Below are 121,896 nucleotides of genomic sequence, written 5' to 3' on the forward strand. Positions count from 1 at the left end.
GATCCACCTCTACGCAGACGACACTATTCTGTATACTTCTGGCCCTTCTTTTGACACTGTGTTAACAACCCTCCAGGCGAGCTTCAATGCCATACAACTCTCCTTCCGTGGCCTCCAACTGCTCTTAAATACAAGTAAAACCAAATGCATGCTCTTCAACCGATCGCTGCCTGCTCCTGCCCGCCTGTCCAACATCACTACTTTGGACGGCTCTGACTTAGAATATGTGGACAACTACAAATACCTAGGTGTCTGGTTAGACTGTAAACTCTCATTCCAGACCCACATCAAACATCTCCAATCCAAAGTCAAATCTAGAATTGGCTTCCTATTCCGCAACAAAGCATCCTTTACTCATGCTGCCAAACATACCCTTGTAAAACTGACCATCCTACCAATCCTCGACTTCGGTGATGTCATTTACAAAATAGCCTCTAAAACCGTGCTCAATAAATTGGATGCAGTCTATCACAGTGCCATCCGTTTTGTCACCAAAGCCCCATATACTACCCACCACTGCGACCTGTACACTCTCGTTGGCTGGCCCTCGCTTCATACTCGTCGCCAAACCCACTGGTTCCAGGTCATCTACAAGACCCTGCTAGGTAAAGTCCCCCCTTATCTCAGCTCGCTGGTCACCATAGCAGCACCTACCTGTAGCACGCGCTCCAGCAGGTATATCTCTCTAGTCACCCCCAAAACCAATTCTTCCTTTGGACGCCTCTCCTTCCAGTTCTCTGCTGCCAATGACTGGAACGAACTACAAAAATCTCTGAAACTAGAAACACCTATCTCCCTCACTAGCTTTAAGCACCAGCTGTCAGAGCAGCTCATAGATTACTGCACCTGTACATAACCCATCTACAATTTAGCCCAAACAACTACCTCTTTACCTACTGTATTTATTTATTAATTTATTTTGCTCCTTTGCACCCCATTATCTCTGTCTCTACTTTGCACTTTCTTCCACTGCAAACCAACCATTCCAGTGTTTTTTAGTTTTTATTTTACTTGCTGTGTTGTACTCACTTCGCCTCCATGGCCTTTTTATATTTTTATTTATTTATACATATATCTGTCTGCCTCCACCTCCCTTATCTCACCTCACTTGCTCACATTGTATATAGACTTATTTTATTTTTTTCACTGTATTATTGACTGTATGTTTGTTTTACTCCATGTGTAACTATGTGTTGTTGTATGTGTCAAACTGCTTTGCTTTATCTTGGCCAGGTCGCAATTGTAAATGAGAACGTGTTCTCAATTTGCCTACCTGGTTAAATAAAGGTTAAATAAAAAAAATAAAAAAAAGCCATGTATGTCAGGGCACGTTCTAATAGCCTCAGCCAACGGTTTGATGGCGAGGGCAAAGAGGTGAGGGCTAATTTGGCAACCTTGTCTGTTCCCACTATAGAGAGAGAAAGGAAGTAATCCCATTGGTAGCAATCCTAGCTTTAGGAGATTTGTAGAGTGATTTTATCAAATTTACAAACACGGTACCTAAACCAAACTTTTCCAAGACGCGAAGGAGGTATGGCCATTCAACCCTATCAAAGGCCTTTTCAGCATCGAGGGAGACTGCGACACTAGGTATTTTGTTTTCGTTAGCAAGGTGAATTATATCAAAGAACCTTCTGCAATTATTGGAGGACAATCTATTAATTATGAAGCCAGTCTGATCTGGGTTGACCAGACTCCAGTCTCTTAGATAGCATCTTGGTAACCAGTTTACAATCCGTGTTAAGGAGAGAGATTGGTCTATAGGAGGCGCACTTTGGCGGGTTTTACCCTTTCTTGTGGATTACAGTAATCACTGCTTGAGAGAAACACTCTGGAAAGCAGTTGTCTTTCCCGGCTTTTTTAAGTACCTCCATAAGGTAGGGGACCAACAGCTCCCTAAATTCTTTATAAAACTCTGGAGGGAAGCCATCCTCCCCAGGAGATTTATTAGAAGGTAAGGATTTAATGGCCTCCAACAATTCAGTTACTGAGAACTGTTCACTCAGGCGCTCTCTGTCTTCCACTGACAGGCATGGGAGGTTGAGAGTGGAGAGGATCTCTGATAGATCATCGCTTGATTGGGAAGTGTAGAGGTCTTCGTAGTATTTCTTAAAAGTATATTCATTTCAGTAGGGTCGAAAGATATCTCATTAGTAATAGTTTCTATACCATTAATTGTCTTCTTACTTCCCTCTGCTTTCAGTTGCCATGACAATACTTTGTGTGCTTTCTCTCCAAGCTCGTAATAACGTTGTTTTGATTTAGTGATGGCCCTCTCAGCTTGATATGTGTTCAGAATATTATATTTCAGTTTTTTTTTTTACCAAAAGCGTGTATAGATCTTTAGTCGGGCCTCTTTGGTAGGTTTTCTCTAGCTCGGAGATTTCAGATTCAAGGACACTCAGTTCCGCACCGTGTTTTCTCTTCAGCCCTTTAGTATAGGAAATGTTCTGTCCCCTCACATAGGCCTTCAATGTGTCCCAAAGAATGAAACTGTCAGGAGCGGGTGGTTTGTTTGTCAAAGTAAAAGTATGGATCTGCTCTTTAATGAATGCACAGAATTCAGGTTGCTTTAGGAGTGTAGAATTTAGTCTCCATCTATATGCTCCATATTACCTTGGTAGGAATGGAGATTGATAATACCAGAGGAGAATGGTCACTAAGCAATCTGGGGAGATACTCGATATCTAACACTCTATGAAACAGTTGTGTCGATAGTAAAAAGTGATCTATGTATGTATGTGTCTTGTGTGGGTGTGAATAAAAAGAGTAGTCCCTATCCTGTGGGTGCAACTGTCTCCAGATATCTAGCAAATTAAGATCTTTCATGAATGACATGGTGAGCTTGCCGGCTTTGGTAAGAAGTGAGGGTTTATCAGAGGACCTATCAATAACTGTATCTAAACAAAAATTAAAATCTCCTCCAACCAGTAACCATCCTGGTGGTGCTTGAGCAACCTGAAGGAAGACATTCTGAATAAACATATGGTCATCGAAGTTAGGAGCATGAATATTCAATAGGGTCCAAGACTCTGAAAACATATGCCCCTGCACCAAAACAAACCTGCCAGAGGGATCAGAGATGGTGTTGTTGACGCAGAAGGGGATGTGTTTAATAATCAAAATTGCAGTTCCTTTTGCTTTGAAGTTAAAAGAGGACGCAAAAACTTGTCCTACCCATTCCCTCTTCAATTTCTTGTGTTCACTGGCTGTAAGATGTGTTTCTTGTAAAAACACAATGTCAGCCTTTAATTTCTTAAGGTATGTATAGACTCTTTTCCTCTTAATCGGGCTGTTAAGACCTTTTTCGTTGAATGTGACATATTTTAGTGGATTAAGCATAGGTTGGGTTTCAAATATGTAACCGAATGCAAATCTCTCATATGTAAATAGTCAGGAAATGTTTCAACTTTAGTTTGAACACTGAAGTGACCTATGTGTCTCTTTAGGAAGGAAACAACAATAAACATAGAAAAAGAAAAAAAACACCCACCCCGATTGTCAGACTAAAACAACAATCCCAACAATCAAACATGAATACACTTGTAGAGATACGTTGTTGCTTGCTTTCCATCTTGCTCTTACTAGCTAAACCTTGGCGTAAACTAAAACCTGCGAGCTCTCTAAGTTGAAAACAAACGTTGTGAATAGACATTAATGGCTGAATATTTACTGCCCACAGTAAGGGCTGCTTGAATCTCTTTTCAGGAGAGGAGAAACATAAATGGGGGGGAAAGCAGTGGGCCTAAGCCCACTAATTTGCTTCGCCCAGTGGATATTGACTATACCAAAATATACTTTCCTGTAAATGTAATAGAACTCACCCAGGGGAAAAAATGGTTAGTTGAAAATGTACAAATCAATTATAGCGACCGGATAGCGGGGTAAATGGATCCAAATTCCAAGAAGATATCAGCAGTTCAGTTCCAGGACAGCACGGATAAGAAAAAACAAAAAACTGCATCTTATCCCCCAGAGAGACCATCCTGGTTCAGACGCAGTTCAGTTCTTTGAGAAAAGTGAACACTTTTCCCGGTGTGTTGAAGAGATGGCTTCGGCCTGTGTATAGAACTTTCACCCGCGCAGGGTGGATGAGGTAGCCGGTGATGTTCTTCTCCTTCAGTGCTTTGGTGGCAGGTCTGAACTGTTTGCGATGTCTGGCGAGATCCGCGCTCATATCCGGGAAAAGGCTGACCCTCTTGCCATCGATGGTGATGTCCCCTTTGGCTCTTGCGAGTTGCAGTATCTTCTCTCTGTCCTGGAAACGGAGGAACCTGATCAGGACGGCCCGTGGGGGCTCATCTGGCCAGGGTTTTGGCGCTGATGTTCTGTGGGCGCGTTCGATTTCCAACAGCTTGGTGAAGTTGATTATGCCTAGGACATCAGGGATCCATTGAGTGAAGAAACTGACCGGGTCACGGCCCTCGCTGTCCTCTTTCAATCCCACCACACGGATATTGCTACGTCTGTTCTGGTTCTCCATCTGGTCTACCTTGTTTTTGAGGTAGGCATTGTCCTTCTGCAGTTGTATCAGAACCTGGTCATGTTGAGTGATGGTATCTTCAACTGTGCTAATGCGCAACTCAGCTTCAGTCGTTCTCAAAAGGAGATCAATCATGGAGGATTTCAGGTCGTCAATGGACAATGGACAATGGAGTTCAGCCGATTTCTTGTCAATTTTCAGAGAAAGACCTTTGTTACCATCCTGAATTTCCAGGAGGAGAGTAGCCAGCATGTCGGCAGGCTCGCAAGTGGCTCGTCGTACTTCTTTCCTCTTGGTCGGAGGTTGGAGGTCCATGGATCTTTGGGAAGGTAAGTACTTGATTTATCAGCCGATGTTAGAATATTGTTTCAACGTTGGTAATAATGGAATAACTTTGAAGAGCTCGGTTTGTCAACGTCTGCTCAGCTCCCAAATCACGTGCTCCCAAAAAGGGGGCAGTTCTCCCCTGGTGCAGAGTCAAACAGCCTGCACGCAGATTCTGAGGTGTCCGCATGGTCCTTAAGCACACCGGTGAGCGTTTTTTTCTTTACAGCCTACAATTTCACAACTCTTCAACCATCAAAAGGTTTCGGGCTGGACCAAAAACATTTGGAGCTGAATCCCTGGAAGCCCACCCGTAACGACGCCAATGGTCAGCTGCTTGGCACAGGACTATAACCTGACTACACATCCACATCGCTTTGGCCAAACATCATGCCCACTAGCATTTCTTCTGGAGAGATCGATAAGGTAGCGGAAATTGAGTCATCAAGCAAACACTTGCCTGCTCGCCCAGCATCACTACTCTGGACGGTTCTGACTTAGAATATGTGTACAACTAAACATACCTAGGTATCTGGTTAGACTGTAAACTCTCCTTCCAGACTCACATTAAGCATCTCCAATCCAAAATAAAATCTAGAATCAGCTTCCTATTTCGCAACAAAGCATCCTTCACTCATGCTGCCAAACATACATTCGTAAAACTGACTATCCTACCGATCCTTGACTTCGGCGATGTCATTTACAAAATAGCCTCCAACACTCTACTCAGCAAATTGGATGCAGTCTATCACAGTGCCATCCGTTTTGTCACCAAAGCCCCATATAATACCCACCATTGCGACCTGTATGCTCTCGTTGGCTGGCCCTCGCTTCATATTCGTCGCAAAACCCACTGGCTCCAGGTCATCTATAAGTCTTTGCTAGGTAAGGCCCCGCCTTATCTCAGCTTACTGTTCACCATAGCAGCACCCACCCGTAGCACGTGCTCTAGCAGGTATATTTCACTGACCCCCTCCAAAGCCAATTCCTCCTTCGGCCGCCTTTCCTTCCGGTTCTCTGCTGCCAATGACTGGAACGAACTGCAAAAATCACTGAAGCTGGAGACTCATATCTCCCTCACTAGCTTTAAGCACCAGCTCTCAGAGAAGCTCATAGATCACTGCACCTGTACATAGTCCATCTGTAATTAGCCTCTCCAACTACCTCATCCCCATACTGTTATCTATTTTATTTATTTTGCTCCTTTGCACCCCAGTATCTCTACTTGTACACTCATCTTCTGCACATCTATCACTCCAGTGTGTAATTGCTATATTGTAACTATTTCACCACTATGGCCTATTTATTACCTTACCTCCGTTATCCTCCCTCATTTGCAAACACTGTATATAGACTTTTTCTATTGTACTATTGACTGTATGTTTGTTCATTTCATGTGTAACTCTGTGTTGTTGTTTGTGTTGCACTGCTTTGCTTTATCTTGGCCAGGTCGCAGTTGTAAATGAGAACTTGTTCTCAACTAGCTTACTTGGTTAAATAAAGGTGAAATGAATAAAAAAGTTAATCTAAAAAATAAAAAAAGACCTATACCCTGAGAATGACAAACACACTGTGATACCACTTTCCAACACACGAAGGCAGTGTTTTCATAAGAATGTACTTTTCCCATAATTTTCCAAAATTCTCTGTTTATGCCTACAGAACAATTTCATCCGGAGTAAGTATTCCACATACAGTACACCATGTAAGACTATGGAGTTGATTTACAATTTGATCACTGGTTTACTAATGCTGCTTTTAAATGTTGTCAGAGACAACTGTGTGTGTGTGTGTGTGTGTGTGTGTGTGTGTGTGTGTGTGTGTGTGTGTGTGTGTGTGTGTGTGTGTGTGTGTGTGTGTGTGTGTGTGTGTGTGTGTGTGTGTGTGTGTGTGTGTGTGTGTGTGTGTGTGTGTGTGTGTGTGTGTGTGTGTGTACAGGACAGGGATGTGATGTAACAAACATATGCCTTCTCAAAGAATCAGACACATCTTGTCAGTTCTCAGTTGAAAACATAAAGAATCATACTGTGACCAATGCAACAAAATACATGAAATGTCATTTATACGCAACTTTTGTAGTATAATAAATGTAGTCTATAGCAGCCAGAAGCATCCCTGCTGCTCTGTTATTACATAGCTCAACAGAATAGAACAGTAAATATGTTGCAATTTATTGTTTTAGATTTCATTAAATGAGGAAAGACTATGTCAAAGTGTGTACACATTTGTGCCTAATACAATAAATAGTTAGTTCACGGTCCAAAACGTACATGACCACAAACACTTTTGATTGATTATGTTCTGGTTAGATCTGCACCTTGATATAAGGGTTGTGTAATGCTGAAAGAATGCATGAGATCGTGTGAATACATCATCAGCAACAAGAGATTTCATTCACTATCAAAACTGCTGTTAGTTTGCCGATGCCACTCATTTGCATCTGTAGTGCTTATAAATACTTTATGAATGGTCTATGAAGCTCTATAAAGCCTTTCTTCCTTGCCTCTCTGCTGTTTAGTTCCTGAGATCAGAAATCCAACATACTCATTAAAATTCCGGGCTGTAGGACCCGCTGGCACAGGAGAAAGGCAAACTGCTTAACGCTGGTGTTCACCCTGTTTTATACAAACAAGCGGGGGCACAGAGTGGGCTCATGTGCAAAGATTGGTTTTGAGAGGTGGCATCCAGGCATGCTGTGCCTGAAGACAGAGAGTAACAATAGGTGGACACACCATAGGGCCCTAACCAGCCAGGCCTGACACTCACGAAGCGCTATTACTCTCTCTCCCTCGTTTTCTCTTCTCTCTTTCTTTATCTCTCTCTCTCTCACACACGCACACATAGCCTACACACATAAGCCCTGAATATACCTCTATTGAATCCAACTTTTGTATTCTAGTTGTCCACAAGAAGGCGCTGTTTACTTTTGCTCAATATCTGCTAAATTGCTGAGCTGGGATCAAATCCAGACTCCAAGACGTGCCAAGCTTTATAGTAGTTGTCTGATAATAGGGAAAGGCTAACATGACCATTCTATGTTATTTTTATGAGAATTATGAGACTTAATCTGACAAATAGTCCAGAAAAATAAAAACATCTTTGACGCTTCTATGTTTTCTCAATGACATTCAAATCAGCATTATAAAAAGGTGCAAGATTAAGTTTGTTCCACCTGAGCGAGTGATGACACCAAATGTGTTTGATCGATCGAGGGAAAAGCGCAGGAATAGGCTTTTGTAGGCTGCAGTCCAAGGTATGTTGCCATCCAAAGATGATCTAACTTGAATAAACGCTTGGCGGCAGTGGTGTAAAGAACTTAAGTAAAAATACTTTTAAGTACTACTTAAGTAGTTTTTTGGGATATGTATCTGTACTTTACTTTACTAATTATATTTTGGACAACTTTTACTTTTACTCCAATACATTCCTAAAGAAAAAAAGTTACTTTTTACTCCTTACATTTTCCCTGACACCCAAAAGTACTCATTACATTTTGAATGCTTAGCAGGACAGGAAAATTGTCTAATTCACAAGCTTATCAAGAGAACATCCCTGGTCATCCCGACTACCTCTGATCTGGCAGACTCACTAAACACAAATGCTTCGTTTGTAAATTATGTCTGAGTGTTGACCCTGGCTATCCGTAAATTTACAAAACAAGAAAATCGTGTCCTCTGGTTTGCTTAATATTTTACTTTTGATACTAAAGTGCATTTAAATCAAATACTTTTAGACTTTTACTCAAGTAGTATTTTACTGGGTGACTTTTACTTATACTTGAGTCATTTTCTTTTGAAGTGTCTTTACTTACTCAAGTATGAAAATTGGGTACTTTTTCCACCACTGTGGAGGTAAGGATGACAGCAGTGGTGTGGTCTTCGGCAATACGGATATCCCTTATTAAAGATATCTACATAGAGCATTAACGTGAATCACACTGCTGCTCTCTCATTTAGCTAATTGCACCTTACAGATTGTGGTTGTTGTGGATGGCTGTTTACAAATATAAATGTGTATTTGAACCCAATAATGGCTGAATTCAAGAAGTTTAAACTGACTATCAGTCATTGTTTTTGAACCCAGTGGACAGCCAGTGAAAAATGCATTTTTGCAAAAGCTGCATAGCATGGATCCCAGCCTATGGAATAAAAGTTGGCTTTTATTGCTCAATCTAATTCATGCTGATAAAAAAAAATCTAAATGCCTAATGGACACATGCTCAAACTCGCACACTTTTGATAGACTTAAAGTGGCAATCTGTAGTTGTTACATCCCAAAAAATGTTGACTAATAAATTATATATCCATTGATTCTTGAAGAATATAACTTATAAATGCCTCATGAGCTTAGTTCAACTGTCACACTACATGAGAACCCAAAATATACACTTGTTTTTCTCCAATGTTTGTAAACACTGTAAATGTAAACACTGTATAGACTCATAACATGGTTTAAACAATCATTTTGATATCATGGATGGTCAGTCCTTGAATCCATAGCTCTGTCTATTCATCTGAGAGTGATTACATTTATCCAGGCCCATCCCTCAACTTTTTTACCAAAACAGAGGCGGGCCAACGATTTTGTTAATGTTTCATCTGTGGATTTGCACTTTAAACAGCTGCATATTATCAAGATATCAAAGTGTCACCAACAAAATGGTAAACAATAGGCCTATAGCAAATGCAGCATATGGCATTCATTTTTCACATGTAAATAGCACTTTTCAGGTGCGCTCAAAGCATGCCATTCCATAAGGGCAGCATTTATTTTTCAACTCGTATCAATGAGCCTAATCAGTCCTCCATGACAACAAAATCATAAACAACAGAGTAGGGCTGGCTAATAAGTCCTTAGTTTTGGGATTATACTCAGGTAAATCAATTTGGTTAATCTATACTTCCATATTTCCATATCCTATTCTTGAAGATCAAGGGGTATAACATTTATTGGAATGACTGGAATTCTGATAGATTTTGGTTTTTAATGTAAAGATATAATTTAATTGTATTATTATATGTAGTAGAAAGTGATGGGTTAGAATAAGCCTACATAACCAGCCCATAAAGTAAAATTTAACATCTATATATGGCCTGCTATGTAAACTTTAACATTGATTTATCCTGCAATAGATGTCGTTCAATTGGTAACATACATTTTTGTTTTCTTCTAATGCCTCTTGAGGAAGGAAGTAATCTAAAAGTAACTGAATGTAATCTGATTACATTACTGAGTTTGGGTAATCCAAAAATGATGTTACTGATTACAATTTTGGACAAGTAACTAGTAACAGATTACATTTAGAAAGTAACCTACCCAACCCCGCCTATTGTCCATACAACATCATGTTGCTCAGACACATTTATCAGAAAGGCCTGCTATATATATGAAAAAAGTGTCAAGCCCATTAATAATTGTGGAAAGTGCCTAATGTGTAGGGTATATGGAAGGCTTGTTTCCAAATAGATTTTTTTATCAGTGTTGCTGCTGCTATAATGCCAGGCCAAGACAACTAGAGATGGGGAAATAAATATCAATTACCAGAAATATGTGAAGGCCAAATAATTATTCATTGGGTGGGGTTCGGTGGGTGATATACTAATAAATTGAAATGATATCGTATTCTCAAATGAATAACCCAAGTGTCTCTGACAAAAACTGTCCTCCCACAAAACGTTCTGTCCGTGAAATCGAACAATAATTAAACTTTATCTAACTTTTCCCGAAACCCAACTGTTGGATTGAGTTAGCCCGGCCCATCTGGAGCAGCAAATGGCCCAACTCAACAGGGAGCAGGGAGGAGGTGGGGGGGTGAGAGTAGAGGGAGAGAAAGAGGGGATCGGATTGAAAACAGATCAGCCTGAAGATCTCACCACCGCATGTCTAGAACAACTGTCGATTAAAATCGAGTCTTTCAGCGAAAACACGCAATGCGCTTTCATATGAAAAAGCGCAAAAGGGAGTGAGAACTTTACTGCTTGAAGATGATGGATTGTAAAAGTTAGATGCGAGTATAAATGCGCCCCTCCGAATTAAATTTGTTATCCGAGGGATGCAGTGCCCGTAATTTCGAGTAGAATTTCAAACTTTTCTTGAAGTGCACCTCAATGGATTTTTTTCAAAGGGACATATCCTGTCCAAGCGGTTTTGATTGAAAAAGTAGAGTTTCAGTACTATAGTTCCCGGATTCTTTGCGGAGAATCATCGGACAAAGTGAACAAGAGAACAGGGTCTAAATAAATCATTCAAGGTAAGAAAAGTTTTTATTGTGGTGTAGCCTAGATGACAGCTTACACCACCGCACATTGATTTGGATACATTTTACAATTCCAATTGTTCTTATTTTCTTATTTGACAACTCTTGATGTTGAATGTAATATGTGTTTAAACTTAAACCACTATCCTGCAGTCACAGTTTAATATTGCGTGTCAAGGACTGAAGGGGTTTGGGGTAACTCCACATCTCATTTGCACTTTGAAATTATTTTACATAGGACTCTAAACAATTCTGTCCTGCAACTTGATCCAAAGTTGAAGAGATGTGATCAGAAAGCTGCAGCGCCATTCCTACAGTCCTACAAAATGCCTCAGAGCAGTAGAGCTATTGTGATCACTCACCATCTTTAACTATGATCCCAAAAGTTTGTTCAAAGTTCAGTGTAAACAATAACTTTTATTTTGCAATACATTTTGTGCATATTTTTTTATGGTTGAGATTGAAGGACTCATTGTGAGAGCCTATAACCTTTAGAAGGTTTGTGTTTTCAAATATTGTTCTATTGTCGATCATCATTTTTTGTGCATTCTGATAGACAAATATTGCACAGGCTACATTCCAACTTAAGGTAGTGGCTACAAGTTGATAGTGTCGAAGAAAGTGATAGGTAGGTGCTCAGGAGGCTCTCACTTCACTATGTGTACAGACTATTTCAAGATCCCTCTCATTTAAACACTTGCAAATAAAGATTTAAAAAATAAATGCTTCAAGTGCTTGGCATGCTGTAGAATTAAGGCCACCTTCTTGGATCTCCCTGGTCAGTAGGAGTTGTGTAGCCTACTTATTGTTGAAAGATTCTCAGTTAGCTTGTTTGCACTGTAGCCTGAGTAATCAACAAACACTTGATGCTTTTGTGCTGGGTAAAAACACCTATATTTGCGCTTGGCTTTTACTCATCTAGAGTGTGTGCTAATAATCCCTAGGCTCACGCCTGAACTAATAATATGAGCACCATTTTCTTCCTTGCTTTGGTCTCAGATCAGTTACAGAACAACTGGTTTTAGGGTTGTGTGTCATTTCATAGGATAGAGCTTAAAGGTAGAATAAATTCCTTAATCAGTGACTTTCATCAACTCAATGTTAAATCTGATGAAAGTCATGTTAAAGTTATTTTATGTTGAAACTGCAGGGTTTTACAAAGGAACAATATGAGTTTTTCTAGAGAATGAAGTGAAAAGAAAACAGTGAAATTACAGAAATTATTAAGAGTAAGAAAAAAGTAAGAGAGAACCAATGTTTCAGGAAAAATCTGACTTTTTCCAAAAGCATTTTTGGTGGTGTGCATTTCTGCGTTGCGCATGGTGTGTATCTCTGTGCATGCACCATGAGTGTGTTTTTAATTTAATATGATGATGCCCATGCAGTTGGAGGGATCATTAGCATAAGAAAAAAGGTTTAGTGCATTTACCATTGTGCTGAATGAAGAGTTCTAGCAGTCAGACCCAGGGAGAGTGAAAGGATGTAAAGAAATGATGGGGCTATTCAGCTTATTCAGACCCTGCCTGGGGCTCCCTTCTCTGGGCTCTGAAACCCATGGTGGCGATGTCACTTTCATCTCCTGAGCCAGATCCAGCCTCCCTCTTTTCTGTTTCCCCGTTCCCCGTTTCCCCCCGTTTCTCTCTTTCACACGTCTCTCCACAGCTAGACCCACTTTATTGATCTTCTCCTTTTCTTCTCTGGAAGTCTGTGGAAAATGTAATGAACCGAATACTGGAAAGGGAAAGGATGGGAGGGGAGGCTTTTTTAAAGACAAATACCGATGAAGTCTAGCGTGCAGAAGGGAGAAGAGGAAAATAACACCCCCCCTATGGAGAGATCTCAAAAGTTTAGAAAATAACAGGGTCTTCTTCTTTCTCTCTCACTCTCTCACCTCATCTCTCACCTCAGTGAGCTAAGACACTGTACTGTACTAATAAAGCCATTTCATTTACCACTGCATGGTATTCCTAGATTGCAGTCCCCTTTAAACTTAAAGGGATTCTCTGGTACTTTTGTATACTTTTTAGCCAGTTTCTGAAAGTAGCACTCACAAGCCAAAAGTGGTCCCTGAAAATTGCGTACTACGTCACACACTGTATGTGCAGATGTGCGACACCACGTAATTTCTCTCTGTCTGTATGTTGTTACAAATATATTTTTCCAAGCATTGGATTTTATATACACATTTGCATTGATTACATTCTTTTTTTATTTATTTTTTTACATTTTTACATGTCCGGGACAGATGATATATATTATTTTCAGTCACAACTATTACAGATTAATAACTAATACAGATTAAATCACCTTGTTAATGTCCAAAAGCAGAAGGCTCTCTTTCTATTTCCCCTGAAAACCGCAACATCCAGTTTTTGGGTACCCAGCAGATGCTAGCTGTCACTCATATAGCAAGGGGCTGAAGCTCATTGGTTGAACTCGAATTGCTAGGGGGCTGACCCACGTGGGGGAAAATGTAGGGAAAATGGCACAGCATAGGTTTCAGAAAAACAATTGCTTTCAAACTAGGGATTTTGTGCTAATTGAGGTAAATCTGCTCCTAGATTATGCATGTATGAACTACACATTGACACATCCAGCCCAAAGCGGGAGGTAAAAAATTTACTTAGTAGTCGCCAACGTACCGGAGCATTTCTTTAACTGCTCTGTAATCTAGAGAAAGGTCAGTATTTCAGTTATTAAGTTTAGAAAATTGTTGTGCTTAGGAAATAATTGTTGTTGTGCTTGTAAGAGAACCTTAGCTGGTTCATCTCTCCATAGATGACATGTTTTCCAGAAGGCTGCTTTCCCACAATTATGTGCTTGTTTTGATTGCCAAAATACATGGTTATATTAGGCCATTATGATTTTAAACCACACAGTTTAGATACAGGGAAAATATGGATGGTTGAATTGTATCCAAAGTGCCCTACAGTGCATTTAAAATGTATTTTCATCTTTCCATTATTGTTAAGGAAAATTAACATGCCAACTTCCCAACTTGTTAGGCCTGCTGTATGTTTTGGAACACGTTATTGAGGTCAACACTATTTCCCTTTTATCTACATGAAGTATATCCCTGACATTTTGTACAACGAGTGGTTGCTATGGAGTGAAAAGAGCTTTATCATTCTAGACTTATCAGAGACACCACTTTGAGCCTGTGGGACAATACTGGGTGTCTAGCAGGACCTTGCAGCCTTCCTTCAACCCAGCCCGGGGGGAGCTGTGGAGGGTGGCTGAAGTACACTCATGTCTGGAGCTCAATTGGTGGGAATTTAATGGCCATTTAGGGAGCTGTAAAAAGACAGCTATGTGATGAGTTAGTCTAGTCGGCCGCGCCTTGCTCTTCTTACAACGAGCCTGTACTTGAGATGGGGGTGCAAAGTGGGAAGTGGGGAGAAACACAGAGACGACTAAAGTGCCAGCAGCCGGCAGAGTAGCTACATTCATTTATTTTCAGGGTCCCTGTTTGAGTTCCTCTCTGCGTTGGCTTGGATGGCAAGAGGACACAATCAAGGCTTTTTAGTGGCTGTTGTCCCACACCCTCGAGGCATCCGGCTCATTCTCTCTCAAGTGTCTGGGGTTAAATAGGATCACATGATATCCGGTCTGGGAGAGAGAGTGCAGTTCAGCCTGCTCTGCCTGGCCTTGTCCCCTCATCCCCCTCTACATCTCCTACAGGGTTGGCTAGGAGTGAGCACTAGATCCGACCTCGTCCCCTTCTCCATCTCATAGTGCCAGCCATGAATGAGACACACAGTCACATATAAAGTGAGGTCTCATTGGGTTGAGAGAATTGACTTCTGTTATCAAAAGAAAATGGGAAACCGGTATGGCCTAGTTCTTTGTAAAAGCCATATGTCATTGTAGAAGTAAAGGAGCGAGCCCGATGTGGTTTTAACTAGCCATTTAAGTACTGTAAGGTAAAATCACTGACAACCTCCTTCCATCGCGATTGATGTCATCAATCATGCGAGGCGGCAGGCACAGTGAGTCCCCCTCATCAAAAGGCAAGAAGCTAGGCTACAATTATGAATGAGCTGGTTTCTCTCGAGGAAACACTATTTCCAGGTTTCTGTTAGTCACGCAACAAGGCCTAATGATCTATTTCCTCTAGGCCTACCCATTTATTTCACCAAATTGTCCCAGTCAATCACCATGACAGGCACTAAAGTGGGGATATTTTGGGGGCTTTTGGACTTCAAGGGAGTGTCCAGAATGGCCCCTATTCTCTTTTATAGTGCATTAGTTGTGACCAGAGTCCTGGTCAAAAGAAGTGCACTACGTAGGGAATAGTGTGCCACTTTGGGGCCTCTGGACTCCATGACTCTGTAGTCTCAGCCTACCTTTACATGTCCAAGCTGTTCTCTGAGGGAGGACGGAATGAAACTTCAACAGATTAAATAACGTATACTATTTACACGTTGTTATATGTGTCAACACCAGAACATCTTGACATGGTACCCAGCCCCCTGCCAGAGTTCTCCAAAGGAAGTTGTCCAGCTTGTGGAGGGGATGACACAACATTTATTTAATTACTTCACCCTAAAATAAACCATTGGGTTTAAGCTGCAGAGCTATGCACTAGCACAGCAAAAACCACAACTGGACAGGCCAACTTTGCTCAACCCGCTGCATGGCTTAAAAAATGACTGGTTGCATTGGTATTACATCCCATGTTACCAATACACTACTAGTCAAGATTTTCTGGTGCACTGGCACCAAAATGTAGCTGAACCATGTGCCTGTGCCTGGATCTTCTTAGTTCTTGGAGAGACCTGAGCTCATCGTGGCTCATCTGAGGGGGTTGCCTTGATCCTGCTGCTAATTACCTCCTATAGCGGGTTAGCTAGAGTAAAACTTGATCTTCTGTTACATCAGGGAAACCTTCTTCCACTGTAGCTGGCAGCAGCCCAGGCAGAGTAGCATTATTAACACCACTGTGTCTTCTCCTATCTTCCTCTCCATTGCCAATGAATGAACAGATTCATTGTGTTGGTTGTTCTTAAGACTGACATGGACTCCCAGACAATGCAGCATTGTCTTGAATGTTTGCCGTCGGCTTTAATCTGATGCAGCAAGAGGCACTGGCAGCACACGCAGCACATTCAACAGTGTGTGTGTGTGCTGTGCATGCATGCTCTGTTTGTGCTTCCAACATTGGGGTTTTGAGAAAGGCGAGAAGAGTCAGTTGTAAGTTGTGATTTATCCGAAGGCCTCCCATAGCTACAAAGCAAAGTTGACTTGCCCATAGGGGCTGAGGGGCTGAGCGGTTGGCTGGCTAGGCTCTTCTTATTACGTTTCATATAATGAGAAATATTAACTCCTTGACTCTCAGCCAGGCCACAGACTCCTCTGTAATAGACTGGGAGACGAGCTGAAAGCATTGAAAGCATTGAGCTGCTTGCTAAGAAACCATGTGGCAGTCTTTAGCAATCTCTCCCCTTCTTCTACCCCTCCTCCCTCCCAAACACATGACCACTTGCTGTCTGCCTGCCGCCATTGCATCGGCCTCTCTCTGACTCAGAACAAGACTGGTTCTGGGTTCAGTCCAGGTTGAGGTTACTCTTGTCTTGGAATCCTCTCATTACAGAGAGAGAGAACAGGACGGGATGATATGATGATTGTATGTGTACATGCTGCCTTTGTCTTCGTTTTCTCTTTGAATGTAACTGGAAACATATAAGACTGTCAAATACAATGCCGTTGCACGATGTGTGCTGGTCAGGGTTGCATCAGCAGGCAGTTATGGCATAAAAGTCTTGAGGTTCTCCTCGGCTGAGTTAAAATACCTCTTGATAAGCTGTAGACCGCACTCATAGGGCTGTATAGGGCATAAGCAAACAAGAAAATGCTCACCCAGAGGCAGTGCTCCTAGTGGCTGGTGATTTTAATGCAGGAAAACAGAAATCCGTTTTACCTAATTTCTACCAGCATGTCCCCTGTGCAACTAGAGGGATAAAAACTCTAGATTACCTTTACTCCACACACAGAGATAAATACGAAGCTCTTCTCTGTACTCCATTTCTAAATTGGAACATAACTCTATCCTCTTGATTCCTGCTTACAAGCAAAAACTCAAACAGGAAGTACCAGTGACACGCTCAATACGAAAGTGCTCCGATGAAGCGGACGCTAAGCTACAGGACTGTTTCTCTGGCACAGACTGGAATAGGTTCTGAGATTCATCCGATAGCATTGAAGAGTTTACCACATCGGTCACCGGCTTCCTTAATAAGTGCACCAACGACGTCATCCTACAGTAACCGTACGTACATATCCCAACCAGAATTACAGGCAACATCCGCACTGAGCTAAAGGCTAAAACTGCCACTTTCAATGAACGAGACACTAACACGGACGCTTAGAAGAAATCCCGACAAACCATCAAATAAGCAATGCATCAATACAGGACTAAGAGCGAATCGTACTACACCGGTTCTGATGCTCGTTGGATGTGTCAGGGCTTGAAAACTATCACATATTACAAAGGGAAACCCAGCCACGAGCTCCCCAGTGCCATGAGCCTACCAGATGAGCTAAATGCCTTCTATGCTTGCTTCGAGGCAAGAAACACTGAACCATGCGTGAGAGCATCAGCTGTTCCGGACAACTGTGTGATCACACTCTCTGTACCCTATGTGAATAGGACCTTAAAACAAATTCACATTAACAAGGCCACAGGGCCAGATGGATTACCAGGACGCATGCACTGACCAGTTGGCAAGTGTCTTCACAACATACCTACATGTTTTAAACAGACCACCATAGTCCCTGTGCCCAAGAATGCCAAGGTAACTTGTCTAAATGACTATGACTCTTAGCACTCGCATCATGAAATGCTTTGTAAGGCTGTTCATGGCTCACATCAACACCATCATCCCAGACGCCCTGGACCCTCTCCAATGCCACAGATGACGCAATCTCTATTGCAAACCACACTGCCTTTTCCCACTTGGACAAAAGGAACAAATACCTGAGAAAGCTATTAATTGACTACAGCTCAGTGTTCAACACCATATTGCCCTTGAAGCTCCCTGGGACTGAACACCTCCCTCTGCAACTGTATCCTGGATTCCTGACGGGCTGCCCCTAGGTGGTGAGGGTAGGCAACAACACAGCTGCCGCACTGACCCTGAAAACATGGGCCCCTCAGGGGTGCATGTTTAGTTCCCTCCTGTACAACAGCGTGGCCGCGCACGACTCCAACACCATCATTAAGTTTGCCGACAACACGACGGTGGTAGGCCTGATCACCGACGATGATGAGACAGCCTAAAGGGATGAGGTCAGAGACCTGGCAGTGTGGTGCCAGGACAACAACCTGTCCTTCAACGTCAGTAATACAAAGGAGCTGATCGTGGATTACAGGAAATGGAGGGCTGAGCACACCCCCATTCACATCGATGGGGCTGTAGTTGGAGCAGGTCGAGAGTTTCAAGTTCCTCGTGTCAACATCACTAAGGACCTATATTGGTCCAAACACACCAACACAGTTGTGAAGAGGGCATGACAGCGCCTCTTCCTCCTCAGGAGACTGAAAAGATTTGGCATGGGCCCTCAAATCCTCAAAGTTCTACAGCTGTACCATTGAGAGCATCTTGACTGGCTGCATCAGTGCTTGGTATGGCAACCGCTTGGCATCCGACCGCAAGGCGCTACAAAGGGTAGTGGGTATGGCCCAGTACTTCACTGGGGCCGAGCTCCCTGCCATCCAGGAACTCTATACCAGGCGGTGTCAGAGGAAGACCCCAAAAATTGTCAAAGTTTACAGCCATCCAAGCCACAAACTGATCTCTCTGCTACCGCACAGTAAGTGGTACCAATGTACCAAGTCTGGAACCAACAGGCCATAAGAATTCCCCAAGCCATAAGACTTCTAAACAAGACTGCTAAATAGCAAATCAAATGGCTACCCGGACTACTGCATTGACCCATTTTTTCACTAACTCACTAACTTTTTTGCACATATGCTTCTGGTACTGTCTATTATCTATCCTGTTGCTTAGTCACTTTACCCCTACCTATATGTACAGTACACAGCTACCTCAATTACCTCGTACCCCTGCACATCGACTCGGTACTGGTACTCCCTGTATATAACCATGTTATTATTAACTTGTTATTTCTATTCGTTATTCACTGTTTCACTATTAAAACAATAAATGAAATAAACATGTCATTCTTAACTCTGAATAACTGGAAAAGGACCAGTAAGTAATCCTTTCACTGTGTCTACACCTGTTGCCTTCGAAGCATGTGACAAAAAGAGGTGATTGGTCTGTCCTCTTCTACACATAGCTCCCCTTTGTCAGTATGGAGAAGTGTGGAAGTTCCTTAAATTGCAGAGATTGTAAAATGTAATAAAGTCACTTGCGGTGTTAAACTGCCTACTACTGCCTGCTCGTGTGGGTGGCTGATCTTTATACCTCAAAGTTGTGAGGTCTCAATGCTTTTGAATCATCGCTTGTAAAAGATGGACACATTCTGACAACTGATAAAGTAAAGTAATCTCTTCTCACTTCTTAGTGTGCTTGGGCAGCTGGTGGTACAGAGCTCTGACCCCCCACACACACAGACAACAGCCAGGGCTGTCCCATTCTTGTCACCAAGGCATCCGATCTGAGAAACAGCTGATACACTGACGACTCACACCACACACACAAACACGCACTCACTACAGAGATACAGTCTAGTTTCAAAAGCACTTATACTGGAATGATAATCTCTTGTAATAACAATGTGGATGTCACCATTAGATAGACAAACTTAGAACGACAAATGGCAACTTTAGATTTTTGCTAACTTTGATTGAAAGGGATGCACACATACGCTACACACCATACCGCCCACACCACCCACCATGGACTAAGGGGCCTAGTGAGGGTATTGACAGCTGTAACTGTTGAGAGTGAGTGCTAACAACACATTTAGGATAAATTACCAGGCCCCAAATGCTACTGGGAGAAAGAAGACAACTCTGCAATGTGGCACAAACGACAGCTGATCTGAGCTGGGGGTTTCGCCCATAGAATTATATGAGCATCTTTGGTTTGTCCTCTGGAAGGGAAGACAAGGGGATCACCTGTCTTGAGCAGATGACCACTTCATTGACCATACATGACACAACTTGATAAAGTGCCCAAATGTGCTTGTTACTGCATGGCCAGAGCATTACATAACAAAAACCTCCCCAACACACAAACCCCTATGTAATTACATAGAGATAAATTGAAATGATCACTGTTAGCGAACATGAAGCAGAAGTTAAATAACCAACAGTTAGGAAATTCCTTGGGTGATTGTGTGTAGGCTGTGTGTGAGTCTCCACATCTGTTTTCTATTGGTCAGGAGACAAAGAGATTAACCACAGGATATTAAATTTACTAGCAGGGAGTGGTGGTGAGGAGGGTGGGTAACAGGGAACAGCTCATCCACATGGCTTTTCTTTCTGTGTAGATCTTTTCATTATGGGGCTCACTGGAGAAACATGGTCTCTGCGGGACTGACTGATTGCTTCCCAGTTACTAAGAACAGGACACAGGATCTAGTGGACCCCAGTCATTGACTGTATGTGTGTACAAAATTAGTTTTCTCATAGACAAAATCCAAAATAGCATCCTATTTCTTATGTAGTACACTACATTTGACTTAGCTCTGGATAAAAGGAGTGCACTTATCGTGAATAGGGTATATAGTCAACTGCCGGTTCTTTCAGGCTTCCTATGTGAACATGTTACAGCAGTAATAGTAGTATTTTCCTAGCCTGGGAATCCACACTACCTTTCACTGTTTCTCTTCAACTGTTAGTCTGGCCTTCCTCTAGCGTTTGTGCTCAAATTTCTCAATCTACTGTTGGTTCACTCAATCTTCCTTTGTGAACATGTTAAGGTAATAGTTTCCTTTCCCGGTTCATTGACCAGGAGGATGCCTATCTATATGACATATCACACAACAGATATTCCTTCCTGGATCTGAGTCAGGCACATGACTAATGAAGGCTCCCAGGTCTTTTTTCGCCATATTTAAACATGTGCCCTTTTTAAACCAGGGCTTCAAAGGTTTGCAGGAGTGTATGTTTTTCTGAAGACAGTGATTCACCCATCTAGAATGTGCCTTTGTCTTAACCCCAGCTTGTCTTGTTTAACAGAGACATCTCCGTGTGCCATCAACCTAATAGGACTAATGTGAAACATGGCCCCTGGAAAGGCTTGGAAAATAGACTAAATCAACTCAGATTTTGAAACTAAACAGAATGGTTGGAGATGTTGCTTTTGTTTGAATTAAAATAAATCAAATCACATGTTATAGTAAGACAACACACTTATTTTTGTACAATATATGAGAGAGCGAGAGGGAGAGAAAATGTGCATTACACATGCTATCTTGAGTGTAGAATGAGATGAAAACCTGTAACGATCGTCCCTTAAGAAGGTGACCAAAACGCAGCGGGGTAAGTGTTCATTATAATTTAATAAACAACCTGAACACTGAAACAACCAAAAACAACAAAGTCTGGGTCTGGGTGGGCATCTATCCGCGGTGGCGGCTCTGGCGCGGAACGGGGACCCCGCTCCACCTTAGTCATGGCCCACTTAGGTGGCGCCTTTGGAGCGGGGACCCTTGCCGCCGACCCCGGACTGGGGACCCTTGCAGTGGGCCCCGGACAGCAGGGTGACTCTGGCGGCTCCGGACAGGAGGGCGACCCTGGCGGCTCCGATCTGGGGATTGTTGCTGGCGGCTCCGGACTGGGGATCGTTGCTGGCGGCTCCGGACTGGGGATCGTTGCTGGCGGCTCCGGACTGGGGATCGTTGCTGGCGGCTCCGGACTGGGGATCGTTGCTGGCGGCTCCGGACTGGGGATTGTCGCTGGAGGCTCCGGACTGGGGATTGTCGCTGGCGGCTCCGGACTGGGGATTGTCGCTGGCGGCTCCGGACTGGGGATTGTCGCTGGCGGCTCCGGACTGGGGATCGTTGCTAGAGGCTCCGGACTGGGGATCGTCGCTAGAGGCTCCGGACTGGGGATCGTCGCTGGAGGCTCCGGACTGAAGGGCGTCACTGGAGTGGAGAGACACACAGGAGGCTTCGTGCCATGGCTCATCACTGGAGGCTTCTTGCCATGGATCATCACTGGAGGCTTCGTGCCACGGATCATCACTGGAGGCTTCGTGCCACGGATCATCACTGGAGGCTTCGTGCCACGGATCATCACTGGAGGCTTCGTGCCACGGATCATCACTGGAGGCTTCGTGCCACGGATCATCACTGGAGGCTTCGTGCCACGGATCATCACTGGAGGCTTCGTGCCACGGATCATCACTGGAGGCTTCGTGCCACGGATCATCACTGGAGGCTTCGTGCCACGGACCATCACTGGAGGCTTCGTGCCACGGACCATCACTGGAGGCTTCGTGCCACGGACCATCACTGGAGGCTTCGTGCCACGGATCATCACTGGAGGCTTCGTGCCACGGATCATCACTGGAGGCTTCGTGCCACGGATCATCACTGGAGGCTTCGTGCCACGGATCATCACTGGAGGCTTTGCTTTGGGAGAAGGCACAGGACTCACCAGGCTGAGGAGACATGCAGGAGGGTTAGGGCTTAGCATAGACACAGGACTCACCAGGCTGGGGAGACATGCAGGAGGCCTCTTCCTTGGCCGAGGCACCGGATACACTGGACCGTGGAGGCGCACTGGCGGTCTCGAGCGCAGAGCTAGCACAACTCGTCCTGGCTGGATCCCCCCTGTAGCTCCACCACATAACACGGTGCCTGACCAGTACGACGCTCGCCACGGTAAGCACGGGGAGTTGGCTCAGCTCTCCTACCTGACTCCGTAGGCTCTCCTACCTGACTCTCGTGTGCCCCCCCAAAGAAATGTATGTGGCTGCCTCTCGTGCACGTTTCCTCGAGCCAACTCCTCGTATCGTCGCCGCTCCGCTTTAGCTGCCTCCAGCTCCTCTTTAGGATGGCGATACTCTCCCGGCTGTGCCCAGGGTCCCTTGCCGTCCAAGATTTCCTCCCATGTCCAGGAGTCCATTCCACCACGCTGCTTGGTCCTTTGGTGGTGGGTAGTTCTGTAATGATCGTCCTGGAAAGAAGGTGACCAAAACGCAGCGTGGTAAGTGTTCATTATAATTTAATAAATAACCTGAACACTGAAACAACAAAAACAACAAAGAGAGTGAACGAAACAAAACAGTTCTATCTGGTGCAACAACACAAAACAGAAAACAACTACCCACAACAAACAGGTGGAAAAAGGCTACCTAAGTATGGTTCTCAATCAGAGACAACGATAGACAGCTGCCTCTGATTGAGAACCACACCCGGCCAAACACACAGAAAAACAAAACATAGAACACCAGACATAGAATGCCCACCCCAACTCACGCCCTGGCCAAACCAAAATAGACACATAAAAAGGATCTCTAAGGTCAGGGCGTGACAAAACCACATAAATGATACAGGGGCTCATCACTAGCCAAACCACTGTAGCAGTGTGATTGAATTATTACGAATAAAGAGGTAGATTATACTGAGAATAACTCACTGTGTGAGACCTCCAGATGACCAAACCACCACATGCAGTGGGATTGAGTTATTACGATTGAAGAGGTTAGTACTGAGAATAACACACTGTGTGAGTGCCTTGACCCCAGATGTTACCCCTGAGAGAGAGAGAACAATCTGAGCTGTTTGTCCTGCTGATAGATAAGTACTGTAAGTACTCTGTGGGTTTTAGTGAGTAATGTCCTGTAACGCCACATGTCCTCTGGGTCCAGAGGGCATGCAGAATACACTGGGCACAAGTGCAACGTCTAGTTAGAACAATAGTAAATAGGATAGACCAATTTCATGTTCAACAGTGTGTGGGTCTAAAGGGAGGAGATACCTAGGCCTAAACCATTATGTTGTTGTGGTAAAATCATTGCTAAGGTTAGCCAGAGTAAATGCACAGTTGCGAACTTGGAGGGGAAACTGTTGGTAAGTGAAAAGAGGATTCAATTATAGGTGTTTTGATGGTGCTGTATGTCACAAAGTCAGAAGGAAGCATCGGTCTGGCCAAGGCAGTTAGGTTAGGTCTGGCCATGCAATGGAAAATAAAACAGCTGTATTTTGTCTGAATTAGCCGGTGGAGGAGGAAATGGGTTGGATTTTGGTTTAGCTGAATGACTATGTTCATTCACTGTACTCTGTTAAGGCCAGGACAGGGGAGAGTTTTTGTAATGGCAGGTTGCAGAGAGAGAGAGAGAGAGAGAGAGAGGGCGAGAGGGCGAGAGAGAGAGAGAGTATCATACCAGCATCATCATCATGAGATAGGAAAAGGAGTGCAGAGAGGAGTCTGAGAATCTTCAAATAAGAGAGCTGTCTTTGATGTCTGTTTGCATTCCTTTCAGTGTTGGTGAAAGAAGAGATGTTAAACGGAAATGGAAGAGAGGGAGACACTTGAAATTGAATGAGGCGCTAAGAAAAACACACACCAGGTCTCCAAACAAAAGCAATGGGGAGAGAGAGAGAAAGAAAGGGAGAATAATTGAGATTAAGAGTGTAGAGATCAAGGGATCGAGAGACTTAAGGAAGGGAGAGAGAGCGAGCGTGTGTGTGTGAGAGAGCAGAGAGAGGGTAGTTGTCCGCTACATCTCTGTGCTGTTTTAAGGCTTTGTTGTGGTTAAGTGGCACGTCCTGGTGATCCATCTAGCTAAGTAAAGGCTGGCAGTATCAGGTTTTGTCCTAAATTACATCCTATTCCCTAAGTAGTGCACTACATAGAGAATAGGGTGCCATTTGGGACATAGTGTCACATAACCATTGTTCAGGACAAGGAAGGGTTCATAATGGAGCAGAAGTACAATATCTGGGTCTCCTCTCACTTGTTTGCGGTGGTTGCTCCCGTCCTCATGCTTTTCCCTCTAATGGGCTGTTACACACGCCTTTGTTTCCTGTTGATTGTCTCACTCAGAAACGCTATAATGACAATGTGCATGAAGTAACATGTATACAACTTGTTTATGGCTTTTGAAAAATAAACTTGTGTAATGCAGTATGATAAAAACAGGACTAGAGGACCTTGAGCAGAGGCAGGGAATGACAACACGAAAAGCCTTCTCTCATTGTAGTTAGTGCACAGTAGAGTATGGATGGAAGAAGCTGCTTTTTACTATCCCAGGACCCAGCCTTGGCCAGGCTCAGACTCGCTCACTGAGAGGTGTGGTATTGGGAATGGGGCAGCAGAGGGACAAATTCAAGAAGGGGGGCTGGGGGTCTGGTAAAGGGGATTATCCACACCACCCAGCACCGTAGAGTCTTCTGCCTCTAGTACTGTGGGGTGGAGGGGGCCGGGGTGCCGTGATTCTGTTGGCACGCTGCACTAGGCTGACCAGCCAACCAGAAGAAGGGGAAAAGAAGAAGAAGAAACGGCCTCTTGTTGTTTGTTCTCCTCGTCCTCCATCTGTCTGTTCAGTTCCTGACACCTGTACTGTCCTGTCAGAGCCTGACACCCTGACAGGGGCAGATAGGCCCAGTCTTCAGGGACTGATGGAGGGGAGGGAAGGATAGGGCAGCTAGCGAGACCTGCATGGTGGAGCTGTGGGGGGGTGGGATGGGGGTGAAGTTGGGGCCACTTCGCTTCTATCCCAGCAACACACTTTCTAGCTCTATAACCCAAGCTTACAGTACACTAAGATCCAAGCCTTACATTTTTTATAATGGACTTAACAGAACAAGCTTTTGTCTGTTAAATTCACAACTTGGAGCTTAATTTGTATTTGTGATAGGGAAGGGTAATTGATAAACCAATACTCGACTTGATTTAAAAGCAGAAAACAACTGTGATTAATGGGTTGTCAGCCAGATGTTCCTATAAAATATTAATCAAATAAAATGTTATTGGCCGCGTACACATATTTTGCAGATGTTATCGCAGGTGCAGCGAAATGTTTCTAACTCCAGCAGGGCAGTAATACCAAACATAACACACAAATCTCAAGACTAAAAATGTATTAATTAAGAAATATCAGAACTACCAATGTAGCAGTCACTAAGGTGCAGGGTAAAGTTGCAGGGTCTCCGCCTTCTAGATGGTAGCGGGGTAAGCTCGTTGATGATTTTTTGGCCTTCCTGTGATGCTATCAAGAAGAAACTCTCCTCTTTAGGGGTCATTCCACGGAACACAGTTAGACACTGACGTTGAGGGTTTAGTATGTGCTCTGGGGCTCATCCAAGAGCCTTTCATTGTCTTTGATTGTTAAACAAACATCTTTGTTCCAAATTCCTAAATATAACACTTCTTACTACTTTGGTTTGTGATCGGAAAAGGAAATGTCTTATGGTTGAGTTGTCAGCCTTAGTGACAAAATGGCTGGAAGGAAGACAACTTTTATTTGCTTTTGGCATGACAATAAATAAACAGATGCTTTCTAAACCTGTTAGCTGCCCACTTCTTAATCGGCTTACCTTGGCACAGGGACGTGCAGCGGGATGGGCGACTGGCACCTTTGAAGGGTCATACCAATAGCCAGTGGTCCACCCTTCCTCCAATAGAACATAACATGTTGGAGGACTACATGATACCAAAAAGAATACTTCATACATGAGCACACATTCAATTACTTGATAGAGTTCTGTAAGTACTGCTCACAGGGACTTGTGTATAACGGTAGAGGAACAGAAAATACACATTTAATCAATATATTACCAAAGCGTTATAGAATAATTCTTCGAAAGACATCATCAGTTGAGAAGTTCCTATTTGGTCTCTAAAATATCAAAATACTGCAAATACTGTGTATGCCATAACTCAAGTGCTGTTGGTTTTCTTAAGCTCTGAACCTATCAAGTCATTTAAAAATTTTTAGTATATGACAGTGTAAAATAAACAGTGTAAAACATAGTTTATGTTGCATTCATTTAAAGTTCTGACTGCCAAGTGCCCACGTCTGTTAACAAGTGTGTGGAAACTGTGTCACTTCACTTTGACACCACAGCAGAGCTGTTTTAAGTGTGTTTTACTACATTGAAGAGTAGTCCTAAAGAACTACAGAATTGTCAATATCCCACCCATGAATTAGGTAGCACAAGTTATCTGTTGTTGGGAAATCATGATTAATAAGATCATAAATTAAATCAATTAGGTTTGTTTAGACACTGTCAATAAGGAAACCCTCATGTTCTCTCACTGAAGAGTAAAACCAGTGTGGATAACCATGACCACAAGCTAGTGCCTAGTGAGGGTGTGGAATGACCTCCCCTCTTAGCTTTAGACCGCTACTTGTTTGCACTTACCCGAGGATAATCGTGTAGGTTCCACAAACTCAAACAAATGGCTTGCTGCCAAGTCTTCTGCCGTTCAAACAAACATGTAAATGTGTTGACATAGTGGTGTCATAGTGGCTCAGGACAGACTGCTGAGCGTCTGTTCATGTCACATTTTTACTATGGAGGACATTAGGCACATATTACACTGAAAAACTGAAAAACCTGTATCTACAGTGCTTTCAGAAAGTACTGTACTCACACCTCTTGACTTATTCCACATTTTGTTGTGTTACAGTCTGAATTTAAAATAGATTAAATATATATCACTGCCCTACACATAATACCCCAGCCATCACTAACACAGAGAGGTTGTTGCCTACATACAGACTTAAAATCATTGGCCACTTTAATAATGTTTGCATATCTTGCATTACTCATCTCATATGTACAGTTGAAGTCTGAAGTTTACATACACTTAGGTTGGAGTCATTTAAACATGTTTTTCAACCACTCCACAAATGTCTTGTTAACAAACTATAGTTTTGGCAAGTCGGTTAGGACATCTACTTTGTGCATGACAAAAGTAATTGTTCCAACAATTGTTTACAGACAGATTATTTCACTTATAATTCACTGTATCACAATTCCAGTGGGTCAGAAGTTCGCATACACTAAGTTGACTGTGCCTTTAAACAGCTTGGAAAATTCCAGAAAATTGTGTCATGGCTTTAGAAGCTTCTGATAGGCTAACTGACATAATTTGAGTCAATTGGGGGTGTACCTGTGGATGTATTTCAAGGCCTACCTTCAATCTCAGTGCCTCTTTGCTTGACATAATGGGAAAATCAATAGAAATCAGCCAAGACCTCAGAAAAAAATGGTATACCTCCACAAGTCTGGTTCATCCTTGGGAGCAATTTCCAAACGCCTGAAGGTACCACGTTCATCTGTACAAACTATAGTACGCAAGGAAAAACACCATGGGACCACGCAGCCGTCATACCGCTCAGGAAGGAGACGCGTTCTGTCTTCTAGAGATGAACGTACTTTGCTGCGAAAAGTGCAAATCAATCCCAGAACAACAGCAAAGGACCTTGTGAAGATGCTGGAGGAAACAGGTACAAATGTATCTATATCCACAGTAAAACGAGTCCTATATCAACATAACCTGAAAGGCCGCTCAGCAAGGAAGAAGCCACTGCTCCAAAACCGCCATAAAAAAGCCAGACTACGGTTTGCAACTGCACATGGGGACAAAGATCATACTTTTTGGAGAAATGTCCTCTGATCTGATGAAACAAAAATAGAACTGTTTGGCCATAATGATCATCGTTATGTTTGGAGGAAAAAGGGGGAGGCTTGCAAGCCGAAGAACACCATCCCAACCGTGAAGCATCATGTTGTGGAGGTGCTTTGCTGCAGGAGGGACTGTTGCACTTCACAAACTAGATGGCATCATGAGGAAGGGAAATTATGTGGATATATTGAAGCAACATCTCAAGACATCAGTCAGAAAGTTAAAGGTTGGTTGCAAATGGGTCTTCCAAATGGACAATGACCCCAAGCATACTTCCAAAGTTGTGGCAAAATGGCTTAAGGACAACAAAGTCAAGGTATTGGAGTGGCCATCACAAAGCCCTGACCTCAGTCCCATAGAACATTTGTAGGCAGAACTGAAAAAACTTGTGCGAGCAAGGAGGCCTACAAACCTGACTCAGTTACACCAGCTCTGTCAGGAGGAATGGGCCAAAATTCACCCAACGTATTGTCAGAAGCTTGTGGAAGGCTACCTGAAGCGTTTGACCCAAGTTAAACAATTTAAAGGCAATGCTACCAAATACTAATTGAGTGTATGTAAACTTCTGACCCACTGGGAATGTGATGAAAGAAATAAAAGCTGAAATAAATCATTCTCTCTACTATTATTCTGACATTTCACATTCTTAAAATAAAGTGGTGATCCTAACTGACCTAAGACAGGGAATTTTTACGAGGATTAAATGTCAGGCATTGTGAAAAACTGAGTTTAAATGTATTTGGCTAAGGTGTATGTAAACTTCCAACTTCAACTGTATATACTGTATTCTATATTATCTATTGCATCTTAGCCTATACCACTCTGACATTGCTCATGCATATATTTATATATTCTTATTCCATTCCTTTACCTAGATTTGTGTGTATTGGGTATTTGTTGTGGAATTGTTAATGTTGCTGCACTGTCAGATCTAGAAGCACAAGCATTTTTGCTACACTCGCAATAACATATACTAACCATTTGTATGTGACCAATAAAATTTTATTTAATTTTTTCGTTTATTTCACCTTTATTTAACCAGATAGGCCAGTTGAGAACAAGTTCTAATTTACAACTGCGACCTAGCCAAGATAAAGCAAAGCAGTGCGACAAAAACTACAACACAGAGTTAAACATGGGATAAACAAACGTACAGTCAGTAACACAATAGAAAAATCTGTATTCAGTGTGTGCAAGGAGGTTAGGCAATAAATAGGCCATAGTGGCAAAGTAATTACAATTTAGCAATTAACACAGGAGTGATAGATGTGCAGATGAGGATGTGCAAGTACAAATACTGGTGTGCAAAAGAGCAGAAAAACAAAAACAAATATGGGATGAGGTAGGTAGTTGGTTGGATGGGCTATTTACAGATGGGCTGTGTACAGCTGCTGTGATTGGTAAGCTGCTCTGACAGCTGATGCTTAAAGTTAGTGAGGGAGATATAAGTCTTCAACTTCAGTGATTTTTGCAATTCGTTCCAGTCATTGGCAGCAGAGAACTGGAAGGAAAGGTGGCCAAAGGAAGTGTTGGCTTTGGAGATGACCAGTGAAATAAACCTGCTGGAGCGCGTGCTACGAGTGGGTGTTGCTATTGTGACCAGTGAGCTGAGATAAGGCGGAGCTTTACCTAGCAAAGACTTATAGATGACCTGGAGCCAGTGGGTTTGGCGACTAATATGTAGCGAGGACCAGCCAACAAGAGCATACAGGTCGCAGTGGTGGGTAGTATATGGGGCTTTGGTGACAAAACGGATGGCACTGTGATAGACTACATCCAATTTGCTGAGTAGAGTTTTGGAGGCTATTTTATAAATGACATCGCCGAAGTCAAGGATCGGTAGGAGAGTCAGTTTTACGAGGGTATGTTTGGCAGCATGAGTGAAGGATGCTTTGTTGCGAAATAGGAAGCCGATTCTAGATTTAATTTTGGATTGGAAATGCTTAGTTAATGTCAAAGTGGAATTATGTTTTTTTCGACTTGAGTCAATAAGTATTCAACCCTTTTGTTATGGCAGGAGTAAAGATTTACTTAACAAGTTACATAATGGGGCCTCCCAAGTGGTGCACTGGTCTAAGGCACTGCATCGCCGTGCTAGAGGCATCATTACAGATCCGGGAGACCCATGAGGTGGCGCACAATTAGCCCAGTGTCGTCCGGGCTAGTGGTAGGGTTTAGCCGGCTGGGATGTCCTTGTCCCATCGCGCTCTAGCGACTCCTTGTCGCTACCGGGTGCATGAACGCTGACTTCGGTTGCCAGCTGTACAGTGTTTCCTCCGACACATTGGTGCGGCTGGCTTCCGGGTTAAGCGAAAAGTGTGTCAAGAAGCAGTGCGGCTTGGCAGGGTCGTGTTTCGGAGGACGCGTGGCTCTCGACCTTCCCCTCTCCTGAGTCCATACGGGAGTTGCAGCGAGGAGACAAGACTGTAGCTACCGATTGGGGAGAAAAAGGGGTAAAAAGATTATTATTATTTTTTTTTATATATAAATAAATAAATAAATACAAGACAAATAGTAAGTTGCATTGACTCACTCTGTGTGCCATAATAGTGTTTAACATGATTTTTGAAGGACTACCTCATCTCTCTACCCCACACATAAAATTATCTGTAAGGTCCCTCAATCGAGCAGTGAATTTCAAACATAGATTCAACCACAAAGGAAGATTTTCCAATGCGTTGTAAAGAAGGGCATCTATTGGGTAGATGGGTAAAAAGAATCTGACACTGAATATCCCTTTGACAATGGTGAAGTTATTAATTACACTTTGGGGGGTGTATCAATATATACACCCCCCAAAGTGACTGATACACCCAGTCACTAGAAAGATACAGGAGTCCTTCCTAATTCAGTTGCCGGAGAGGAAGGGAACCGCTCAAGGACTTCACCACGAGGCCAATGGTGATGTTTAATGTCTGTGATAGGAGAGAACTCAGGATGCATCAACAACATTGTAGTTACTCAACAATACTAACCTAATTGATAGACTGAAAAGAAGGCAGCCTGTACAGAAGAAAAAATATTCCAAAACATGCATCCTGTTTGCAACAAGGCACTAAAGTAGTACTGCAAAACACTTTTTGTCCTTAATACAAAGTGTTATGTTTGAGGCAAATCCAATAAACTTTTTGTCTTGAATACAAAGTGTTATGTTGGAGGCAAATCCAATACAACACATTACTGAGTACCACTCTCCATATTTTCAAGCATAGTGGTGGCTGCATCATGTTATGGGTATACTTGTAATTGATAAGGATTGAGGAGTTTTTCAGGATCAAAAAGAAACAGCATGGCACTAATCACAGGCAAAATCCTAGAGGAAAACCTGTTTCAGTCTGCGTTCCTCCAGACACTGGGACAAGAATTCACCTTTCAGCAGGACAATAACCTGAAACAGGCCAAGTCTACACTGGAGTTGCTTACCAAGTGAGACAGTGAATGTTCATGAGTGGCCAAGTTACAGTTTTGACATAAATCGGCTTTAAAATCTATGGCAAGACCTGAAAATTGTTATCTAGCAATGATCAACAACCAATTTGACAGAGCTTTAAGAATTTTGAAAAGAATAATGGGCAAATGTTGCATAATCCAGGTGTGCAAAGCTCTTAGAGACTTACCCAGAAAGACGATTCTAACATGTATTGACTCTGGGGGTTAAATACTTATCTAAGTTATATTAGTGTTTAATTTTTCATGATTTTTTTTCCACTTTGACATTTTACAGAGTATTTTGTGCAAATTGCTAAAAAAAAATTAAATTAAATTTATTTGAATCCCACTTTGTAACACAAGGAAATTTGGAAAAAGTAAAGGGGTGTGAATACTTTCTGAAGGCGCTGTATTTAAGTGTACGTTTTCATATTGAGTGACCTCTTAAAACTATGTACAAACATGGTAGTTACTAGTTACAGTATGTTAATGTATTATTTGACAACTATATCCTGAGCGATACTTCTTATGACATACAGTCAAAACGTTTTGTTTTTATTCTCTGCCGAAAAGTTAAATAACTACATTTAGTTTAACTGTGCAAGAGAGAAGACTAGGACCAGACACGCTAGGTGATGTAAAATGGTAGCTAGACTAATTTCTCCTTTTGTGTCGTTGTTCCCAGACAGTGCCCGGTAACCAGCAACGCTATGCTTTACCTCCGAGAAGTCTGCTTCATGTCATAGAACTAAATAGTTATTATATACAGTATAATTATTTTTTTAAACGCAAGCACATTCTTTCTTATTCATTTCATATTTTATACACATTGTTGGACTGTAATACAGAGTGTAAAATCTGTAGAGCTCCCTCTGTTGGCAACTCGGGCACAGCTGGGGGAACTCTTACATAGGATAATACAAGCAGTGAATGTGTTTTTTTCTGCGTGTGTGTATGTGTGTGTCCATGTGTTGTGACCAAAATAACCTCCTCATTCCAAAATATCCTAATTAAAAAAGCAATTGTGTCAACAACCTTTTTTTCGCTTTCCACATGTTTTGCTTTAATCTCTCCTTCTCCCTCTCTGTTTCTCTAGGTTGACTCTGACTCCCTGCTGTCCACCATGGAGACCTCTGCTCCGACAGCCACTGAGAAAAAGGAGCATAAGGGATCAGGTCTGGATGGAAGCAGTTTCTCAGACCTGCCAAAGAAACCATCTCCCACTACTGTGACCAGAGGTATGAATGACTAAGCAGTGGTGGAAAAAGTACTCAATTGTCATACTTGAGTAAAAGTAGATGCCTTAAAAGAAAATTAATCAAGTTCACGCAGTAAAATACTACCTGAGTAAAAGTCTAAATGTATCTGGTTTACAGTGGTGGATACAGTGGTGGACAATACAGTGGTGGAGAAAGTACTACATTTTCATACTTGAGTTATATTTGGGGAAAAACAGACAGGGGAACACTCAAACATCATTTACAGACGTATTATTTGTTTTTAGTGATTCTGCCAGATCAGATGCAGTAGGGATGACAACGCGTTATATTGATAGATGCGTGAATTGGACCATATTGCTGTCCTGCCTGAGCATTTGAAAACGAGTACTTTTGGGTGTCAGGGAAAATGTATGGTATCATAAATATAACATATTTTCTTTAGGAATGTAGTGGACTAAAAGTAAACTTGTCAATGATATATATTAAAGTATAGATACCCCCCAAAACAACTTAAGTAGTACTTCAAAGTATTTTTACTTACTTTACAGCACTGGGACTAAAAGCTAACACCTTCAACTATACCTCTAGTCTCTGTCTGTACGCTATAGCAGTGCTCCCAGTCAGAAGTTGGCATCTTTGATACCCAAATCAAATACATTATAGGTGTCCCCCTGTCATATGGGATCTCCACAAGTTTTCTTCCAATATTTTCATTCTGAAAATATTTTCAATATAAAATACTTATTGACTGAAATTGATTGTGCAGAAGGTAAAATCTTGCCTTTAGGTATTGTTTTTCTTTCGGTGGTCCATGTTGGTGTATGCTTTACATAGTGTCTTATTGACCCACTCAGTGGCACGTAAAAAAAAAGAGATATGGAGAGGGACTGCATGTTTCAAGGATGTCAGAAACTGGGTGATGGGGGGAAAAAACACTATAATGAGGGCGAAAGACCTTGTTCTTACCTCGTGAGTATAAACGTTATAAATTACTAAAGCAGTCTGTGGTAACAGTGGACGGCACAGTGCATCAGAGTCCTCTGACACCGGCGAGGACCGGGAAGTACCTTTTGATATGCTAATGAGCTGTATCTGATATTGTGGCATTGGTAAGTTATATTTAATGATAAGCTTGGTGACCTGCCATAAGCAAAGCCATATGAGCATTAATTGTTTAGAGAAATAGATTTAAGAAAAATAGGACGCTTCTCTCTGCCCTCAATGGCACCTCTTCAAAGAAATCCTACAAGATTGTTTCCAAACCTATTAATTATATTTATTGTACTGTATCCTATACAGGGTACCCTATTGCAATTATTCAAATCTACATAGACCAAATAATTGTGATAGTTGCAAATTATATTGTAAGTAATATAAAGCTGGTATAGTTTATTTTTATGGAAAGTAGCTGGCAGGCAACTTTTATGTGATGATAACTGTAGTGAGTTTCCATCCGGTCTGAGGAGAAAAAAGAGAGAGTGTGCGAGAAAGTGAGAGAAACAGAAAGTGTTAGAGAGGGAGGGAGGAAGAGGAAGATACAGATTAAGGGAGAGAGAGACAGGGAGAGAGACCTCTCATGTATTAAATATGAGACCTCGTGTTTTCATCAGTGAGTATATGTGATGAAATCTCCCCATAACGAAGACTGAGGAGCTTGTTCTCGCCTCCAGAGGTTTAACATTATGAATTATAAACGACTGCATGGCGGAGCGGTTCAACTGGACTCTGAAGTCCTTCCTTCTGAGATGGACAAAGACATCTAGCGAGGGCCCACCACTGAAATGTTAATAGAACTTATCAGTCGTACATTTTTACTGTTTAATGAATGGCTTGGTGGCCTGCCATCGCCAAACTATAATCATCATGCATTCTTTATTCACGCATTGGCAACAGCGAAAGTAGAACATTTACACCCATACTGACTTTGTTACATAGTTATACTCCTATGTTTCTCATTTGTTTTTGTCCTTTTGATCAGTCTTTTCACTGGTCCTGCAATTAGTATGAATATAAATATAGTGCCAAATCTGTTCCTGGAGAGCTACCCTCCTGTATGTTTTCACTCTAACCCCAGTTGTAACTAACCTGATTCAGTTTATCAACTAGCTAAATATTAGAATCAGGTGTGCTATATTAGGGTTGGAGTGAACTTACTCACCAGGAACAGGGTTGAAGAGCCCTGATATAGGGCATAATGTGAATAAATCAATATGATAGTGTATTATTCTTAGTACATTTCTCAAAGTAGCCAATATCAATGGCCTCATTCACTCAACTCTATTGAAACTACTGTTAAGTCAAAGGGTAACTAACTGAAGGATCATCAGACCACTCGTTGAAAGGTCTAAGAAAAGCGCTCTAATGTCTGCATTAGCGTCAATGGTAAGTCATTACAAATGAACAGAGTTCCAACTACGGTACATCGTTTCCCTTCGCTGGCCTGCCCTGGACACGTTGGCAGGTTGAACATCAGTGTCTTACAAAGAAGACTCCGTTTCAGTTTCATGGAGACATGCCCTGCCTAGTTCAAGGGAAACTTCACCGCTGAACATTATTTGGGGTGTTTTTCCAGTTTCCTACATAATTATGAGTGATGAGGTGTTTCAGACATAATTATGCACCATAGCGGTATTTTTGCATTTCTCAACCAATGATGTCATTGGTTGATTGAGCCTGCTATCTGAACAAAAAATGTTTTGTAGCAATTATTGTGGCCTTTGTGTTTTGCCGATTGCATGACGATCACGCTAGCAGCGAGTAGATATGATTGTCCTTGTTCAATAGATAGGAACGATGTTCCTAGCTGCCACATCATTGCAGGATATCTAGGTTGACTCATTTTCCCGAGCTTTGTAAAGACTACAGCCTGACGGGAGCCCCATTTCCTTGTCCAATTGTGTTCCCACCCTCGAAGGCAGGTTTTTAAAAATGGGTTTGGTACTAGTTTCTACAAGGTTCATGGGAGCTATGTTACCATGCACTGTCTAGCCAAGATGGCTAAATAATTACAATGGCTGCTTCTGATGATTCCTCTTTCCAAGAAAAGCTGGACGATGAAACAGTTTTCGATGTTCTTTTACATACTAACATGGGGACATACTGCCCTATTCATTTGAGCCGGGAATACACTGAAGAGGAGTTGAGACGCGTACATGAATTGCGAAACCAGCAAGCAGCGATGGGGAACCACGGTCAGACTCCGATGGATCGTGTGTATGTGACAGACCATATAGGTTTTGTTGCACACATGGATGTGTGCTGTAGACATGGATGTGTGCTGTGTGCTGTAGACCTCTAAGATCAACTGGCGGTGGCAGCCTAAACCAGTTAGACCAGGAAGGCAAATGACAAACGAGTAAGTTGTTTTGCTGTTGGTACCTAGCTAGCAATATAAGCTATCTTTTCACACGAGGCAGTGCTGTTCAGTAAAGTATGATTTTGTGATCGATTCAACCATAACAGGGCTTACTAGTAACACTACAAGCCAAGCTAGCCATGTTGAGGTAGCTTTGTTTGCTTTACCCAAAAATGTACTGTAGCCTAATGTTATAGGTAGTTAGCTAACGTTAGCTAGCTAGCCTCAATGTATCTTATTAGGATTGATGATGATAATGAAGAGTAATGAGTAATGAAATTACTTTGGCTTTATGACTCGTATTAGTCTTTGAATAACTATACCTGTGTGTTGTAGCTAGCTAGGTAATGTGTGTCTGTGATATGTGTAATATTCTTTATTGTGCTGCAATACTAATACAGACAGTACACAACAATTGCCCATAATAGCGTTTTTGTAATTATTTTACAGACAATACCGCTTAGTGGCCTAGGGATTATATGTGTAGTTTGTTCTATGTGGGGAGAAGCTAGGCACAGGACACCGAATCCCCTTGCCTGCGTGGGTTGTTTGGGCCATTCAATTTATTCTTCACACGATGGACAGTATGTCGGATACAAATAAGTGGATGACTCGAGGAGATATGAAATTTCCATAACAACAATCTCCCATTGTATCAAAGTGACTCCGAACATCTCACTGCACCCACCAAACACACCATATACAAATATTCCCTTTGTAGACCTGTAGTATTTGTTATAGGCGTTAGTTGTATATTTGTCTTTACTATATACAGTATATGTCATACATTGCCATAATGTTTCTGTGTACTGCTGTGTAAACTCACCTCGCTCTCCAGAGCAAATTACATTTGTCTTGAATACAATCCATGTCTATTTATTTGCTACATTAACAGACTAATCTACTGATTTATTCAAACATGTTTACTTGCCAACAAATTAAAGTTGAAATGATACACCAACTCCCTCCATCATTTGTTTTAGCAGTAAGATTGTAGCTAGTTCCTTCCCCCCAAAAGTATGAATATCACAAAGAATAGATCCAGAAGTAGAACTCGGCACTTTATTGGTTTCTGATGCAGCTTTAATCACTTTGTCACTTGTCAGTACACAAAAATATATACAAAAATATTATATAAACATTTTATCAAACTCCATTATATACATATGTAAAAGAGCTAGCAATATCTATACCACAGTGCAATTGTGAGCATACTAGGCATTCTATATTATATGACAACATCAGTCTAACATGGATGTTGTGTTGGCTGAAATTATTCATCCAATGGGCTATAGGATCTCTACTACTAAAGCTGGTGTCACGGTCAGCAGCAGCAGGATTAGTTAGTGATTAACCAACATTTTTTTGTTGTAAAATGGTAGCCTAGTGGTTAGAGCGTTGGGCCAGTAACCGAAAGGTTGCTGGATCGAATCCCCAAGCTGACAAGGTAAAAATCTGCCATTCTGCCACTGAGCAAGGCAGTTAACCCACTGTTGCTGAAGATTTGGATGTCGATTGAGGCAGCCCCCCACACCTCTTGGATTCAGAGGGGTTGAGGTTGAATGCGCAAGACACATTTCAGTTGAAGGCATTCAGTTGTACAACTGACTAGGTATTCCCCTTTCCCCAGTACACACTCAAACAAGGTACTATATCCACCACTATATCCACCCATCACCCTCGTGTCAATACATCATGCTGACTAACCTTCACACACAATACCCACCGCCAGCAGACACCAATCATTCATCCACACCATCCCATTCTTACTAATAACTCTGCTTTACTCCAATTTAGACTTCAAGTTTTGCATAAACAATCAACTAAGCCTCCATAATACAGAGAAAACTATGTTGTAGCCTACCAACTATGTTGTAGCCTACTTATAAACACGCCAACTAGGACAAGACACAGGCCATGTTTATGCCTAGCTCCAGCATATTTATTTGCACACCGTGGAGTCATGGAAAGATTTACAGTAGCAAAGGTGACTTACAGTGCATTTGGAAAGTAATCAGACCCCTTGACTTATTTATTTTTTTAAACGCGTTACACCCTTATTCAAAAATGCATTAAATCGTTTTTTTCTCTCATCAATCTACACAATACCACATAATGACAAAGCAAAAACAGTTTTTTTGAAATCTTTGCAAATTAGTAAAAAAAGAAAAACTGAAATATAACATTTACATAAGTATTCAGACCCTTTACTCAGTACTTTGTTGATACACCTTTGACAGCGATTACAGCCTCATTTCTTCTTGGATATGTCACTACAAGCTTGGCATACCTGTATTTGGGGAGTTTCTCCCATTCTTCTCTGCATGTTCTCTCAAGCTCTGTGAGGTTGGATGGAGAGTGACGCTGCATCTCTATTTTCAGGTCTCTCCAGAGATGTTTGATCGGGTTCAAGTCCGGGCATTGACTGGGCCACTCAAGGAGATTCAGAGACTTGTAGCTAACATTAGCTAACGTTCACTTGCAAAGTTACAAATCACATTGCCAGATAGCAACTGGAAAATTACATTGATTTGCTTTGGAATGTCTAGCCAGCATACTAAGAAAACTAACTAGCTTGGTTTAGATAAACAAATGTAGTTCGCTAGCTACGTTACCTCTGCTCGACTTCTTAGCAAGGTAACCAATGAAATGTTACCCCAGCAGCCTGTGCTTGTAGTTTGCACATCCATGTAATGAGCACCACACCATGACTAAACTTTACAGTTGTTGTCGACACAAAAATATAAATAAATAGTTGTTCGCAAACTGATGTTCTATGAACGAGTGGCTGGTCCAGTGAGTAATTTTAGCAACCTGTTGACACCCATTCTCAGCTGGATCCACCTCGACAAGGGCGGTACTACGTCCTGAAATCGCTATGAATGATGGATATTGTGGTTTGCTTTTAACCAGGAAATTCACATGGCCTGTTTTATACCGATGAGATGCAGAAATGCTTGTATTTGGATGTAGTGAGGAAATTCTAGATTTTTCTGACACACATATATGTTAGTAACATATGAATGGACATATACATTGAAAGACCAGCAGTGAAATGTCCCTTTTAAATTGGAGTCCATGACTCTTAAACCAAATGGAAGTATGCGTAGCCCCTATAGCTCTTAGTGCAAGGGGCCCTGACTAGAAGGGAAGGGGATGATGTTGGCTTGGCATGAATTCGCCTGTTCCTTGATATGCATCAGGCTGTTTCTTTAGCCGGGCCTTGTTAATGATTTTAAATGGGCACCCACGTTCTCTGTGACAGCCCGCATCTGTCTGGCAGGGCAGGCTCTTACTGTGTGTGTGTGTGTGTGTGCGAGCGAGCGATCGAGCGAGCTGTAAGGCTGCAACAGGACCCCTAGTCTGTAGGAGTTATTGGTCTGTCTCTCAGGTTGTGGTTCGCCAGTTGTAGGAACATGTGCACAGATCAGGTACTTCATACCGGGACAGATAAACATTCAAAGCTAAACCTGGCCTGGCTTTAGCAGATTCTCTTTCACACCAGCAAGGGAAGAGTGATGTGTAGGCATAGATAGACACAAGCTGTGTTTGAATACCCATACTATCATACTGTATACTACATATTTAAGGAGTGTATATACTATTAGTTCATTTTAGTATACTGTAAATTAACGGTATCCCTTCAGTTGAGTGTACTAGCGCTTTGCCTGTCTACCGGAAGTTGATGCTGTTGCTATGCAACTTCTTGCTAGCTTGTTAGCATAGCTAACAAATTACCAGCTTGTCAGAGTCGTGTATATAGGTGGCAGGGAAGTCAGGCACAGGAGAGTCAAACGGAGTGTAAATGGAGTCTTTTAATATATGTCCACTTAACATGCTCCAAACACTAATATGTACATACATAAAATAAACATGGGTACGAGGACCCGTCGCGCACCTATACAACCAGAAACAACACTGACATAAAACAATCTCTGACAAAGACATGAGGAAAAACAGAGGGTTAAATACACAACAGGTAATGCATGGGATTGAAACCAGGTGTGTGGGAAGACAAGACAATACCAATGGAAAATGAAAAATGTATCAATGATGGCTAGAAGACCGGTGACGTCGACCGCCGAGCACCGCCCGAACAAGGAGAGGCAACGACTTCGGCAGAAGTCGTGACACAGCTAGACATTTTACTTCTTCATTAGCAATGTCCATTAAGAACGCACAACGACTATACCTTTTAGCTAAGCTAAGAATGCTGTGAATAATTCAATAAACGTTGGGTAGTTAGTTAGATACCATTTAGTTAATTTACTGGCAAGCAGGGACGGCACTAGAGATTCATGGATAGGGGGGCTAAGCTTCTTTTAGGGGGGTCTGGGCATACTCCCCCCTATAATAGGCCTAGCGAGGTCACTGCTGGCAAGTTTTATGTATTATTAGCCAACTAACGTTAGGTAGCTAGCTAACATACCAGTGCATACAAGCAACTGCTGTAATGATATGCAATGAGGTTGGTTAGGCTAGTGTAGCTAATAAAATGTCACCGAACTGAACGTGTAACATAAGTTATTTGAAAAGGCATAATTTTTTTACATTGCTCAGTATTTTCTTAACATTTGCCATAATTAGTATTTTACATTCTTCAAATCTGAAAATCTTGTGAAACCACGCCCATTTTTGGAAGAAATGCATTAAGGGCCCCAAAAGCACAGAAATAATGTTCACTGCTTGTATACTTCGTATTTTGTAAAATGTAGTACGACATCCGGGAACCTTTTGGCATACTTTGACCAATAAGCATACTACATACTCAATTTACATCACAAACAGTATGGTTAGTGCGGTTAGTAGGAGTATTTGAACTAGAGGTCGACCGATTTATGATTTTTCAACGCCGGTACCGATTATTGGAGGGCCAAAAAAAAAGCCGATACCGATTAATCGGCCAATTTTATTTTTAAACTTTTTTTATTGATTTGTAATAATGACAATTACAACACTACTGAATAAACACTTATTTTAACTTAATATAATACATCAATAAAATCAATTTAGCCTCAAATAAATAATGAAACATGTTCAATTTGGTTTAAATAATGCAAAAACAAAGTGTTGGAGAAGAAAGTAAAAGTGCAATATGTGCCATGTAAGAAAGCTAACGTTTAAGTTCCTTGCTCAGAACATGAGAACATATGAAAGCTGGTGGTTCCTTTTAACATGAGTCTTCAATATTCCCAGGTAAGAAGTTTTAGGTTATTAGTTAGTTAGTTATTACAGGAATTATAGGACTATTTCTCTCTATACCATTTGTATTTCATATACCTTTGACTATTGGATGTTCTTATAGGCACTTTAGTATTGCCGGTGTAACAGTATAGCTTCCGTCCCTCTCCTCGCTCCTACCTGGGCTCGAACCAGGAACACATCGACAACAGCCACCCTCGAAGCAGCGTTTTCCATGCAGAGCAAGGGGAACAACCACTCCAAGTCTCAGAGCGAGTGATGTTTGAAACGCTATTAGCGCGCACCCCGCTAACTAGCTAGCCATTTCACATCGGTTACACCAGCCTAATCTCGGGAGTTGATAGGCTTGAAGTCATAAACAGCTGTCACAGCCGTCGAATGAAGAGGACCAAGGTGCAGCGTGGTGAGCGTACATATTCCTTTATTTATATCACGCCGACAAAAACAATAAACAATCCAAAACAACCGTGAAGCTAAAGGGCTATGTGCCACAAACAAAGTTAACCTCCCACAAAGACAGGTGGGAAAAAGGGCTGCCTAAGTATGGTTCTCAGAGACAACAATAGACAGCTGTCCCTGATTGAGAACCCTACCCGGCCAAAACATAGAAATACAAATAATAGAACTAAAGAACATAGAATACCCACCCCAAATCACACCCTGACCAAACCAAATAGAGACATAAAAAGGCTCTCTAAGGTCAGGGCGTGACAACAGCGCAATGCTTGAAGCACAACGAAGAGCTGCTGTCAAAACGCACGAAAGTTCTGTTTGAATGAATGCTTACGAGCCTGCTGCTGCCTACCACCGCTCAGTCAGACTGCTCTATCAAATCATAGACTTAGTTATAACATAATAACACAGAGAAATACGAGCCTTAGGTCATTCATATGGTCGAATCCGGAAACTATCATCTCGAAAACAAGATGTTTATTCTTTCAGTGAAATACGGAACCGTTCCGTATTTTATATAACGGGTGGTCTAAATATCTAAATATTCCTGTTACATTGCACAACCTTCAATGTTACGTCATAATTATGTACAATTCTGGCAAATTAGGCAGCCCAAACTGTTGCATATACACTGACTCTGCGTGCAATGAACGCAAGAGAAATTACACAATTTCACCTGGTTAATATTGCCTGCTAAGCTGGATTTCTTTTAGCTAAATATGCAGGTTTAAAAATATATACTTCTGTGTATTGATTTTAAGAAAGGCATTGATGTTTATGGTTAGGTACACATTGGAGCAACGATACGCACCGCATCGATTATATGCAACACAGGTCACGCTAGATAAACTAGTAATATCATCAACCATGTGTAGTGATTATGATTGATTGTTTTTTATAAGATAAGTTTAATGCTAGCTAGCAACTTACCTTGGCTTACTGTATTCGCGTAACAGGCAGGCTCCTCGTGGAGTGCAATGTAATCAGGTGGTTAGAGCGTTGGACTAGTTAACTGTAAGGTTGCAAGATTGAATCGCCCGAGCTGACAAGGTAAAAATCTGTCGTTCTGCCCCTGAACAAGGCAGTTAACCCACCGTTCCTAGGTCGTCATTGAAAATAAGAATGTGTTCTTAACTGACTTGCCTAGTTAAAGAAAGATTAAATAAAGGTGTAAAAAAAAAAAAGATTGTTATGAAAACTTGAAATCGGCCCTAATTCATCGGCCATTCCGATTAATCGGTCGACCTCGAATTTGAACAGTCTTTCTGTTTTGCCATTTTATTTTAATTGTCCTCTAGTAAGCAAGGTGCATTGTCTTCAATGTTACATTAAAAAAAAGAGGTTAGCCCAGAAAACCAGAGGTAGATTTCTCTGTCAAACTTTTACACTATACACTGTCTTTATGTAACCCTCAGATTGGAGTTGAGTTCAGCCGTCACCATTGTGCCCTGTTGTGTCCCTCCCCCCACTCCACATACACTGGCTGTACAAATGTGGACTGTAGAGTGTAACCACTAGCCTAAACTCTGGGTCTAGTGACTACACTAGATGGATGAAGTGTCATTAGTTTTGTTAAGAGAGTGGTGAGCTAGTGATAAGGATGGAGCAGTGTGTTAATCACGCCCGCTGGTGTCCGTAAAGATGGTGAGTGAGTAAAGGTCAGGGTGACGAGGGGTGATGGGGAGGTTAAGACATCCGCATGCTTCCAATCTGAAACAGTTCGGGACAGTTTGTGAATATATTATGACAACATTTTGTGAGGTTTTTGTTCATTTTGTTCTTCGGCAAGGGTTTTTTCCGCTGTTTGTGCACACACATTTTTCTCTTGAGGCAACCCGAATTTCAGTAGCCGAAGTCTACGCCCATTCGTCGGTCATTGTTCAACTGTGGGGATTCTTCAATGAAGTGTTTGTTATTATTCAATGGTAGTCGACTCATTTCCATGCATATTTTCTCACTTGAAAAATACTGCACCAAACAACTTAGTTAGATGTAAAATTGCGTAACTACAATCTCCTCAGCAAAAGCATAAACATTTGACAGATTTCTTAAATTATTTTAGACTTATTCTATTTTGAGGAAGTGTATACTGACTACGTCATCTCAAGACGTTTCTCTCGAGTTCGGCTAGTCGCCAGCCGACCGAAGCGTGCATAAGGCTTTTGAGGTGTGCGTGAGAAGGGGAGCAAGGTGCGTCTCTGCCATAGACCTCTCTCATGGTCCCTGGGCTGCTCTGCTCTGGAGAAGGCGCTCCGGAGGTTAGGCTGCTGGCAGAGAAAAATGTGACCAGAAAAAAAGGCTGCCTGCCTGGTTGTCCACAGGCAGCGTCACTCCAAAGGGACAGACACAAATCTTCCTGAGAACGGGATTTCTGCTCTTTCCCACTAAGTGGAAATACCTAGTCAGTTGTACAACTGAATGCCTTCAACTGAAATGTGTCTTCCACATTTATCCCAACCCCTCTGAATCAGAGAGGTGCAGGGGGCTGCAATAATCAACATCCACATCTTCGGTGGCATGCTCAGGGGCAGAGCAACAGATATTTACCTTGTCAGCTCGGGGATTCGATCCAGCAACCTTTCGGTTATTGACCCAACGCTCTAACCACTAGGCTACCTGAGGCCCTTACTCTGCTGTGGTACTGTGGCCCCATGAAAAAGCAGGGAGAGAATAGAGGATCTGTGACTCAGCGGTTAGCCAGTGCTGTCTGACCTCTACCTCCTCCCTTGAACTAACTCCATGGTCCCTCTGGTGTTTTAAACTGATCAAATAATAAATATCCTGATGAGTGGAATATTCTCTGTACTTTTTAAGATATTCATAACGTTACTCTAACTGCACAACGTGGATGAGTGCCTTTGTATTCGTTCCCTTTGCCTTTAAAAAGAGTAAACAAGACAATGCAAGAGATAAATAGTTCTGGTTACTGTCTTGCACAAGACACCACCTCCATTGACCTTATTATTTTGAAAACAGCTTGACACACACATTTGAAAAGCCCATAATATATGTATCTTTCATTTCCCCAGTATATTGTCATGTTGGGAAAGAAACGACCAACTCTATCCAGTGTCATCTATTTCATGACATTGTATCAATACTGCATTGGCTAAGACCCGATACCTGAGAAGACTATACCAGGCAGGTCTTACAGGAAGGCCAAGCTATTGACTGGTTTGGCCCAATTCTGCTTTCCTGTCAGGGCGCTCCTCTTCTATAGCACACAGAGACAGATATCATTACAGAGCGGGAAAGACATTCATTTTATTTTTATGGTCATGTTCTGTCAAACTGTATAGATCCTCCTAAAATGGTGTCTTATTTTACAGTAAATAGGTTATATTTCATATCTAATATGTTTTAAAAGAGGTTCATACAGAGTCTGTCCTGGGCAGTCAGCTCAATACATTTCTTTATACTTATACATTTCCTTGACTCTAAGTCTACATCAGTGTGAAACAGAGCTCCTTGGAAAACAGATTGTGTTATACTGAGGAGTTTCAGAAGTTACTCTGCCTCTGTCGGTAGTCATTAGAGCAAGTTCAAGTCTGAAAAAGTTGTTGCCTGCATAGGCTTCAGCACAGGGTCCGATACACTTCTGTTCTCTTGCCGGAAATTGGACACCGGTTGGGTTTTGCATTTTGCAGTTTATTCTCTGGATAGTTGTTACATAGAGTAAATACATTCCTATGCTGAGTTCAGATTAATATTTAAGATGCTTAGAACACTACTGTGATCACAATTTAAAAATATATATATGTGTGTGTGTGTGTGTGTGTGTGTGTGTGTGTGTGTGTGTGTGTGTGTGTGTGTGTGTGTGTGTGTGTGTGTGTGTGTGTGTGTGTGTGTGTGTGTGTGTGTGTGTGTGTGTGTGTGTGTGTGTGTGTGTGTATTTAATTAATTAAATCAGCACAGTATAGTACATCAATGCTTAAAGTAACAGTATAGTGTTTGTACTGTCTCTTTTCTATAGATTGACAGAGCTGAATACTTTGACAGAGTTATGTCTCTAATGTGGTTGTGAAGCATAAATCATTCTGTAATAAAAATACATCTCTGATATTGGTTGTTTCTTTGGAACGTTCTTCTGCCTCTTGCTTCAAAGCTTCTAGTTAAAGTGAAGAAAATAAACTGTGTGCTTTGGGCACCCTCTGCCTAACACACGTAAATCTCTCCTTACAAGATGTGTCCACACACACACACACACGCACACACACAGCGTCCGAAGACAACACGTTAGGAGTTGAGAGCAATATATGGATACTTTAGGGGATTTGCTGACACCCTTCCTCTCTCTTTCTTTCTTTCTCTTTCCTTCTTATTTTTCTCTAACAGCACGCCGTTCCCAACATGCTCTGTTTAATCCAGGTCTCTTACTCTGAGATGTATATTTCCTGTTTTGGGTACGTGATATGGATCTGTCGGTCAGCTCTGGATGGGCTGTAGAGTTCTGGTTCTCCGCTTTCCCCCCCGGTGCCCCCCCCTAGGCAACCCCTGCCCTTTTTCTTCTCTAAATGGGGGGGGGGGGGGGGGGGGGGGTTACACATCCAAAATAATAACAGTAGCTAGATGGACAAAAACAAGGTCCACTACATAAAGAAAACGGGAATGTCTGCTTAACGTAGACCTCTAAAAAGACCCCCACCCCTCACCCCCCACCCCATGTAACTCTAACTCTTATCCACCTGAACTAAGAGCCTTCCACGCCTGCTTTCATCCACTAATGTACCCCTTCACGCTCACAGTTCAAGTGAACAAAAATAAACCACTGAGGAGTTAAACAAAAATGTGTGTAAAACTGTAAACACAGACAGGGGTGCTTATGTAAACAGGTCTGTTCCTATAGCTGGGGTAAATGGGCTAGAGGCTATTCATATGGCTGGTCTTCTAGGCTACAGCAGGACAGGCTGAGGCCAGTGGAGTCCATCTTTTCTGAGAATGTTGTCGGGGAAAGTTAATTCCAATATTGATTGTGAACAACCAGAGATATATTATTGCCACAATTGATAAAATCACAGTTCTTTACTGTGCTTAGCTAATTTGACACTTCACCTAAAAAGAGCTATTGGCCTATAGCCATCGCCAGTATTAGAGCGCTTTGACTGTGCTGTTGCAGCTCTGTTAAGCTCACAGGAAATTGACTTGTAGCGACACTAGAATTTCTCCTCAAGCTGGGGGAGTTGGTTTGCTGGTAATTACAGATCTAAGGTTACACTGCTGACAACGGCTGGCAATACCACAGCATTAGCAATTAGTCTCCTTATGGATGGCTTTTAGTAGTAGAGAGAGTCACACATCATGTTCAATACCCTGCATCTGTAAGCCAGACAAACTTTGTCTAAGTAAAATCCAGTCAAATAAACAGACAAAAGAAAGGGTTTTAAAACATGTTTCTTTTGGTTTAAAAAACAAACAGAAATGGTTTAACGTTTTTTCATTATTTGTTGGGGTCGCTTTTGTCCAAAATAAGCGTCATGTCAGCTTAGCTTGAGGATGAGTAGGAGAAGAAATTCAATAAACATTGTGTGGTCAGTGCAGCAGTCAGCAGCAGCGTGAATCCTGTCTGAAACAAGAAAGCATTACGTCCCAAATGGCACCCTATTCCCTGTAGTGCACTACTCTTGAACAAGGCCCACAGGGAATAGGGTGCCATATGGGACAAGCCCAGTGTGGCCCACGGCCCTGACACCAGGGCTTGTGGCCTTCCTCCAAGGACAGAACGCATGCAGGCAGGCATGCAGACGGCATGACTACAGTAAACTGTGTGACCAGCAAAATAAGCAGACAGGGTAGCCTGAGTAAATGCATCAGACCCAGGAATAACAAACAAACAGAGGCATCCCAGATGAAAACTCTGTCCTGGCTGGAGACTAGTATACAGTTCTCCTAGAACAGGGTCAGGAAGGAAGGAACAGCCAATCCAAGAACCAATCTATGCCTTATGTTTTCCATTGTGTAGTGTTGAAGTCTCCTCCATTTTTCTTGTTTGGTTAATAGTGCAAATGAGTGCAGAATCAGTTCAGTTCTGCACATATCCCCTGCACTATGCAATGGAGTAGCAACGTTTCCTCCACTCTGAGAAAGTCATTTCTATCACTAGCTAAATTACAGTATATACAGTACACCCTGTAATTATACTGCAGCCTTGAGACCTCAATGTATGGTTGTCATGGTCCTGAGTAACATGTAAACAAGCCGCTGCCAGCCTTATGGAAAACTAGTTTGTAATCTCATACATCAGACAGCTCTGGGAAAAGTGTTGGAGGATGAGACGAAGGATGGATTTGGGAAAAATAAATAGTAATTTTCATAACAACTGGGTAGGATTGGAGTGAGTGATTGAGTGAGTGAAATCCCTTCATGTTGGCTATTTGGTTAGAAAGTATGGAGATTTTGAGGATTCCCTCATACCTTCTTTGTTTCATTAAAATGTTATTTACACTGAACAGAAATATAAATGCAACATGTAAAGTGTTGGTCCCATGTTTCATGAGATAAAATAAAAGATCTCAGATATTTTCCATGCGTACAAAAAGCTTGTTTCTCAAATTCTGTGCACAAATTTGTTTACATTCCTGTTAGTGAGCATTTCTCCTTTGCCAAGATAATCCATCCACCTGACAGGTGTGGCATATCAAGAAACTGATTAAACAGCATGATAATTACACAGGTGTACCTTGTGCTGGGGACAATAAAAGTCCACTCAAAAATGTCTACACCACACAATGCCACAGATGTCTCACGTTTTGAAGGAGCATGCAATTGGCATGCTGACTGCAGGAATGTGCACCAGAGCTGTTACCAGAGAATTGAATGTTAATTTCTCTACCATAAGCCGCCTCCAACATTATTTTAGAGAATTTGGCAATGCGTCCAACTGGCCTCACAACCTCTGACCCCGTGTAACCACTTCATGTTTCAGCATGATAATGCCCTGCCCCATATCACAAGGATCAATCCACAATTCGTGGAAGCTGAAAAATTCCCAGTTCTTCCATGGCCTGCATAACCACCAGACATGTCAACCATTGAGCATGTTTGGGATGCTCTGAATCGACGAATCGATGTGTCTGACGGCGTGTTCCAGTTCTTGCCAATATCCAGCAACTTCGCACAGCCATTCAAGAGGAGTGGGAAAACATTCCACAGGCCACAATCAACAGCCCGATCAACTCTATGCGAAGGAGATGTGTCGCGCTGCATGAGGCAAATGGTGGTCACGTCAGATACTGGTTTTCTGATCCATGCCCCTACCTTTTTTTTAAGGTATCTGTAAACAACAGATGCATATCTGTATTCCCAGTCATGTGAAATCCATAGATTAGGGCCTAAGGAATTTATTTCAATTGACTGATTTCCTTATATGAACTGTAACTCAGTAAAATCTCTGAAATTGTTGTGTTTTTGTTCCGTTTAAATGCATCTTGTCCTTATGCGCTGTACATAGTGGCAATGGTAGATAGTGTCATACCCTCTGTATACTTATTACAGTTAAAGAAGTGTTGCCTTCCCTATTACCACTCTGACACTGTGACCAGTTCAGGTGAACAAGAGGTTAGTGTTGTTAGACTGGACCCATTATTAACCTCAGTCAAATGACATTTCTTTTTCCAATGCATTATGACTTACAATGTAAAGCCTGTGTATTAGCAGTATAGTCTGTGCAGTCTGTGTTGTGGCCTAGGTAATTTCCCACAGTAGGAAATATGCGTGTGCATTCTTGGCCCAGGCTTCAAAGGATAAACAGGGTCATCCCATGGCTGCAGCAGATACAGACTTGTCTCGCTTTCGCTTTTTCTCTCTCTCTCTCTCTCACCCTAAGATCCCCCCCCCCCCCCCCCGCGCGCCCTCACCTCCACACCTCCACACAAACACACACACATAAACACGCATGCACACGCACACACACAGACACATGCCTCCACCTCTTCCAATCCCGCTGCTTTAACAGGTCCTTATCTTATCAATGATAGTGAGGATGGAATCAAACTGTCATGGTAAACAAGGCGGTAGTCTCTGACATGTTGTGGCATGGTTATAGACTGTAATTAATATAAGACCCAGAGACAACTTTCCACTTCAATTCTGGCCAATAGGGTCTCGACTCTCAATTTAATGGCACATTCTGCAGCAGCGTTGCACACAGCTGCATCTACAGTATGTTACATTTAATTCAGTTATTTCCAAAATACAGATTCCAAACACGTGGAATCCCAAACAATGAGAGTTCACTTACTCAATCTATAACAGTGTAGAAGCAGTCTGAGACATGTACATTTGCAGGAATGTACATGTGTAAAGTATATACAGTACATGGATGTGTACATTGTCCAAGTGTTAGCTTTGGCTCTGAGAGGGTTTGGATACTTAAGAAAGAGCTCAGTAAATCCTTCTTATTCATCAAAGTTGTAGTTCCTGCTCGCTCTGAAATTCCCACGGCTGTATTCACTACACAGTGTACTTAACTGAAGAGGGGGGGAATGTTTACATTTCAAGCGTCCGCTTTTTTAAACTCTCATGAATAACAATAATTTAGCCAGTGAGTTTTTACAGTTTAATTTCTTCATTGTGAGGGGATAAACCTTTAATTATGACTGAGGAAGTTGCTTAATCCACAGACAGAAGGAAGCTGAGCTCACAGGCTGAGAGGTATCTGGGACTTTTTTCTTCCTGAGGCCACAGTTTAGTTTACTTCTCTCTCTCTCATATATATTATTTGTTCAGTTATGAACCTTTTGCCTGATCATTAGCACTAGCAGGGTGTCGGGGTCCCTTGCAATTAGTGTTATGCTCCAGGTAATATTTCCATCCTCTAGGCCAGTCAGGCCAATTTCTCTCTCCTAGTAGAGAGAGGCCAGACGTCTGGGCCTGGAGGGCCGAGAGGGAACCGGTCAGGCCAATCTCTCTCCTGGTAGAGAGAGGCAGGCGTCTGGGCCTGGAGGGCCGAGAGGGAACCGGTCGGGCCAATCTCTCTCTCCTGGTAGAGAGAGGCAGGCGTCTGGGCCTGGAGGGCCGAGAGGGAACCGGTCAGGCCAATCTCTCTCTCCTGGTAGAGAGAGGCAGACGTCTGGGCCTGGAGGGCCGAGAGGGAACCGGTCAGGCCAATCTCTCTCTCCTGGTAGAGAGAGGCAGGCGTCTGGGCCTGGAGGGCCGAGGGGGAGCCGGTCAGGCCAATCTCTCTCTCCTGGTAGAGAGAGGCAGGCGTCTGGGCCTGGAGGGCCGAGAGGGAGCAGGTCAGGCCAATCTCTCTCTCCTGGTAGAGAGAGGCAGGCGTCTGGGCCTGGAGGGCCGAGAGGGAGCCAGTCAGGCCAATCTCTCTCTCCTGGTAGAGAGAGGCAGGCGTCTGGGCCTGGAGGGCCGAGAGGGAACCAGTCAGGCCAATCTCTCTCTCCTGGTAGAGAGAGGCAGGCGTCTGGGCCTGGAGGGCCGAGAGGGAACCAGTCAGGCCAATCTCTCTCTCCTGGTAGAGAGAGGCAGGCGTCTGGGCCTGGAGGGCCGATAGGGAACCAGTCAGGGGTTGCCAACAGCCAAGAGCCAGGCAAGCCCCATGCATGCAGCCTCAAGGAATATAGAGCCAGAGCTTTCCCAATACTACTCCTTGGCCTGATGATCACTCCATAACCACATACTGGACTGTCCAGTGCAGGTTTGGGGTCAATTCCATTTCAGTTCAAGCCTCAAGGACAATTGGAATTGGAGGTAGATTTTTTATATATATACATTAGTAGGCCTACAGCAGCTACAAATTACTTACTACATAGGAGATCTGACATTTTAGTGTGTCAAATAATGTAAAAGTGTCAAAGACATTTGTTCTTGTCTGCTTGCCGAAATGTAAAAAAGTATAATTTATGTTCACTAACACAGATTTCTTCAATATAGTCTTGTATGGTTTTGCCAGGAAATATAACTTTTAGCAAGTCAAGAGAAACAGTGAATAGTGTTTTTGCAGGTGTGCATGCATCGACTAACACTAGACAAGGCTTTAAATTATTCTTTAAATAGGGCCTTGTGTGCCTGTCTGTCTGTTTAGTTAGCTCATGTTCAGGACAACTTGACATGGCAGCTTGTCAGACCAATAGAGACAGTGTAATTGCCCTCAACTCCCTAAGAAAACCTAGTTTGACTGACGAAATAACATGAATACGAAACTTTTTTCCATTTCCAATTGACACAACTCGGCTACAATGAGAAAAGCCATAACAGTGTAGCCTAGAAATCAAGCCTTACTACAAAAATTCACAAGCTGTACCATTATTCCTATAAAGTAAAAGATCTGTGAAAGAGCATAAGTAGTGTTGGTATGTAAATGAATCCCTTCAGAAACTGACACCTTGTCCTCCTTCACCAGTTACAAAACAGTGTGCATAGTGCTCGTATGAGAAAAAACACTCTTTGCCGAGAATGTTCTGTATTCTAAAGTTTTACATAAAACGTATGGCGAATTTTTTCTCCTCATAAACACTGTGAAATGGAATTGGTCTAAATCGAACAGCTCCAGTTTCTTTCCTACAGGACCAATGGAAAAAAGTCCCAATTAACCAGCTGCGTGTTTGTCACGATATTTAGCACAGGTGTGGAGAGGTCACACTTTGAACTGAACAAGGCCCTTTTGTTTGTTAAGGACTGTGTTATTAAGGATAATTGTCACCGCCAGGGTTTTAAATGTACTGCAACATGCAGCCAGGCAGACATGTTCCTGTTGTGAGGCAGAGCATTCAAAAGCATTGGCCTGAACAAGGCACTGTGCAGATCCATTCAACTTGAACAGATACAATTAGTAGTTATTGGGGATGCTGCAGTACTGTATGGGATTTGTAGATCAGTAATTCTGTGTGAATTCTTACTTAGGTTTATCCGCTCAAGCGCAGCAAATGTATTTTCTGTAGGGGGGAAAAAGTATAGTTTCTGCTATAGTCTCCCCCTCTCTCTGCCTCCACTCAGTTAATGGAACCATTATCCTGTCATATTACAATACATATAACCTCAGGTGATCTCAGGCCTCGGTGCATGTAAATTCTCCTGAGACTGGGGGGGCTGTTATGGGGGGCTGGGGGTAGAGACGTGGGGCTATGGTGGCTGGTGGAGGGGCTCAGTTACTCCATGGTTAGGGTGATTAGGACCCCTACTTAGTATCTATAGGAGCTGATACGTGGCGGTCTGCAGGTCTGACAGGTTGCTGCTGGCTGCATACATGGTTTCAGACATGATCCTGTTCAGGCTCAGTGATAGAGCAGCCTCGACACTCTAAAAGACAGTGAAGTAGGACCTGCACACACCATTGCCCCACCACATACCGCTAATTAGGCTAGTAAATGCGCAATGTTTTGATCAGGATCATATTTAACTATTTTAACAGGATAAAGCTCTGTCTCCCCTACTCACTCCCCACTCACTCCCCTGTCTAGGCTGCTGCGGTGACCGGATTACCGCCACACTGGCAGTCATGAGTCATGACCGCAGTAAAATTCCACATGACCCTTGAGTCACGGTAATCTCCTCCTTATCATACTGTGGACACGTGCTGGTAGTACCCAACTTGCTAATGACAATCAGGTTGCTAATGGCCTGGTACTCAGGGCTCTATTGTCCCTCTAACCACTCTGACATTAATGCATATGTGATTGAAAATCACATCAAACACTTATCATCAAAACAGTATGTGCTTTTAAAGCTCACCTCACTGTGATGATCAATTTGAAGAAAGAAGTTCAACAACAAGTTGAAACTGAGTGGAAAACATGGTCGTTGTGGATGTTGTTTCAATGCCTTAACACAACGAAATGGACAACGCTTTATACGGTGATTAATTCAAAACACCCATAAGCATATTCGAATTTATGCATAGGCCTATGAGCCCAAGCCTGAAAAAACCCTGAATTAAAATAATGATTGTGCATTGTACAATACATAGCCTACCTGTAACGGAATTCCTCCTCCTCTTCATCCGAAAAGGAGGAGTAGTGATTGACCAAAATGCAGCGGGTTGTGAATACATAATGATTTAATAAAGCAAACGACGAAACACGAAAACAAACACTTGGAAGGATTTACAAAATAACAAAACAACGTAGACTGACCTGAACGTAAGCACTTACATGTAACACTAAGAACGCACGAACAGGGAAAAACAGACTACACAAAAAACCGAACGAACAAACATACCGAAACAGTCCCGTGTGGCGCAACATACACAGACACGGAAGACAACCACCCACAACAAACAATGTGAAACAACCTACCTTAATATGACTCTCAATTAGAGGAAACACCAAACACCTGCCTCTAATTGAGAGCCATACCAGGCAACCCATTAACCCAACATAGAAAACACATAACATAGACTACCCACCCAAAACTCACGCCCTGACCAATTAAACACATACCACACAACAGAAAACAGGTCAGGAACGTGACACTACCGCATATTACGCACGGCAGAATATTTTTTATCATTTAAGATGTCTTTGGTACACTCAAATTAAACAAATTCTAGCCTTTTGAATGTGGACTATATTATTATGCATACTGGATGGACTGGTTACCCTATGCTACGCTCCAAACTTTCTATTCTGCGAGATGACCTATAGGCCTAAGCGATGCTGTTGGTTCATTGATTGTGCATGGCCGCTAAGGCTAGAATTATAGTACATTTGTATTTGATTTTGAATAGCCAAGTAAAAGGGATTTTTAAAATATTTTCATAATTAATAGGCTGACAAATGACCTTTAGCTACAGAATATCTCACCACCGTGCATTTCCATCTCTTCCTCTCCCTCCTTCATTCCTTTCTCCAGCGCACAGAGAAATGACTTTAATGAAATATGTTTCATTGTGAAAACACGTTACTATCGATGTTCCCAAACAGATTTCACTAGGTTTCCCAAATTAAGCACTGGGTAAATGCAGGGATGGGGTTGGAGAGCCCATGGCATACTTTCTGTTTTATTAATCTAAGTTAAATTATATTCTTCTTACTATAAATTGATATGCTATAAAATAATGGCACGGGACTTATAAGCATATCTTGTCTGCTAAATGAACAAGCTTACAGCCTGTGGCAATGGATTTATTGTGACGGTATAGGCCTATATTAAATGTATTTATGATTTTTTTTTTCATGTAAATGTTCCAAATGTGCACATCAGCGGCTTATATGCCTGGAGATGCTAAACGGGTTTATGTTAGTTAATGGTCAATTACCGTGAGACTGGTAGTCTTTTGCATGACAATAACCAGCTAACGAAATGTATTGAATGCAAAGCCCTACCTCTGTCCATCCCACCCCACTCCACCCCAGCTATGGGTGTAAAATGCAGGAAATGCCCAGGAGTTAGTGGCCTAAGCGTAAGGGGAAAAGAGGCTGAGGTAAGACAAAGAAAGCAGCTCTTGAGTCAGGTGGTGGTGGTGGTGGTGGAGCTAAGCTGTGTGTGGCTCTGGCAATATAATACGTCTTGGAGAAAAATATGAAATATAAGGCTATCAAAGCAACCACTGGATTTCTGCAACGTCGTCATTAATTTCCCACATCCAGCAGCTATGATGACTTCACGGTCACACGAGAGCTCCTCTCTGTCGAGAGAGCAGCATGTGGTCGGCTTATTTAAAGTTTTGAGAATTAAAAATAACACGGGCAACATATGCACTCAGTACAACCCACATGAACAATTTGACAAGTGTTGCGTCCCAAATGACAACCTATTCCGCCCTATATGGTCCAAAGTAGTGCACTTTATAGGGAATAGGGTGCTATTTGCGATGGATACTTGGATTATTTAGGAGACATCTGTGGCACATGTGGATCATCTCATCATCAAGGCGGCAGCGGCGATTGTTAAACTTCAATGTGCTGCTCTTAGATTGAGGGCTTTCTTTGCTTTGAGTGGGAAGGATTTTTTTTGTCAGAGCCTTGGAAAAACAAGCACTGTGCTTTTTTAACCCCGTCAAAACCATCCTAACCAACCAACCAACCAATGTCAGGAGGCCAGATGCTTGCCTTACTGTATGTATGGATACATTCCTTGACATTTAGATCTCAAGTGCAGTATGTGAATGTATAGTACTTTACATTACATCGCTCTAAGGTAGGGACAAACCAAAAGGATGGAGCAACAGTCAGGTGATTTTTTTGGGGTGGTTCGCCAGTCCTATGTGTCCTCTACTTAAGAGACTAGAGCTCAAACCATTGACACCTGTTAGGTTCTGAACAAACAGAGTGAAAACTCAAACTAAGTTTATTCAACCCACTGTGTGCTTTAGCTGCAGACACAACATACAATCACACAAGCGTATATTTATACCTTCCGACTAGGCGGAGTCATCTCCTTGCATGTCTAAGATAAACACTCCCTCTTTGTCACTAGGCCAAAACACAGTAGGTTCCACTTACTGGTATTGTCATGGCCCTGCCTAAGTCTAGGACCCGCATGGGTGGGTGGGTGGGTGTGTGTGTGTGTGTGTGTGTGTGTGTGTGTGTGTGTGTGTGTGTGTGTGTGTGTGTGTGTGTGTGTGTGTGTGTGTGTGTGTGTGTGTGTGTGTGTGTGTGTGTGTGTGTGTGTGTGTGTGTGTGTGTGTGTGGACTGTAATCAGATGGTCTTCAGGGTGGGTTCCACATGCTTCATGGTCCTAGTTCCACAGCAACTGGCTTTACTTATCAGGAACTAAAACTAGACGGCTGCTCTTTGCCTACTTCCTTAGAAATATCAATATTCAGCATAACATGTTTGAACAGAATATTAACTTCTGTATTTCCGCTTGTCTCTCAGTAACTTTCCATACAGAGTTCCTACTCAACCTTAATTGACCCCCCCCAACATATACATTTCTTATACATGTAAAAGCATCAATAAGGTCTAGTATGGTAACATGAATAAGTACAGTATATTTCAAGCTAGAATCCAACACACCAAAATTATGTCATCCATGTTGTCACCACATACACACAAACAGCATTGACTAAGTTCCACTTTTCCTCCTCATCTCCACATAAACATTAAGGAGTCCTTTTAAGTCTTGATGGGAAACATAAAACCTCTCTGTGCTCTTTGATAAGTTCCCTAAACGTCTCATTACAACAGTAGTAGAGGAGAGGGTCTCACCGGCTGGTAGTGATTTAGATGTGGGCTGAAGCCTTAATGACATACTCCTCAGTTACACTGCTGCTCTATCACTGGTGACAGCCACGTTGTGAGCGTGAGCCTGCTTGTGTGTATTGGCCTCGTTGTGGGGGGGGGGGGGGATTACAAAGTGCCGGAGCAATGCAAGGCCATGTAGAAAGTCCTGATTGTATTGGCGTCATCACAGTTTAGATTACATTTTGAATTAACTTTTTTCCAAAGCAACCATGTACCATTTCTGTAATCTAAATTACTCTAGGATAGGGTTTTTATTTTTGACTTTTATATGTTTAGAAATATTCTAATTATGAGTGTAATGGTATATCTGTACAGTATATAGTAAAAACATACTAGTTCATTTGTTCCAGATGCTGAGAAAGAAATATATAGTATATGAATTCAAAAATCCATTGGTTGCATGTCAAAATCAGTTTAGTCACTACGAAGCCTGGCTGAATAGTGCAAGGTGAGGACAAACACACACACACACACACACACACACACACACACACACACACACACACACACACACACACACACACACACACACACACACACACACAGCCTTCCCGCCATCTCTTTTCACCTCTCATTCTCCCAGAGAGTAATTGTACCTGTCATTAACAGTATAATTACCATATTAATGTGTCTAGTGTGATGCCTGGCTCTTTTCTACAGGATAATGACCCTCCTGTTAGCTGTGACAGCACCTATTGAACACTCCCCTCTCACTGTCACTCTCTGCCTATTCACTCACACTCCTCACCATTTAAACACTTGAGTCAGCTGCAGGCTCAGTGCTCTCTCTTCTACTTCACCATCTCCCCTTACAAATCATTGACTATTATCAATCCTTCATTCTGGATACTTAGTATGAATCTTTCATTGTGACAGTGGGAGGAGGTTTGACTTCTATTAGCAGATTGATGACCTCTATAGTTGTTAGACTGATTTGTATCTTCTTCCAGAGGACCTCAGATTGACAGACTTGGGCCTGGGTCTGACTGGATCAATAGAACTACATTTAGAATGTTTCTGATTCTTAGAAGGCTGGGATTCTATTTCTATGACTGGATCAGGGGAGCAAACAAAAAAGTTATTCACATTATCGCTGAGTAATACTGTCACACCCTGACCTTAGAGATCCTTTTTATGTCTCTATTTGGTTTGGTAAAAAACAATTTGCCACTATATAGCTCTAATAAGATTGTATACGTATACATATAAATATTTATATATTTACCATGATGTTGAGAAGGCTTATGGAGTGTGTGAAGAAAACTTAGTGGACTCACAATTGACTCCTGGGCTTGACTCCAAACACACTTCAACACATGGACTTTCTTTCTGAGGGGCCTTGATATGTATACGTATACAATCTTATTAGAGCTATATAGTGGCAAATTGTTTTTTACTATTTATTCTTGCCCCACACAAACTTTTTTGGAAGATAAAGGAGATCCCAGCAGACGAGTTCTGAGGTAAAAAAAACTCTCCTCACCTCTCTCATCTGGGACTGTCACACACACTGGGGAAGTAGCAGCTAATTTTATCACACAATGTAGCAGCTAGCTATTGTCACTGGACTCCTGGTGACAGATGATTAGTTATCATGAAGGTTGTTGTTGTAGCTGAGTAATGTCCCAGCCGCTCTTTCTCTCTCCCTCCTTTTTTCTCCTTCCCTCTCTCTCTCTCTCTCTTTCGTCTCAGATCTTTTTTTTTTCACCTCTATTTTCAGTGAGGAGCTGTTGCAACAAACACGGATGGTGCTTAACAAGTAACATCTTAAACAAAAATGTTTCTTGAGTTGTAAATGGATTCCCCAGTTCTACACCCTCGGCCCTATACCACCCTACACGTCAACCCATATCCCCCAGTACTAGTAGCTGTGTGTGTGTCTAAGGTCTCTGTAATGGGCTTACTCTCACTACATTTTACTCAAGTCACTCGCAATGTTGTATGAACTCTCCAGTGCTTGATTTGCCTGCACACTCAAACTAAATTAAGACTAATTAAGATGGACATATAGACGAAGACAGATTAACCTCCCTTCTCTTCTACAACGTAAATCTACTGTTAAATATTTTGACCTCTCTGCCAGCCACGAAGGGGCTGAAGAAAGAGACATGTGTTCCTCATAGACCCCTGTTTATTTTACTTTTATACTTGCATTACAGCGTAGTAAACATATCAGCTGCGCCTGGTACGTGAAGCCAGCTCAAAGATGCCGGCTTCTGTACTATGGCGAGATGGCTTATCGCTTTCCACAAGGCCCTCTCAATGCAGTAGTTTGATCAAGGGAAGAGAAGCATCTCCCATTGGTGGAATCAGATGTATTTCCTTTTTATTGGATTAAAAATATTCATGTAATCAAGATGATGTAATCTGAGTCTAACTCAGTAAAATGCTAACGATTTTGGTGCAGTTCAACATTTCAAAAACATTTAGGATAAATCCACTGAAACTTGTATGAAGGGTCCATAAACATACCTTTCTACATCTGGAAAGCAGTACGGTTTCCAAAACATTTAGTCACTATTGATATGGGTACCATGCTGAGCTTTGGGTGCTCTGAGAAGTGTAGGCAGTGTGTTGATGCATTGAGCTCTCAGCTCTCCGCTCTCTCTCTCTGTAGTGCTTGATAGTGTTTGGGTAAGGAGAGCTCTTCTGCCTGAAGGGTTGGTCTACTTATACAAGCACTCCATGACAGACGACAGAAAGAAAAAGACCACGTTTACTTGTGCCCCCCCGCCATCCACCAATCCCATTCCACTCCTCCTCTACTCCAGCGTGAAGCTAGTCAGTGTGTTTATTTTTCTCTTACTGGGCCGAGGATGTTGTGAGAGGACGACTAGCTCCCATTTTGATTTAATGATCACCCCCTCCATCTCACCCGCCAAACCTCCAACACCCTCTCTGTACCTAACCATCACCCACTTCCTATGCCTAGCCTAACCCAGCCCTACAAACATCCAACTCCCTCACCCATGGTTCATCCTCGTGCTCCAGATTTATACAGTCCAGCCTGGTAATATCCTAACCACCCCAGTGAACACCCACTTAACAACCCAAAAATGCACCCCTATTGTCCAGGGAGAAAAGGTCCTCTCCTCCTCCCCCCTCCTTCTTCCCACCCCACTGTCCCCTTTTGAGACCGGGCCCTTCCATGCTGTGCTATTGGACATTCCCTTGGTTTTTCCCCCACCCCTGACTGCCTCACTATAAACCAACCCGGATGCTCCAATTAAGAGCCTTAATCTCTGACTAGGCCCTCGGACATAAAAGGGGGAGTGAGCGAAAGGGACTGAGAAAGAGAAAAGGGGGGAGAGAGGGGCAGAGAAAGAAAGAGCGGGAAAGGTAGAAAGAGGGGGAGGGTGTAAGGGAAATGCATCCCAAAGTTCAGTGGCTTTCACACTGGCGGTGCAGGTCTGTGCTGTAAAAAAATATAAAATTAAGGCTGGCGATAAATAATTTCACTTTCTCTGTGTAGGAGATGGAGCTGTAGCAAACACTCTCCTGGTTTAAGACCTTGCTTGTTGTTTTTAATGTAAATGTGACATTGATTCCTTCAGTTAGCGTAGCCCGCTCAGCTAGCTGACACAAAAACCAAAGAGTAGTTGCAAGGCACTGAGTTAAATCCCCTACTAGACTAGCAGTAGTATATTCACAAACAAAATGGTTCTGTTTTAGGAAGAGAAAGAGTCAGAGCCTGACCGGACAGCCTGTCTGAATTCTCAGACCCCTAAAAAAGCACCTGCGAACCAATCAGACAGAGGATCTCTGACCCTTACCCAATCACATCAACCATCTCAGATCCTCCACAGCTGTTTCTCATTGCTGTTTTTAAAACTCGTTCCCTGAGTGAGAGAGTTTCCTTCAGACCAGAAATCCCAGGAGAATGATCCTGAGACCAGACTGTCTGTGAGGAGGTGAGTCAGGTTCTTGTTCTGTGTCAGCAGCCTAGTGTTATCAGTGGCAGTTTAATAGAGTCCAGAATATGTCTCTCTCTGAGACAGTCCCCACATCCCCTCTTGGCTCACCCCACCCCTGTCAGGCCCCAGTTAGGGCCCAGAACCCTGGCTACCCAGGAGGCCATCACCCCGGGGTGACCCCCAGCCACAACACCCAACCCCCCTCAGACAATGCTCCCACGCATTGTCTGGCTATGGAGGGCACTTCCTCTGTTTCTCCCACTCTCTCCCTGTTCCCGTAAAAAAATACCCTTTTGTGAGGAGGAGAGGGGGGATGTGCTGAACCAGTGCTGACCATGCCGTCATCGGGCCGTTAGGGTTGTGAGGGCGTTCTTTGTATGAGCTGGCAGCTTTTCTATCAGCTGTGATGCAGATGTCAAAGGGTCAGATAACGCTAGCTGTTGTGGCCGGGGTTCCCGCACTGGGTTTGAGGTGAGACTTTGCTTAGTTGTTGCATTAGGAAGACCAACAAAAAAGATAATGTGCAATCAGTAAGAATAGAGAATAATATAGAAATTGCAAATCATTTCAACTGTGTTAGAATAAGAAATAATACAACTAAGCTTGTAGATAGCATTGTGTCGAGGGACAGTTTTATTCACACAATCTTAATTCAACAGACAACCTCGTTTTATCACCATCTCTGCTGTATAGACAATAGACTTAGTTCTGTGCTCTAAGGTAATTAGTGAACCAGACCCACACCTGGGTGTGTTAACCAGGGTTAGGTCAGCTGATCCAGTGATCCATCAGAGTCTGGTCAGGTAGCTGATTAACCAGACAGACCATCAGTCTTACAGAGACCCTCGCTCCTCTCTGGTCCCCAAAGCTACAGCATGCTAACGGTATGCTAACATACCAGTCATCAGTCTTACAGAGACGGCACGCTAATGCTAACATCTAGGCAGTGGTGGAAAAAGTACCCAGTTGTTATACTTGAGTAAAAGTAAAGTAAAGATACCTTAAAATGGCTCAAGTAAAAGTGAGTCACCCAGTAAAATCCTACTTGAGTAAAAGTAAAAAAGTATTTGGTTTTAAATTTACTTAAGTATCAAAAGTAAATGTAATTGCTAAAATATACTTAAGTATTTAAAGTAAAAGTATAAATAATTTGGAATTCGGCACGATTTTCTTTTATTATTTTACGGAGAGCCAGGGGCACACTCCAACATAATCTACAAACAAAGTATTTGTGTTTAGTGACCCAGCCAGATCAGATGCAGTAGGGATGACCAGGGTTTTTCTCTTTAAGTGCGTGAATTAGACCATTTTCCTCTCCTGCAAAGCATTCAAAATGTAACGAGAACTTTTGGGTGTCAGGGAAAATATATGGAGTAGAAAGTACATTATTTTATTTTGGAATGTGGTGGAGTAAAAGTAAAATTAGTCAAAAATATAAATAGTAAAGTACAGATACCCCAAAAAACTACTTAAGTAATACTTTAGTCTTTTTACTTAAGTACTTTACACCACTGCATCTAGGTTCAAAAGAATTCTTAACAGCTTCTACCCCCAAGCCATAAGACTGCTGAACAGCTAATCTAATGGCTACCCGTACTATTTGCATTGACCTGCACTTTTTTTTAACGCTGCTGCTATTCACTGTTTATTATCTATGCGTAGTCACTTTACCCCTACCTATCTGTACATACTGCCTCAATTACCTCGACTAACCTGTACCCCCACACATTGACTCTGTACCGGTACCCTCTGTATATATACCCTCATTATTGATATTTTATTGATACTTTTTTTTACTTTAGTTTATTTTGTAAATATTTTCCTAACTCTTATTTTTCTTAACTGCATTGTTGGTTAATGGCTTGTAAGTAAGCCTTTCACGGTAAGGTCTACACCTGTTGTATTCAGCGTATGTGACAAAGACGATTTGATTTGAACATCACAGGCCAGTGAAGCCACACGGTTGCCCCCCTCAAGCTCTTCTTTCTCTAAATGCCCAGCATAATGTAGTCCGCTCCCAGCTGGGTGATGCATGGCGGTCATTAGACCCTGATCCCCAAGACACGTCTGCCCATCGCGGATATCTGCATTTCCCTGCCAGCCCACACTACCATAACATACAGGCCCTACTGTTATAACTTACTATATGGCAAAGAGAGGTGTGGTCCTAGTCTTATTACAGTGCCCTAAAGACAATTAAGAGCACCAAAGGACCAGTGCCCCTCCCTACCTCAGCTCAGGTATAGGTGATGCATCATACTGACTGGTGGTCAAAGAGCAGTCAGATTTGGGGTTGGCTGAAACTGAGTTTCTTAGGAGTGATTGGTTAGATTAGGCCTGTTGTTTGACGGAGACGGATAGAGAGAGAGAGAGAGAGAGAGAGAGAGAGAGAGAGAGAGAGAGAGAGAGAGAGAGAGAGAGAGAGAGAGAGAGAGAGAGAGAGAGAGAGAGAGAGAGAGAGAGAGAGAGAGAGAGAGAGAGAGAGAGAGAGAGAGAGAGAGAGAGAGAGAGAGAGAGAGAGAGAGAGAGAGAGAGAGAGAGAGAGAGAGAGAGAGAGAGAGAGAGAGAGGTCCGATCTTCATCGGGCGTTGTGTAGCCGTGTCCTGAGTTCGTTTCCTGTACACAACTCTCTTTCTCTTACACACACACACATTGTCTAACATTTACAATGGTGCTTCTCACACAAAGTTTCCCTGCCTGATATGATTTATTGAACACCTTCCAAGAATCTGAAGTGGAATAATGAGTCCTCTCTATAAAAAAAACATTTTCAAAGAACATTCTCCCATCCTCCCTACATAGTCTCCCTTCAGCCCCCTCAATCTTACTGTTTAACACGGCATATGGATGCCCTAGCCAAGCTGTAACTGTCACCAAATGGACAATGTACCGTTTGAGACGTCAACGTCTTCAAATAAATAATTTAAATCAACCACTTCCCTGAGTCAACAGAGCTGGAACTGAAAACAATGTTACTTTTCCATACTGTATGTTTATTTGACTATTAAAGTGAATTTCCTCTGCCTCTTAGCAGCCAGTCACTGACTTCAAACTTCAAATCAGTCAAAGAAAATAAACACAGGTTCTCTGATAGACATTCGTTCTTCATATCACATGTTGCTATGGAGCCAGACCCTGACCTAATTTACTTACCTTTAACCCCAAATCCCCTATCAATAAAACATGTATCATTTTACCATCTGCCCCTGAGGGAGGGGTGTGAAGAGAAGAGCACACACAGTCTCTCTCTCGCACGCACACACACTTAATACTTCCTTTCAGAGGTGGTATGGTTGTTTCGTGCTCTGCTGTAAGCCCGTAATCCTTCTGTCGCCATGGTGAGCCCATGCCTCAGGAGGAGTCAGCACCGCAGACTAAACCTTGGGCTGTGAACTTTAAACTGGTCTTGGATCAGTCTTAATACATTGGCCTATTAACCTGTTGTGTGTGTTGAATTGGACTAGGATCTGACTAACCACACAGGCTTATTAACCTGGCTGGTTCATGCTGTGTGTGTGTAATAATAGTCATAGGTCAGTCTAAATACACAATAGGAACAGTTTAACCTCTCAAATGGGGCTAAACTGTTGTGGTTGAATGGATGTGCAGTACTATTGACGTCTAAAAAGAGGCTTCTCTCCCTGTAGTTCTCCTCAGCTTGGCGTTAACAAATTGCACGCTAGCTACCGAAATTTTTCCTCCAGCCACCGGTAGCCTTACGCCGGTCAGACTGTTGCTTTGCTTCCCATGGTGCAGCGCTGCACAGGCCAAGACGGGACGGGGCCGTTCGTTCGTTCGTTGTGTGTAGAAGTTGGCATGGTGCTGTGTAGTTAGGACCCCAGCCAACTTATTCTGCTGGAATTTCCTGTCTGAATGGAACCCCCTCCTACTCCTCTCCTTCTTTCCCTCCTACCCTAGCCCCCTCCTCTCCTCCTTCCTCTCTTCCCCTAGCTCCCTCCCTCTCTCATACCCCTCTCCCCTAGCGTCCTCCCTCATTTTCTCAGAGAGCGAGACAGAAAAGCTGTTTTAATTACCCTGTCCAGGCTAGGTCTCTCTCTCTCTCGATATTATTATCACTAAGTACTTCCTTAGTGGATGACCCCTGTGCGTTCCAAATGGCACCCTATTCCTTATATATAGTGCACTACTTTTGACCAAAGCCCTATGGGTCCTAGGTCAAAAACCGTGCACCATATAGAGACTCGGGTGCCATTTGGGATGCAGACCCTCTTTACTTCAATGTAGAGCCCTGATCTGATCCTTGCTACTGCTGGCTGTGTCTGGACATGAAAAGTGAATGTTTTCCCTTTGCTCTGAGCATCACAGACAAAAAACACACACCAGTGCCCTTTGTTAATAACACATGTCTCTGTCTTTAGGGTGAGATCACACCCGACCACAACAAGAATAAAGGTTGTTGTCTGGATGTTTGGCACATCTAAGAACATTATTATGGGGGATGGAATCCAATAATATTTGTAAAGACATTTAAGCAAATGTAATGATGAGGGAACATCTACAGGTGTTGAGAGCACACAGATATGTAAATGACAACAAACAAAGTTAACACAGTTTAAGAAGCATGTTCCCATGAGGTGGGTGGATCAACTCCACTAAGTGATCCACAGAGATGAAAGTAACTGCCTTGAAGTGACAATGAGCTGCTTCACTGACACTAACTAGAATCTGATGAGAACATCCTGGCTGTAACTTAACCTTTCTGCACTGGAGGCTCACATTTACATTTTACATTTGAGTCATTTAGCGGACGCTCTTATCCAGAGCGACTCACAGTTAGTGCATTCATCTTAAGACTGCTAGGTGGGACAACAACAAATCAAATACATTTTTATTTGTCACAGGTGTAGACCTTACCATGAAATGCTTACTTACAAGCCCTTAACCAACAATGCAGTTAAGAAAAATAAGAGTTAAGAAAATATTTACTAATTCAACTAAAGTTTTTAAAAAGTAACCATAAAATAACAATAATGAGGTTATATATACAAGGGGTACCGGTACTGAGTCAATGTGTGGGGGTACAGGTTAGTTGAGGTAATTTGTACATGTAGGGGTGAAGTGACTGTATAGATAATAAACAGTGAGTAACAGCAGTGTAAAAACAAAGGGTGTGTCAATGTAAATAGTCCAGGGGGCCATTTGATTAATTGTTCAGCAGTCTTATGGCTTGGGTGTAGAAGCTGTTAAGAAGCCTTTTGGTCCTAGACTTGGTGCTCCGCTTGCTGTGCGCTATCAGAGAAAAGTCTATGACTTGGGTGACTGGAGTCTTTGACCATTTTTTGAGCCTTCCTCATAGTAAGGTGGGGGTTGAGGGGGGTGCTGTGGGATTATTTCAGATACTCTTTGAAGAGGTATGGTTACAGGTGTTTTCGGAAGATGGGCAGGGACTCTACTGGCCGAGCTTCAGAAGGAAATAGAATCCGTTCTATCATTTCAAGTAGTTCTATGTCTATGATTACATGCAGTTTTGTATAGTCTACACTACTGTAGAGTCTACAGAGAGCAAAGTGAGACGGTGTGTTCTAGACACTTGCCAGAGGAGAGTGAGAGTGTCAGGGTACAAAAGTGTGTGAGGGGAGGCTGGGGCAGTGTGTCCCTACATTGCTGCTCACCCAGGGGGACAGCTGGCAGTCCAGTGCCTGTGGACCCTACCCTGTACCATGTACCCAACCCCTGTACCTGCACCTGCCTCTTGTTGTCCCCGTGGCCCAAGAAACAATGCAGCTGTCTGGGTGATGGAACAGGCCTACTCAGTCTATCCCCCTAGATCAGAACAGCTCCTCTCTCTCTGGGGCTCCTTCCTTTGTCTAATAAGAGGAAGTTGTTCCTATTTTCTTGTTTTCAAGTTAGGGTATGCCAACTCCAGTAGACTCTGAGTACCACTGACCTACTTGACCCAGACCCATTCCATATCACTCCATCCTCTTCAACAGCCCACTCTCCCTGCCTCGCATCCAGAATTGTTGGGAGCCAGGAGACATGTTTGGATAAACGCTGGAACTTCTCCCCACAATCATCTCCCCATTAAGTTTTTACAGGGAGGCTTTTTGTTGCTTCTAACGTACAAGTTGACTTGTGTCTGAATGTGTCTTCTCTTTCATATAAAGGGAAGAGAGAGGCTCGTTGGCAGACGTCCAAAGTAGAACAGGGTTTCCCAAACAAGGTCGCCCCCCCCCCCCCCCCCAAAACGGGCACTCAGGGGGGGCCCTAGGACCCGGTGTAGAACGTTACAGAGACTGAGGTCCTGTAACGTGGAGGGTGAGGATGTTCAATTACACTGACTTGATGCCATGATGAACACTGTTTTGTTTCAGTTGTGCTACTTGACAAGCTGTCAATGATGAAAACAAAGAACATATACAGTACCTTCTCTTCTTCATGATTAATGCCACAACGCTTGTAAACAATTTCATGCAAGTCAACCATTTCTAACAACAATCACAGTTGTTGGGACAGTGCATACCTGAAACCATGCATTTGTATGTCACAATAACCCACAAATTAGGTTACGGTACAACAGGCAATCATGAGAACAATAGGCTCAATCGCGACTAAGTACCAGTAATGTCTTGCTTTGTGTTTGCAGTTCCCAAAGAAAAACATTCAAAACATTCCTGTTTGGCCTCCAGGCAGACAGCGTCGAGTTACAGTGGCATGTTCTCTCAGCCATGGCTTCAGGAGCCTCCATGAGTCTTTGTGCAGTAATGAAGCTAAGTACATATCAAACAGGAGGCTGCCAAGGAAGGAGCCATCATGCTCAGAGAAGAAAGTTGAAGAAAGTTTCCTGTCTTGTCTTCAAACACCACTGCTCACGGGCAAAGCACTGCGGTGGGCTTAGCCTCAGTCCTTATAGCTTTAGTCCTTTTCCTCTCAGGTGGGACATGAGGCCACAACAATCTCTGTCGTTTGCCTAGGTTTGTGCTCTGTTCGTGGGCTAAGCTTTGTAGTGTGGTGCCTGTCCATCAAAGTGACAGGGGGCTCTGCTGGGCTTTAGTGGCTTTAGTGATGACCCAGGAATGCTGACTCTTGCAGGTAGAACTTCCCCTTGAAATCACGCACACACACCCTCATTGCCTGCTTCCACATCCCCCTATCTCCTTCATCACCCTATCCCACACAGGAGATAATGATCTGTGCCACCTAACCTCTGACCCCTATAGTCTCTGCTCCCCAGGTCATCTCTGACTCACTGGAGCGCATGATGCTGCACAAAGAATCTTAATACAGAGATCCCAGAGACCAACCAGCCAACCCAAGAGAGCTGGCCTGGCCTCCTCCTTCTCCTCACTGCAATGCACACACACTAGCCTGGATCCAGTTATAAAAACATATGCTTTCACTTACTCCCATTTGTGGAGTAGAATCAGGGCAATTGTTGGGGTGGCATGTGCTGCTGAATATCCACGCTTTGATTTTATTCAGCATACATTTAAAAGGGGAGGATGTTAAAGGAGGAGAAACTGAACTGGTTACAACTTAGAAAGTGTTCATAAAGACTGCTAGAGAGGGGGCTAAAGAGGGTCTAAATAGGCTCAGACTCAGATGTAATCATCACACTAATTAATGAATGTCTGTTGTTTTTAACAAGACGTCCCATTAGCTATCAACCTTTTTATGGCAGGAAATTGTTGATTTGTGCATTTTTCTAGTCTTTCACATAAACACACTCATCGTGAAATAACTGTGTGTTTCATCCCTTTTACACATAGAGCGCTATTAAGAGACACAGTACCCGGGGCGAACGATCCAGACCAGACTGATTGTAATTTAACGTTTCAATTACTGGTATTATTGGAACAGTAAAAAGGTACAGTTACACCCCATGCTGTGGAGGTATGGAGCAGGAGTACATCATCCTCAGCTAGCTAGCTTGGTGAAATGCCTGCTGCTTCTCTTTTATGACTCATTCCAGCTCAGGACAGCAAGTAAGTGCTCTCTCTCCTCTTACATGAACCACTACTAGTGTGTAGGGTAATAATGGTTTAGCTGCTGCCTGTGAGGTGAGCATCTCCAGTATAGCAGGGAGGTTTTCATCTCAATGCTGTTGTTCCTTGTTTATGTCCAGACTGTAGCACTCCTTCACATGGGCACCTCTACACGCACACACACACACTTACACACACACACACCAAGTTCAAAGGGATGGATCGCAGCAGGTCTTTGTCATCTCTCATGTTTGAGATGTAGAAGGATTCCTCAGGACCACTCTTTATTTAGTCATTCTTCTTCATGTGTGATAGTGCCAATATTTGACACAAAACTGCTCAGCCGTCAACTTCCTCTGAAGTGGTTATGTTTGCTGCATTATAGCGTTTTACCCTTTAAAATATTTCACTGGAAAGGCTTTATTGAAGTGAATTTTCTCTCTCGCTCTCGCTCTCTCGCTCTCTCAAATTCAAAAATTCAAGCTGCTTTATTGGCATGAAAAACATTGTGTCAATATTGCTAAGCAACAATATACATTGTAATAAAATTATAAACAATTACAAATAATAATATAAAATGGCAGTAAATAATAATACAAAATTAAATACAAAAATAATAACAATAAAAGGGTAACAGTCAATAGTAGAATGTAATGTAATAAATATAAAAAATATAAATATGGAAAATGAAACTATAACTAACTTATAACTAAATAACGGTCATCTTCACCATTACATCAGTACTACAACTACTATCATCATTACCACTACTTCTACCACCACCATCACTAAACTGCTATCATTACCATTACCAACCATACCACTACTATTTGGAATGATAAACAACAATAATAATAGTAATAACAATAACAGTAATAACAATAATAGTAATAATAAGTAAGTTACTGCTTACTATGCAGATGTTATTATTCAGTGTCCCTCAGGCTATGGCAGGCAAATACATATTTGGCTGCAAGAGGAGCCATTGCTCCTTCGCCCATGCGTATTTTTAGTTTTTCCTCTGGGTTTAATAAGTTCAAATTTGGAATAAATGTAGTAATTTCTGTGAATAATGAATCTCTTGGTGAGGAAATTTATCACAGAAAAGGAGAAAGTGCATCTCTGTCTCTACCTCCCCTGTTGTGCAGTGACCACATACACGCTCCTCTTTGGGTAGCCATGTCTTTTTATGTCTGCCGGTTTCTATTGCCAATCGGTGGTCACAGCCTGTACTTGGTAAGGATCTGTCTCTGCTTCGTATCTCTGACAGAGTAGAGATAATCAGCCAATTCATATTCTCTGTTTAGGGTCAGATAGCAATTTAGTCGGCTTTGGGATTTTGTTTCGTTTTTCCAATGTTGTATATATGAGTCCTTTGATTGGTTCATGATTTAGTTTTTTTGGAATTATTTCTTTTGAAGCAGTGCTGGTGTCAGCTTGGTTGGTTAGGTCCAACACCAGCTGACTGAGAGGGCTCGTTTCTGGGCTCAGCTCTTGGGTTTGAAGTGCTTTAAATTGCAGACTTGAATTTGGACTTGAATTTAGATGTAGCTGAAATTTTAATGATCTTTTCTGTATTTTCATTATTACTGGAAAGCGGCCCAATTCTGCCCTACATGCATTAGTTGGTGTATTTCTCTGGACTTGTAGGATTTTCCGACAGAATTCTGCATGTAGAGCTTCAATTGGATTGCCATAATTTGTCCCACATTTTAAAGTCCAGTTTATTGAGTGGCCCCCAAACCTCACTTCCGTAAAGAGCTATTGGTAGGATTACACTGTCAAATATTTTGGTCCAAATTCTAATTGGGATGTTGATTTTGAATAATTTCAATTTTATTGCATACAATGCTCTGCGGGCTTTTTCTTTGAGTGCATTTACTGCCATATTAAAGTTTCCCGATGCAGATATGGTCAGACCAAGGTAGGTGTAATTTTTAGTGTGTTCAATTATGGTGTTGTTCAGGGTGAATTTAAATTTGTGTTTCTGACATCAGTATTTTGGGGGGGGAAATCATGATTTTCGTTTTTTGGAAATTTACTGCCAGGGCCCAATTATGGCAATATTGCTCTAGAATATTAATGTTCTGTTGAAGACCTTCTTTGCTTGGTGATAGAAGTACCAAGTCATCAGCATATAGCAGGTATTTCAACTCTGTGTCAAATAGTGTGAGTCCTGGCGCTGGAGAATGGTCCAACATGTCTGCTAATTCATTGATATAAATGTTGAAAAGATTTGGACTCAAACTGCAGCCTTGTCTCACACCTCGACATTGTGAAAAGAATTCTGTTCTTTGGTTTTTGATTTTTATTGCACACTTGTTTTTTGTGTACATACATTTTATTAAGTCATACAACTTACCACCAAGCCCACTTTGGAAAATTTTGTAGAATAGCCCTTCGTGCCAAATAGAATCAAATGCTTTTTTAAAGTCAATATAGCAAGCAAAGATTTTGCCCTCTTTTTTTGGTGGACTTGAGCTTTGCATTTAGTTCTTGTTGTGTTATTGGGTAATCTAATGGATTTTGGTTGTTTTTAATGACTGATTCAAGGATGTTCAATTTCTCTTTAATTTCTAATTGGTTCTGTTGTAAGTCTTTTTGTGGGATGTTTTTGTATAGATTATCAAAATAAGTTTTCCAAATTCCTACATCTTGTATGGCTAATTCTTGTGGCTTTGTTGTGCTTAAATCGTTCCACATGTCCCAGAACTGATTTTGGTCAATTGCGTTTTCAATTTCATCAAGTGTCTTGTTGGTATAATTCAATTTCTTGCGTTTGTTTATACTGTTTCAGAGTTTCAAAGTATTCATATCGTAGCTCTGGGTTGTATTGCTGCTTATGGTTTTTGTTTGACATTTGTCTTAGGTGTTTTACATTTCTCTCTCTCTCTCTTTCTTCCCCCCTCCCTGTACAGGTCCTCACCATCTCTTCCCCACGTTTCACACACCGATCCCAATCGATATGCGTCACCACGAGGGGAGGTATCATTACGAGCCACATCCCCTCCACGCCATGCATGGGTAAGTAAGACTAATGTACTCATTAATTCATAAAGTGGTGGTTTGAATTTAAGTTCAGATTTGCACCAGTTGTGTTGCACAGGAGGGCAGAATGTGAGTGTTTATGGCCAAGGCATCTAGCTCAGTGGTGCCCAAACTCTTTATAGTCCCGTACCCATTCAACCTCCAGCTGCGTACCCCCTCTAGCACCAGGGTCAGCACACTCTAAAATGTTGTTTTCTTTTGCCATCATTGTAAGCCTGCCACACACACACTATACGATACATTTATTAAACATAAGAATGAGTGTGAGTTTTTGTCACAACCCGGCTCGTGGGAAGTGACAAATAGCTCTTATAGGACCAGGGCACAAATAAAATATAATAATAATAAATAACTTTGCTCTTTATTTAACCATCTTACATATAAAACCTTTTGTTAATTGAAAATTGTGACTAACTCACCACAGATTAATGAGAAGGGTGTGCTTGAAAGGATGCACATAACTCTGCAATTTTGGGTTGTATTGGAGAGAGTCTCAGTCTTAAATCATTTTCCACACACAGTCTGTGCCTGTATTTAGTTTTCATGCTAGTGAGGGCCATGCTAGTGAGGGCCATTTTCCACTCTCACATAGGTGTGTGGTTGCAAAGGGCATCAGTCTCTTAACAGCGTGATTTGCCAAGGCAGGATACTCTGAGCTCAGCCCAATCCAGAAATCAGGAAGTGGCTTCTGATTCATTTAAATTTTCACGGAACCATTGTTGCAATTTCGATGAGGCTCTCTTATTCAGACATGGTAAATGGACTGGAGGCAGAACATGAAGGGATAACGAAACCAGTTGTTTGCGTCATCCATTTCGGGAAAGTACCTGCGTAATTGCGCATCCAACTCACTCAGGTGCTTCGCTATATCACATTTAACATTGTCCGTAAGCTTGAGTTCATTTGCACCCAAAAAATCATAGAATGATGGGAAGACCTGTGTGTTGTCCTTGTTAATGCAGACAGAGAAGAGCTCCAACTTCTTAATCATAACCTCAATTTTGTCCTGCACATTGAATGTAGTTGCGGAGAGTCCCTTTAAACCTAGATTCAGATCATTCAGGCAAGAAAAAACATCACCCAGATAGGCCAGTCGTGTGAGAAACTAGTCATCATGCAAGCGATCAGACAAGTGAAAATTATGGTCAGTAAAGAAAACTTTAAGCTCGTCTCTCATTAAAAAAAATGTGTCAATACTTTGCCCCTTGATAACCAGCAAACTTCTGTATGTTGTAAAAGCGTTACATGGCTGCTGCCAATATCATTGCATAGTGCAGAAAATACATTTGAGTTCAAGGGCCTTGCTTTAACAAAGTTAACCATGTTCACTGTAGTGTCCAAAATGTCTTTCAAGCTGTCATGCATTCCCTTGGCAGCAAGAGCCTCTCGGTGGATGTGGCAGTGTACCCAAGTGGCGTTGGGAGCAACTGCTTGCACGTGCGTTACCACTCCACTATGTCATGGCTTTTGCACCATCAGATACCAACATGAGAAACAGCTAAAAGCACTGTTTGAAAATGTGAAGGAAAAAATGAATGTGGCGTACCCCCGATGACATTGCATACCCCAGTTTGGGAATACCTGATCTAGCTAAATTGTTGGGCACTGGCTTCTGTTTCAGTTTGTTAAACCTTATCTTTAATTAAATGAATGTTTTCTGGAGTGTGTCCTGTTCTTTACAAGAATGTGAATGAGCAGGTCAGTCATCACCCTGGAGTGATTTACCCTCGGTGGTCCCGCCATCTCTCCCTCCTTTCATCCAAGTCAGAGAGAGAGAAACCTTTCCAAACGGAGAGAGAGAAAGCCAGGTCCATATTAAAGACAGATGATACTGAGAGAGAGAAAGGAGAAAATAAAGAACCAGTCGGTTTAGCACCAATACAACAGAATGTTAACATTTCCGTTGGTATCTCCCTTTCGTTTCATGGTGTGGGACTTGGAAAGCTGTAGTTCCGCTGGCAGGGTGCGCTGAAACGCTAGGGAGCATTGCCAGAGAGACATCCTCTTCACATTAGAGGAGATCCACAGAGAGGGATCTGTCAGACAGACAGACTGAGGCAGGCAGGCATGCAAGTTATCAAGAAAGAAAGATAGACAGAACTTTGGCCAAATTGGGCTTATTTTTGTCATTCAGGCTCCACCCAAACTGACACATTTCTTTCCAGTCCACACCTTTTAATTTGTTGTCCGTCCCAGAAAAAGTTTGGTCTGCTTAACATTGCCAGCTCTCCTCTCCTTTCTCCGCTTATCTTAAAAAACACAAAGGGGTGGATGAAACAAATCAATAGGTTTGTGGGACTTCTATTTGCATTCCCAGATCTGATGGTGATGGTGATACATACTTGGTTCCTGCAGTGGAAAAGCTATTCATCACTAGACAAACCAGGGAGGAGGACGAGTGGAGTTGGAAACAGAGTCCTTACTCCGACTGCCATGATTAATGTGATTTGATCTTGACAGTGCTCCCCTAATTCATCAAGCCCCTGATCTAGCTGTCTGGTCCTCCGCCTGTGCCAAAATCACCCTAATTACATATACCTTGCTCTGCAAATTAAGTAGCGGTGTCATATGTCGGCGGTGTATGTCGCTTTGTTACCCGCACTGCAGTATGTCAGGGGTTCTGCTTCCTGTCTACCTGAACAAGACGGCTCCGCACTGAGACCCTTCATCACTGTTTGCTTGGAAAATAATGAGGGCATGGGTCATTTTGTCAGAGCTGTCATATTTACAGCTATCGGACTATTCCTACTCTGGTAGAAGGGATGGATGCTGCCTTCATGCCTGGCAGCGCCTCAGAACAGAGCTAGCTATGGGACAGTTCCTTCTCTGTTTATAGCTAGTTTCCATATACACTGAGTGAACAAAACATTAGGAGCACCTTCCTTATATTGAGTTGCAACCCCATTTGCCCTCAGAACAGCCTCAATTCATTGGGGCATGGACTCCACAAGGTGTCGAAAGCTTTCCACAGGGATGCTGGCCCATGTTGACCCCAAAGCTTCCCACAGTTGTGTCAAGTTGGCTGGATGTCCTTTGGGTGGTGGACCATTCTTGATACACACGGGAAACTGTTTAGCGTGAAATGTGCCTGGCACCTAAATATTTTGTCTTGCCCATTCACCCTCTGAATGGCACACATACACAAACCATGTCTCAAGGACTAAAAATCCTTCTTCAACCTGTCTCCTAGCCTTCATCTACACTGATTGAAGAGGATTTAACAAGTGACATCAATAAGGGATCATAGTTTTCACCTGGATTCACCTAGTCAGTCTATATCATGGAAAGAACAGGAGGAATAAGAACCAGAGTTCCTAGGGAGGGATGCTGCATCAGTCAGTACCTGGCTAGATAGGCCTCTTAGTTACTGATGGATATGGCTAGATGCACCAAAGACATAAGAGTAAACTGCCTGGAGCATTTCGCTGGTCTGGACTAGGGGAATTTGGCGAAGTTCTTTGGAGAAAGATTGGGACATTTGGGGAAAGATGCATTCATCCCTCAACAGTACACTACAGTGCTTGCTTGCTCTGAGACAGTGTAACAGTACAGAGCTTTGCTTTGAGACAGTGCTTATAATGTGCGGTGTAGGCCTAAAGTGGATTGTGGAAATGGGCCTCCTCTGTGTGAACCCACAAGTCAGTGAAGAGGGAAGCCAGCCTCTTCTCTCTGCCAACATGTTGGAGGGGGTAATTAGTATCCAAAATCCAGCCTTCCGTTCCCAGAACATAAACGGCAACACAACGAGAGGAAGCAGAAAACAGATCCCCACTCATTCCAGATCAGCAGGACCGCTATTTATTCTTTTTGGGAGTTGGATCCAAATTGCAGCATTGAACTGAACTGAATTCTGCCCCAAGGTTTTGTGAGGTGGAGCTGGAGAGCTGCGGCCTGCACCACCCCTGTACGCAAACACATGCGGTCCAGCTTACCAGGCAATCAGTCTAGGCTTGGAATGTGTTGATTAAATGGACTTTCCAGATCAGCTATTTGTTTTTTCTAGTTTAAAGTACAGTTCCCGAGCGTGCATTAGAAGCGAAGCCGATCTTGAGCATGCTGATTGGTTAGCGTTGGAAGATTGGGTTAATCCTGAGCATGCTGATTGGGTGTCAGTCCATTGACACTCAGTTTTCTAGGATGTTGGTTCTAGCCTTCACGCAGTACTAATGGAACGATTTAAAAGTTCCTGTGAATTATTGCGAGGAATGTATTCATGAAAGGACAGAAGCAGCTATCAATCAAATGGTTTGAAAATGTCAAGATTTATCTGGCAAATTTTGATAATTTGGTTTGAAGAACTGCAGAAGTCACCAAGTTGAATCAGAATAAAAGATAAGTGTGTCTTTGCATACTAGCTACTGTCCCCACTAGGTTTCTAGGTCATCCTGATTCCTTTGTCTGCTGTACACAGAGTCCACTTGTTAAAGAATAGTATATCATCAAGTTTGAGTCCAAATCCTCAGCATCCTGATGAAGAGTCCCAAAAACAACTAGGAGCTCACTGTAGCCTCATCCCCAGCCCCTGTGGGGTAACACAGCTTGCATCCCAAATGGCACCCGATCCCCTTTATAGTGCACTACTTTTGACCAGAGCCCTATGGGCCCTTGTCAAAAGTAGTGCACTATATAGGGAATATGGTGCCATTTGACACACAGCCACAGTGATTTATCTCAATGGGAGTGGCTGCCCAGAAGTACAGACGAGAGTGTGTCACGTCGTAATTCATCTGCTGAGCCAGTAGGGAAAAACATGCCAGAGAGGCAAATACTAACTTGTTGGCGGTTCCAGACAGCCAGGCAAAGAAAGTAGAGAGAGAGATCCACTGAAACAGGATGCCTGAATTCACATAACCTTCAATGTTGGGGAGGAGAGGTAAAGGCTGCTATCTGTCTGTCTGTTGGTCCAGAGAAAGGCTTCCTTAACTCCTTGTTCCACCACCCTGGAGTTGCTGTAAAGACTAAGGCTACTTAAAAAGAGGTGTTGAATACAGTAGGTACAGGTGGCCCTAACCAGCCTATGTCCATTTACTGCCCTGCCCCACACCAAAAGGACCGCACAGAAACATCCCCCTCCCCTATGCTCTGTACTCCACATGCATACACACAGTTATGCACTTACTCATATGTTTTTGAAGCTCAAACAAGCAATCCCTTGTCCAAATGCACTTTTTCTCACACTAGGAATATAACAATGGGATAGCAGAGAGTAGCTACATAAGCTGGTAATCATACAGTGAAGCAAACAACAATTACCTCAAGTGGAAATGTACAGTACTGTAGTTTGTGTGGCTTGTATTCACTCTCCACCTTCTGCTCCTCCTACAATATACAGTGCATTCGGAAAGTATTCAGACCCCTTCACCTTTTCCCCATTTTGTTATGTTACAGCCATATTTTGAAATGGATGAAATAAAAAAAATTGACTCATCAATCTATGCACAATACCCCATAATGACAAAGCGAGAACTATTTTTATTTTTTTACTTTAGAAAATGTATTAAAAATAAAAACAGATACCTTATTTACATAAGTACTCAGACCCTTTGCTATGAGACATGAAATTGAGCTCAGGTGCATCCTGTTTCCATTGATCATCCTTGAGATGTTTCTACAACTTGATTGGGGTCCACCTGTGGTAAATCCAATTGATTAGACATTATTTGGAAAGGCACACACCTGTCTATATAAGGTCCCACAATTGACAGTGCATGTCAGAGCAAAAACCAAGCCATGAGGTCGAAGGAATTGTCCGTAGAGCTCCGAGACAGGATTGTGTCGAGGCACAGATCTGGGGAAGGGTACCAAAACATTTCTGCAGCATTGAAGGTCCCCAAGAACACTGTGGCCTTCATCATTCTTAAATGGAATAAGTTTGGAACCAAGAACTGGCCAAACTGAGCAATCGGGGGAGAAGGGCCTCGATCAGGGAGGTGACCAAGAACCCGATGGTCACTCTGACAGAACTCCAGAGTTCCTCTGTGGAGATGGAAGAACCTTCCTGCAGCATTCCACAAATCAGACATTATTATAGAGTGGAAAGACGGAAGCCACTCCTCAGTAAAATGCACATAACAGCCCGCTTGAAGTTTGCTAAAAGGCACCTAAAGGACTCTCTGACCATGAGAAACAAGATTCTCTGGTCTGACGAAACCAAGATTGAACTCTTTAGTCAGAATACCAAGCGTCATGTCTGGAAGAAACTAGGCACTGCTCATCCCTTGGCCAACACCTTCCCTACGGTGAAGCATGGTTGTGGCAGCATCATGCTGTGGGGATGTTTTTCAGCGGCAGGGACTAGGAGACTAGTTAGGATTGAGGGAAAGATGAACGGTGCAAAGTACAGAGAGATCCTTGATGAAAATCTGCTCCAGAGCGCTCAGGACCTCAGACTGGAGCGAAGGTTCACCTTCCAACAAGACAACAACCCTAAGCACACAGCCAAGAAAACGCAGGAGTGGCTTCGGGACAAGTCTCTGAATGTCCTTGGGTGGCCCAGCCAGAGCCCAGACTTGAACCCTATTGAAAATCTCCGGCGATACCTGAAAATAGCTGTGCAGCAACGCTCGCATCCCAACCTGACACAGCTTGAGAGTATCTGCAGTGGACAATGGGAGAAACTCCACAAATACAGGTTTGGCAAGCTTGTAGCATCATACCCAAGAATACTCGAGGCTGTAATCGCTGCCAAAGGTGCTTCAACAAAGTACTGAGTAAAGGGTCTGAATAAATGTGATTTTTTGGGGATTTATCAATTATAAATTAGCAAATATTTCCAAAAAACAGTTTTTGCTTTGTCATTATGGGTATTGTGTTTAGATTGTTGAGGGGAAAAAACAATTTAATACATTTTAGAATAAGGCTGTAACGTAAAAAAAGAATATGGGAAAAGTGATTCTGAATGCCTTCTAAATGCACTGTACATAGCTACAGACACAGATAAAGAGACGACTGTCTGTCTTCCACTCTCCCAATGACTTCATAATATAAATTATAATAATAAAATAAATTATAAATGCCATTTAGCAGATGCTTTTATCCAAAGCGATTTAAAGCCAATTTATGCTGGATCTGAAAATGTGGTCGGAGGCTCCGTATGGAGGGGGTGACGCAATTGAGAAACCTCCGGAGGCATGCAGAGGCCAAATCAAACTCCGTGCCAAATCCGAGCTCCGTACTGCATCACCGTGCACCTCCCAAATGTTGTAACAATGTGGAGGGCTTCGTATAGCTGGTTGACAGTAGGTGGGCCGGGAGGTCCTGTATAAACACAAATTGACTTTCTTGAAAACTTCCTTCGCAACAGCTCTGCAGTGCTACAGGAAGTGCATGAAGTATGAATGCCCTGAATTCTGCAGAGGCCGTATCACAGTAAATGCTGTATGGCCACTGCAGACATCAGATTGACCATGCAGGACCTTTCACAGTCATGCTTTCATACATGTTACGTACGGGTGGTCCCGGAAATCAAACCCTCTATCCTGGCGTTGCAAGCGCCATGCCCTGCTAACTGAGCTACAAAGGACCATTTCAGTTTCTTCAGTTTAGTCTGGTAGCCACCCATGGCGCTATGTATGATGGAATTCTCTTTAAATGACAGGTTCTGATGTAGAGACTGCTCTCCCAGGCTCGTTTGTTCAGGGTTGTTGCACTACATACTCCATCTGTGACTAAGACCTGTCTGTGGAGAAACAGTTCAAGTAACATCTTGTCAGAAAGAGGGCGGATTGACAAGACTTCAATAATAGTAGCTGCCAGAGAGGTCTCCTATTTGTTGTCTCCTGACAGGCCAAGGTAGTACATTTCACCTCATTATCAAAGACTCAAACATGCACGTGTGTGATTAATGGTGTTTGTTAACATGTTCTGTGTCATACCGTGACAGACAAATAAGGTTTCGATGATGATTATGTGTGAAAACTGCAATGTGTTACTGCGGTATTTTGAAGCTCAAAGAAAAAGGCATTCAGAAACGCTTCACCATTGAAACAAAGGAATTCAAGGGATTTAAGAAAGGTATATGTGTCAATTGTATGTCATTTCTCCATTTGAGCTCTGATCAAATAAATAATTTAAGTCTGGGAGGTAGGGCACGACCAATTCATTTTGCACCAGTCAGGTCAGTTGTTGTTCATCATTCTTGCACTTCAAGCTTGTTTAGATTCCATCTAGGAGGGGGCTCCCATAAGGGAGAGCATTCACAGCCTCCACAAACTAGCCAATTTCAATTTCACAGTTTCAATTAAGTTTATTGACTTATATTCCAAATACTTGAAAGGAGTCCAGACCACTGTATGTATAAACACAACATTGGCCTCTTATCTGGCTTTAAATGTTTATTAAGAAATGGCACATTTGAAAATGTTCACTTGTGTACTCTGTGTTGATTCTCTGTGGTTGAGGTCGGGACCACAGGCGAGCCAGTCAACGTCCAAAATTGTACCATATTCCCTATTTAGTGCAATACTTTTGACCAGGGTCCATAGGATTTTGGTCAAAAGTAGTGCACTATATAAGGAATAGGGTGCCATTTGGGATCGCAGCCTCAGCCGGCTCTAAAGGCTCTTTGGGGTCGTCACACCTCAGATCCCACCGCTGCCTCCAAATGACACTCCCCCCACAGCGCAGCGATAACCGGGAACACTGTGGCTAAACATGAAGGACGGTGACCAACCAGCACGGTCCATAGTAAATTACTCAGACAGATAAGAGCACTCCGGTGCCAGTTTTACGAAACCTGGAGCTTCAGGGAAGCTGAACGCTAGTCTGTGAAACTTGCACAGCCCTCTAGACCCGCGCCTTGTGGAAGCTCCAAGGGGAGGGAATCAGCTTGTGTTTTTGTGTATGGAGCGTCTGTTTCTTCTCAGCTCCCCCAGAACAGAACAGAGACCTCTTTATGGGCCGTCCATTGGAGGGGTTGACGGCAGAAAGTTGGCCATCAGACAAGGCTGGTTGTCTGTAGGCGTTTACTGGAAACGGAGGGAGCAGCAAGAGCTGGGTTGGGTTGGGTTGGGTGCAGGTTGGCTCCCATACAGAGAGGGGTATAAATGAGCGACTGAGGTGAACCCAGGCCTTGCCAAGAACGCTAACATCTCAGACCCACCTTTCAGACCCACAACCAGCCTCTGCCAGCTTCTCATCCCTATGGATTTTAGTGAGAGATCAGTATAACCAAATCCACAGATTTTACGGGAAGAAGCCATATCAGTATTTCAACTATTTTCTTTACCTTATGTACTCCTGGCACATATTAGCATTTACTACGGAAATGTGTGTTGTAAGTCTAAGGTCCACATAGTATCTAATATGAATTCTTATCATTATAACTAATAGATATTAAAACATCTTTGTGTATACTAACTTATATCGGCTTCAAATACCTTTTTCTTCAAAGCAAGAGCATTTTTAGTGTGGTGCCTGCCTGCCCTGCAACTCATCAGTTGAGCAGACTGAAGTCTGGTACGCTGAGCCCCCAACCCCACCGTCCCCACTTTCCCCCATCCTCCCCCACCTCCTCATCCCACTCTCCTGAATCCACCCCCATGTCCCGCTCCACTTCATCAACCCTCTCCTCCCCCCTCCCCAATGGACAGCATACTATGACTCATTACAGTGGTAATTTGGAGACTAATGAAGTGTGAGGACGTGGTACTGGCCTGCTTTCTTTAAAAACACCTCCTGACACATCTACTCCTTGGTTAAGAGAAGCAGCCTGTAGTATAGGAGAAGCCTGTAGGCCTCTATAGCAGCAGACAGAGAGTGGAGAGGTGAGGACGTGGTACTGGCCTGCTTTGTTTAAATCCTGACATCTTCTCCTCTTCACCTGTTTCCAGGTGCTGTACTGCCTGGCTCACCACACACAGAGGTTTCAATTAGACCCAACAACCATATTAACACAAGGAGTAGCATGCCCCTTCAAAGAACAAGCTTTGCCAAAAACAGTTAAAAGAACTGTGCCAGCGGCCAGCAGACACCCGGCACGGTATTCGGTGTTCTATTCTGGCTTCAGGGAGTAGCTATCAAGAGTTACAGCAGCCTCCTGGCTGTGTTTCTACAAGCAGACCTGCTAGTTACCTGCCAACAGATGACACATTTATATCCCACTGACTGTGACCTGTGGGCTATATTATCAATGACTCAACTTTAGTCAGGGTATCTTGTTCTATTAATCTGGTAGCTTGAAGGTGGCCGACGAGACGCCTCAGTTTTTTACAGTTACATCCGGATGGATGTGCTGACTCGTAACAGGGCTAAGCACTAATATGAGAGACACCTTGGCTATGCCCACCCAAACAGACACCCAAACAGTAGGCTTTTTCATAGGAGTGTAGTCTGAGACCCTCAGTCTCAACTTGTTCAATGCTTCAGGCAGGAGCGGTTCACTAGGACAGATCAGGAACGCTAGTAGTGGGTCTGGATTGACATGTACATGTTTTCAGGGAACGACCTGAATGGCAGACATACAGCACATGTAAACCACTAACATGTTCAATTCACAAAAATCCTGTTGTACAAAACACTGTTTTGCATTACTCTTTCAAGGTATTCATGCTTGTGCATGGTTGAAACTTTCACTCTATTTCTGTTACTAACTCATTTTCCCTCTCTCATTTTAGACATCATGGCCTAGCAGGCAGCCCGGTCATCTCAGACGGCATCTCTCTGATCCGTCTGTCCCCCCACGCAGCAGGGACGGGGGATTCCCCCTTCAGCCCCCCTCACTCCTACGTCCACCCCCAGATGGAGCACTACCTCCGCTCCATGCACAGCAGCCCCACCCTCTCCATGATCTCTGCTGCCCGCGGACTCAGCCCTGCAGAAGGTGAGACACACGCATACAAACTACTGGCAGTTATAGGGGAGCTTACTGTAACAGAGCATTAAAAGAAATACAAAATATTAAAAAGTGCATCATATTTTCTACGCCCATATCTGTCAGATTGTACATGATATATATACAAATGCTAAGAATGAGACAGAAATATAGTTTGAAAGTTGTTATGTAAGGGTGTGTGTTGATAGATTTACAGACATTCGGTTCAGTTTTAAGGAGGTGAGATGAGAGGATCAGACTGTTTTTAAGGGAAATAACACTTAATGGATAGTTCTCGCTATAAACACAGAGAGAGAATGTCTGGAACACATCTCCCAGAACATACCTGGGTATATGTTGTTATGTTGTTTACACACCAGATTACCCACCATACTGTGAAAATTTGTCTAACACCTAATACTGCTACATTAAAACTTTCTCCTTTCATCCTCTCATGTAATGGGATGTGTATGGTTTATACAACGGGTGGGTCTAATCCTGGACGCTCATTGGTTAAAACCGCATTCCAACCGGTGTCTATTCTACAAGTTACCACCGGCTAAAGCTATGACGTTGAAATGCCTATTTACTCTGTTCCATCTCACTGCGCAATCCACTGTCTTATCAGCCCAGCCTGGCAAGTTATAAACTTGATCGCCACTATAAAAAGTTATGAACTTGATCGCCACTATAAAAAGCATGTAGACATTATCTCCCATTTCTTTTAGACTAGCAATTGGTTTTCAATAGCGGTAAAACTTGCTGTATTTCCCTTTGATATTTGCAACATTGTTTCAGTATTGAAATTCAATCTCCAGCTGTCCCATAGTAATGAACGTGTTGGGAGTCAGAAGGAGACAGACAGACAGGCAGGCAGCTTTTCTCAGCCAGTCGAAGTCATGAATCAGCGTAATTTTTATGGATATTTACAAAGAAAATATTTACAATTTACCAGTTAAAATGAAACAAAGTAAAAACAGGTCAAACGAAACAAAGTGCAGCTAGTTTGCAGTCTTTCATGCTTCAGTTTGAAGTGATTGTGTTGCTGTGTTGTTGGCTAGCTCCTCTGAACAACAATGTCCTGACGAGAGAGCACATTATCTATGCCAGGTGAAATAGTGTATCATTAGCTCATTATTATTGATGTATCCAAATAAATATCACTAGAAAACAGCTTAAACAAACGCAGCTACATTGTTGTTATTCTGGCTGTGCTGTTTGACGTGACTGTAAATTATCCGTAGTTGGCTAGCTAGCAAGGGATAAGAACGTTGCCAGCCAGTATGGCAATAGAGCATTTAGAACAAAGTCAGGGTTGTGTCCATAGATGCAGAACAAAATGACTCAACGACTGGGTCACGTCACCGGCAACCAAACCGATAGAACGAACGACCAGCTGGCTTGGGTAGCAACCCTAGATTTGTGTCGGGACTATATTTTGTGGAAGGATGAAATAATATGAATACATTTAAATAAAGTTTTAAATGAAAATACATACAGTTGAAGTCGGAAGTTTACATACACTTAGGTTGGAGTCATTAAAACTAGATTTTCAACCACTCCACAAAATTCTTGTTAACAAACTATAGTTTTGGCAAGTCGGTTAGGACATCTACTTTGTGCATGACACAAGTAATTGTTCCAACAATTGTTTGCAGACAGATTATTTCACTTATAATTCACTGTATCACAATTCCAGTGGGTCAGAAGTTTATATACGCTAAGTTGACTGTGCCTTTAAACAGCTTGGAAAATTCACAAAAATTATGTCATGGCTTTAGAAGCTTCTGATAGGCTAACTGACATCATTTTAGTCAACTGGAGATGTACCTGTGGATGTATTTTAAGGCCTACCTTCAAACTCAGTGCCTCTTTGCTTGACATCATGGGAAAATCAAAAGAAATCAGCCAAGACTTCAGAAAAAAATGTGTAGACCTCCACAAGTCTGGTTCATCCTTGGGAGCAATTTCCAAACACCTGAAGGTACCATGTTCATCTGTAAAAACAATAGAATGCAAGTATGAACACCATGGGACCACGCAGCCGTCATACCGCTCAGGAAGGATACACGTTCTGTCTCCTAGAGATGAACGTACTTTGGTGCGAAAAGTGCAAATTAATCCCAGAACAACAGCAAAGGACCTTGTGAAGATGCTGGAGGAAACGTGTACAACGTATCTATATCCACAGTAAAATGAGTCCTTTATTGACATAACCTGAAAGGCCGCTCAGCAAGGAAGAAGCCACTGCTCCAAAACCGACTTAAAAAAGCAAGACTACAGTTTGGAACTGCACATGGGGACAAAGATCATACTTTTTGGAGAAATGTCCCCTGGTCTGATGAAACAAAAATAGAACTGTTTGGCCATAATGACCACTGTTATGTTTGGAGGAGAAAGGGGGAGGCTTGCAAGCCGAAGAACACCATCTCAACCGTGAAGCACAGGGGTGCCAGCATCATGTTGTGGGGTGCTTTGCTGCAGGAGGGACTGGTGCACTTCACAAAATAGATGGCATCATGAGGAAGGGAAATTATGTGAATATATTGAAGCAACATCTCAAGACATCAGTCAGGAAGTTAAAGCTTGGTCACAAATGGGTCTTCCAAATGGACAATGACCCCAAGCATACTTCCAAAGTTGTGGCAAAATGGCTTAAGGGCAACAAGTCAAGGTATTGGAGTGGCCATCAGAAAGCCCTAACCTGAATCCTATAGAAAATTTGTGGGCAGAACTGAAAAAGCATGTGCGAGCAAGGAGGCCTACAAACCTGACTCAGTTACACCAGCTCTGTCAGGAGGAATGGGCCAAAATTTGACGTTTGACCCAAGTTAAACAATTTAAAGGCAATGCTACCAAATACTAATTGAGTGTATGTAAACTTCTGACCCACTGGGAATGTGATGAAAGAAATAAAAGCTGAAATAAATAATTCTCTCTACTATTATTCTGACATTTCACATTCTTAAAATAAAGTGGTGATCCTAACTGACCTAAGACAGGGAATTTTTACTTGGATTCAATGTCAGGAATTGTAAAAAACTGAGTTTAAATGTATTTGGCTAAGGTGTATGTAAACTTCCAACCTAAACTGTAAATCATTAAATGTTGGTTACCTGTTGTATAAAAGTGTACACTGTGTGTGTGTTTGCATGCGTGAGCGTGCATGAATGTGTGAATGCTTACGTGAGTGTAAGAGAGCTAGAGAGAGAAAGAAAGAGTGTATGTGCACATATTTGATTTATTGCCTACCTCATGCCTTTTGCACACATTGTATATAGATTCTCTTTTTTCTACCATGTTATTGACTTGTTTATTGTTTACTCCATGTGTAACTCTGTGTTGTTGTCTGTTCACACTGCTATGCTTTATCTTGGCCAGGTCGCAGTTGCAAATGAGAACTTGTTCTCAACTAGCCTACCTCGTTAAATAAAGGTGAAATAAAAATAAAAAATAAATAAAATAAAACATGCTAGAATGTGTGTATACGTTTCTGAACAAATGTTTGGGTATCGGAAACCATGGAAATTAGCAAGGACTAACAGAGCACATTTCCCTCCCCAATATGAGGCTCATATGATGACAGGCCTGTCCTCACGACCCTGTTACAACAACAGGTTGAAGAGAGTAGAGAGAGCTGCCTGAGAGGCTACAAAGGCTGAGAGATAGAGCTGTCTTAGATACAGATAAATCACTGAGTGTACTCCCCTGTTGACTTTAATGGCTCTGTGGCTTTTAGGAGAAGCAATGCGGAAGAGATTCTGTCTCTGATAAAGTGGCAGTAGTGGCAAAGAAGTATGTCATAAAATGGAGGGCATTAAGCTTGAGTGAACATAAATAAAGTTGTGTAAGCGTGGAGCCTATCGGAGAATACTGTAGATAATTCTCGAGATAGATAGAATACCTGTAAAGTAGTTGTAGACAACTTGTTTTGAGTGTAGTTTTAGTAACCTAATGCCTGGACACTACTGTTAATTGTCCCAGAGATTATTATTTTTCCTATGTTGTTGTGGAGCTATAGAATAAATCAGAATCATTTTATCAGCATATCAACTTGGTTACATCAAGAAAGGGACAGATCTTCCAATTATAGGAAACATCCACACCCTTTATAGTCAGTGTTGTCAATGTCTACTATATGTCTGATACAGCAGTGTAGGGTCACCCCAAACCATGTAAATGAGATAGAGCCTCCTTGCTCTGCCTTCTGTCTGTTGAATTCCCTGGCTTTATGAGCTGGTTTCACTGGGACGACTACTGGTTTTATCCTCTACCCTCCACTACCATGCTCCTGTCCTTGTGTCTGTCTTATCCACTACCCTCCACCATCCTCATTCTGTCTGTCCAGTCCACTACCCTCCACCATCCTCAGTCTGTCTGTCTGTCCAGTCCACTACCCTCCACCATCCTCAGTCTGTCTGTCCAGTCCACTACCCTCCACCATCCTCAGTCTGTCTGTCCAGTCCACTACCCTCCACCATCCTCAGTCTGTCTGTCCAGTCCACTACCCTCCACCATCCTCATTCTGTCTGTCCAGTCCACTACCCTCCACCATCCTCAGTCTGTCTGTCCAGTCCACTACCCTCCACCATCCTCAGTCTGTCTGTCCAGTCCACTACCTTCCACCATCCTCAGTCTGTCTGTCCAGTCCACACAAAGCAGCTACTGGAAGTGGTTATGTGATCCGGCAGGCGAGGAGAAACTAAAGCTTCTCTGTGGGCCTCCTAGCCAGCACAAACAGACGCCTGTTCTTTTTTTACCACAGCCAGCCCTAATTAGTCCTGATAGGACCGTTTTGGTGTGGCCCATGGTTTAGGTACTGCAGAGGAAGGGGGCTCCAACCTCCACCCCTCCTTCCCCTCTCTCTCTCTTCTCCCCAGTTTATCTAACTAACAGTAGTGACATTAGGTCAGGGGTGGTTGGAGTAAAACATATATACTTTAAAATGACTAAAACCAAATGGAAACTGTGTAGAAATGATAATAGACCTACATTCATACAGTTTCTTGACTGTGTCCACCTCGCTAATAATCACCCAAATGAAAGCTAGACATTCAGGGAGCATCGGAAATAGTAAAAACTAAGGATAGAGGACTATTTTTTGTACATTTCTACGGCGAGGAAATATAGCACATTTTCAGTGCAGCCCTCCAGACCTCTTTGATGACTGAATGTGGACCCCCGGGGTAAAATTGGTTTGACACCCCTGCATTAGGCCCTTTAAGGGAGTTCAAACCTCCACCCTTCCATCCCTCCTTTCTTCCGCTTCTCCTTTCTCTATCTGTAGAGACGTTAGCCCCTGATATATCCGCAGGGGCAAACGGAGAGCAGGAAACAGGGGGAGGAGGCCACAGTTATGGCTATAGGCCACAGTGGCTCACTGCAAAAGGAAAGAAAACAAATCTACATCTCACTCTTACAGCTTGTGACACTTTTAAATGTGGGTTTACAGGGTGCAGGTGTTAACACGTTCTACATCAATATTTCCGTAATGCTCAAGGGTTTCCCTTCTCTACCACTATGGATGCCATTTTATGGCTGTGTGTGTGTGTGTGTGTGTGTGTGTGTGTGTGTGTGTGTGTGTGTGTGTGTGTGTGTGTGTGTGTGTGTGTGTGTGTGTGTGTGTGTGTGTGTGTGTGTGTGTGTGTGTGTGTGTGTGTGTGTGTGTGTGTGTGTGTGTGTGTGTGAGCACGTGCGGGTAATCTGTCTCAATGAATTTATGTACGAGACAGGAGAAGAGCAGGAATGTTCTATTCCCTCCTTCTTTCTCTTCTTCGTTTACTCCCCGGGGTCATTTACACACCCCAGCAAACCTCAAAGACTTTACCTATCTTTTATCAAAAGCCTTTTGCCCTCCAGGCATCTTCTGTAGCATAGATCTTCAAACCTGTGAAGCAACGCACCATGTCTGTTCCCCTCTGTCTCTCCGTCTGTCAATTCTACTACTCACTGTTTTGGTCTGTGTCTGTCTCTGCGTCCTCTCATTTCAACCCCCCCGCCCCCCCCTCCTCTCTCTCTGTCTGTTCCTGTGTCAGTCTTCCCTGTCCCCATGTCAGTTGGTCATTAGTTGACCTGTGTCTCACATCTCACCCCTCTCTTCATCTCTGTCCGACAGTGACCCATGAGCACCTGAAGGAGCATGGTCTGTTCAGCCTGCCCCCTCCACCTCCAGGTGCCAACCCTACAGATTACTACCACCTCATGGCCAGTGGCAGGAGCACTTACGGAGACCTCATCATGCAGACCGGGGCGGCCGCAGCAGCAGCAGCCGCAGCAGCACACCTGCCCGACTACATCAGCCCTGTGGACGGTGAGTGACCCTGAAATCCTGAAACACACCTTCCTGGGGTGTACCCCAAATGACACCCGATTCCCTAGATCAGGGGTTGGCAACCCTGGTCCTGGAGTGCAACAGCCACTGCACTGCAGGATTCTTTCCCAACCAGACACCACACCTGATTCTACCAATCACCTCACTCAACTTAATTGAATAAATTCATCACCTGGTCTAAAGAAAAACATGAAGTGCCTGTGGCCCTACAGGGTTTCCTACCCCTGAACTACCTTTGACCTGACACAGCCCAGGTCACACTGACTATCATATGTGGGACTTTCCCACCTCACTGCTAGCTGTATCATACACTGAGTGTACCAAGCATTAGGAACAACTTTGTAATATTGAGTTGCACCCCCCTTGCCCTCAGAACAGCCTCAATTTGTCAGGGCATGGACTCTACAAGGTGTCGAAAGAGTTCCACAGGTATGCTGGCCCATGTTGACTCCATTGCTTTCCACAGTTGTGTCAAGTTGGCTGGATTCCCTTTGGGTGGTGCACCATTCTTGATACACACAAGAAACTGTTGAGCATGAAAAACACAGCAGTGTTGCAGTAATTGACACAAAACTGGTGCACTACTACCATACCCAGTTTAAAGGCACTTAAATCTGAATGGCACACATACACAATCCATGTCCCTATTGTCTCAAGGCTTAAAAATCCTTCTCCAACCTGTTTTTGTCCCCTTCATCTACACTGATTGAAGTGGATTTACCTGGTCAATAAGGGATCAAAGCTTTCACCTGGTCAGTTTATGTCATGGAAAGAGCAGGTGTTCTTAATGTTTTGTATAAACATTAAGAACAAACATAAATACTAAGAGCCTCATCACCCTTTGTGCTTACCTCCAGGTATGTGGTGCTGTGCTTTTCATAGATGCCCTTTCTTCTTCTTGTGGCTTTCTGTGTGTAAGACTTCCCCACATCAAAGCAAGAGGAGCATTCCTGGACTTATAAAAAGCCTCAGTCATAGCAGGGGGTGTCTATAAACACAGAAAAGCACATGACAGAAAGGCCGACCACTGTTCTCCCAACACAGGCCTCTAATTTACACAGCTAGTCGCATAGTGTTTCAGGTGTGTTACTCTGTTATGAGTAACATCCTACAAATCCACAGTGGTAACCTTAAAAGGGCAACCATGTTGAGAGGGAGAAGAAAAGAGAGAGAGAGAGGAAGAAAGAGGAGAGAATGAGATGGAGAGAGGGAGTGAGTGTGTGAGAGATGATACAGAGATGAGAGACAAATAGAGAAAGCGAGAGAGAGAGGTTTGGCAGTGGATGTACTATATTTCAGGCAGCAGCAGATGCCAGGGCTTCTGAATCTGTCTCTTCTCTGTTTCTCAGTCAGTGTTATGGCAGGTATACTGTAAATCTGTGGTCCCTGCTCAGCTTGTCCAATCTAACGGCAGGGATAGAGGATAGTGGCAGGCAGGGGAGATTTAGTGACAGTGTGACAGAAGAGACGTGGTGAACAACCCTGCTTTTCACAGGAGAGGTCAGACATATGGTCAGGGACCATAGCCTTGCAGACAGTCCCAGGCCTACGAACAGAGTGATAAGTAAGGCCTAATAATGCTGCTAGGACCTGGAGATTATTTCAACTCAGGAACCTTCCAGTTAGCTGTATGAATGGGCAATACAGTGCTACAGAGTGGAAAGCTAAACTAAACTGTCCATGAAAGTAAGCCTTTCGATGCCTTTCGACCGTCAAACACATACATTCTCTGCCTGCCTGGCACAGACTCCCTGTTTGGTATCCATATCACTTTTATCCGGTCTCAAACCACCCAAGGGAAACGAGTGAGAACGAGCCATCTACCATCTAACGGTGTTTGCACCTCCTGTCACGCTCTCCGTCCACCCTGCGTGACGCTAAAGCACCAATCCTCATGTGCATGCTAGGAAAACGCTACCGCCATGATCCCTGCCAACGCAGGATCCACCTTGAAATGAACCGTTTAAATTACCCCTCAATCACTAAATCAAACATGAAGAGAGGGAGGAGGAGGGGAGGGCATGCAGATTTGGGCATAGAGGTTGTTGTCTTCCTCCTTCACTACTCCGTCCCTCCATTCCTCCATCCATCCTCCCACTCCTCTCTCCCGGCGTGACCGCCACTGCTGCTGGCTTCCCACAGTTGTTTGGGGAGGCTGTTTGCTCAAACACCCACAGACACCGACTCACACAGCACAGAACTGGGCCTTCTCGCCTCCACACACCCCCCTCACCTCCACACCTCCCCCTGGCAGGTTTATTTGGTGTTCTCTACTTCTCAAACCTGGCTGGGTTTGATGTGGTCAGCGTCCTGGGCACTCTCTGGCTTGAAGCTCTCCGTTAGTGCGGTTAGCGAGGCTAGCAGCTCCACAGACACACACAGACTCTGTATTGACCTAGCCAGCCAGCTAATGGCTCAGCGTCTCAGCATACGGCCTGGCTGAATAAAGACCCTCATTTAATGGCAGAGAGGGCGATACATATGCATCGAGACCGCTACGTTTGTTTTGGAAGCCTAGCGCTGATAAAAATAAATAAATTCATATGCATATTTAAAAATCAATTTATGCTCTAATAAATTCATTGGACCTACCACAAGATCTGAGTCCTCAGTGAACCCAAAGTTATAGTATGGCTGGTTATTTTCCCTTCCCAGTGATTCCTATTAGTACTGCAAACATGAGAGAGTGGGCTTAAAAAATAGTGATCGTTAATAAAAGGGAGAAATGTGTTCATGGAAAATTCTGCAGAGTAGCCCTAGTGCCGGGTGTACAGTAAAGTTTTAAGACAGTCAGGTGTTCTCATAGTTCCATAGGGTTAATGTATGGATTTACTGTAAGTTTTACCACTTGCCATTAAGCAGAGCTATAACCTGGGTCTTTTCTCAAGAACATAGCTAAATGACACTAAACATGGCACCCTGATGCTGTCCAGTTTCCCAGAGCTAGCTGCTCAGGACAGACCATGTATCCCTGTGCCCATGCGTGGTACTGTATACAGTACGTTGACAATTGTATACCGCAATACAATTAATGAAACAGTCAATAATGTGATCATTAATCTGACTGTGTGCAAACCCATTCTCAGTTTTGGATCCCTTTGTTCAGGCCTTATGCTCCGCAGAGAGTGAAGGGGAGTAGGTAGCTAAGTAGTAATGCTTTCTCTGAGAACACATTATGGGCCCTGGTCAAAATGACTGCACTATACAGTATAGGGAATAGAGTGCCATTTGGGACACAGCCCAGTAGCTCTCTGCTCCTCTCCTCCGCCCACTGTGTGACTGATTGAGGCATGGGTGCCATGTAGGCTACATGCAGTCTGCTCCGACAGGCCTACAAAACAAACACAGACAGATCCTCCTGCCGTCCGTCAGTTGGTTGGTTAGCGTGGGCCGTGCTGAAATGCCAAGTGTGCCTCTGTGCCAGTGGCGTGCTCTGACGCGTTCATCCACTAAAACAACATAGACCAATTTCCCCCGCTAATAGCAAACACAAATGTTTCCACCAAACCAGGCAGAGGCCAGTTGGGCCTTGTTCCCTAAAGCCCTTAGTAAATCTATTGCGTGTGGAGTGTGATGTTATGAGTGGTCTCACCCAGAGATCTCAGATAGATCGATGGATAGATGGAACAAATCGGTCCAGAAAAGAATCTCTACAGCCCTCCTCTGAATTGTTTAATACCAATGTGGCCCTCAAGACAAAATGATTAGCCACCTCTGCTCTAGCTGGAACAGCATTTTCACCCTTTTCAGTGTAAACTTAAATACTGTAAATCCTACAGATTACACTTCATCATGTCTTAATAGTAAGCTCACTGAGGAACGCGCCAAACAAGGCTAAACAAGAGGGGAGGGTTGTAGAGCAGCATAGGACCCTGCTGCCGGGAAAAGAAACGCAAAGGTCCCATGACAATAGCTGCTGCCAAAGTAAATGTCTGCCATGCAGTCAGAGGAAAAAGAGATCTTAGTGTTTGGGGAGCAGGAGGGAGGGAGGGACGGAGAATGAGGGGGGTCTTGTCCAGTCCCTGCGGACTACATACACAAACACTTACTGTATGAACACACATGAGCCCCCGGCAGAAGTGTGCACATACACAAAAACACACAGCTGGCTTTAGCAGGACACTGGGGGCTCATAGGGGAATCATCGCAGTGAGCTCCCTCTAATAAAATGTGCAGTGATGGTATTAGCGAGATTTACCAGGAAAAATAAACATTCCTCCCCACTCGGAGGAGAGCAGAGGGGATCGGGGGTGGCTGGACTTGGCTGGGGCTCTTGGCTGGCTGGTACCCAGGCTGCGGTGTTGTTTAGGGGGGAGAATGGGCCTCGCGCTGGGCCTCTCTCCCTCGCCTCGGAGGACCAACGCCTGACCCTGCATGCTTTACCTCAGTCTGGGGTCATCTGAAAGAGAGAGAGCTAGAGCAGTGGAGGTAGTGGATCCACTGTACAGCAACCCTACTAGAGAGAGAGACCGAGTGAAAGAGAGACCAGAGAGAGACCAGAGAGAGACCAGAGAGAGACCAGAGAGAGACCAGAGAGAGACCAGAGAGAGACCAGAGAGAGACCAGAGAGAGACCAGAGAGAGAGACAGACAGACAGACATAGCCAGAGAGCAGCAGAGGTAGTGAATCAACACTCCTATCTAAATGACCCAACAAAGCCAGGCCCTCCACAGGGCTCCACTGGCTCTCCTGATGGGAAAACAGAGCCCAGATAAAGAGACCCTACATCCCATTGTAATATCATTCTCTCAGGCTAACTACTAACTACAGGCCTCTAAAGCCTGTTGCACTGAACAAAGGGAGACTACCTTTGTGTGCTGTGTGTGGAACCTGTGCCAACTCTCATTCGGGGGGCTTTGGTTTGGGGGCTGTACTGGGAGGGACGGGGGGGTAAAGGATTAAGGATTACTACCCTTCAATTACAGTATTCAGATTTTCCACAAAGCCATTTCCATCAAAACAGCAAGGCAGATGCTTAAAATAATCGCTCAGCCCCCTTTTAGTTTTTTTTGTTAATGTGCACTCAAGTGCCTGTGATTATGAACCTATATATCAGTCCAGATCCCCCAATTATAGCCAACCCTCCCTGTGCTCCACTCTGCTCCCACAGAGACAGAGTCCTAGACCTAGAGAACAGGACATATCCCTCGGGCCAGCGCCACGCCACCTCCCTGCTGCCAGAACCTGGCATACCCCTAAATTAGAGCCCCGCCATCGATAAAGCACTCCATCACTGTGTATGTTGCCTGAGTAACCTCAGGCAGAGCAGACACAACAATGACCTCACAGGGGTGCTTATTTTTGTCCTGTTACGCACGTGTTTTTCTGCATATACCAACTCCCCCTGAGACACCCGCAGGGAGTGGGGTCACGGCCAGGGTCACCATTATACAGCGCCCCTGAAACAATTAGGGTTAAGTGCCTTGCTCAAGGGCACAGTGATAGATTGTTCACCTTGTCGGCTCCAGTATTCGAACCAGCAACCTTTCGGTTAATGGCCCAACGCTCTAACCTCAAGGCTACCTGCCGCCCTAATAAATTGCGGCTGTCTTCAGGCGCTGTCTCTCTAACTTGGGGGGCCAGTGGAGGAGTGCATCTTTGGTGTGCCAGGTCCAGGCTAGAAAAGCAAACGCTGCGCTCTCATGCACACACTGTTGACTAACACATTAACTAGGGACTCCTGAGTGGATGGAGAAAGTTGTACTGAATTGATTAGGGGGAACCTACAGTTTTTCTGGGGATGGGTACGGATGGGGATTTTGGGGTTGGAGGTATGAGGTATGAAAGGGGTTGAGACAATGTTAAGGGGGTTATTACTACAGTATGTCTGGGGATATAGGTGTGGGTTTTTGGGGGGTGAATCAGTCTTTTGTGAAGGGGTTGAGATCATGTCTGGGGCTAGGGATATGGAGGGTTTTGGGGTATGAGGCTGTCTTTTGGGAAGGGTGTCCAGGGGGTGAGGCAGGCGCCAGTTTCGCCAGGCTGTGAGCCGTACCTCGCTTAGTTTCCTGCTTTATAAAGTGGCACATTAATAAGCAAATCTCCCCTGAGGTTCAGTTCTGTGGTGAGCAGAGATGAATAAGACCGCTGCACCACACACACAGACCGAGACACACACACAGACAAACACACGGCAGCTCCACAATGGGCCAGCCCAGTCCCAGGCAAGAGAGAAAGAGCCATTACACTCGATGCAAATCTGAATCCACCCCTAGCCTTTCTAAAGAGTATAATATAAACCACTGTCGTATCCGGGTAGCAACCCTCACCTCTCCCCACTCCACCCCCTCTCTCTCCTCCCCCTCTACTCCCCGGATAACCCCCCCCCCCCCCCTCCTTTCGCAATATGCCTAATGATACTTGATACATTTATTTTTTTAGCTTCATAGAAGAACATTCTTAGGGACCGATTGTTGTTTTTGTCAACTTTTTCATACATCTCTACAGCTGAGTTTTCATTGAGCAGCCAGAGTCCCTCTGAAGTCCTGCAGCTCTCTAAGTAAGCACATAAGCCTTTTGTTTTACAACTCAGCAACATAATAGTCTTTTTCTACACACACCCACACACGTGCGCATGCCCCGACACCCACCCACACACACACCATGTAAAAGACTACCATTTTTACGGCCATAGGTTTGGATAAGTATAGTGGTCTCTGAATCCATATGGCCTGAAAGAAAGGATCACTAATTTACCCAATAAAGGGTCAGAGGATTGGCTGCAGGTTGACAGTGGTGTGTTTGACATGTTGGCAGGTGGTGGTGTGTGTGTCTGTCCGTGTGTTTTGGGGAGGTGTGATGGGAGCTATTAAGAACTTCCTGTTGCCAGCGCCTCTGATGATGCCCCCTGTTAGGCATAATAACCCCCCATCCCAGACCAGTACTACCCCCACCACTCTGCCCTGGTATGTGTCCTGCCACGCCACATCACACCAGGGCTAATACTCAGCACCTGTTGGCCCACAGCAGCTGGCCAACGCTACCCCCTACCCTTACCCCGTATTCTGCTAGCCACTACCCCTTACCGAAAGGTAGCTGGATCGAATCCCAGAGCTGACAAGGTTAAAATCTGTCGTTCTGCCCCTGAGCAAGGCAGTTAACCCACTGTTCCCCGGGCGCCGAAGACGTGGATGTCGATTTAAGGCAGCCCCCCGCACCTCTCTGATTCAGAGGGGTTGAGTTAAATGCGGAAGACACATTTCAGTTGAAGGCATTCAGTTGTACAACTGAATGGGAAAGTATCCCACTTTCCCTTTACCTTCCCTACCACTACCTCTGTCTTTCTCTCCCTAACTGTCATCCATTACCACAGGAACAGAGTCAAACCCAATCCCACCAAAGAAAAATTCGATTAACTTTTTGAACAACCCTGAAAGACATCTTTCCAAATGTCTTTGACCACCTGGAACTGTTTTATGTAGCCTGTAAAAGGGACTTTCCATTGCATGTCCCAAAGAGGAAGGTTAAAGTGAACTACGTGCTCAATTCAGGTCAGAATTACATGCACAGAACTCGGTTAAGGATGTCTACATGCATTCTTACAGAATAATGAGGATTATAATACACAACCTGAGGGAATTAGTTCCAAAAGTGTCAAAGTTGACACAATACCAAATCAACAGTTTGTGGAAAAAAACGTAATGTTTGGTTTTTACTGTAATATTCGTGCTCCAAAAACAGCTTGGTAAAAGCCATCCATGACTCTCTAGGTTTACCTTTACCTTTTGTAGCTATGCTTCATTCTTTTAATGGTATTCTCAAATCAATTTGTTTAAATTGCCTCCATTTAACATGCCGAAATACAACTGACTGGGTGAGATTCTTATCACGGTAATTACAGCAAATTATTGGGAGGGATTCATTATGCATAAGAGGATGTGAGCGTTAAGGGGAGGAGGAGGGTTGGGGTGGTGTTAGAGAGATGATGGAGAGAGATATAGGTTGCATCCCAAATGGAACCATATTAGCTATGTAGTGCACTACTTTTGGTCAAAAGTAGTGCAGTGCACTAAATATGGATAGGGTGCCATTTGGTACAGCATAGACAGACAGAGGGGGACTGTACCTTAGTCTAGGCTAGACTAGCACTAGAATGACCTCTACTAGAACAGCTCTGGATAAACAGGTTTCTTCTGCTTTCATCTTAAAACTGTAACTCTTTGGGGGTTTACTGACTGACATTAGTATTCTTACTTTTTAGTATGCTGTGGGAGTATACTACTAGTGACATTTTGTTTTCTTCTCACAATTGTTGTAACACTTAGTCAGGGTAGGGAGAAAGGGTCACTAACATGTTGTGTGTATAGGCTTTCTCGTTGGAATTTAGCCTGGGTACTGCAAAGCACTGCTGATGTTAAAAAGGCTTTATAAATATGTTTGTTTGATTGATTGATTGATTGATTGGTGCTCTCGATCTGCAGTGTCCCGGTTCTCCAGCCCCAGACTGAACCCCAGGCTGAACAGAAAGCGAGCCCTGTCCATCTCCCCTCTCTCAGACGCCAGCATCGACCTGCAGACCATGATCCGTACCTCGCCCAACTCCCTCGTGGCCTACATTAACAACTCACGCTCCAGCTCTGCAGCCAGCAGCTCCTACGGACACCTGTCAGTCAGCGGCATCAGGTACAAGATACACTACATGACCAAAAGTATGTGGACACCTGCTCGTCAAACATCTCATTCCAAAATCATGGGCATTAATATGGAGTTGGTGCCCCCTTTTCCGCTATAACAGTCTCCACTCTTCTGGGAAGGCTTTCCACTAGATGTTGAAACATTGCTGCGGGGACTTGCTTCCATTCAGCCACAAGACCATGAATAAGGTTGGGCACTGATGTTGTGCAATTAGGCTTGCCTCTCGGTCGGTGTTCCAATCCATCCCAAAAGTTGGAAACAGAATCGTCTAGAATGTCATTGTATGCTGTAGTGTTAAGATTTCCCTTCACTGGAATTTAGGGGCCTAGCCCGAAACACAGCCACAACCATTATTCCTCCTTCACCAAACTTCACAGTTGGCACTATGCATTGGGGCAGGTAGCATTCTCCTGACATCTGCCAAACCCAAATTCGTCCATCCAAACCCAAATTCTCCAGATGGTGAAGCGTGATTCATAACTCCAGAGAACACGTTTCCACTGCTGCAGAGTCCAATGGCGGCGAGCATGGTGATCTTAGGCTTGTGTGCGGCTGCTTGGCTATGGAAACCCATTTCATGAAGCTCCCGACCAAAGGCTTCCAGAGGCAGTTTGCAACTCAGTAGTGAGTCTTGCAACAGGACAGATGATTTTTACACACTATGCACTTCAGCCCCCGGCGGTCTTGTTCGGTGAGCTTGTGTGGCCTACCACTTCACGGCTGATGTTTCCACTTCACAATAACAGCACTAACAGTTGACCGGGGCAGCTCTAGCAGGTCAGAAACTGAGTTGTTGGAAAGGTGGCATCCTATGACGGTGCCACGTTGAAAGTCAGTAAGGCCAATGTTTGTCTATGTATATTGCATGGCTGTGTGCTCGATTTTATACACCTATCAGCAATGGGTGTGGCTGAAATAGACGAATCCACTCGTTTGAAGGGGTGCCCACATACTTTTGTATATAGTGTACATGTGGTGCACACACATACAGTACACAACGACTGTTCTACACATATACATCTCTATGTATTACTTTCAACAATCGACACATAGGGCTCCACATACACCAATCAATCATAGAATAGCTGCACAGTTTTAAAAGTTATCTTATCTCTATAACTAAGTGATTACAGTTATTTTATTTGCTGTTGTATTTAAAAATGGACTGCATACGCTAATAACTGTCCTGTCCTTTCTGTCAGTCCGTCGTTCACTTTCCCCCACCCCATCAACCCCATGGCCTACCAGCAGCTGCTCAGCCAGCAGAGAGGCCTGAGTGCGTTCGGCCATACTCCTCCCCTTATCCAGCCCTCGCCCTCATTCGCTGCCCGCCAGCATGCCCACGCCCTGGCAGCCTCCACCCTCAACACCACCCACAACACCTCCAGCTCTGAGTCCAACCAGGTGAGTAGCATTGTCTTACGTCAGATATCTGCACTTAAATGTCTGAAATCTCACAGACACTGGTTTAATTGTGACACGCATGACGATGTAGTCCTAGAGATCCTATAATTCATGTTTTCTATGCAATTCTATGAATGGAGTTGTGAATACCCAGAGAGGGATACGGATGAATTCCATTCAGCTATAACACAGAAACCAAAGCTCTCTAACGTGAATGGAATGTAGACTGTATATTGTCCAAAGTATACTACGTAAATTATGGATAAAATGATGGCATGCTAAATTAATCCAGCCCAAGAGTATCATAAACTGTCAAGTGTTTTTGGCTAGGGTTCGCTCCGCTATGAGCTAGAGGATGACTCCCTCCCATTAGCAGCAGTTTTTATCTGTCTCAGTTCATAGAAGTGTTTCCTTTGTCTCCTTTATCAACCTATTGTATACATGGTCTCTATGAATGTAAACTTCCCCCTCATCTACCGTCACCCCCTCACACACACACCCATAAATTCCATCACTATGTCAATTTTAGTATACCAATGTACACACAGATACACACACACACACACACACACACACACACACACACAGAGCTAAACCCCCCCCCCCACAATTCACAGACATTGATCAGAACCACATTTCCCCTGGTTTCCAGCCATGGAAGGTAGTGTTAGTGAGAGCATGGGGCCGCTGAAGCACAGTCAGCGCCGTACTGTACTGTAGTGGCTGGGTGGGATTTGGATACTAGAGAGACCCCTCCTCACTGACCCCCAACCCTCACTTCATATCCTTTTTTATGATGCTTTAACACACACACACACTGAGCGTCTCCTCCACAGACCCTGTGACTGAGGCGTAAAAAGACCTGTCTGTCTGTTATGTTGAGAGTTGGTTGGAGGATCAAAGCTCTGAGCGTTGCAGTGTGGATAATAATTTCTCTCTTTTCATATTTCCCCTGGCTGACTCTCATAAAGCAGTCTAAACTGTTTAGTCTCTGTGTCGGGTCGCTATACGAGTTATGGGCCCTGAGCCTGGTGCTTGGCTGGCTCTGGTTGACTCTGAAACCAACCAAACCTCACATCATCACGTTACCATAGAACAGAGCCAGTCAGCCAGCGCCAAGAACAATACTGTGATGTCGCTCTGACTTTGCTCTGAGTTATCTTAACTCTGCCTCTGTCTCTACACACTCCAGAGCACTGCATCTCTGACTCCTTCTTCTGTTTAGCCACTTAGCAGACACTTTTATCCAGTGAGTGCATACATTTAGTGTATAATCCCTGTGTGAATTGAACTTGACATTCTTACCAACTGAGCCATTAAGGACCACTCTATCTAACCTCTACTTCTCTCTCTAAAGTCCTTCAGAAGGCTGGTATAGTCTGTGTCTCTAACGTCTACCTCCTTCTCTCTCCTGCAGAATGCTGGTGGCGACCCGGCGGTGAGCAGCACAGTCAACCCCATGATCACCAAGAGGCACAAGGTCAAGACAGAGGCAGAAGGACCCCGGCCCATATCACCATGCTTTCAGGTATGGGATCCCACAACCTATTTTTTGCTTCCCTTATCTTTACAGTGAGTTGTGCAAAAGCAATCTTAGATCATTAAGATGCAGATTAGCAAATGCAGAATAGTACAGTATACTTGGTTATATACAGTACAAGCTATTGTCAACACACACACAAACTGTGTGCTTGCATGCACATAAGACAGTCATGAACCCTTTTTGACTGAGTCCTCTCGTCCACAGGAGCATGTCCTGGACCTGAGTGAGGAGCTGGACAAAGATGAGTGTAAGCAGGAGCCAGATGCTGTCTACGAGACCAACTGTCACTGGGTCGGCTGCAGCAAGGAGTACGACACCCAGGACCAGCTCGTTCATGTGAGTAATTATTAAGTGATCTTTAGTAACCACATAGAGTTAGGACATCTGTGAGTAGGGGCCTGCTGGTGCCTCTACAGTCAGGGGATATGCTTGTGACTTTCAGTGGACAAAAACTTAAGGCAAGAGAGAGGCACACCGATACAGGAAGAAGTCTGAAAGACACCCTCCCATTTCCCACCTTTTTTTAATGTTCAAATAGGCCTCCTATGCTCCTCATTAAAGCATCAGTCCAGTCAGGTTTAAGATTTAACCAGTCAAGGCAGTAGTAACTGATCCTTTCCTGTGGCGGACACGCGCAGGGTTAATGAGGCCTGTTGATTCTGACTGAGGAGATGGAGGTACTCTAACGCCCCTGCAGATGTGACCCCAATCCTTGGCTCTCAGCCACCTCTGACCTCTGAACCCTAGAGGCATGGCAGTAAATCCATCGTCATACTCAGAGCTCTGGAACTCTGTTTTATTCCTTTCCTCTCTAAGGAACCGCTGATGCAGCCCTATGTACTCTACTCCAATAGGCTATGATTAACTGGGATTGTCAGTCCAGTACCCAGACTGGGAGTCTCTGAGCTGAGTCTGGAATGTTCTGAAGTCTCTAACTCCCAGTGTTACGGGTCAGGAGTGGATTCACCTTAGCCCCTTTCTCGACCCCTTTCCACCCTCCAGTCTGTCTTGACAAAGAAAGTCCAGGAGTAGAGCCACCTTAGAACCCCATTTACCCCCTCTTTCCCCCCTTTGCTCCCCTCTCCTCCCCCACCCTATCACTTCTCCCCCCTCGTTCTGCCACCCAGCCCCCTGTCCCCAGTCGTCCTGACAGAGGGCATGTCCAGACCAGCCCCAGTAAGTTCCAGGATCCATTCCCCCTACACTGCATCTCTGTCAGGGATTGAGGGGATTAGGGAACAAAGCTAGGGCCTGGTGGTGTGGATGGACATGGTGAAGCAGATCACATACCACAACTCACTGGAATAAGGGAAAGGCAGCAAGGAAGGAAAATAGAAAAATTAACAGTAAATATCCATGTGTGAATGAGTCTCTTGTTACAGTAACTTCTAATTACATACCAACGTAGATGTAGACATCTGTAGATGTAATAACTGAGAGTCTGCTGCCAAGTATTTGATAGGACTTTATCCCTCCATCTACAGTACACACCCCCTGTACTGTAGTTCCAAGGTTTCACACAATGTTCTCACCAGTCATATAAGTGAAATCACTCACCTTGACAAAAAATACACTAAATTATGGCGTAGAACTTCTAAGTTCTATTTACCCAAAGTAATCCTTCCCCAATAGCCCCAAATTATGGTTTCAGTATGGTATGAAGAGTACATGGCTGAAAATGAAAGCCTGTTGCAGGCCACGCACTTCACTTGTTCATCCACTTTTCCTCTGAAAAAGAACTGGGCAGGATCAGGACTGTCAACCACTAACCCAGTCAGTGGGTGGATGGCTACATCCCAAATGGCACCCTATTCCCTATATAGTGCACTATTTTTGACCAGGGCCCTGGCTTGTGACAAAGTGGCCACATTAGTAGGATATAGTGAGGGTAAAGGTCCCAAGGAGACAAAGTGGTTTGTCTGACTGTGTGAATATTTTCCATGTGGTTGTTTGTGTGTGTGTGCGTGTGGCTCAGTAGAAATAGAGGGATATGCACTAAGCAGGGTAATCTTACCAAGTGGCCTTGCATGCCTAGACAATACAGCAGAATGAGTCTTCCTGCCCTCCTGACCACACACACTTAAATGAAAGACAGGCAGTTCCTCTGAAACAAAAACTCTGTGTTTGATTCTCAGTTTGTTTTCTGTAATTTAATGGAATGTAACTCTAGACATTTATGTCCAATCACAGTCATGTTTTTGAAACACTCACGCAAAAATGGATGCATGTCTCCAAGGTCCTTTGACGATCTTTTAACCATGTCTGTGACGGCTAACATTTTAAAATACCAACTCTAGTTCAGTTTGTATCGTACAGTACAGTACAGTACAGTACAGTACAGTACAGACAGACAGACAGACAGACAGACAGACAGACAGACAGACAGACAGACAGACAGACAGACAGACAGACAGACAGACAGACAGACAGACAGAATTTATCTCCAGGTAGAAAATAAAATCAACTATTCAAGCATGGACATCTCAGAGTAGTGTACACACGGTATGTTACACACCATTGGTTTCCTGATCAAAGCGAGAGAGAGAAGGAGATGTGTGTAAATCTCAGGTGTCAGGATTGTGTGCGTGTGTGTTTAACTATTCTTGAATAGTAAACAAACAAAAATTTGACCAACTGGGGACATTTTGTTATTCCCCACAAGGTCAAATGCTATTTCTAGAGGGTTTAGGGTTAAGGTTAGAATTAGTGTTACGGTTAGAATTACGTTAGAGTTAGGGTTAGGAGCTAGGGTTAGTTTTAGGGTTAAGGTTAGGTTCAGGGTTAGAGGTTAGATAAAATAGGATTTTGTGTGTGTGTGTGTGTGTGTGTGTGTGTGTGTGTGTGTGTGTGTGTGTGTGTGTGTGTGTGTGTGTGTGTGTGTGTGTGTGTGTGTGTGTGACGCAGGGCCTGACAAAACAGTCCCACCAATAACACATCACAACCCTTTGTCTACAACGTGACGAATGGAAACTTACTGTCAGCCTTGATGGATGGCGTTGTCACTCGTGGTCTGGCGTGGGGAAGGGAAGAAGGTTGTTCCACTCTGGTGGGAACTCAGAGAGGGATGGTTGGGAGGTCTGCTCTCACAAGCTCTTTGCTGACTCAACGTCTCCTCCACACACACACACAACAACAACACACACACCATCCCACCTCAAATGAGCAGGAAGGGGACATTTTTAAAGACATAAACAAATCTGACAACTTGTTGATTGAGAATATCAGATCCTGAAACAGATGAGGTTCATGTCTATCTCCCAGACAGGTTGAGATACATGGATATGCCTGCTCTGTTTTACTTCCATGTGTTTTATTCCCATGTAACCCCATGTTCCCCTGTTCTCTCTGCAGCATATCAACAATGACCACATCCATGGGGAGAAGAAGGAATTTGTGTGTCGCTGGGATGAGTGCTCGCGGGAACAGAAGCCCTTCAAGGCTCAGTACATGCTGGTGGTCCATATGAGGCGACACACTGGAGAGAAGCCACACAAATGCACAGTAAGAACTCTAATTCCCAACATGCACCTGGGAATGTACACATTCTCCCAATAAGCCCAGAGCCTTCTGTAACAGATCACGGATAAGCCACTCACTTAAGTATCTCTGCTTGTATCACACACATTTATAAGTCCTACCTCTGGTTATGATTCTGCTTTGTGCACTATAATAACTATAGACCATAGCCTTAAAATGGTACTTTAGCTTCTCACCAGTAGAAATCCATCCACTCCACATAGTGGGATTCATCTGTTGCACTGATTCACTCATGATAACATTTTTGTGTGTAGTATCCTCAGCTTCAAAGCTCAATAATGAGGGCTTGTGAGTCCATTAAAAGAGAACTTCTGAGAAGAGAAAACTTCACATGGCTGATTGACATGAGAGGAGGATGTTAGTCATTCAAGTGTAAAGAGGACTAGGGGTCCATGGGTCCTTATTAAGATCTACTCTACTGTATAGTTTAGTTGCTAAATCCCACATGCATCTCATTCACCCTAGCTATCTCCCTCTCTACCAAGTCTTGTGTTTTTGAAAGGGAGGATCTCAGGTCTTTTATGTCCACATTTGAGCTAATCTAGTTTGATCCCATCTCACACTCTCTGTCAATTACCCACAGTGCACAGCATAGCGCACTCTGAAGGAATACCAAATCCTACCACATAACAATGCATAGCATACCAAAGCTAAACACAGAACTACTCAGCTGCTTTGTTTCAACAAAGTGTTCCATGATGTCTGGCGCTTTGCTTAAATAGTTGTAATAGTCATTTTTCTCAAAGAGCAAATCATTTTTGTGGTATATGTCAGTCTCTTTTAATAGTCATTTTCTCAAAGAGCAAATACTTTTGCGTGATGCATGTTAGAGTCTCTGAGGCTATTGCTAATGCTGACCTTTGTCTGTCTGTCTCTCTTCTCTCTCCCTCCCCCTTTCCATCAATCAATTTTTCCATCCATCCCTCCTCTCTCTCTCTAGTTTGAAGGATGCTGTAAGGCCTACTCTCGCCTGGAGAACCTGAAAACCCATCTGAGGTCTCACACAGGGGAGAAGCCTTACGTCTGTGAACACGAGGGCTGCAACAAAGCCTTCTCCAACGCCTCAGACAGAGCCAAGCACCAGAACAGAACTCACTCCAATGAGGTAAGGCTTCTATAGACACCCAACCATAGACAATCAAATGAGAGACATACTGTGAGCTACATCTATGTATTTACCCACTGCCATTATTTAAATCAACTAATGCACATTTAAGTTCATTGTGTTTACACTTTTAAGGATTTTTATGTCCAATATGCAGTCAACATTCTCTGTTTTAGTTGTGTTTTACATAATGTATTTTCAGAAGACAATGGATGAAAACAATAATCAACTTTAACATCAGATAATGAGATATTATGTAAAATGATTATTTCCAGAAACCCTACATCTGTAAGATCCCTGGGTGCACTAAGCGCTACACAGACCCCAGCTCTCTCAGGAAGCATGTGAAGACGGTTCACGGACCTGAGGCCCACGTCACCAAGAAACAACGTGGCGATGTGCCCCCCAGGGGTCCTCCTAAGGGGAATGGAGAGAACGAGGCAAACGCCAAACAGAGTGGTAGAGGGATGGATGGAAAAATGGAGGCCAACAGCACCATTAGAGGAGCAGAAGACTGCCTGCAGGTCAAGTCAATCAAGACTGAGAACTCAATAGTAAGACTGGATGTGACATTTTATTGTGTCATAACAGCTGCTTTTAACAAAGCATTGACTTTGACTATTGTCAAAATCCTATCATCTACTACTAACGACTTAATACTATAAATGCTAATCTTAACATTATCATTCATACATGTTCTATGTTATTTGAGTCTTGTGACGCAAATGCAAGCCTTTACCATTTATCACATCACCTTTCACATGAACTGATCTGTGATACAACTGCTGATGGTCTATCCTCTTCTTAACCTAACTCACCTCTCTGGTCACTGCTTGAATGTGCTTCTCTTTCCTTAACACTTTCCCTATTGGACAGGCTTCCCAGAGGTGAGCACCACCACTGTTTCTATTCCTTTCAATGCTTTTTAACGCTGCATGTCAAACCTGAGTCAACAGTCAATATAATTGAAATTTACTACTCTGTTCCTCCATGTATTAAAAACAGAGGACTTTCCAAGAGCTTCTTGTTTTAAAGTGTGTACTAGCTACAGTTAGATGTTGTGATGTACTGTGAAATCTACCCAATGAGTTATACAGTGCCTTTGGAAAGTATTCAGACCCCCAGACTTTTTCCACAATTTGTTACATTATAGCCTTGTTCTAAAATGGGTAAAAATATAATTTAAAAAATCCTCAGCAATCTACACACAATACCCCATAATAAAAAAGCCAAAACAGGTATTTAGAAATGTTTGCAAATTTTTTACAAATATAAACCAGATATACCTTATATAAGTATTCAGATCCTTTGCTATGAGACTCGAAATAGAGTTCAGGTGCATCCTGTTTCCATTGATCATCGTTGAGATGTTTCTACAACTTGATTGGAGTCCCCTGTGGTAAATTCAATTGATTGGACATGATTTGGAAAGGCCCACACCTGTCTATATAAGTTCCCACAGTGGACAGTGCATGTCAGAACAACATGACAGCTTGAGTGAATCTGCAGAGAACAATGGGAGAAACTCCACAAATACAGGTTTGCCTCATACCCAAGAAGACTCGAGGCAGTAATCGCTGCTGTCTTCTTGTCAGAGCGAAAACCAACCCGAGGGAATTGTCCGTAGAGCTCCAAGACAGGATTGTGTCAAGGCACAGATCTGGGGAAGGGTACCAAAAAATGTCTGCAGCATTGAAGGTCCCGAAGAACACAGTGGCCTCCATAATTCTTAAATGGAAGAAGTTTGGAACCACCAAGACTCTTCCTAGAGTTGGCCGCCTAGCAAACTGAGCAATTGGGGGACAAGGGCTTTGGTCAAGGAGGTGACCAAGAACCCGATGGTCACTCTGACAGAGCTCTAGAGTTCCTCTGTGGAGATGGGAGTACCTTCCAGAAGGACAACCATCTGTGCAGCACACCACCAGTCAAGGCTTTATGGTAGAGTGGTCAGATGGAAGACACTCCTCAGTAAAAGGCACACGACAGCCCACTTGGAGTTTTCCAAAAGGCACCTAAAGACTCTCAGACCATGAGAAACAAGATTCTCTGGTTGGATGAAACCAAGATTGAACTCTTTGTCCTGAATGCCAAGTGTCATGTCTGGAAGAAACCTGGCACTATCCCTACAGTGAAGCATGGTGGTGGCAGTATCATGCTGTGGGGATGTTTTTCAGCGGCAGTAACTGGGAGACTAGTCAGAATTGAGGCAAAGATGAACGGAGAAAAGTACTGAAAGATCCTTAATGAAAACCTGCTCCAGAGCACTCAGGACCTCAGACTGGGGCGAAGGTTCACCTTCCAACAGGACAACAACCCTAAGCACACAGCCAAGACAACGCAAGAGTGGCTTCGGGACAAGTCTCTGAATGTCCTTAGGTGGCCCAGCCAGAGCCCAGACTTGAACCCTATTGAAAATCTCTGGCGATACCTGAAAATAGCTGTGCAGCAATGCTCCGCATCCCAACCTGACACAGCTTGAGAGTATCTGCAGTGGACAATGGGAGAAACTCCACAAATACAGGTCTGCCAAGCTTGTAGCATCATACCCAAGAAGACTCGAGGCTGTAATCTCTGCCAAAGGTGCTTCAACAAAGTATTGAGTAAAGGGTCTGAATACTTACAGTATATAAATGTGATTATTTCTTCTTTTTTTTCAATTATAAATTAGCAAATATTTCTAAGAAACAGTTTTTGCTTTGTCATTATGGGTATTGTGTTTAGATTGTTGAGGGGAAAAAACAATTTAATACATTTTAGAATAAGGCTGTAACGTAACAAAATGTGGAAAATGTCAAGGGGTCCAAATAGTTTTGAAGCCACCGTGCCTCCATCTTGGCACTCCCTCAACGTTGTAAGAAATATTTTAGAAGCTATAGAATGGCGTTTATTAATGTCAACAATATAAAATCCACGTTTATTCTATTGCACACACCTTAATGCTTACTTTTAAATTATGTTATGTGAGCTAAACATACAAATAAAACATTTAAAAATATATTTATATTATATATATTTATTTCCTTAATTAAAAATTATATAATTAGTTACTGCCCCCACTACAACAGAACAATACTTAAATACATGTAATTTTGTCCTTAAAACATTTAAGTGAAATACTGTGGAATTCCATTCATTCCTATGTAGGACTGCTCTCCTGGGGAGTGCCAATATGGCCAACAGGTGGCTTCAAACCCTCTCATTGGCCAATACATAGCATCTGCAATCCAGGGTTTGTATACTATAAGGACCCCTTTGTACACACACACACACACACACACACACACACACACACACACACACACACACACACACACACACACACACACACACACACACACACACACACACACACACACACACACACACACACACACACTTCAGTTATTCTATTGCACACACCTTAATGCTTACTTTTAAATTATGTTATGTGAGCTAAACATACAAATAAAACATTTAAAAATATATTTATATTATATATATTTATTTCCTTAATTAAAAATTATATAATTAGTTACTGCCCCCACTACAACAGAACAATACTTAAATACATGTAATTTTGTCCTTAAAACATTTAAGTGAAATACTGTGGAATTCCATTCATTCCTATGTAGGACTGCTCTCCTGGGGAGTGCCAATATGGCCAACAGGTGGCTTCAAACCCTCTCATTGGCCAATACATAGCATCTGCAATCCAGGGTTTGTATACTATAAGGACCCCTTTGTACACTCACACACACACACACACACACACACACACACACACACACACACTTCAGTTCTATTCTTCTGTGGCCTAGAGATCTGAAAGTAATGTCTGTCAGGCCATGATAAAAGTAATTATCAAATTAATATTCAAACAACGGGACTGTTCAGCATGTGCGCCGAACAAATAGTTCCAGCAATCAAGCTGTGATCAAGACTCGTTCTAGTTCAGTCTGTGTCAGAAATAACCACTGTCAACACTTGACTGTGATGAGAATCACAGTATCCCCCGTCCCTCCACGAGACATGTTTCCTTTAGAAAAAATCTAACAAATCAATGATAAATAAGATTATGAAACTATAGCTAGGCTACATAATTCATTTAATTTGTGGTTTTGCAAAGTTTACCTAATTTATTAATCTGAATTTTGCAACTGTATTCCAGTATTTAACCTTTAAGCATATTTTTTATAATAACAATGCCCTGTCTGACAGTGTTAACCGTTTCACACTACCATGCCAATCCGAACCAAATCGACTAGAGTAATGTGAAAAGCCCTTAATAGGCTTGATTCGGTGTCTAACCTGAACCACCTATCCTGTCCCCCTCTCCAGACGTATCAATCCAGCCCGGGCGGTCACTCGTCATGTAGCAGTGAGCCGTCGCCACTTGGCAGTGCCCACAACAATGACAGTGGAGTAGAGATGGCCCTGCACAGTGGGGGCAGCTTTGGGGACCTGAGTGCACTGGACGACCCTCCCATGGTGGACTCCTCCACCCTCTCCCCCCGCAACTCGGTGGGGGTGGGTCTTGGGCTTCATAAAGGGGGAGGAGTCACCATCAAGCTGGAGAACATCAAGAAGGAGAGGCTGAAGAATGTGAGGGACTCTTGTCCCTGGGCCAACTCTGGTTCTCAGGCACCTCAGGTCCGAAACACCAAGCTGCCTCCCATTCCTGCTGTTGGTAAGTGTGAAGTTCTATACTGGAACAATATAGTTTTTGATAACAACTGTTTTTAAGAACCTACAATAATGCTGAAGGATTAGTAAACGATAATAAGGAAGAAAAAAATTGCACATCGATTATAGGAGAGATTGAGTTGAGAGGAATATGTGAAGAAGCCTTAGAAACCTAGAAAGGGGTCTTGCCCTACAGTGGCTTGCGAAAGTATTCACCCCCCCTTGGAATTTTTCCTATTTTGTTGCCTTACAACCTGGAATTAAAATTTTGGGGGTGTTTGTATCATTTGATTTACACAACATGTAAAGATGTCTTTGAAGATGCAAAATATGTTTTATTGTGAAACAAACGAGAAATAAGACAAAAAAAATGAAAACTTGACCGTGCATAACTATTCACCCCCCCAAAGTCAATACTTTGTAAAGCTACCTTTAGCAGCAATTACAGCTGCAAGTCTCTTGGGGTATGTCTCTATAAGCTTGGTACATCTAGCCACTGGGATTTTTGCCCATTCTTCAAGGCAAAACTGCTCCAGCTCCTTCAAGTTGGATACGTTCCGCTGGTTTACAGCAATCTTTAAGTCATACAACAGATTCTCAATTGGATTGAGGTCTGGGCTTTGACTAGGCCATTGCAAGACATTTAAATGTTTCCCCTTAACCACTCAAGTGTTGCTTTAGCAGTATGCTTGGGGTCATTGTCCTGCTGGAAGGTGAACCTCCGTCCCAGTCTCAAATCTCTTGAAGACTGAAACAGGTTTCCCTCAAGAAAGTCCCTGTATTTAGCGCCATCCATCATTCCTTCAATTCTGACCAGTTTCCCAGTCCCTGCCGATGAAAAACATCCCCACAGCATGATGCTGCCACCACCATGCTTCACTGTGGGGATGGTGTTCTCGGGGTGATGAGAGGTGTTGGGTTTGCGCCAGACATAGCGTTTTCCTTGATGGCCAAAAAGCTACATTTTAGTCTCATCTGACCAGAGCACCTTCTTCCATATGTTTGGGGAGTCTCCCACATGCCTTTTGGCAAACACCAAACATGATTACTTATTTATTTTCTTTAAGCAATGGCTTTTTTTCTGGGCACTCTTCCGTAAAGACCAGCTCTGTGGAGTGTATGGCTTAAAGTGATCCTATGGACAGATACTCCAATCTCCGCTGTGAAGCTTTGCAGCTCCTTCAGGGTTCTTTGGTCTCTTTGTTGCCTCTCTGATTAATGCCCTCCTTGCCTGGTCTGTGAGTTTTGGTGGGCGGCCCAATCTTGGCAGGTTTGTTGTGGTGCCATATTCTTTCCCTTTTTTAATATTGTATTTAATGGTGCTCCGTGGGATGTTCAAAGTTTTGGATATTGTTTTATAACCCAACCCTGATCTGTAATTCTCCACAACTTTGTTCCTGACCTGTTTGGAGAGCTCCTTGGTATTCATGGTGCCGCTTGCTTGGTGGTGCCCTTTGCTTAGTGGTGTTGCAGACTCTGGGGCCTTTCAGAACAGGTGTATATATACTGAGATCATGTGACAGATCATGTGACACTTAGATTGAACACAGGTGGACTTTATTTAACTAATTATGTGACTTATGAAGGTAATTGGTTGCACCAGATCTTATTTAGGGGCTTCACAGCAAAGGAGGTGAATACATATGCACGCACCACTTTTCCGTTTTTTTTATTTTTTCAAATTTTTTGAAAGAAGTAATTTTTTTTCATTTCACTTAACCAATTTGGACTATTTTGTGTATGTCCATTACATGAAATCCAAATACAAATCCATTTAAATTACAGGTTGTAATGCAACAAAATAGGAAAAATGCCAAGGAAGATGAATACTTTTGCAAGGCACTGTATATGTTATAATGTGGTTCCTTTTGTTGGTTCCGCAGGTTCCCTTCTGGAAAACTCTAATATGATCGCTCCACACGGGCCCTACCCTGGTCAGCGTCTTGGTGACCTGTCATCATGCGAGGTGACCATGCTGAACCAGCTAAACGAACAGGGCCGCCGGGACAGCAACACCAGCACTTCCAGCTCAGCCTACATCAGCCGGCGCTCCTCTGGCATATCCCCCTGCTACTCCAGCCGCCGCTCCTCCGAAGCCTCGCAGTTCAGCAACCGCCACAACAACATCAGCTCAGCCGACTCCTATGACCCCATCTCCACAGACCTGTCCCGTAGATCCAGCGAGGCCAGCCAGTGTGGAGGTGGAAACCTCTCTAGTTTGCTCAGCCTCACCCCTGCCCAGCACTACCATCTCAAGGCCAAGTACGCTGCTGCAATCGGGGGAGCTCCACCTACACCTCTGCCCAACATGGAGCGTATGAGCCTCAGGACCAGGATGGCCCTGTATGGGGACCACGCCCAGGAAAGAGAGGGCCTATCCCACTCTCAACTGTTCCACCCACCTACCGCATCAGTTCCCAGACGCTGCAGTGACATCGGCTACGGTAGCCATAGCATGATGCCCCACGAGGTTCCTGGGAACCTTCCCCGGCGAGCCAGCGACCCCGTCCGCAGACCTACCCTAGACCCACTGTCCCTTCCACGAGTCCAACGCTACAACAGCATGAACAGTATGAACCCCAACAGTATGATGCCTCCTCCCTCTGCCGACCGCCGGGGCCTGGCCATGCAGAGCTACACGCGATCTGACGGAAGCCTGCACCACCACCCCTTCGCCCCACGGCCCCCCAGCATCTCAGAGAATGTGGTGATGGAGACCATGGCCGTGGACGGGCTGGACCATGCAGGAGATGAGGACATGGTGCTACCTGATGATGTCGTACAGTACCTCAGGTCTCAGAACACTGGCCCCGGCCAATCAGCAGGCCCCGCCGACTACGCCAACAGTCAATCACAAGGCGGCTTCCAGGTCCAGAGGAATATGACCTCCTCCCAACAGCAGTTCTATGGGCAGAGGAGGATGGCCATGGTGGATGCCAACATGCCCCTGTCTGGGTCAGGCCAGGCTCCCCTACCCCCCTACCAGATGAGCCCTGGGTCTGGCTCCCAACAGCAGCAGTACCCAGCCTCTCACAGTATGAACAACAAGAACAACATGCCAGTCCAGTGGAACGAGGTTAGCTCAGGGACTGTGGATGCTACAGCCACCTCCAGACTCACCAAGCAGAACCTCCTCAGAAACAACAACCTGGCCATGGTCCAGCAGAGACAAAACTTTGGGCATTTCCAGGGTAGAATGGGTAGTAACAGTAATCAGCAGGTGATGCCCATGAACCAGAATATGGTGCTACAAGGCTACACCCAGAGAAGCAACTCCCAGTGGATCAACTCTGTCCAACAGCAACAAAGGCAGCCATGCAGCATGAACTATCCTGAGCAGATGAGTCCCCAGCAGGGATATGGCCAAGAGATCATCCCTGTCCCTAACTCTGAATCTGGGAATGGCAGCCTACGACCCAACTTTAATGGCATGGCACTGCCCAATGGCAGGGTGATGGCTACACACAACAATCCTGATACGCAGATCTACAGGTCAAGGACTCAGGTTGAAAGCTCTGCCCCCCACATGATTCAGGTTGACCAGCAGAACTACAGTATTTCTTCTCAGCAGCAAGACGTCAATACTGGGAACAGAGCTGGGATGCAGCCCAGGCCTCCCATGGAGCCCAAGTCTATGAGCAGTAGACAACACTCAGGGTCCAGAAGTATGATGCAGCAGAACCGTTTCCCTCAGTCTGACTTACATCACAACACCTCTGAGGCCAGTCCAAAGAGGCCGGGTGGCACCGCAGCACATACCGGCGGACATAACAGAGACTCAAACTCCAATGCTTCAATGTTTTATGCCGGCCAGATCCAGATGTTTGAACCCAATAACAACCACAATGTGAGCTTCAACTCCCCCATGTCCCCCTTCATGGGCCAGACTCCGGGAGGCACCACTGTTACCATGGCATCTCCAGGGGTCAACCAGGTCACCAGCACCGTTGACTCATCCGGCTCCTCTGGATCGATCTCTGGGGTGGAGCATACCCAGATCGACTTTGACGCCATGTTGGATGATGGAGACCACTCCAGCCTGATGTCAGGGACCCTAAGCCCCGGACTCCTCACCAGCCTGTCCCAGAATTCCTCGAGGCTTACCACCCCCCGTAACTCTGTGACCCTGGCCTCTGTGCCAGCAGGGATCGGTAATATGGCCATCGGAGACATGAGCTCCATGTTGACCACCCTGGCTGAGGAGAGCAAGTTCCTCAACATGATGAGCTAAGGCCTTGGCTGTATCACAATAATCTCTCCTTTCTCCCGAACTGTGCACTTGTTCACTTCCCTTCTTGGATTTGAAAGAAAATGTATGGAAACTCCCTCTAGCATAGCCCATGCCCCACCAATCCAATGCTTTTAATTTTGTGGGGAGTAGGGAAAGAGTGCACACTTCGGAAGGAAAGAAAGATTATTGGGATGCCCCATTGTGTATTCGGACCATTTCAAGGAAAATGTACTATAAAAGCACTGATTATATGTAACAATAAGGAAATAGTTACTCTTCAGGAGCATGTCGATCTCCGCTGGCCTGTATAGAGACTTTGCTTATCCAGTAATATGTCATATTTGCTCAAGTACATTTTAAGTAGTGTTTGTGTTGAGAAAGTAAGTATAGTAAAGACATAAGGAACATTTTAAAGACATAAGGAGCATTATCACTGTTTTGAGAAGCCATACTTTGTATCTACGAATAAGAATAGACCAGGGTATAAAAATACATCAGCAAATATGTGTCCATTGCTCCGTATTTGTTGATGTTTGTTACTCTTTAAAAAGCAGTGCACTGATAGCAGTGCACGAAGTGCCTTGCTAAATAGATCATGTTTGAATAATATGTGAATTCATGAAACATACATACATGTAACGACCTTTGATCATGTTTATAGATATACTGTATGGTACGTACTTTAAATTATGTTAAAGAGACTTGATTATTGCAAGCTAAGTACAATATGATGCAACTATTGAACATTGTGATGCTACATTGTTAACATCCATCCATGTATAGAGGAGCTTGCAGAGGAACAGGATCACATGCAAAGCTAGAGCCGGTTTTCGTGGACCCAGATTAAGCCTAATGAAGGACTAAAAACCATCCTGAGTGGAGATTCTCAATTGAAAGTGATTTTTAGTCCAGGACTATGCTTAATCTGTGTATGTGAAACCAGCCCCTAGTGTGCAGGAGATGGCCACTTGTCATACTGTATAAAATATCTTCCAAGTGCCCTCCAGAAGCTGTACAGTAATTTCTAAGGACCCTCCTCTTTGTGAGACTGACTGTATGATAAAAAAAAGGACAGAGATCTGCCTCAGTGTAAATCAGTCTGTGGAGACACACGCTAACCTGGACTCAGGGGTAGATGTAGCATAGTAAATTTAAATACGGGACACTCCTATTAGTAGGATATGTATTAATTTGTGGATGCCCATCATCCATTTCGGATGGTATGTTATGAATTACAATCCGTATGATATGTTACGAATTGCAATTCTTACAATATTTAAAGAATTGCAATTCGTTCAATATGTTACAAATTTGCAAAACGTATGATATGTTACGAATTCCAATTTGTTGTGCTTAGCTAGGTGGTAAGGTGGCTAATGCTAACGTTAGCTGGGTGGCCAATGTTAGCTAGACTAGGGATTAAAGTTAGCAGTTGGATTAAAGGATTAGGGGAAGGGTTAGCTAACATGCTAAGTAGTTGCAAAGTAGCTAAAAGTAGTAGGTAGTTGCAAAGTTGCCAAAATGCTAAATTTGTGAGATTCGAACACTCAACCTTTGGGTTTCTAAGCGTTTGTGTTATACGCCTGCCCACCCATCCTGACCAACCGCCCTACTTTAATTTTTGCCTTAAGTAACCTTTTCTCTTATGTAACCAATCCAAACTTAACACATCCTAATTTGAGTATCCCTGATTTACATTTACTATGTTACGTCTAGTCTATTAGACCAGGGTGTACACACAGACCCTGTGCCTGTCTAGGATGTATCAGATCTCTGAAGGAATATGCTAGTACTCCATGTGTACTCGGTGGACATGATTACACACTAATTTGTGGATTTATTACCCCTCCCTACTCCCTGGGCTAGACATGGACTATATGGAGAATCAAATAAGGAATGAATTACTTTGATTACAAATCATATCAAGAACAATGATACACCGCAACCTCCTCAGTTTTTATTTTAGTTTGCTTGCTGGAATTAAAGTAGCCTTACCGTATGTACAGGTATGCTGCCCATCCATTTTACTATTGTGTGTGTGTGTGTGTGTGTGTGTGTGTGTGTGTGTGTGTGTGTGTGTGTGTGTGTGTGTGTGTTGTATATAGCTTTTGTACATTTCAAATACAGTATCTCAGTTTTTTCTGTTTTAACCAAAGTGCTGTGTTGTGTCTCCTTTGAAATCACATGGTCTCGTCCCTCTGGGACACATGAAAGCAAAGAATCGTTATTCAAACTGTTCAGCACACACCCTAATGAATTCTAGACACCATGAAAAACATCCTCATGTCAAAGAATTCATCTTGATCAAAAATACACTGGACGTGTCGGAGATTATATTTTTAATATTTTTTGTTTACACCGGGTGAGAGCAGAGTTCACCTGTTCAAGAAGTTGAGGGGATCCTACCCATGGAATTGCATAGGATCTTTATGATTCTACCCCCTTAACACTGCCCATACGTTTCATATCATACATCATTTTTTTCCTGGTCATTTATACACACAAACTTTTTACTGTTTATAGCTAATATTTGTGTTAGCTGATGTAAAAAAAAAAAAAAATTTGCTGTTGGAAAAATATCATCTAGCCACAGCATTTGATGCTTAGCGGTAAACGATGCCTATTGTTCACTTAGTTCACGTTTTGAAGGGTCATTTTATCATAGATGAAGGTGAGTGGTGGTTAAAAAGAAAACTCTAAGAACATAATAAGTTACTAGTAAATAATGTTGGGCAAACTTTTTCTCTTTGATCCCTTCTCGTTCATACATTCACAAAACATATTTACTTAAAGAGGCTCCATAGATATGCATCTTATGAGGCTTTTACAGTTTTTTTTTACAATGTTGGCGAGGGCAAATATTCTACCTCTGAAAACCCAGATGAAAAAGGATCCTCCGAGAACACAAAACGCTTAAAGAGCCGTTTCTAAAGTTAGCTGGCATGTTGTCCAAAATCGACAGTGGCAGGCAGGCTTTGAGGAAAGGTTTTTCAGGAATCACATAAAATGCACCAGTGGAGAAAGATAAAAAGAAAGACAGACAGAAATAAAGAGAGAAGGAAAAAGAGGGAGAGCGAAAGCGTGTGTGTTGAAGGAGAGCCAAAGAGAGGGGGCTGTAAAAGGGATGACGCGTGGAGAAAGTGTAAAGGAAGGGGGAACAAATGATTTTACTCTGACAGGCAGCGGAACTCTGCTGAGGATCCTTTTGATGTTTGTCACTGATTGCTCTTGCCACTGGAATTCCTTATTCTCTCAGAGAAAAGATGGGAGCAAAATAGCCCGGGGTAAGAATGGATCTCAGAGAACAAGATGTTAACACGGGAGCCAAGATGATCAGTAACGGACAAGGCACTAACTAATTAGACAAGAACACAAACGAGGTGATACAAGACTCAGAGAGAGGGAGAACTGAAGATCCAAAGAGATGGCCTGCCTGCCTGGCCTGGCATGCAGTCTCAGAGCATCACATTCTAGAATAGTGTTCTCCATGCTGCTTGGTCCCATGGTTCCAGTGATTCCACACAGAGATGCAGTTTTCTAAGAACAGGGAGAGGGTGGGCTGTGATCTCTGACTCTTTCTCTGTCCCTCTCTCTCTATCCATAACCCCTCTCCACTCAGTTGTCCCCTAGTTGGTAGACTCTGGGCAGCTGGAGGAAGGAGAGAAAAAGAGAGAGGAGGGAGGGCAGGGTTTTTAGCTGCTGAGGGAATGCATGAAACAATGCCACCAGACATTACAATTCACACTAGGTTCAGAGGCCTCACATTTTTTTTTATCTCAGGACATTTCCCTTTGTGCATAAGTGTCCTTAGTGATTTATATTGCTGGCAAAAGTCCACTAAGTAAGCACCTCTTCCTATCCTCATCCTCTCACATGTCAAGATCCACTGCTTTAATAGTAAGCAATTTTCATCAGCTCTCAAAATCCTCCCACTTTCTAATGGTATAAGGGAACCACGTTACTAAGCAGTTAAACTGAACTCAGTCGGTTGTAAACAATAGATCATTGCTTGTAGGGTGGAGTGAGTTAAATACCTCAACATAATACAAATAAATCCATCCGGAGAACTGCATTTGTTGTTGAAAGAGACAATGATAAGCCTAAGAACAATGTCCCACACAATGTTTGATCTGTTGTCTATCTATATATTTATAGATATAAATGGATAGAATATATATATGCAATGCATTTGGTCAGTAATAAGTCCCCTTGACTTTTCACATTTTGTTACGTTACAGCATTATTCTAAAATGGATTCAATAAAAACATTTCCACACGATACCCCATAATGACCAAGCGAAAACAGGTGTTTTAAATAAATACGATTTAAAAATTATAAACAGAAATATCTTATTTACAGAAGTATTCAGACCCTTTGCCATGAGACTTGAAATTGAGCTCAGGTGCATCCTGTTTCCATTGATCATCCTTGAGATGTTTATATAACTTGATTGGAGTCCACCTGTGGTATATTAAATTGATTGGACTTGATTTATATAAGGTCTCACAGTTGACAGTGCATGTCAAAGCAAAAAACAAGCCATGAGGTTGAAGGAATTGTCCGTAGAGCTCTGAGACAGGATTATGTTGAGGCACAGATCTGGGAAAGGGTACCAAAACATTTCTGCAGCATTGAAGGTCCCCAAGAACACAATGGCCTCTATCATTCTTGGAACCACCAAGACTCTTCCTAGAACTGTCCACCCAGCCAAACTGAGAAATCGATTTGAAAAAGGCACATGTGACTCAATAAAAGGTACATGACAGCCCGCTTGGAGTTTGTCAAAAGGCACCTAAAGGACTCTCAGACCATGAGAAACAAGATTCTCTGGTCTGATGAAACCAAGAGTGAACTCTTTGGCCTGAATGCCAAGCGTCACGTCTGGAGGAAACCTGGCACCGTCCCTACGGTGAAGCATGGTGGTGTCAGCATCATGCTGTGGGGATGTTTTTTAGCGGCAGTAACTGGGTGACTAGTCAGGATCGAGGGAAAGAGGAATGGAGCAAAGTACTGAGAGATCATTGATGAAAACCTGCTCCAGAATGCTCAGGACCTCAGACTGGGGCGAAGGTTCACCTTCCAACAGGACAACAACCCTAACACACAGCCAAGACAACGTAGGAGTCTCTGAAAGTTCTTGAGTGGCCAAGCCAGAGCCCGGACTTGAACCTGATCGAACATCTCTGGCGATACCTGAAAATAGCTGTGCAGCGATGCTCCCAATCCAAACTGACAGAGCTTGAGAGGATCTGCAGAGAAGAATGGGAGAAACTCCCCAAATACAGGTGTGCCAAGCTTGTAGCGTCATACCCAAGAATGTGATATTTTTTTCTTTAGTTTTATAATTTGCAAAAATTTCTAAAAACCTGTTTTTGCTTTGTCATTATGGGGTATTGTGTGTAGATTGATGAGGGAAAACATATTTTTAATGCATTTTAAATAAGGCAGTAATGTAACAAAATGTGGTAAAAGTCAAGGGGTCTGAATACTTTCCGAATGCACAATGTATATATACAGTACCAGTCAAAAGTTTGGACATACCTACTCATTCAAGGGTTTTTCTTTATTTCCATTTTTTTTTTTTTTTTTACAAAACTATGAAATAACACATATGGGATTATGTAGTAACCAAAAAAGTGTTAAACAAAACCAAATATATTTTAGATTCTTCAAAGTAGCCAACCTTTGCCTTGATGACAGCTTTGCACACTCTTGGCATTCTCTCAACCAGATCCATGAGGAATGCTTTTTCAATGGTCTTGAAGGAGTACATGTACTTCAAATCAAATCAAATCAAATGTATTTATATAGCCCTTCGTACATCAGCTGATATCTCAAAGTGCTGTACAGAAACTCAGCCTAAAACCCCAAACAGCAAGCAATGCAGGTGTAGAAGCACGGTGGCTAGGAAAAACTCCCTAGAAAGGCCAAAACCTAGGAAGAAACCTAGAGAGGAACCAGGCTATGAGGGGTGGCCAGTCCTCTTCTGGCTGTGCCGGGTGGAGATTATAACAGAACATGGCCAAGATGTTCAAATGTTCATAAATGACTAGCATGGTCAAATAATAATAATTACAGTAGTTATCGAGGGTGCAGCAAGTCAGCACCTCAGGAGTAAATGTCAGTTGGCTTTTTTAGCAAGTCCGGTGAACAGGTCAGGGTTCCATAGCCGCAGGCAGAACAGTTGAAACTGGAGCAGCAGCAAGGCCAGGTGGACTGGGGACAGCAACTGGGGACAGCATGCCAGGTAGTCCTGACGCATGGTCCTAGGGCTCAGGTCCTCCGAGAGAGAGAAAGAAAGAGAGAGAGAAGGAGAGAATTAGAGAGAGCATACTTAAATTCACACAGGACACCGGATAAGACAGGAGAAGTCCTCCAGATATAACAAACTGACCCTAGCCCCCCGACACATTAACTACTGCAGCATCAATACTGGAGGCTGAGACAGGAGGGGTCAAGAGGCACTGTAGCCCCATCCGATGATACCCCCGGACAGGGCCAAACAGGAAGGATATAACCCCACCCACTTTGCCAAAGCACAGCCCCCACACCACTAGAGGGAAATATTCAACCACCAACTTACCATCCTGAGACAAGGCCGAGTATAGCCCACAAAGATCTCCGCCACGGCACAAACCAAGGGGGGGGCGCCAACCCAGACAGGAAGATCACGTCAGTGACTCAACCCACTCAAGTGACGCACCCATCCTAGGGACGGCATGAAAGGGCACCAGTAAGCCAGTGACTCAGCCCCTGTAATAGGGTTAGAGGCAGAGAATCCCAGTGGAGAGAGGGGAACCGGCCAGGCAGAGACAGCAAGGGCGGTTCGTTGCTCCAGAGCCTTTCCGTTCACCTTCACACTCCTGGGCCAGACTACACTCAATCATATGACCTGCTGAAGAGATGAGTCTTCAGTAAAGACTTAAAAGGTTGAGACCGAGTCTGCGTCTCTCACATGGGTAGGCAGACCATTCCATAAAAATGGAGATATATAGAAAGCCCTGCCTCCAGCTGTTTGCTTAGAAATTCTAGGGACAATTAGGAGGCCTGCGTCTTGTGACCGTAGCGTACGTGTAGGTATGTACGGCAGGACCAACTCGGAAAGATAGGTAGGAGCAAGCCCATGTAACGCTTTGTAGGTTAACAGTAAAACCTTGAAATCAGCCCTTGCCTTAACAGGAAGCCAGTGTAGAAAAGCTAGCACTGGAGTAATATGATTTTTAAAAATTGGTTCTAGTCAGGATTCTAGCAGCCGTATTTAGCACTAACTGAAGATTATTTAGTGCTTTATCCGGGTAGCCGGAAAGTAGAGCATT

The 121,896-nt window shown here is 43.4% G+C and overlaps 1 protein-coding gene across 1 annotated transcript; it reads left to right on the forward strand.

Moving 5' to 3' along the window:
* The first annotated feature begins 10,624 nt into the window (after positions 1–10,624).
* gli2a (GLI family zinc finger 2a) lies at positions 10,625–116,734 on the forward strand. The gene is made up of 14 exons (XM_055878368.1): positions 10,625–11,057; positions 33,146–33,287; positions 72,193–72,298; positions 82,936–83,141; positions 89,248–89,442; positions 97,884–98,085; positions 99,300–99,501; positions 100,919–101,029; positions 101,249–101,380; positions 104,396–104,545; positions 105,522–105,686; positions 105,962–106,240; positions 110,004–110,352; positions 112,232–116,734. The coding sequence occupies exons 2-14, from the start codon at positions 33,173–33,175 to the stop codon at positions 114,577–114,579; spliced, it is 4,560 nt and encodes a 1,519-aa protein (XP_055734343.1). The 5' UTR covers positions 10,625–11,057; positions 33,146–33,172; the 3' UTR covers positions 114,580–116,734.
* The last annotated feature ends 5,162 nt before the right edge of the window (positions 116,735–121,896 follow it).

This window comes from Salvelinus fontinalis, chromosome 23 (genome assembly GCF_029448725.1).
Source record: "Salvelinus fontinalis isolate EN_2023a chromosome 23, ASM2944872v1, whole genome shotgun sequence".
Taxonomy (NCBI): Eukaryota; Metazoa; Chordata; class Actinopteri; order Salmoniformes; family Salmonidae; genus Salvelinus; species Salvelinus fontinalis.

Excerpts from the sequence above, each read along its gene's own strand:
- gli2a (XM_055878368.1), top strand. The coding sequence starts at position 33,173 with ATGGAGACCTCTGCTCCGACAGCCACTGAGAAAAAGGAGCATAAGGGA. Across the intron at positions 33,288-72,192 it reads TCCCACTACTGTGACCAGAG|GTCCTCACCATCTCTTCCCC; the intron begins GTATGAATGACT and ends CTCCCTGTACAG. Across the intron at positions 98,086-99,299 it reads CTGTCAGTCAGCGGCATCAG|TCCGTCGTTCACTTTCCCCC; the intron begins GTACAAGATACA and ends CCTTTCTGTCAG.